The following is a 142,484-nucleotide window of genomic DNA, read 5'->3' as shown; positions in this document are numbered from 1 at the left end:
TCCACAGTGATGTAACAGATTTTCTTTTTCCTGCAGTTTGACTCCACTTGTCGGGACTGTCCATGTCAGCAAGCACTTCACCTTCATATAACTGTTGTTTTTTCCCTCCCAGATGCTGTGGATTATTTGGTTCAAGAGAACAGTGTAACTTCATACTTTGGGAGCCTGTCAGACAGTTTTGGAACTCAGGTATAGCTATATTTATTTAAACTAGGTAAGAGCACCTGTGGACATAGACAGTAAGGGCTGTCCCCATTAAGCTTGAGCTTCATGAAAATGATTTCTGTTTGACCTTGTCAGGGTAATTGTGGGATCACTGAAACTGCCCAGACTGACCTCCCTGAACACCTTCAGTCTGTTTTACAAGATTGCAAATAGGATTCTTTTGCATACTGCCTGTGCTTCTAAACTAATTCTGCCTGAGACTTTACTTCATGTGCAATGTTATTATGACCAAGTTGATTGTATTTTATTTATCACAGATGTTCTCATGTTGATGTTAAACTGTCCATTGTGATGTGTGCTGCTGCCTTTCTTGGCCAGGTCTTCCTTGCAAAAGAGGTTTCAATATCAATGGAATTCTACCTGGTTAAATAAAGGTTATTATTATTATCAAATTCCTTGACATTTCTCAAAATGAATTTTTAATGGGCTGTGGGGTCAACCTTCTTGGACATACCAAGTTTGGTAGAAATTGCCAAAAGTATGTGGAAAGAGTCGACCAACAAATATACAGACATAACCTTGACCCCAGTGACTGACCTTGCCAAGTTTGACCTTGCTATGAAATCCATGTGTGCCAGGGTTAGTGAAAATCAGAAGGAAAAACTTACATTTTGACCTTTGGCCCCAATGACCATGACCTTTGGCAAATTTGAACTCACCTGGGACATTGCAGAACCCACTTCCACATTAGGTCTGGTGGACAATAGCATTAAAGCAAACAAAAAAAAAAAAACTTTTTTAACCTTTGACCTCAGTAATCTTGAATGTTGTCAAAACAAAACCCTCAAATCTGGGCTAGACTTTTATTCACATACCATGTTTGGTGGAAATGAGTACCTGAGAGCTGCAGGGGAACAAACACACAAAACTTTATCAAATTATTGCATGATTCCAAATCATTTAAAGATCGTTCTGGGTTATTTGTTTCTCTGACTTTCTGAGAGTGACGTAGGATCAGTAGCAGCTCCGTATCTGTAACGGATGGAACCCTGAAGTCCCTTCAGTTTCTCCCTTGTTTCACTTAGGGTTGACAGAGCAGATCTGCATGTTGATTTGGCATAAGTTTTACGCCGGATGCCCTTCCTGACGCAGTTCGACATTACATGGAGAAATGTGGCACGGGTGGGGTTTTTTGAAGGACTTTGAAGGAGTCCATCTGTCGTGCATTTATATGTTATTCACAACAACATGTAACACAGGTTATTGTCATATAAGCTCCTATTTATTTTGTGACTGCTTCTCTTATGTAAATATGACATTTTCTTCACGGGATCATTTGTGTGGCGTTTGGGAAAAAAGACTTGGATTTCGATTTGGTGGCAGTGGGGGCGGGGCTCTCCAAGTACTGCTGTCGTCTTTGGAAAGCTGAGCAAAGCATTATGGGATGAGAAGTCCTGATGGGTACACGGAGGATGTCCTGCAGGATGGGTCCTGGGTGTTCGACATGCACAGTCAGACATCTGTGGAACTGAATCTGTGGAGACGTTCACATGAAACCTGAACTTCAGTGACTGTCAAAGGCTGATGGAGAACAGTCTTTCCTCCAGACAGCAGGGCAGGTAAAAGGATTATTGGAGTCAGTCAGACAGAAGTCAGACTACCAATATAAAGACCTGAGTTCGAGTCTCGGTCCTGGTCTCCACCCAGCTGCCAGTGGTTACTGGCTTTGGGTGGGGAAGTAACCTGTGATGGACAGGCATCCTGTCCAGGGGCAGTTGAAGACTCTCTTCTGCTTCACACTGTGGAATCCAGATATAGACACAGAGGGCCCTCAGGGTCCATATAGAATGGATTCAGTGGCTTCTGCCATCTGCTGCAAACTCAGTTCTGAAATTCTGGTTTCTGATAAGTGGAGGTGAAGACCATTGATCCTCCTATTTTGGGCCACGTTATGACAACAGGCCTGTCAAGTTGCTTGTGAAGCTTTACAGCTAGTGGCACCACCGGCACCACCAGCACCCAGCTCCCCAGACTAGAGGACACTGACAGGACCCGCTGCATCAGGCGGGTCACAACTAAGAACAGCACATAATCCTGGACACGGTTTCTCAACCCCCCCCCCCCCCCCGCGCCTTCAGGGAGGTGCTGCAGGACTCTGTGCACTCAAACCTCCAGACTAAAAAAACTTCTACCAGAGCTGAACAGTGACCGGATCAAACCGTCCACCACTTTAACACATCACATACAGTTGTAAACAGACTGTTTATTTGTTATTCATACTGCCTTTACTCACTGTAAATATCCTATCTGCTTACTGTTAATATCATATTTTTGATTGTTTTTATTTTGGCTCCAAGAAAATGTCATTGTATTGTGCAAAGACAATAAAGATACTTCTTATCTCTTATCTTATGCACCATTGCTATGTATATACGACCCATTTAACACCTTCAAGTAGCAAGTAATGATGAACTGACGTAAAGACACATTACAGTGCTGACATTTGATATTAATTATAACTGATCCCCCCCGAGTTTACAGTACGTCTGTTGTTTTGTTAAAATACATAAAGATGAGTGGCGCCCGCACTGAGCGCCCACTTCCTTCTTTCATATGTTTTTTCATTCTGCAGATATCTACATAAACCATCAGTGTGTGACTGTGTGTTTTCTGTCATCAGGCCTTCACGTGGGACCGTCTGTGGTGGTGGGGCTGGAGATCTGAAGACGCTGGAGCCATAAGAAGAAGAAAAAAGCCAATTGGGACAAAAAGTGTCTTGAAACCTAAAACTAAAGAGTGACGTTTGACCCGCTGCTGAAGGCAGTCAGAGACGATGTCAGCAACGTGTGTCTGAATAAAAAGCAAAAAAGGTTTCTTTGCATTTAATGATGTGTTCTATCCATGTTTATCTGTGGAGGAAAAGAGTTGATTTTTCAGTCATTTAGAAGTCATCAAGCACCTGAACACCTTTTTTTTAAACAAATCAATCATCAAATAATCAGCAACATGACAGTTTTTACAACAAGTTTTAATTACAACAAAATTAAAGTATAACCACAGAACATAGATCAAGAGGAGAGCTTTGATTAAAGAATGAGTTTTCTTTTTGAAAATAGCAACTTTGATAATAAAACACACAGGTTATATATATATATATATATATATATATATATATATATATATATATATATATATATATATATATATATATATATATATATATATACACACACGAGGTCTGTTAGAAAAGTATCGGACCTTTTTATTTTTTTCAAAAACCATATGGATTTGAATCACGTGTGATTGCATCAGCCAAGCTTGAACCTTCGTGCGCATGCGTGAGTTTTTTCACACCTGTCTGTTGCGTCATTCGCCTGTGAGCAGGCTTTGAGTGAGCAGTGGTCCACCCCTCTCGTCGTTAAGGAAATGGCAGAATGATTTGGAGCTTTGCTGCATCAATTTTTTCTTGAAACTGTGAGAGACCTCCAGGTGGACACCATTCGGAAAATTCAGATGGCTTTCAGGGACGATTTTATGGGGATTACACAGATTAAGGAGTGCTCCAGCTGGTTTAAAGACCGCCCACAGCGTCTGAGAGCGCGGAGCGTTCCGAGCGCCGATCGACAGGCTCAAACCCCGCTGAAACAACCAGATCATTTCCAACGTGAAGGCTGTGTTGATCCGGGACGTCGTCTGACTTGCACAAAAAGGCAGAAGGCGTGGACATCAGCACTTTTCGGCACATTCCACTGTTACAGGAGTTTTTTTCATGGAAAGAAAAGCAGAGGGATGCGCCACGGAGCCGTTGATTACGCGGCACAAAACCACCTCCGTGTTGGTCTCTGAGGACGACTTTCAGGTGGATTTCAGACGGCTGTCGGTTGCTTTTCAGTCGTGTGATTATCTGAGAAATTGAGCATGAGCTGGACATGCCCCAACATGTCCTGTGAGGCTTCATCACGGCGTTGCTTTGCGCCATGCGGCTCCGCGCGGAATTCCTCCGCACGTCTGTCTCAATGTGCCGAAAAAGTGCTGATGTCCACGTCTTCCGCAATTCCTGTGCTAGTCAGACTACATACCGGATCAAGACAGCGTCCAGTTTAGAAATGAACGGCACATTCCACTGTTACAGGAGTTTTTGTCATGGAAAGAGGAGCGGGAGCTGCATGGCGCAAAGCAACGCTGTGATGAAGCCTCACAGGACATGTTGGGGCATGTCCAGCTCATGCTCAATTTCTCGGATATTCACACGACTGAAAAGCAACCGGAAGCCGTCTGAAAGCCACCTGAAAGCCGTCCAGAGAGACCAACACGGAGGTGGTTTTGTCCCGCGCCATGAGCGGCACGGTGGCGCATTTATCCGCTTCTTTTTCCATGAAAAAACTCCTGTAACAGTGGAATGTGCCGAAAAAGTGCTGATGTCCACGCCTTCTGCCTTTTTGTGAAAGTCAGACGATGTCCCGGATCAACAAAGCCTTCACGTTGGAAATGATCTGGTTGTTTCAGCGGGGTTTGAGCCTGTCGATCGGCGCTCAGAGCGCACCGTGCTCTCAGACGCTGTGGGCGGTCTTTAAACCGGCTGGAGCACTCCTTAATCTGTGTAATCCCCAGAAAATGGTCCCTGAAAGTCATATTAATTTCCCGAATGGTGTCCACCTGGAGGTCTCTCACAGTTTCAGAAAAAATTGATGCAGCAAAGCTCCAAATCATTCCGCCATTTCCTTAACGAAGAGAGGGGTGGACCAGTGCTCACTCAAAGCCTGCTCACAGGCAAATGACGCAACCGACAGGCGTGAAAAAACTCACGCATGCGCACGAAGGTTCAAGCTTGGCTGATGCAATCACACATGATTCAAATCCATATGGTTTTTGAAAAAAATAAAAAGGTCCGATACTTTTCTAACAGACCTCGTATATATATATATATATATATATATATATATATGTATATATATATATATGTATGTATATATATATATATATATATATATATATATACACACAGTGAGGAAAATAAGTATTTGAACACCCTGCGGTTTTGCAAGTTCTCCCACTTAGAAATCATGGAGAGGTCTGTAATTTTTATCGTAGGTACACTTCAACTGTGAGAGACAGAATCTAAATAAAATCCAGAAAATCACATTGTATGATTTTTAAATAATTAATTTGCATTTTATTGCATAAAATAAGTATTTTACCCCCTACCAACCAGCAAGAATTCTGGCTCTCACAGACGTGTTAATTTTTCTTTAAGAAGCCCTCTTATTCTGCACTCTTTACCTGTATTAATTGCACTTGTTTGAACTTGTTACCTGTTCACACACTCAATCACACTCCAACCTGTCCACCATAGCCAAGACCAAAGACCTGTCTAAGGACACCAGGGAAAAAACTGTAGACCTGCACAAGGCTGGGATGGACTACAGGACAACAGGCAAGCAGCTTGGTAGAAGACAACTGTTATGATTATTTATTAGAAAGTGGAAGAAACACAAGATGACTGTCAATCTCACTCTGTCTGGGATTCTATGCAAGATCTCACTTTGTGGGGTAAGGATGATTCTGAGAAAGCTCAGAACTACACAGGAGGACCTGGTCAATGACCTGAAGAGAGCTGGGACCACAGTCACAAAGATTACATTAGTAACACATGATGCTGTCATGGTTTAAAATCCTGCAGGACAGCAAGGTCCCCTTGCTCAAGCCAGCATATGTCCAGGCCCGTTTGAAGTTCACCAGTGACCATCTGGATGATCCAGAGGAGGCATGGGAGAAGGTCATGTGGTCAGATGAGACCAGAATAGAGCTTTTTGGAATCAACTCCACTTACCATGTTTAGAGAATGAAAACAACTCCAAGAAAACCATCCCAACCGTGAAGCATGGGGGTGGAAACATCATACTCTCGGGGTGCTCTTCTGCAAAGGGGACAGGACGACTGCACCGTATTGAAGGGAGGATGGATGGGGTCATGTACTGCGAGATTTTGGCAAACAACCTCCTTTCCTCAGTAAGAGTATTGAAGATGGGTCATGGCTGGGTCTTCCAGCATGACAATGACCCCAAACACACAGCCAGGGCAACTAAGAAGGGGCTCCGTAAGAAGCATTTCAAGGTCCTGGAGTGGCCTGGCCAGTCTCCAGACCTGGACTCAATAGAAAATATTTGGAGGGAGCTGAAACTCCAAACCTGAAAGATCTAGTGAAGATCTGTATGGAGGAGTGGACCAAAATCCCTGCTGCGGTGTGTGCAAACCTGGTGAAAAATTACAGGAAACGTTTGACCTCTGTAATTGCAAACAAAGGCTACTGTGCCAAATATTAACATTGATTTTCACAGGTGTTCAAATACTTATTTGCAGCAGTAACATACAAATAAATTATTAAAAAATCATACATTGTGATTTCTGGATTTTTTTTTTTAGATTATGTCTCTCATAGTGGACATGCACCTAAGATGGAAATTTCAGACCACTCCATGATTTCAAAGTGGGAGAACTTGCAAAACCGCAGGGTGTTCAAATACTTATTTTCCTCACTGTATATGAAAGAAGAGACTAAAAACTACCATAACTAATGAGGTAACAAGACACGTTCCAATAAATGATGATTTGTGAATGTGACAAATACTGTTGTTGTGCAAACAAACACGTGTAACTCTGCCTACATCTGCACATCTATAAACAGCTCGTAGTGCACATGTTCCATGCACTTTGTGTGAACCTGACCAAGATGAAAATTCCATAATCTGTCACCATTTCTCGAAGTATTTCCAGAGTTGGAGCGAGGCTCAGAACAGGCCTCGGCCACCTCGCAAGTTTGCAAAGTATTTAACTTTAAATGGGTGGGGCTTAACCTTCAAGCAACCGAGCCATTTTAGCGACTAATGAGTGGGGGTATTTATGACCCCATTGATTTTGTATTTGAATATATAAATGATTGTTTTAGGGTTCTTCATATTTATTTCACGTGTTTCCGATTTCAAAGTCAGAATCTGCTGCTCAGCAAGACTGTAATTTGGTTTTCTGTTAAATGGTTTTGGATTAGACTTTAATTATTCTGGAAGAAAAATCTAATTTGGAAATGTGAAAAATGCTTGCGTACAGTACAAAACCACGGCGTCACACACTTTTGGACGTCTTTTGCAACAGCAAAATTATGACATTGTCTAATCCAATTCCAGAATATTTCCCATTTGCATACTGTATGGAACATGTTAAGACTTTGCGCGTCACATTCCTCCCCTGCACACACCACGTCACGAGTCATGTGACAATGCTGTTAACGGCATTCACACTCCTTTGCAACCACATTGGGTTTAATGGACAAAAAAATCCCTTCTGCTTTCAGGTCGAAGACCTCCAGAGGGTCGTAGGCTGAGGGCACACAGCAGGGCGCGCGCTCCTGCGCGTTCCCGTTGCTGATGTAAGAGTCTAGCAGGATGGCGTGGTTGTTGGCTCGGACCAGAGGGAAAGCACAGCTGCCGTGGCAGTTGTTGATGGTGGCGGTGTCTGGATCGACGATCAGCTGACGGAGGGACACGGTAAGGCTCTTCAAGCTGCAAACGTGTTCCCTCTGCGGGTTGCTGTGGTCCGCTCTGGTGGCCCGCAGTCCTCTTTGCACCTCGTACACACGGCTCACGGTCTTCAGGGCCTTCAGCAGGATAAAGGCACAAAACTGCCTCTCTCCTACAGAACACACAGAAGAACCATTCAGTAAAAAATAAAATAACCCTTTCAGTAAACGTGTGTTGTGCTTTTTGGAGACTGGTGCTCTGGTTCACCTGTTGGTTGTTCCTTCTTTGGAAACGTGCTGAACTCTGTGAGCCTTCTTATGCTCTTCAGCGCGATGTGGTCTACATCTTCATCCGTTATGAGTTTAGTAACCTGCATCACCCTCTGCTCCAACCTCAGCCTAATCTCCTCCTGAAGGCCAGGAGACAGCACCAGCTCTCCCTGGAGCTCCTTAAGCACGGAGCCTCGGCTGTTGAAGGACAGGATCATGGGTGCAGAGGAGTTGAGCAGTCCAGCCAGCAGGGTTTCACTGGAGGACACACCCAGTTGCACAGAGGGAAGGGACTGCAAGGAGTCCAGCTGGATCGGAGAGGAACCCAGGTGATCCTGAGGCAGGAGGTTACGCAGGAAGCGCTTCAGCTCACACAGGAAGGAGAAGGAGGCTGAAGATCCTTGCTGTGGACCTGGATATCTGAGGAAGACAGCCCATATTACTGTCTGAAAGAACTTCCACTACATCGTGACCTGAGAGCATAGCCGACCTTGGGTTAGCTCCTGTTTCACTGAAGACCAGCAGAAATGTTGTCAAGTCAAAGTTGCGTCCTGATTTACCACCAATGAGAATATGTTTTAGGCTTCGTCCTGCAAAGAATGAAATTATGAGGAGGGTGCACACAAACCCAACTGTCAAATGGAAAAGACTCTGTATGCACAACAAAAGTAAATTCAACACAATCATTATATGAAATGAAAGTCAACACTTTGGAAAATTTCATCTTAATGCTTCACCTCAGGGAGCTTTGGTTACAGGTGACAGCCTGGGTACCTGCTAATTATAAATTCATATTAAAATTGGACTCAATAGAAATATTGCACCAATGACTTCTTTGATGGCATCTAAACCCAAATCAAAAAAGGTTGAATGAAAAGAGGGGTTGGGGAAAGCAGCCTGCAGTGATTCTTACATTAAATGAAGGAATGGACGTATATTAAAAAAATGAAAAGACACCGATCACACAAACCATGAAACATCTTGGGTTCAAACTGCCTGCAGTGACAAAGACGTTAAAGTAAATGTCAGTATCACTGCACTTTTTTCTGCTTTGGGGTTGTATAATTAATCATGCAGCAAAATGTATATTATCTCAGATATTTGTGATGAAATGCTGAAATGAAAAATTGACACGCTTTACAGCTGCCAGGTACCCACAATGCATCTGGTGTGAAACAGGCCAGACTGCCGATGTGGACAATCAGCTGATTAAAATCAACACGTCTGCACCCGCAGACGGAGCCACAGATCATCAGGATAGGACCCGGGTTTTACCCTTATCAGGAGATTTTGTCGTGGCAGATAAGTTCCATGTCTGGGGAAGTTCGTCTGCTGATGACTTTACTGTCAGTATGACGTACTGCGTCCCCTCTGAAATACACACACTCTGCAAAAGGAAACGACAGCAAATCATGTCATGTTACAAAAAGGTTTTTATTCTAAAAAACAGACGGACAATAAACGACCGTTTTTCACCTGTGAGCTCGGACGCAGGGACAGACTTGTAAAAGTGACGTCCAGGTCCTCGGCTCTGAGGACACCTTCAAATGCTAAGAACAGCACCGGCTTCCGTTTGAGCAAAGCAGACTGTGGGACATCCACAGTAAGCGTGACCGCTCCACTGTCCCTGTCCTCAGACAGACGCACTGACGGACAAAATCAGACATCAGAAAATTAAACACTCAGCCCTGAACGTGCTGCTGCTGTACCTCTGCTGGGATTCACAGCCTCCAGGACACTTCTGTATTTTCCCTTAATTGCCTGAGAAAGGTCTGATAAGACTGATGACGCGTTGGACCCACTGCAGATTCCAAACCGAGCCAAGCTGCTGCTCGTCACGTCTGCATCTTCTTCTGCAGCTTCATGCAGCGCTGCAAAAACATCATGCAGAAAACACGGCGTGTCTGCAGGGTCGGACACGTCCGTCCCACTGACTGTGGCGTTCCCCACCAAGTCGGACCTCGCAGAATCTCCTTCATCTTAAAGAGAACAAATTCATTGAAATCACACACACACACACACACACACACACACACACACACACACACACACACACACACACACACACACACACACACACACACACACACACACACACACACAGGGAAACCAAATTTTGCAACAGAAAATTTCAAACAAGCTACGTTTCAGAAAACAGAAGCATGTGTGAGCTGTGGTCCAACCTGCTGTTGTGGGATCAAAGGGCGGGGCTGGCTGCTGTCTGTCTCTGTAGGAGGCCTGTGTGAACACACACCGCCAGGTCCAGCAGAGCAAAAATGTCCCGACAACATGCACAAACAGCATCCTTCACGGTGCAGACACGAGGCTGCGGTCAGTCGTTTGTTGGGGGCTTGTTTTGGGAGGGTCACGCTCAGCAGCATGGTTTATATCATTCCCCCCCCCCCCCCCCCCCCCCAGAGCAGCAGACGACTGAAGCATCCCAACAACATGGAGCGTCCTTGGACTGTGGATTCTGTGTGAGGACGATCCAAAAGCACTGAAAAGGTGCTTTTGATCCGACAGGAAAAAATAGCAGCTTTTTCTGAGCAAACACAAGAGAATGGAAACCTTTCTCCTTATCTGCAGAGGCGCCGGAAAACACTGAGGGAGGCGCAGCACAGCTTTACGACCAATACTTTACTTTCTTCAATGAAAACAGCAGTGGAGGAATTTACATTTTGTTATCATATATATATATATATCTATATATAAAATTCAAACTGTATAATGCACGGCTTCGAGTTGTTTAATCCTTATATATATATATATATATATATATATATATATATATATATATATATATATATATATATATACGAGGTCTCTTAGATAATAAACCGACCCTTTTATTTTTTTTTTAACTATATGGATTTGAATGACATGCGATTACACCAATCATGCTTGAACCCTCGTGCGCATGCGTGAGTTTTTTCACGCGTGTCGGTTACGTCATTTCCCTGTGGGCAGGCCTTGAGTGAGATGTGGTCCCGCCCTCTCGGCTGAATTCCTTTGTTTCACACGCTGCTCGAGACGGCGCGCGTTGCTTTATCAAAATTTTTTCTGGACCTGTGAGGAATATCCGAGTGGACACTATTCGAGAAATTAAGCTGGTTTTCTGTGAAAAGTTTAACGGCTGATGAGAGATTATGGGGTGTTTCTGTCGGTGTAAGGACTTCCCACGGAGCGGGACGTCCTGCAGCGCTTCCAGGCGCTGTCGTCAGCCTGTTTCGAGCTGAAACCATCCTAATTTAAGGCTTAATTCACCCAGGACATCGTGAGAGAACAGAGAAGATTCAGAAGAGGCCGGCATGAGGAATTTATGCGGACATTCCACTGTTTAAGGACATTTTTTTAATGAAAGACGTACGCGCAAATTTGCCGAGTCGTTTCCGTGACGACTCGGCAAATCTGTGTGCGCCGCGACAGGAAAAACACCTCCGTGTTGAAAACCATTTGTAGAATTCAGGCGGCTTTTAATGGCTTTCAACAAGTGAGTAACTGAGAAATTGTTTAACAGCTTGGGCATGTTCCAACTTGCCCGTTAAGATTTCCAACGGAGGTGTTTTTCCTGCCGCGACCCCCCGCGGTCGGGTCCAGCCCGACATGCGACTCTGCCCGCACGTTCTTTCATTACAAAATGACCATTAACAATGGAATGTCCGAATAAACTCCTCATGCCGACTTCTTCTGAAAGTTCTCTGTTCTCTGACGACTTACTGCGTCAACAGAGCCTGAAATGTGGAAGTTTTCAACTTGAAACGGCGAGACGCTGCCGCCTCGAAGCGCAGATCGCCGTCAGGCGCCGTGGACCGTCCTTAAAGCGACACTACCAGACCAAAATCTCTCATCAGCCGTTAAAATTTTTACCGAAAACCAGCTGAATTTATTGACTGGTGTCCACTCAGTTGTGCCTTACAGTTTTGAAAAAAATTTTATCAAACAAAGCAACAGTCTCTGAGCCATTCCTAAACAATGAAAAAAATCGACGAGCGGGTGGACGACTCCTCACTCAAAGACTGCCCACAGGCGAATGACGTAACCGACAGGCGTGAAAAAACTCTCGCATGCCCACGAGGGTTCAAGCATGTCTGATGTAATCACACGTGATTCAAATCCATATGGTTTTTGAAAAAATAATAAGGTCGGATACTTTTCTAATAGACCTCGTATATATATATATATATATATAAAAACTGAAAAGTTATCTTTGATAAAGATAAAACGATAAACCACCCAAAAATGTATCGGAAGGAAGCATTAAAAGTGATAACAGTCCCAAACAACGAGTCAGCACTTATGTCTTTCTTTACCCGCTAAAAGCTCCAGTTTACTACATAGCTTCCACCACAGACACAACTAAGAAGAACCAGAAAGCTCAACTCTAACCAATCACAGTGCTGCCATCAGGCCGAGGTCTTGGAAAATAATGCCCTCCTGAGTTATGGTTTGGTGTATAAATAAAATGAATACTGATAGAATAACTCAATTAATGTCAATTCTGTCATTTGTGCAAAGTTAAGATATAACATATATCTTTTAATGTTGAATAATGCACTAATTCTGAAGTTTTGTAACAAACACAGACAGATGGCATTCTGGGTAAAATGTGCCTCCTCTACACTGATTAACGTTAATGTGAGGTGTGTTGTGTGTTGGTGTTTACAGATAAATGTGCTTTTGTAAAATATGCCATTTTTTATTTGTAAAAAAAAAAAAAAAAGTCATTTTCAAAAAAAAAAAAAAAAAGCCAAGTTGTAACCGTCTGATATAACCAGTGTCAAAATAAATAGGACACTGCCAACTACTGGTGCCAGTGTGAGTTTTGAGCCCTTTTCCAGCTGATTTTTCATTCGTGTGAGAATTTTTTGGATTGCACCGAGTTTCAGGTTAATCGCGCGTCCTGCATTGTTTAGTATACATGGAGTAACAAGCTGCGTTTAACATCTCACGACCACCTCCTGATCACCGATCGTATGGTCAGAAGAAAATCAAACCTATTTGATATTCTTGTACCTGAGCAAACACAGCAGAGCTGTCTTGTAATGTTTTTGTTTTATTTTGTTTTTTTAAACTTTGATGTCTCCCATCGAGAGTTTTTGTAAATTAAGCTTTAAAAAAAAAAGCTTCTGTTTACGTTTACGTCGAGTCCGACGTGTAGTTTTTGAACGTACAATGTGTGTGAGAACATAAATCGGGCGCTCTGAACTTTTACACCGTGTGGTTCTGTGGTACAGTGTCTGCTCAGCGTCTGAGCACTGCCATGAACAATACTGGCCAGTAGATGGCAGAAGAGACCTCGAAAACTTGCCAAAACAAAATTCCAGATAATCTGTGTTGCTACTTGCTATGTTTAAGATGCATGGAATTTAATAAAAGCAAACACAAAAATGTCTATAAACCCAGAGAATATATTCACGAGAATTTTAGGCACTAGAGTTTAATGCTGTTATCCTGATTAGAGTGTCTCAAGTGCATATCTCCTGTCGTGAACGTACTGAGATTACCCTATCCTACCCATAATGCACCGCTGGGCACAGCATGCCCACACTAAAACCTTAAAAATTAGCGCATTACTTAAAGACTAAAACATATATCTGATATTTTCACTTTATAAAACTTCAGAAGTGACATTAATTTAAATAACTCATCCGAAATAAGTTTGGTTAAAATTTGAACCATAAGTTAAAAATGTATGCCTCTGGATGACTTGGGTGATATTGGCCGTGTATCAGTATGGTATTAAAATAAATGTTTTTTTATTTTTTGGTGACCAGTTCTTTACCTGCAGAGGATAGAGTGGTTTCTTATAAAAACAGCTCTCCACTGTTTGCAAAGGGTAGAACTGCACATCTGTTCACCTTTGTTTACCATGTTAATGGATTCATCGGAAGATAATTAGTCCGATAATGGTTTTCAAAGTTATCTGAAAAGATAATCCGATAATGACAACTTTATCTTCAATAATTATCGGTTATATTATCGGTATATATATATATATATATATATACACACACACACTCAACAAAAATATAAACGCCACACTTTTGGTTTTGCTTCCATTTTGTACGAGATGAACTCAAAGATCTAAAACTTTTTCCACATACACAATATCACCATTTCCCTCAAATATTGTTCACAAACCAGTCTAAATCTGTGATAGTGAGCACTTCCCCTTTGCTGAGATAATCCATCCCACCTCACAGGTGTGCCATATCAAGATGCTGATTAGACACCATGATTAGTGCACAGGTGTGCCTTAGACTGTCCACAATAAAAGGCCACTCTGAAAGGTGCAGTTTTATCACACAGCACAATGCCACGGATGTCGCAAGATTTGAGGGAGTGTGTAATTGGCATGCTGACAGCAGGAATGTCAACCAGAGCTGTTGCTCATGTATTGAATGTTCATTTCTCTACCATAAGCCGTCGCCAAAGGCGTTTCAGAGAATTTGGCAGTACATCCAACCAGCCTCACAACCACAGACCACGTGTAACCACACAAGCCCAGGACCTCCACATCCAGCATGTTCACCTCCAAGATCATCTGAGACCAGCCACTCGGACAGCTGCTGAAATAATCGGTTTGCATAACCAAAGAATTTCTGCACAAACTGTCAGAAACCGTCTCAGGGAAGCTCATCTGCATGCTCGCTGTCCTCATCAGGGTCTCGACCTGACTCCAGTTCGTCGTCGTAACCAACTTGAGTGGGCAAATGCTCACATTCGCTGGCGTTTGGCACGTTGGAGAGGTGTTCTCTTCATGGATGAATTCACACTGTTCAGGGCAGATGGCAGACAGCGTGTGTGGCGTCGTGTGGGTGAGCGGTTTTCTGATGTCAATGTTGTGGATCGAGTGGCCCATGGTGGCGGTGGGGTTATGGTATGGGCAGGCGTCTGTTATGGACGAAGAACACAGCTGCATTTTATTGATGGCATTTTGAATGCACAGAGATACCGTGACGAGATCCCGAGGCCCATTGTTGTGCCATACATCCAAGAACATCACCTCATGTTGCAGCAGGATAATGCACGGCCCCATGTTGCAAGGATCTGTACACAATTCTTGGAAGCTGAAAATGTCCCAGTTCTTGCATGGCCGGCATACTCACCGGACATGTCACCCATTGAGCATGTTTGGGATGCTCTGGACCGGCGTATACAACAGCGTGTACCAGTTCCTGCCAATATCCAGCAACTTCGCACAGCCATTGAAGAGGAGTGGACCAACATTCCACAGGCCACAATTGACAACCTGATCAACTCTATGCGAAGGAGATGTGTTGCACTGCATGAGGCAAATGGTGGTCACACCAGATACTGACTGGTATCCCCCCCGCCAATAAAACAAAACTGCACCTTTCAGAGTGTCCTTTTATTGTGGACAGTCTAAGGCACACCTGTGCACTAATCATGGTGTCTAATCAGCATCTTGGTATGGCACACCTGTGAGGTGGGATGGATTATCTCAGCAAAGGAGAAGTGCTCATTATAACAGATTTAGACTGGTTTGTGAACAATATTTGAGGGAAATGGTGATATTGTGTATGTGGAAAAAGTTTTAGATCTTTGCGTTCATCTCATACAAAATGGGAGCAAAACCAAAAGTGTTGCGTTTATATTTTTGTTGAGTGTATATATATATATATATATATATATATATATATATATATATATATATATATATATATATATATATATAGGGGCTAAAGTATATAATCTAAACCAGATAGCTGAAGTTAGACCATTTATAGAAACCAGTGGGATGTTGCCTTATGGTCCAGTCACACGGCACACGACGATTCCTGAACAAAAGGGAAAAAGTAAAAAAAAGTCACAATTCGTTGAGAAAAGGTGGACGAAAGAGAAATTACACAACTTTTTTGTTGTTTCGAATTCAGCAGTTGCTTGTGGCAAAATACTTAATTGTATCCACACAAAAGATTAATTCTTCCTTATATAAGGTGCCTGAGCCCACTGAAGCTGACCCCCCACCCAGATAAAAAAGTCCAAGCAAACAGGCTGAGTTCGCCCTGTAATTTCCAACAGTACATGAACACAGCGGCGGCAGCAGCGCTCACAAAGCACCTTCTGCACTGTGTGAAAACATTCAGCTGCTCGAACGAAGTCAAACTAAACAATAATGTTAGAAAAACTAAACATACGATTAAAAAATGTCGAGAACGACAGCAAAACGAAACACGGATGAATTGAGGTTTTCGTTGCCCTTCGTTCAAATTTTTCAACAGTTTAAAAATCCTGACAAAGCGTCATCTGCAGGAACGAAGCTTCACGAAGGTTAAACGATGCCAACGAAAGTCAACAGAAGTCCAGATTTCTTGTTTCGTCAGGGCTTCGTTGCCCTTTGTTAAGTGCCATGTGACTGGGCCATTACATGATGATTATGAAGACCAAAGTCAGAAGGCCGAACACTGGAGAAATGCCTACTCCATACAGATTTACCGTACAGTACTATACTGTTTGGATTTGATATATATATATATATATATATATATGATAATATATGGATTTGATTCATATGTTTTTACGTCAGCCAAGCTTGAACCTTCGTGCGCATGTGTGAGTTTTTTCACGCCTGTCGGTTGCGTCATTCGCCTGTGGGCACGCTTTGAGTGAGCACTGGTCCTCCCCTCTCGTCGTTTTTTCATTGCGAGGAAATGGCGGAATGATTTGGGTTTTGTTCCATCAGAATTTTTTCAGAAACTGTTAGAGACAGGCAGCTGGAAACCATTCGGAAAATTCACATGGCTTTCAGTGAAAATTTTATGGGCTTCGCAGAGATTAAGGAGTGTTACTACCGCTTTAAGGACGGCCCACAATGGCGCACGGCGCGCCGCGCTCCGAGCCGCGATCGACAGGCAGAAACGACCATTTCATTTCTAAACGGATCGCTGTATGGATCCAGGACCATCATGTGCAATTTCTCTGGTTATCACAAGAGCTGGACATCAGCCATTTTCCGGCAGATTTCACTTTTAACAAGTGATTTTGCCATGGAAAGCTGCGCGGAGGCTTCGCGCATCACGACGGATTCGCTGATGGAGCAAGACAAAGAACACCTCCGTTTTGGAGTGTCAGAGGACAAGTTGGGACATGCCTATCTCGGCTTTCAGTGGCTTACCAGTCGAGTGAGTATAAGAGAAATTGTGGAGAGCTGGGCATGACCCAACTGGCTGCCCTGGCTGTGTGTTTGGGGTCATTGTCATGCTGGAAGACCCAGCCATGACCCATCTTCAATGCTCTTACTGAAGGAAGGAGGTTGTTTGCCAAAATCTCGCAATACATGACCCCATCCATCCTCCCTTCAATACGGTGCAGTCGTCCTGTCCCCTTTGCAGAAGAGCACCCCCAGTGTATGATGTTTCCACCTCCATGCTTCAAAGTTGGGATGGTTTTCTTGGGGTTGTTCTCATCCTCTAAACATGGTAAGTGGAGTTGATTCCAAAAAGCTCTATTCTGGTCTCATCTGACCACATGACCTTCTCCCATACCTCCTCTGGATCATCCAGATGGTCACTGGTGAACATCAAATGGGCCTGGACATGTGCTGGCTTGAGCAGGGGGACCTTGCTGCCCTGCAGGATTTTAAACCATGACAGCATCATGTGTTACTAATGTAATCTTTGTAACTGTGGTCCCAGCTCTTTTCAGGTCATTGACCAGGTCTACCTGTGTCATTCTGAGCTTTCTCAGAATCATCCTTACCCCACAAAGTGAGATCTTGCATAGAATCCCAGACAGAGGGAGATTGACAGTCATCTTGTGTTTCTTCCACTTTCTAATAAATAATCATAACAGTTGTTGTCTTCTACCAAGCTGCTTGCCTGTTGTCCTGTAGTCCATCCCAGCCTTGTGCAGGTCTACAGTTTTGTCTCTGGTGTCCTTAGACAGCTCTTTGGTTTTGGTTATGGTGGACAGGTTGGAGTGTGATTGATTGAGTGTGTGAACAGGTGTCTTTTATACAGGTAACAAGTTCAAACAGGTGCAATTAATACAGGCAGAGTGCAGAATAAGAGGGCTTCTTAAAGAAAAATTAACAGGTCTGTGTGAGCCAGAATTCTTGCTGGTTGGTAGGTGTTCAAATACTTATTTGCAGCAGTAACATACAAATTATTACAAAATCATACATTGCGATTTCCGTTTTTTTTTTTTTTTTTATATTATGTTTCTCACAGTGGACATGCACCTAAGATGAAAATTTCAGAGCCCTCCATGATTTCTAAGTGGGAGAACTTACAAAATCGCATGGTGTTCAAATACTTATTTTCCTCACTGTATGTATGTATATGTGTATATACATATGCATGTATGTGTGTGTATATATATATATATATATACATACATACATACATATTCTATCTCTACCTTATATCTTATGTCGTGTACTGTTACAAGTATTATTGCTTTTCTAGCACACGCAGTTGATGAACATTTTCCTCTACTTGCACCCACCTTGTGTGTTTTTTTAAGAGGTGACGTAACGTGAATTTGTCCTCTGTGAGATCAATAAAGTTTATCTTTATAATAAAGTCAACAGGCTTCTTTTAATTTATTTTTCTAAACAACTCATTTTCTCCCTGTCATGAATACAGATATATAACATTTCATCCACTTTGCCCTTTGCCACATCCTTCACCAGCCCTGACTCCTTCTTGTTACAACCTGCAGAACAATTTGCAAAGCTGCAACTACAAGGGAGGGAAGTGGAACAAATTATTAGAAGAAACAACCAGGGACAGAACTGGTAATTTATAATATGGGACTGAATTGACAAAACACTGTTGGGGCCCGACCACCCCCAGGGACAGAAACAAAACACCCTGTGTGCGAAACGAGTGCATTATCATTGTATGCAGTGGTGACATCAGTATGAGCGATTACATATGACACCCGTTACTTCATTAATATGATAAGTGCATGTGGTGAAGAAATAGAAGAAATGTGGTGAAGAAATCTTTCCACATATTTACTTGCTCTTAATTTAATTACTCTCAACCTAAACCCCATTCCCACCCCCACACTTGGGATACAAATACAACCACCCCACTGAAGACATACTGTACATTTCCTCTATGTGTAGTTTGTTTTTTGTTTTTTTTTTGGCAAACGTATATAAACGTGTTTGATTTCTGGTGACACAATTCACTAAAAAAGATGATGTTTAACAGCAGATTATAAATTGTTCAGTGTGTTAACAGACCTTATTTTTGCGGGTAAATTATTGTGTGCTTATTGTATGTAAAACTGGATAGTTACATGAATCAGTCGAGAAAACAAAGTAAAACACCAAAAAAGACCAAAAAGACTTTGACAAGACTTGTCAGTGACTTTTCTTTTTTTTAAATGTGTTGCAGGCCTTCAATGCAGCAATGGATGTATTTTCATAAAAGAAATGATACAAAAATCATACAGAATATGAATCTTTGGTTCATACAGTTTGCAAAGAAATAAAGGTCAATGGTATGATCACTGCGTCATTTGCATTTTTCAAATCATTCCAACATTTTCTGACATGGGGTTGTAGATTTCACATGCAGCTTTTGTGATCTTCAGTGGTGAGACGGTGCAAACCAGAATGATGAGTGCCAGCACTGCATATATCCGGCCACAGAATCCAGGAACAAAGCACGGCATCCAGCTGGGAACACAGCGGGTGGGATCATCACAATGAAGTGCGTGCAAGTGTGCAGATCAAAGTCGTGCAAGTGTCAGGGCACCTTAATAAGAGTGTCTTAAGCAGAAAAGATAGTGGAAAAGACAACAGGGAGAGATATTCCCTGTACCGGCTTGATGGTGCAGGAATAAATGTTTGTGTCAACCTCATCAAGAATGAGCTGACTTTTCCCACCCAGCGTAGTAACGTAATAACGCACGAGATGAAGCTCATCACAACACTGTGATATTTGGATGAAAAATGTCAATTGCATATAAATTCTATAACATTCATACAATTAATAATATCAAAGTTACTGATGTCAGCAGCCTAAAGGCCCCCTGACACGACCATGCCTTTGACTCATGCAGTAGCACAACCTGTATGCTGGAGAGTAAACTCATCTTGAACTGGTGCAGACAGGACGCCAGAGAGGAGCCGGTGCGTGCTTCTGCGCACAGGGAATTTTGAAATGTTCAAAAAAATCTTTCAAGCACAAATGTAATGCTATGTGGTGCAATCTAATCACCAACACGATGTGCAGCTCGTCAAGTGGAGTAAAGAAGTGAACAGAGTGAATGGTGACGTCAGTGGATCGCATCAGAGCGCAGCTTGTCTGAATGATATAACAAGATGTTAAATCTCTCATAAACATACTTTAACAGCTGCACACAAGAAGGAAAGAACACACAACTGTTTTACTAAGCCATGACAATGTAAACAATACAAATAACTACCTTTTTAGATGGCTCAAAATGCTTCCTGCAGGTAGTTAGGTGCGCGCGTGCGAACGAATCCGGCTGCAGCCTCCTCTGTGATTCAGGAAGTGATTAGAGCCCTTTTCAATGGCCAATTTGCAGAAAAAATGATTAATCCACCACGAAATAATTATTTTATATACGCAGCATCCAGCACAGAGTGCGTGGCAGCTGGTAGAACAAAGAACGGTGTCCAGCTGTGAACACAGGCATGGGATGGTCACGACTACGTTTGTGCAATTGTGTGAGTCACAGGCATGCATGCCTACAACACTCAAGCCTGGTTCCCACGACAGGATCTTAAAATTATCTTTAGGTTTCCAAAACCTGAGAGACAACACACATGAAGATAAAAAAAATCATGGATCTAACAGGTTTGGTCGTACAGTGTGTGGTGTTCAGCCACACGAACATTCACAGCTCAGACAAGAAATCTCGCAAAATCTCTCGAGATTAAACGTGACTTCAGAGTAAACAAACGGAGGTACTTTGTGGACTATTTAAAACAGAGGGAAAAAACTATACAAAAAGAAAAGGTGTTCTTTAAAGGAGTGGAGACAGCGCGACTACCGTAAGTCAGAACATTTGTTTTATTTTCTGCTCCGTGCGTCCATCACCTCACTTTCTGATTGGCTGCACATCACATTCTGCAGGCTGCGTGCTTGTTTTGGTCGGACGACACAACACGCTGTGATATCGGGCCAAAAAAATCCAACATGTTGAATATCCCCGATTTGCGATCGGAGCGCTCCTGACAGCCTTCCGAGCAGATCAGAGCGCTCTGAACACATTGTCTGGAAGCCAACCCCCAAAATTTTGGACTTTGTGCGCCAAAGTATATTTTAGGACAAATGTGGTACCGTTAGAAAGGTAATCTCCTGACGGGTTCAAATTCGACATTCATAAAAATCTGACCCTGGGCCGTTGCCATGGAAACAGCCTCAAAGGTCAGTGACCTGAAACAGCCCGTGACCTGGGATTCACAGTCCAATAATGGAGTGCTTCTCTTTGATTGCTACTGAAATCTAAAAGGAATGACAGATTGACACCAAAGTTGGTATGTTGAGAGAGGAGGAATGGAACATCATGACTACCTATCACTTATTACCATTGGCTGCAGTATGTGACCTTGGGATGACCTTGAACATACATGTAAAAGTGACACTTTCAGTGTTCAGGAGCGCTATCACATTGCATATGTAAAACTTTCCTTTTAAATAATATGCTCCATACCAGCAAGGACTATATGGTATTGTTGGAGAGAGCAGTCAATGCACTTCACATTGGAAGCAATTTGGGATCACACCATGATTGCCCATTGCTATGGTTACACATCATACCTGTATTGTCAAACCTGGGGGAAAGCCGCTTCTGACCATAATTGAGGTGTTGAAATGTCGAGCGTTATTATGATTGCACTGTTTCATCTTACCATGGTTGGAATAGTTTATTTTGGTTATAAATGTGATACTATCTCATCAAATTCCAGTGTGACCTTTAAATGACCTTTCAAGGTCATCTTTTGAAACTAAATCAAATTTGGATTCCTGAAGAATAAATGTTTGACTGGCCATTTTTATGTGAAGAACTAGCCGCCGAACATGTTTTTTAAGGTCGGGAACATTTAAAAAGAACTATGAGACTGATGAAAAGTACATCTTTAATTAATAAAGATAACAAAGCAACGCTTTTGTCAAGACCATTCAATGGCCACATTTATTTTTTCAAAATAGGGAGAATGAGAAGAACAATAACAATAGCAATGGTAAATGAACCCTGTAACAAACGTGTACAATATTCTGTTGACTCAAGAACTATTTCTGATAAAACTAGGCTTTATACGTATATTAATACCAGTAATATCATATTAAAAAAATTTTGACGTGTAAAATTAGTCAACACTGTGTACAATAGTTAACTATTTAGGAGATATGGATATTGTTTTGTCTATTCTATAATCGATGGGGTGATAACGTTAGTAAAGATATAGTTAAATGTGGTCTATTAAACATTAGGTCTCTCTCTTCTAAGTCCCTGTTAGTAAATGATATAATAATTGATCAACATATTGATTTATTCTGCCTTACAGAAACCTGGTTACAGCAGGATGATTATGTTAGTTTAAATGAGTCAACACCCCCGAGTCACACTAACTGTCAGAATGCTCGAAGCACGGGTCGAGGAGGAGGAGTAGCAGCAATCTTCCACTCCAGCTTATTAATTAATCAAAAACCCAGACAGAGCTTTAATTCATTTGAAAGCTTGACTTAGTCTTGTCCATCCAAATTGGAAGTCTCAAAAACCAGTTTTATTTGTTATTATCTATCGTCCACCTGGTCGTTACTGTGAGTTTCTCTGTGAATTTTCAGACCATTTGTCTGACTTAGTGCTCAGCTCAGATAAGATAATTATAGTGGGTGATTTTAACATCCACATAGACGCTGAGAATGACAGCCTCAACCTGGCATTTAATCTATTATTAGATTCAGTTGGCTTCACTCAAAATGTAAATGAGCCCACCCACCATTTTAACCACACATGGCATAGAATTTGAAGACTTAACAGTATTCCCTGAAAACCCCCTGTTGTCTGATCATTTCTTAATAACATTTACATTTACTTTAATGGACTACCCAGCAGTGGGGAATAAGTTTCATTACAGTAGAAGTCTTTCGGAAAGCGCTGTAACTAGGTTTAAGGATATGATTCCTTCTTTATGTTCTCCAATGCCATATAACAACACAGTGCAGAGTAGCTACCTAAACTCTGTGAGTGAGATAGATTATCTCGTCAATAGCTTTACATCCTCATTGAGCACAACTTTGGATGCTGCAGCTCCTCTGAAAAAGAGAGCCTTAAATCAGAAATGCTTGACTCTGTGGTATAACCCACAAACTCGCAGCTTAAAGCAGATACCTGTAAGCTGGAGAGGAAATGGCGTCTCACTAATTTAGAAAATCTTCATTTAGCCTGGAAAAAGAGTCTGTTGCTCCATAAAAAAAGCCCTCCGTAAAGCTAGGACATCTTACTATTCATCAATAATTGAAGAAAATAAGAACAACCCCAGGTTTCTTTTCAGCACTGTAGCCAGGCTGACAGAGTCAGAGCTCTGTTGAGCCGAGTATTCCTTTAACTTTAACTAGTAATGACTTCATGACTTTCTTTGCAAATAAAATTTTAACTATTAGAGAAAAAATTATTCATAACCATCCCAAAGACATATCTTTATGTTCGGCTGCCTTCAGTAATGCTGGTATTTGGTTAGACTCTTTCTCTCCGATTGTTCTGTCTGAGTTATTTTCATTAGTTACGTCCTCCAAACCATCAACATGTCTATTAGACCCCATTCCTACCAGGCTGCTCAAGGAAGCCCTACCATTAGTTAATGCTTCAAACTTAAATATGATCAATCTATCTTTATGAGTTGGCTATGTACCACAGGCTTTTAAGGCGGCGGTAATTAATCCATTACTTAAAAAGCCATCACTTGACCCAGCTATCTTAGCTAATTATAGGCCAATCTCCAACCTTCTTTTTCTCTCAAAAATTCTTGAAAGGGTAGTTGTAAAACAGCTAACTGATCATCTGCAGAGGAATGGTCTATTTGAAGAGTTTCAGTCAGGTTTCAGAATTTATCATAGTACAGAAACAGCATTAGTGAAGGTTACAAATGATCTTCTTATGGCCTCAGACAGTGGACTCATCTCTGTGCTCGTCCTGTTAGACCTCAGTGCAGCTTTTGATACTACTGACCATTAACTTTTATTACAGAGATTAGAGCATGCCATAGGTATTAAAGGCACTGCACTGCAGTGGTTTGAATCATATTTATCTAATAGATTACAATTTGTTCATGTAAATGGGGAGTCTTCTTCACAGACTAAGGTTAATTATGGAGTTCCACAAGGTTCTGTGCTAGGACCAATTTTATTCACTTTATACATGCTTCCCTTAGGCAGTGTTATTAGAAAGCATTGCGTAAATTTTCATTGTTATACAGATGATACCAAGCTTTATCTATCCATGAAGCCAGAGGACACACACCAATTAGTTAAACTGCAGGAATGTCTTTCAGACATAAAGACATGGATGACCTCAAATTTCCTGCTTTTAAATTCAGATAAAACTGAAGTTATTGTACTTGGCCCCACAAATCTTAGAAACATGGTGTCTAACCAGATCCTTACTCTGGATGGCATTACCCTGACCTCCAGTAATACTGTGAGAAATCTTGGAGTCATTTTTGATCAGGATATGTCCTTCAATGCGCATATTAAGCAAATATGTAGGACTGCTTTTTTGCATTTGCGCAATCTCTCTAAAATTAGAAAGGTCTTGTCTCAGAGTGATGCTGAAAAGCTAATTCATGCATTTATTTCTTCTAGGCTGGACTACTGTAATTCATTATTATCAGGTTGTCCTAAAAGTTCCCTGAAAAGCCTTCAGTTAATTCAAAATGCTGCAGCTAGAGTACTGAGAGGGACTAGAAGGAGAGAGCATATTTCATCCATATTGGCCTCTCTTCATTGGCTCCCAGCTAATTCCAGAATAGAATTTAAATTCTTATTCTTACTTATAAGGTTTTGAATAATCAGGTCCCATCTTATCTTAGGGACCTCTTAGCACCATATCACCTCAATAGAGAGCTTCGCTCTCAGACTGCAGGCTTACTTGTAGTTCCTAGGGTTTGTAAGAGTAGAATGGGAGGCAGAGCCTTCAGCTTTCAGGCTCCTCTCCTGTGGAACCAGCTCCCAATTCGGATTAGGGAGACAGACACCCTCTCTACTTTTAAGATTACGCTTAAAACTTTCCTTTTTGAAAAAGCTTATAGTTAGGGCTGGATCGGGTGACCCTGAACCATCCCTTAGTTATGCTGCTATAGACTTAGACTGCTGGGGGGTTTCCCATGATGCACTCAGTGTTTCTTTTTATTCACCTCTTTTTGCTCTGTATGCACCACTCTGCTTTTAATCATTGGTGATTGATCTCTGCTCTCTTCCACAGCATGTCTTTTTCCTGGTTCTCTCCCATCAGCCCCAACCAGTCCCAGCAGAAGACTGCCCCTCCCTGAGCCTGGTTCTGCTGGAGGTTTCTTCCTGTTAAAAGCGAGTTTTTCCTTCCCACTGTCGCCAAGTGCTTGCTCATAGGGGGTCGTTTTGACCGTTGGGGTTTTTCTGTAATTATTGTATGGCTTTTTCTTGCAATATAAAGCGCCTTTGGGCAACTGTTTGTTGTGATTTGGCGCTATATAAATAAAATTGATTTGATTTGATTTATTTACCTTAATACTATTGGTCATGTAAATCTTTTTACCTGCCCATTTCTTGTTTTCTTATGCTAATCTTAACTAAACATCAAACACATACATGTGCAAGCACAACAGGCAAGCAGAACAGAAAGAACACCGGAACCTTATTTAAACTCAAACCTTCTATACAAAACTTAATCAGGATTTTAACAATACAATAGGTAACCCAATTTGTTTGAAGTCCACCCATTCTGATGCAAAACTTAACAATTATTCTGTAACCCAATTTTCCCACCTTTCCAATACAAAACTGAAATAATTAATGCATTCTGTAACCCAATTTATTTCAAACCCACCACTTTCCAATGCAGATTTATTCAGGATTGTATAATGCATGTATAATGCCGCTGTAGAGGCATTTTTTGAACTATCAAGTGTCCCCATCTGAACTGTGTATCCTCTGGTTGAACTAACAGGTGTCCTCCTAATGAGTGCCCCATTAGTCACTCAGACTGTTAGGCACTTTCCAACCTGGTAGCAGAGCTGGCTGACGCCCAAGCAGTAATGAGCCCTCAGGCCAGGTGCAGCTGGCAGAGAGTGATGTTTTTTTTTTGTTTGTTTGTTTTTTTTAAATCGGTTGTTAATCTGTCGAACATAATGGAAGAATCTGTCATATAGAAATAATTAGCTTACACCTGCTTAGGGTGAACCAGAGGTCGCTTCCATTAGAAAACCATGTTTGGGAAATTAAATAAATAAAAATATTGAAGGAGGAGTGATGCCCGCGGATTTCCTATAAAAGATGAGCGCAGTTGGAACATATTCAGTCTTTCTAGAGGGCTCAGTTTGTACAAGCTTTCTGTTTTGAATGCTTGAATAAACTTAAAAACTCTGTGCATTTTATCCTGTCCAAGGCTGAGTTTTTCTGTGTTTGGTCCTTTCTCTTGCAAACCACCTGCAGTCAGTTTTGTGTTATCCAAGAAGGCATTCTGAGACGAACAGAGAGAAGGACCACGACACCGCCTTAACTAAATAAAGTGTTGACTCACGGATCTCAATCGCCCATTTGCAATGCTGGAACTACAGTGTATTTGCCTTCAGCTTTAATCACATATTAATCCAATACTAACACCTAACCCCCTACCCTACCAACATCAATCCTTTCCTTTATTGGAATTTGCGCGCACGTCTTTCATTAAAAAATGTCCTTAAACAGTGGAATGTCCACATAAAGTCCTCATGCCGGCCTCTTCTGATTCTTCTCTGTTCTCTCACGACGCCCTGGGTGAATTAAGCCTTAAATTAGGATGTTTTCAGGTTGAAACAGGCCGACGACGGCGCCTGGAAGCGCTGCACGACGTCCTGCTCTGTGGGAAGTCCTTACAGCGACAGAAACACCCCATAATCTCTCATCAGCTGTTAAACTTTTCACCGAAAACCAGCTTAATTTCTCGAATAGTGTCCACTCGGATATTCCTCACAGGTCCAGAAAAAATGTTGATAAAGCAACGCGCGCCGTCTCGAGCAGCGTGTGAAACAAAGGAATTCAGCCGAGAGGGCGGGACCACATCTCACTCAAGGCCTGCCCACAGGGAAATGACGTCACCGACGCGTGAAAAAACTCACGCATGTGCACGAGGGTTCAAGCATGATTGGTGTAATCGCACGTCATTCAAATCCATATAGTTAAAAAAAAAAGGGTCGGTTTATTATCTAATAGACCTCGTATATAAAGCCTAGTTTTATCAGAAATAGTTCTTGAGTCAACACAATATTGTACACGTTTGTTACAGGGTTCATTTACCATTGCTATTGTTATTGTTCTTCTCATTCTCCCTATTTTGAAAAAAATTAATGTGGCCATTGAATGGTCTTGACAAAAGTGTGGCTTTGTTATCTTTATTAATTAAAGATGTACTTTTCATCAGTCTCATAGCTCTTTTTACATGTTCCCGACCTTAAAAAACATGTTCGGCGGCTAGTTCAGTACATAAAAATGTCCAGTCAAACGTTTATTCTTCAGGAATCCAAATTTGGTTTGGTTTCACAAGATGACCTTCAAATGACCTTGAAAGGTCATTTGAAGGTCACACTGGAATTTGATGAGATAGTATCACATTTATAACCAAAATAAACTATTCCAACCATGGTAAGATGAAACAGTGCGATCATAATAACGCTCGACATTTCAACACCTCAATTATGGTCAGAAGCGGCTTTCCCCCAGGTTTGACAATACAGGTATGATATGTAACCATAGCAATGGGCAATCATGGTGTGATCCCAAATTGCTTCCAATGTGAAGTGCATTGACTGCTCTCTCCAACAATACCATATAGTCCTTACTGGTATGGAGCATATTATTTAAAAGGAAAGTTTTACATATTGCAATGTGATAGCACTCCTGAACACTTAAAGTGTCACTTTTACATGTATGTTCAAGGTCGTCCCAAGGTCACATACTGCAGCCAATGGTAATAAGTGATAGGTAGTCATGATGTTCCATTCCTCCTCTCTCAACATACCAACTTTGGTGTCAATCGGTCATTCCTTTTAGATTTCAGAAGCAATCAACGAGAAGCATTCCATTATTGGACTGTAAATCCCAGGTCAAGGGCTGTTTCAGGTCATTGAACTTTGAGGCCGTTTCCATGGCAATGGCCCAGGGTCAGATTTTTATGAATGTCGAATTTGAACCCCTCAGGGGATTACCTTTCCAACGGTACCACATTTGTCCTAAAATATACTTTGGCACACAAACTCCAAAAATAAGGCTCTTTTGGGGGGTTGGCTTCTAGACCAACACCACACATGGCAGGAATATCTGATAAGATGATCTTTAGTGTCATCACGATTGTCGGGGCGTCCTTAAGATTGTCAGATGAGGAAGATCAGGTCTGATATCGGCCTAATTATCCTGCCGTGTGAACCTGGCCTCACCTGTTTGAGGAGAACTTTGCTTGTGTGCTGCAATCTGTGCCCTCGCTTTGGATTACAGCACGTACCTGCGCTTCTCACAGCGAGGAGAATAACTATAACAATAAGATCATCAATATAATAATTGGCATGTGAATGAGGTACGTTCAAACTTTTTCAAGCTGTGTAACAATTCGTTTAGTTTTGCTGAGTTTCATCATGACATTAAATTATTTTCAAGATTACACATTTCTTAATCCAGTTCAGGTTATATGATCGGTTGCTTTCACTGTCCATTCGTAACTCTGAGCACAGAGCGCATGTTTTTTCTTTCCTTTTTCTGTGATAACCAATCACAGCTCTTAGAAGATTGCTTCAAACCTCACAACAGGGTCAACCGTGCCGGCGTGCCCCCACACAAAAACAAAAGTTTCTGTCCCCTCCTTGCTCGGAGCTGCTCTCAGACACTTGCTGGATCACTCGAGCCTGAAGAGTCATTGCTAGGATGCTTGCTGTTGGGAGGTCTCTGAGGACTCCGGGATGCTTTATGGATACGCGCCCAGATGTTTTTGAGGAGCCAGACCTCCTGTTGGTGTCCTCACAGCTGCACTCTTGTTTTGCAGATAGTCAAGGCCTCCGAGCCTTTTCCTGGCCACAAATTCCAAGAGATAAATTCAAGGCTCATTCCTGGACATTATAAATCTTCAGTGGGGAATGGAAAGAATTATTCATTAATACTGTTTTATCAGCAGTTACTGTGGAAAAACCCCCAGAGGCAGATTCAATGTGGTTTTCATATCTGTAAACCTACAGAGTACCCCGTGTCTTACTGTCAGGACACTTTGTGTTAGAAGCAGGTGAACATGTACATAGTCACTATTACAGTGTAGGAATCTGTGCCATTTTTTTTGTAAAACCAACATGTTTGTTTTATAAAACAAAACATGCATGTAATACCTGTAAAACCTGATGCAAAATTTAACTTTTTAAAAAATCTAATTCAAAGTGTAGAAGGCATATGTCTAGAACACACCAATTAGTTAAACTGCAGGAATGTCTTTCAGACATAAAGACATGGATGACCTCTAATTTCCCGCTTTTGCATCAAAAATGATATGTAAAACTGGAGAAACTTCTAAGCGCCACCTTCAATTATTAAAGTATTCAACATTCATTGGCCACAATCAAATCTGATAATCCCAGTTTGTCAAACCCCATCTGCTAATCCGTTTATGGTACAAGACCAAGGTACATGGATTTCAAAGGGTGATAATTATTATGATGCATGTCTACATGTGGTGGACCCATCTAAACTATGTAGCACACACTGGTTGATGCAACTGGTTTGAGCTCATATGACTTTATACTTTTAATATACTGATGTAGATAAAGGGGGAAAAAAAATCAGTCATCGTCATAGTCATCATCATCATCATCGTCTTCATCATCATCATCATCGATAGAAGAATGTGAACATGTTTCTGGGCCACAAGCAGCAGTGCAAGGAATACCACTCTTGCTGCTGAGTGCATTCCACTTTACATCTGCAGGTGTGAAGTTCTAACAGTTTCTTTGGTGCGGCTGTTCCATCAGTCAACAATGGCTGAAGGTTCTTGTCCCAACCATGTTCCGAATAAGTTTGCATCGGAAAGGGGTGGGTTTTAAATAAACTGGGTTACAGAATGCATTAATTATTTCAGTTTTGTATCGGAAAGGTGGGAAAATTGGGTTACAGAATAAGTGTTAAGTTTTGCATCGGAATGGGTGGACTTCAAACAAATTGGGTTACCTAATGTATTGTTAAAATCCTGATTAAGTTTTGTATAGAAGGCTTGGGTTTAAATAAGGTTCTGGTGTTCTTTCTGTTCTGCTTGCCTGTTGTGCTTGCACATGTATGTGTTTGATGTTTAGTTAAGATTAGCATAAGAAAACAAGAAATGGGCAGGTAAAAAGATTTACACGACTAATAGTATTAAGGTAAATAACCATCAAAGATTATCACCCCATCAATTATAGAATAGACAAAACAATATCCCTATCTCCTAAATAGTTAACTATACCATGTACACAGTGTCGATTAATTTTACAGGTCAAATTTTTTTTAATATGGTCTTTTAATATGATATTACCGGTATTAATACGAGGTCTATTAGAAAAGTATCCGACCTTATTATTTTTTTCAAAAACCATATGGATTTGAATCACGTGTGATTACATCAGACATGCTTGAACCCTCGTGGGCATGCGAGAGTTTTTTCACGCCTGTCAGTTACGTCATTCGCCTGTGGGCAGTCTTTGAGTGAGGAGTCGTCCACCCTCTCGTCAATTTTTTCATTGTTTAGGAATGGCTCAGAGACTGCTGCTTTGTTTGATCAAACTTTTTTCAAAACTGTAAGGCACAACTGAGTGGACACCATTCGATAAATTCAGCTGGTTTTCGGTAAAAATTTTAACGGCTGATGAGAGATTTTGGTCTGGTAGTGTCGCTTTAAGGACGGCCCACGGTGCCTGACGGCGATCTGCGCTTCGAGGCGGCAGCGTCTCACCGTTTCAAGCTGAAAACTTCCACATTTCAGGCTCTGTTGACCCAGTAAGTCGTCAGAGAACAGAGAACTTTCAGAAGAAGTCGGCATGAGGAGTTTAGTCGGACATTCCATTGTTAACGGACATTTTGTGATGAAAGAACATGCGGGCAGAGTCGCATGTCGGGCCGGACCCAACCGCGGGGGGTCGCCACAGGAAAAACACCTCCGTTGGAAACCTTAACGGACAAGTTGGAACATGCCCAAGCTGTTAAACAATTTCTCAGTTACTCACTTGTTGAAAGCCAGCAAAAGACGCCTGAATTTTACAAATTGTTTTCAACATGGAGGTGTTTTTCCTGTCGCGGTGCAGAGGGATTCGCCGAGTCGTCACGGAAACGACTCGGCGAATTTGCGCGCACGTCTTTCATTAAAAAATGTCCTTAAACAGTGGAATGTCCGCATAAAGTCCTCATGCCGGCCTCTTCTGATTCTTCTCTGTTCTCTCACGACGTCCTGGGTGAATTAAGCCTTAAATTAGGATGTTTTCAGGTCGAAACAGGCCGACGATGGCGCCTGGAAGCGCTGCACGACATCCTGCTCTGTGGGAAGTCCTTACAGCGACAGAAACACCCCATAATCTCTCATCAGCCGTTAAACTTTTCACCGAAAACCAGCTTAATTTCTCGAATAGTGTCCACTCGGATATTCCTCACAGGTCCAGAAAAAATGTTGATAAAGCAAGCGCGCCGTCTCGAGCAGCGTGTGAAACAAAGGAATTCAGCCGAGAGGGCGGGACCACATCTCACTCAAGGCCTGCCCACAGGGAAATGATGTCACCGACACGCGTGAAAAAACTCACGCATGTGCACGAGGGTTCAAGCATGATTGGTGCAATCGCACGTCATTCAAATCCATATAGTTAAAAAAAAAGGGTCGGTTTATTATCTAATAGACCTCGTATATAAAGCCTAGTTTTATCAGAAATAGTTCTTGAGTCAACACAATATTGTACACGTTTGTTACAGGGTTCATTTACCATTGCTATTGTTATTGTTCTTCTCATTCTCCCTATTTTGAAAAAAATAAATGTGGCCATTGAATGGTCTTGACAAAAGTGTCGCTTTGTTATCTTTATTAATTAAAGATATACTTTTCATCAGTCTCATAGCTCTTTTTACATGTTCCCGACCTTAAAAAACATGTTCGGCGGCTAGTTCAGTACATAAAAATGTCCAGTCAAACGTTTATTCTTCAGGAATCCAAATTTGGTTTGGTTTCACAAGATGACCTTCAAATGACCTTGAAAGGTCATTTGAAGGTCACACTGGAATTTGATGAGATAGTATCACATTTATAACCAAAATAAACTATTCCAACCATGGTAAGATGAAACAGTGCGATCATAATAACGCTCGACATTTCAACACCTCAATTATGGTCAGAAGCGGCTTTCCCCCAGGTTTGACAATACAGGTATGATGTGTAACCATAGCAATGGGCAATCATGGTGTGATCCCAAATTGCTTCCAATGTGAAGTGCATTGACTGCTCTCTCCAACAATACCATATAGTCCTTACTGGTATGGAGCATATTATTTAAAAGGAAAGTTTTACATATTGCAATGTGATAGCGCTCCTGAACACTTAAAGTGTCACTTTTACATGTATGTTCAAGGTCATCCCAAGGTCACATACTGCAGCCAATGGTAATAAGTGATAGGTAGTCATGATGTTCCATTCCTCCTCTCTCAACATACCAACTTTGGTGTCAATCGGTCATTCCTTTTAGATTTCAGAAGCAATCAATGAGAAGCACTCCATTATTGGACTGTAAATCCCAGGTCAAGGGCTGTTTCAGGTCATTGAACTTTGAGGCCGTTTCCATGGCAATGGCCCAGGGTCAGATTTTTATGAATGTTGAATTTGAACCCCTACCTTTCCAACGGTACCACATTTGTCCTAAAATATACTTTGGCACACAAACTCCAAAAATAAGGCTCTTTTGGGGGGTTGGCTTCTAGACCAACACCACACATGGCAGGAATATCTGATAAGATGATCTTTAGTGTCATCACGATTGTCGGGGCGTCCTTAAGATTGTCAGATGGGGAAGATCAGGTCTGATATCGGCCTAATTATCCTGCCGTGTGAACCTGGCCTCACCTGTTTGAGGAGAACTTTGCTTGTGTGCTGCAATCTGTGCCCTCGCTTTGGATTACAGCACGTACCTGCGCTTCTCACAGCGAGGAGAATAACTATAACAATAAGATCATCAATATAATAATTGGCATGTGAATGAGGTACGTTCAAACTTTTTCAAGCTGTGTAACAATTCGTTTAGTTTTGCTGAGTTTCATCATGACATTAAATTATTTTCAAGATTACACATTTCTTAATCCAGTTCAGGTTATATGATCGGTTGCTTTCAATGTCCATTCGTAACTCTGAGCACAGAGCGCATGTTTTTTCTTTCCTTTTTCTGTGATAACCAATCACAGCTCTTAGAAGATTGCTTCAAACCTCACAACAGGGTCAACCGTGCCGGTGTGCCCCCACACAAAAACAAAAGTTTCTGTCCCCTCCTTGCTCGGAGCTGCTCTCAGACACTTGCTGGATCACTCGAGCCTGAAGAGTCATTGCTAGGATGCTTGCTGTTGGGAGGTCTCTGAGGACTCCGGGATGCTTTATGGATACGCGCCCAGATGTTTTTGAGGAGCCAGACCTCCTGTTGGTGTCCTCACAGCTGCACTCTTGTTTTGCAGATAGTCAAGGCCTCCGAGCCTTTTCCTGGCCACAAATTCCAAGAGATAAATTCAAGGCTCATTCCTGGACATTATAAATCTTCAGTGGGGAATGGAAAGAATTATTCATTAATACTGTTTTATCAGTAGTTACTGTGGAAAAACCCCCAGAGGCAGATTCAATGTGGTTTTCATATCTGTAAACCTACAGAGTACCCCGTGTCTTACTGTCAGGACACTTTGTGTTAGAAGCAGGTGAACATGTACATAGTCACTATTACAGTGTAGGAATCTGTGCCATTTTTTTTTGTAAAATCAATGTGTTTGTTTTATAAAACAAAACATGCATGTAATACCTGTAAAACCTGATGCAAAATTGAACTTTTTAAAAAATCTAATTCAAAGTGTAGAAGGCATATGTCTAGAGCAGGGGTGCCCAACCTTTTTTGAACCGAGATCTACTTTTAAAGTTGACAGTGTAGCGAGATCTACCAAGCCATATGGAACGCCACAGCGTAGCCGCAATATATTGTGCACCAATATAATAACACAATTTTCTGGCAGGTTTTAACAATAATAATAATGCATCATTGAAGTAAATGTGCATGGTGGAAAAGAATAAGCACAAGTAGGCCTCGGACTGGCCTCAAGTTGGAAAAGTTGTTCCGTACCTTAGTGGGACTTCTGGCCCAGAGAGGAGGAAGCTCGTCTCTGATAGTCCGGACAGGAGCTGAGTGCAGCTGTAAGCGGGCACTCAGGCACTCTCTGTCTGCATTAGATTCCAGATTTGGACATTCATGTCAGGTGTTGCTCTGGATTTGAACTCAATGTCATTTTTCAGTGTGAGGATCCAGGTTGAAGAGTGACTCCACTTTGGACGATATACAGTCCACATCTATATTTTCCCCAAATGGAAAACAGAGAAAACTGACAACAGGCTCTTTGAATGCAAAGTCAGTGAAGCGCCTGTCAAATTCTGACAAGATACTCTACACATGATCATCATAATGTGCACTCTCAGGTTCCACAGTCTTTGTCCTGGTGCTTAAGTTCTGTGTCCATGAGTGGAAAGTTCTGCAGGTCACACTGTTGCAACCTGCTTGATAGCACGTGTAATTTGCTTTTAAACTTGCTTTCAAATCCAAAAGCTGTGCATATTCAGCATGATTTGAACGTTTCAGAAATTCTTTAATTTCAGGCAGAAGTCTGTCCCAGAAAGGGTTGGACTGAAAGGTGCAGGACACGCAGGAGCCAAAAAGATCACAGGACTGTGCAGAAGACCTGAAAAAAACCCACCTGTGTGCCGTGGCGGCTGCTGCATCAATTGTATTACGTTACTATGCCAGATATATAGATTTATAATACAAAACTGTCAAAATTGGTAATAGAGATAAGTGTAAAGATGATTGAATATATCATTAGAGCAGTAAATTGATCAGTCCATGGGAACGTCATGCTGCGTTCAGGTACCGTCGGAAATTACAGGACTCGGCAGTTGCGTGACAAGAGTGTAGTTTTTGTTTTATTTTTGGTAAAAAAAAAAAAAATCACTGTATCCACACAAAAGATTAATTCTGGCCTATATAACGTGCCTGAGCCCAGTGAAGCAGACCCCCCCCCCCACCTACATAAAAAATAATCCATGCAAACAAGCTACAGTTTATGACAGTACGTGAATGCAGCAGCGATTTGCGCGGTGTTCACGCGACTGATCAATTTACTGCTCTGATGAGACATTCAAGCGTCTTTACACATATTTATTACCCCTTTTGACAGTTTTGTGTTATAAATCAATATACATGGCTTAGTAACGTAATACAGTGATACAGCAGCCACCAGACCTCTGCTGAGCCACCTAACGTCTGTGTGCAGCAGACGTGTGTCTCCTCCAGCTGCAAACCGAATAAATGTGTCCTCAGACTCCTGGCCCGAACAGAACACCGCAATCTTCTTCACCATATTCATCACTCTTCATATTTATGGATCATGAATCATTGTGCTGCTCACCGACTTTTCAATTCCCGCACTTTTCGAGCGAGCAGAGGGGATTTAGCCGGGTTATCATTAGAAGTTAGCATCGTATTTGTGAATCGAAATGTCGCTCCAAATTCCCTTTCTTCAGTAAAGCCACATTTACACTGCAGATAAAACAGATTTGCCATTCGAATAAATGAAAAAATAATCCAAGATGAAAATGACAATTTTTCGTTTCTTATCGACCATAGAAGAAGAGCTCTTCTTCTTCTCTGGCGTTTAACGGCAGCCGGTGTCCTTGTTGGTGCATTGCTCCCACCTGCTGCATCAGTCTGTTATCGCAGCACTAAATCCTTTCGAGTCCAGGTACAGATGTTTGTTTTTTTATTTTTAGAAGCTCTGGATACAACCGTGCAAACCCTGACCCAGGTGGACAGCATGGGACCAACAGACCCCATCATGACTCTGCTGACACGTTCCTTTTGGACATAAGCTGTAGTCCTTTGATGTCTTGAATAATCTCCTTTGATCTTGACCTGTGATCATGAATGGATTGTCTAGGGAATACGGTTCAAGTACCTCGGGGTCTTTTTCATGATTGAGGGGACAATGGAGCATGAAATTGGCCGGAGAATCAACGCAGCAGGGGCGATGTTGCATTCGCTTGACCTTACTGTTGTGACGAAAAGGGAGCCGAGCCAAAAGGCAAAGCTTTTTATCTACTGGTTAATCTTCGTTCCACCTCTCACCTATGGTCATGAGGGTTGGGTCATGACCGAAAGAACTAGATCACGGGTACATGCAGCTGAAATGGGCTTCCTCAGAAAGGTGGCTGATGTCTCCCTTACAGATAAGGTGAGAAGTTCAGTCATCCATGGGAGCTCAGAGTAGAGCAGCTGCTGCTTCAAGTTGAAAGGAGCCAGCTGAGGTGGTTCGGGCATCTTGTAAGGATGCCCCATGAGCGCCTCCCTAGGGAGATGTTCCAGGCACGTCCATCTGGGAGGAGACACCGGGGAAGACCCAGAACTAGGGGGAGAGATTATATCTCCACACTGGCCTGGGAACGCCTTGGGATCCCCCATTCAGAGGTGGTCAATGTGGCACGGGAAAGGGAAGTCTGGGGTCACCTGCTGGAGCTGTTGCCCCCGTGACCTGATCCCGGATCAGTGGTTGAAGATGAATGATGACATATAATGTAAAATGTACACCAAATGGGCTTGTCAATATTTAATTCAAATGTCCACAAAATCCACAATCTGGATCAGATCCAGATCAAACTGTCAGTTGATAAAGGATACCATCCTACATAATGTTCTCAAATATGAAAGAAATTTTATTTATTTATTTTTTTTTAACAGTTCTGAATTTTTGAAAAATTGAATTAGTTCTTGGCTATCAGGATATGAATGTTCAAGGGGTGGGGGGATCATAATGTATGAAAAAATGTGGGTTACAGGCTGTTCACAAAGAAACAAGGGTGAAAACAACCTCTGCCAAACTTTGTTGGTGGAGGTAAAAACTGGGCCAGAGGAATTTATTCTAAATAGAAGAATTAAAAAAAAAAAAAAAATCACTTTTACAGCCAGTTTTCTTGAGAAAAGCCATGAGATGATACATGAACATTTCCAAGTCACTGAGTAATTCTTGGACTTCATTTGTTAAGATATACAAACAGTGTGGTACTAAATGGTAAATTCCTGCCAAGTGGGTAGTTTTCAAAGACTGAGTGACCGTGCTGAAGGTGACTAGTGAAGGAAGCCACCTAAGCATCACAAGAGCTCTGAAAGAATCACAGATGGTTTTGTGGATGTACAGTAAGTGGAGAAACTGGAAATGATGCAACATTTGCATCCTCACTCATGGCTTCATGTTGGAGTTGAGAAGGATCGTAAAACAGGAAAGTAGATCAAATCAAGGCTCCAGTTTCCAGCTGAAATTTCACATCTTTTCAAGAAAATCATCCTCTGTACCGCTTCATCATGAAGGTGCATAACTGGTGATGCAACAGACAAAAGTTGCACTCGCCTCCTTCCAGCACGGTTAATCAGTTTTGAACACTGCCTCCTTGATACAGATTTACTGTACTACCGTAGTCTGTATTTCTTACTGACGGCTGAGCACCAGCACAAACCCGGCTGATACGGGCCCAGATATTTTCGAGGAGCCAGACCCCCTGTTGGTGTTCTCACAGCTGCACTCTTGTTTTGCAGATAGTCAAGGTCTCCGAGCCTTTTCCTGGCCACAAATTCCAAGAGATAAATTCAAGGCTCATTTCTGCACATTATAAATCTTCAGTGGGGAATGGCAAGAATTATTCATTAATGCCGTTTTATCAGCAGTCACTGTGGAAAAAAAAAAACCCTCACAGAGGCAGAATCAATGTGGTTTTCATATCTGTAAACCTACAGAGTACCTCGTGTCTTACTGTCAGGACACTTTGTGTTGGAAGCACGTGAACATGCACATAGTCACTATTACAGTGTAGTAATCAGTGCCGTTTTTCATTTTTTAAAACCAAAATGTGTTAGTTTTAGAAAATGGAAAAACATGCACGTAAAACCTGTAAAGACTTAAATAAAATTCAACTTTCTTAAAATAATGGAGTCTTCCATGCCCTTATATCTGTCTGTGGTGAAAATTTCGTCAGAATGCGTGCAGTAATCCTGCGGTAATCCTGCTAACAGACAGACAAATAAATTAACACCAATGATTTCATTATGTCCTTGGCAGACAGATAAAGATATTGCTTCACATCCCATTTTAGTTATGCATTAAAATTAAACTTATTTTTATATGGCTCATCGATTAAAGTTAGTTGAGAACTACTATGTAGAAGCACTCAGAGAGTGCAAACCTCCGCCAAGGCCATGGGGTCACTGATGCCATAACATCTACACGCCATGGAATCATTGAACCGAAAAAATTTAACAACGATGTTTGCTCAGTAGTAAAAAAAAGTTTCATCTGCTGTGACTGGATAGCATGTATCCTTAGCGCTTGGCATCAGTTTATTGCAACTTGCACCTTTCCCAGAAGCTACTGTCATCTGAGCACTGATATTGATATTGCATGTGCTTATAGACAAAAACAAATGAGACAAAATTCAATTATTATTCAACTAAACTGCAAATATATGAATTTTTTAACGTTTATGAAACACTTCTCTAAACAAGGCCATAGGGTCACTGACCCTAAAGAGATTCCCTCCTTGGCACAGTGATCTATTTCTTTTTGTCTCTTTCTCTAAAATTGTATATAATAATCATTAGATTATTAATATATAAACAAAAATAAATTTAAGAAATATTACAATTTGAAAACAAATGCACGCGAACGTGATGACAGCTGCAACTGCTTAATGCTAACTTTTAACATTGAAAATGCCACAGACATGCTAACGCATTAGCATCTGGATCCGGATCGTGATCCAGATCACCACTAAAATTTAATCACTTGTTCCTCTTGTCATTTCCAACCACTCCACACAATTTAATCAAAATCCATTCAAAACTTTGGGTTATCCTGCTGACAAACAGACAAACAAACGCGACCGAAAACATAACCTCCTTGGCAGAGGTAATAATAAAACTTAGACCCAGAGTAATATAAACATTTTAGTTGTTAAAATTATTTGTAAATAGTGGTATTTGGATGCACCTCTGGTTTGCCATCTGAGCAGGAACAATCAAGAATTTGTGTATTTAGGTGGAAAGTGGGACCTGGTTGAAAGGTAAAAAGGTTTTATGAGCGTATTTTACGTCATGCATCCTGAGGAATAGATTTTAGGAGCATTTTTGGGAGAATGGTGTATGTTTTGCACTAACAAGTTCTGCAGTTGCATTTTTAGTTCAACCAGTGAGGACACAGAGACACTCGGAGCACACTCTGAAAGAAAAGTTGAAAAACATGTTGGTAAAACTCTGCTCGCCATGTCACTGCACTGAGATGCTCATTGTAGTGATGGAGAGCTTTATTCCCTGTATTTATTGCTGAACTTAGTTCCTGATTGCACTGACCCTGTAGTCAGCATCAATTAGAAATAAAGCATCTTGCTGACCAGCATGAATAAAATGCCGCAGTTTCACCTGATCATTGTTCTTAGAGGTTTTCTCCCCAGCAGACACCCAATTTAGAAGATCAATAATTTATCAAAAACTGCACTGCTCACACCAAAACTGACTGGAATCAAAAAACACACATGACAGAATCAACCCAAATATTATATGAAACATTTTATTCATATTCATGAAATGCAGAAAAAACATTTAACTCCATTTGTACTTATAACATTTCAGAATAAAAGCACCAACACCAAACAGTAACAAGTTTTCTGTGAAAACTCAGGGCCTTTTGGAAAGTAGGTTTGCCATTATTGCACCTCAAACCTGCCCTGGCTTAACCAATCAGACATCACTATACAACATGCCCCATTTGTCCCTCAGTGGTGGTTCCCCCGCCAAAAGAGAGGGAGTGTAACAAAGGGCAAAGGACCTCCTTCAGACACATGCAGCTCAACGGAGGGATTTATGAGAAGAGGAAGATGCTGAAATTCGGCGCTGTTTCACAGATTCTCAACATCGAGCGACTGATAAAAGTTTCCTGAAGAGGCTGGAATGTATGTGACAGTGAGAAACAGTCTGAGATCTGACACGTCGAGGTGTGAGCCAAAAAGCACCAGCTCATCTTTTTTTATTATCTTGAAATACACAAACTGAAGGTTGTCCTGAGTTGAGTTTGAAAAGAATTTCACCACGCCACCCTGTGGTAGAAATGTGACATGCAGTAGTTACAAAGGTAAATAATTTCAAGCAAACTGGGAAGTTCCTGAGTTCAGACCTTTGGCAGGATTTAGAGTAAACAGCCTTGAGTGCAAAACTCTTTTGGGTTGTTTAGCAGTAAGTGTCGGAGGGAGAAGAAGCCTGTCAGAGAACTGCATAGAAACTTTAAAATCAAATCAAGCTTGTGCATCAAAAACACTTGGAAAAACAGCACCTGACCCTCTTGACCAATTCAAAACTATGTGCAGTCAGAGTAGTGTTCTCACTTGCACATACACTGCCCCTCCAGACGACGGAGCGCGTTCACGAAGCGCGTCCACGAGACCATCTGAAAGCAACCAGGCAAACGTGTTGAAGAAGCGCGCAGCATGAAAGCACCTCGCACGCACGTGCAGCCGAGTTTCCTCATTTTAAGTGAAGGAGAGCACCGTGCCGTCTGTGGGACGCAGTCATTCAAAACGCAGCGGAATCTGAAGACACAATTACAACAATTACATTTAACTGCAATTGTATAAAACAGCAAATAGCAAAATAAAACGGCAGCAACAGCAATTAAAAAATAAAAATAAAGCCCTCAGTGCTGGTAAGAAATGGACTGCATTCACAAAGGAGCAAGTCACTTCCTTCACATGAGCCCTCGTGTCTGACCATAGCAGAGTGAACACATGACAAATTTTACCCAGTAGCTTCAATTAGTCTTGTCCCGTAGACGTACAAACGGCGAGTGGGAGCAAAACAAACAAAAAAAACCCCAAAGAAACAAACACACAAACTGAGCCTAAGTCTAATTCCACCATGGGGAAAAATGGAAGCAGTAAGTAGTAGTACACACACACACACACACACGAACCTGCTCACGTTACAAAGTGGGACCATTTATTACCAAGACATCCAAAGACAGCGCTATGACATTTTATATGCACCAATTAAGATTTCTAACTGCTGTTATTTAGAACAAAAGCACCATTTCTTTCCTGCAGTCTGACATCTGATGAGCACGATAACAGTTCGAGTGCTGGAATCTGCACCACGGCACGTCGTCGTGTTTGTCCCGTAAACGTACAGCGAGCGTTTATACATGCATGGCGTGTAAACCGGCAGACACGTGCTGCCGTGTTGTCTGTTAAGGTCCTGTGGTGGCGATGTTTCGCTCTTTGTGGCTCTGCGCCTCCTGTCCAACAGGCTGAATGAATTCTACGTTCACAAAATCAGCACCAAATGTCCCTTATTCACTTAGACATATATATTTTTATATTTATATTCAAATAGACTATAGCAATACATACTTTATAAACCTTTGTGTTTATGGACAGACTTACAATAAAAACAGTAACACTATGTACAAAAACAGTGCGTTGAGTTGATGGACTGCTCGGAGCGCGCAGACCGTCAACCCGCTGAGGAACACGAACACAGCGTCTGAGCCGGCTGCTCTCTCAAACAAACATGGTTTCTACAGTTGTACACGAGGCATCAAAACGGCAGCATTTTAAATATGTTAAGGTCAACGCCGGCCGCACGACCTCACCAAAGCTCCGGTGTACAGCACCAAGTATTCAACCTGTCTGTGGTGTTTTCAATCCAGAATAAATAAGATCAGGCACAGTCCAAAGATAGCACCAATGTTTTCAGACAGAGTCAAACACACACACGCAACGGCATTTTGAAACGTCAGCGTCAAAAAGGGAAACCCAAATACAGAGGCAAAAGGCCCGACTGACGGCATAAATATAATAATCATCTAAATTATACACAATTATACAGAAGAAATGAGTCACGTTCACAGTACAAACATTGTTTACAAAAACAAAATGACACAATAAGAAGCAAAACTGTGTGTGAGGAGTCCAGTAGTTTGGGTGGTGATGGTTGTGTGTATTCCCAGTGTGTACGGGTTTCCACGTGTGTGTGTGTCATTCCACATGTGCTGACAGCTGCAGAGATAAATAGGAGTTCAGCTTAAGTCGGGTTTAAACTCTCACTGTGCTGCTGAGGTCCCAAGTAGTAGTGTGACTGTCCAAACTCTCCAACCAAATAACTACCAAATACAAACGACTCTGGTTCTCGTGTGGTTTACTGCAGCTCTTTTGGAGTGGAGTCGGCTTCATCAACCAGCAGTGTGTGACGTTCTGCCACTTTAAAGCTAGCGTGTAGGATTTAGTGTCATCTAGTGGTGAGGTTGCAGATTGCATTGTGGTATGATTCTGTTACGCTTCTAGTTTTTGCATCTCTGGTGACGCAAATTCACACCCTCTTGCTTCTCTTCTGATAGGCACCATGCGTGAACCTCCACTTCACAAAAATGAACATTCTCAAACTCGTCGGCCTGCACGAGCAACCACCAGTCAGCGAACAACAAAGATACTGCTGATTTATCTTCTTTTTTTTTCTCCTCAGTTTTCCAACAGTTGTGGAAAATGTGAAACAAGGAGTAAGTATGTCCCTTTTGGGCTACTGTACCCACATGGAGGGGTTCATTTAATCTTATGAAAACATAAGTAGTAGTTGCAAGTAATTTTACACTAATAAACAGCCCTAAATCCTACACACTGGAGCTTTAAGTAGGAGGAGTTCTAGAACACACACAGCATCAGCTCAGTGAGCATCTTCTACTCTTATTTTAAACAAATGTGATTCGTACTGACGCCCCTTAAAATATGACTCATAGTAGGCTGAAGTCTGTCAGACGTTTGTGTGTTTGGAACTTAAAACATTCACTGAACAGCTGTCAAACTTTTCTAAAGTGAACAGAAAAACTCGGCCAGGCAGGAAAAGATAAACTTAAAAAACAGACGTGACACTCGCGGTGGATGTGTGAGGTAAATGTAGTGAGCACCAAGTCAATAATTACAAAGCTGGATTCATTAGTTTGACTCCAGTTGGCTACAAAAGAGAAAGATAAGTTGTGTAATGGAGCCAGAGAAGAGAAGCAGTTTGTTCAGGATCTGAAAAGCTGAATGACATTCAAGCAGACTTTCTTCTGCTTCCATTTAAAGCAACATTTTAATCCAACATACAGTAGTGTTCAGAATAAATGTAGTGCTATGTGACTAAAAAGATTAATCCAGGTTTTGAGTATATTTCTTATTGTTACATGGGAAACAAGGTACCAGTAGATTCAGTAGATTCTCATAAATCCAACAAGACCAAGCATTCATGATATGCACACGCTTAAGGCTATGAAATTGGGCTATTAGTAAAAAAAAAAAAAAGTAGAAAAGGGGGTGTTCACAATAATAGTAGTGTGGCATTCAGTCAGTGAGTTCATCAATTCTGTGGAACAAACAGGTGTGAATCAGGTGTCCTCTATTTAAGGATGAAGCCAGCACCTGTTGAACATGCTTTTTGAAAGCCTGAGGAAAATGGGACGTTCAAGACACTGCTCAGAAGAACAAAAAATTATAGGCTGTTCATCTACAATGATCTCCAATGCTTTAAAATGGACAAAAAAAACAGAGACGCGTGGAAGAAAACGGAAAACAACCATCAAAATGGATAGAAGAATAACCAGAATGGCAAAGGCTCACCCACTGATCAGCTCCAGGATGATCAAAGACAGTCTGTGCTGTGACAGTTAGAAGATGCCTGTGTGAAGCTAATTTATTTGCAAGAATCCCCCGCAAAGTCCCTCTGTTAAATAAAAGACGTGCAGAAGAGGTTACAATTTGCCAACGAACACATCAACTGGCCTAAAGAGAAATGGAGGAATATTTTGTGGACTGATGAGAGTAAAATTGTTCTTTTTGGATCCAAGGGCCGTAGACATTTTGTGAGACGACCCCCAAACTCTGAATTCAAGCCATAGTTCACAGTGAAGACAGTAAAGAATGGTGGTGCAAGCAATACGATATGGGCATGTTTCTTCTACTATGGTGTTGGGCCTATATATCGCGTACCAGGTATCATGGATCAGTTTGGATATGTCAAAATACTTGAAGAGGTCATGTTGCCTTATGCTGAATAGGACATGCCCTTGAAATTGGTGTTTCAACAAGACAATGACCCCAAGCACACTAGTAAACGAGCAAAATCTTGGTTCCAAACCAACAAAATTAATGCCTTGCAGATGTGAAGAAATCATGAATCATGAAAAACTGTGGTTATACAAGTACAACTAAAAACTAGTTTAGTGATTCACAGGATTGCTAAAAAAGCAGTTTGAACATAATAGTTTTGAGTTTGTAGCGTCAACAGCAGATGCTGCTATTATTGTGAACACCCCCTTTTCTACTTTTTTTTTTTTTTTTTTACTAATAGCCCAATTTCATAGCCTTAAGCGTGTGCATATCATGAATGCTTGGTCTTGTTGGATTTGTGAGAATCTACTGAATCTACTGGTACCTTGTTTCCCATGTAACAATAAGAAATATACTCAAAACCTGGATTAATCTTTTTAGTCACATAGCACTACTATTATTCTGATCACTACTGTATGTACAGTTGTGTTAAAAATAATAGTGAGTTTAAAAAAGTGAGTAAACCTTAAAATCCTGTTATTTCCATACAGGCAAGCGCACCGGGAACACGGCACATTCTGTTCCAAATCAAAACATGAAGAAAAAATATGATCAAATTTGTTAGTTAACAGAAGAAGAAAAAAGAAAAAGACCTGAGGTAGAAAGATAAAAGATTATGGTGTTCAAAAAAAATATCAGTGTGTGTTTTTCTTTCTGTGACTGTTCTTCCTCCCTCACAGGTGGAACTTATTTAAGGATGAAGACAGTAAATGTTCCTGCTGGTTGTGTTTTTCTCTGAGTAAAATGGGTCGTTCCAGACATTTGATTAGAAAGTTGATTGGAGAGGAGAAAACGGCAACAAAACCAGAAAGACGTGAAAGAAAACCACTATTCAGATGGATCAAAGAACAGACAGAATGACAAAGACCCAGACAACGATCAGCTCCAGGAGGATCAAAGAAGGTCTGAAGTTACCTGCGAGTCCTGGAACAACTAGAATACGTCTGAAAGAAGACAAATGATGGACAAGCGATCCCACACAGTCCCACTGTGGAAAAACCACGAGTTGAAGAGGCTCGACAAAGAACCCTGGACTGAAGAGAAACGGAGCAAACATTTTGTAGACTGATGAAGAAAAAATTGTGCTTTTTGGGTCTCGGGGCCACAGACAGTTTGTCAGACGACCCTCAAAAACTGAACATACACTGTGAAGACAGTGAAGTCTGGTGGAGCAAACATGATGTTTCTCCCGCTGTGGTATCGAGTCTATTGATCACATACCAGGATCATGGATCAGTTTGAACACATCAGAATACTTGAAGAGGTCATGAAGAGGAAATGCCATTGTGTCAATGGGAGTTTCAACAAGACAACGAGACCAAAAACACCAGCAACGCAGCAACATATTGGTTTCAGACCCACCAGATTAACATTATGGAGCATCCAGTCCAATCCCAGGACCTTAATCCAACAGAAAACCTGTGGGGCGACATCAAAAATACTGTTTCTGAGGAAAAAACAAGAAATGCAAAGGAGCTGTGGATTGTAGTCCAAAGGTCCTGGACTGGAAAACAGAAGCTGGTCGACTCCATGAAACACAGATGTGAAACAGGTCTCAGAAACAGTGTTCATACGTACAACTAAATACGAGTTCAGTCATTCACAGAAAAGATAAATTTTCAAGCATTTTCACTTTATATAGTAACTGTTTGAAAAAATACAGACACTGATATTTTTGAACAGCCTAACATTCTTCTTTCTTCACTTTCTATAAAGTAATAATTTTGATCATTTTTTCTTCATGTATTGATTTGGAACAGAATGTGTGTTCACAATCCATTTGCATGTATGGAAATAAAAGCTGTTTCAAGGATTTTGAGCTTTACTCACATTTTGAAAGCACACTGCTATTATTTTGAACACAAATGTAAATGAAGGCTTCAGGTATTGATGATTTTTATTATATTCTATCAAATATTTAGTAACTGAGTTTTTCAGATAAAACTAGTAGAACAACTATTAACATACATGCATTAGTAGCTAGTGTAGTTAGCTGTTGAACCAGTAACATAAGACACATATGTTACAAATGTTTTATCAGAAAACATTGTAACAAACTATGCATACAGGTGAACAGATCAGAGGATTACGGCAGACGAGTGGTTTGAAAAGATTCGATAAATGTTTGGATCACTCTTTAATGCCGCGCTGGTGCTTTTGGTTTTGTTCCTGAAACAAAACCTCAAGGCAGATAATCTGACCTTTTATTTTTTATTATGAAAAATGAGTCGAGCTTCACCAGGAATCACTGCAAAAGTGTGTTAAGTAAGGACCCACGGTATGCCCTGTGTTTCGAGTAACTTCATTTACTATCCAGTGTGAAACAAGGCTTAAGTTTTGTTTTAATACGGGAAGAACAGAGAACAAGAATGAGAGAGAGAGTGAGAGAGAGAGAAGCCATGCATGCAGAGAAACAGAGTCAGATCTGAGATCAGTGAACTGGCTGGTGATTGAATGTTATCAATGCGTGGGGCCTCAGCATATCTGAACGCTACTTCAGTGAAACACTGTGTCCAAGAGAAAACACAAGGGAAAAGCTGAAATTTTACTTTTTACCAGCTATCCAGTGCCTGCTTGTGACAAAAGGTATTTTTGTGGTGTTACATGTTTTTTTTTAAGTTTCTTTCTTTTTTTTTTCTTTTTTTTTTAAATAAAAGGTTCCCTTGAAGCTTTCACTGGGAACACAACAAAGTGTCTTCTCGTCTGCTGTTAAATCATGAAAAATAAATAACTTTTACTGAATATTAGATTTTAAAATGTTGCCAAACACCAAAAAATTTAAATAAAAAAATCCAACACTCATTGAGATGTGATCAGTACCTAAGGACTTTGCTGAAGGTCACAGTAGTGGCAGTGTAGTTTAGTGTGCGTGTGTGTGTGCGCGAGTGTGTGTATGTATGAGAAATCCCATGACAGAAGCCGGTCTTGGAGGCGGTTGAGTAGTGCAGACGTGTTGAAGCACCAGTGAGCAAGGACAGTGCCGCAGTCCACACCGGGACAGTTGCATAGGTTACTTAATGTTGAGGTAGTTTTCATAAATTACCTGAAACATCAGAGAAGAAAGAAAGAAATGGCTGAGTGCTTCTATAAGTTCAACAGAAAAGGAAAAATACACTCGCACAAAAAACACCCAGGGTCATAAATATCTGGACACTGACTAAGTTATTGGCAGTTTAGTTGTTTGACAAATAATTCAAATTCAAAGCAATTAATAATGACTATAAACTGTAAATTAATTTTAAATGTAAATCAGGGCAACAGGGTAAGAATGATATATTTTGGTGTATGATTTACCCTTGTAACAGAATGAACTAAAATCTTTTTTCTTCGGAGTGCCCATTCCTGCCCAGCTCACACACAAACAAAAAATAAAGAAATGAAAAAAAGAAATGATTCAATCCTTAAAAAAAAAAAAAAAAAAAAAAAAAAAAAAAAAAAAAAAAAAAAAAAAACTAGGACCCCTTTCTCTTTGGTTCATTTAAAGAAAATTGATCTTTTTAAGTATTTTTGTCTGTCAAATAAATGTTATTATGACGATGCATCTTGATTATCTCAGAAGAGACAAATTCTTGGCCACCTCCCATGATCTTTGGCACCATCTTCAAAGAGCTGTTCCGCAGGGTGCCGTTCTACTGCAATTACCCACAACGGCTTACAGACTGTTTGGTGTTCGGAGTGCATTCGGATGCTCTTCCTTTGTAATAATGTACCAAACAGTTGATGTGGCCATTTTTGCCATCGTGCTCACGCATTTGGCATATGCTACATGTCAAACATGTTTAGCTGTAAAATAAACAGTGACGGAACAACAAACACCTGACCTGAAAGAGCTCAGCAGTCAACTGTCCAATATCTGATGGATGTGATGCTTCAAAAATGTGCCCCAATTTGCTATCCGGGATTCAACAGGAAGGAATGTGCTCTGTGGAATAGCTCCATGAAATAGTCAGTGTTCAAATATTTATTAACCTTGATATAAATTGATGAAATATTGAAATAGTGTTAATCCCAGTATGGCTGGGCGATATAGAAGCATTCACGTCACCACTGGTATGGATTATGTCTAATGCTGCAGTACACTACAGTGTTGCAGTGCTTTGCAGGGGTCAAATGTTACCACTTTTTCAGGGCTGATACCAATTATTAGCAAAGTAGGAGACCAAAAAGTGATATTTGCATGCAGTAAAAAAGTCTCAAAAAGATATCAAAATTTAGAACACCACACTCTTAAATATAAAACTTTCTTTAAATGCCTTCAGACTTATGTTTAATTCACAAAAACTTTCAATGTGACCTTCACACAAAAAGTGCAGGAAGGTAAAAGTAGCATTATTCTGAAGTTGAAGAACTAACTAACTAACTAAATAAATACAGCCGCCAGAGCTCCAGTCGGCACCCCGCATTAGACTGAACCGCCACTGTACCTTACGGCTTCCAGTGGATTGTTTGCTGTTGTGACGCTCTTCTGAACTTTACATGGTTGTATATGTTTCTTTTATTTATGTTTAGCACTCTTCTGGCTGTTAAGTGTATCTACTCTGAATCTTATTTAACTACAGTCCCGTTGTGAATCGCTAGCGATTAGCAATCACTAGCAGTTAGCATTCGCTAGCAGTTAGTTTTCGCTAGCTATGTCCCCCCCCCCGTTACTTTTATAGCTGTTTCTTTTTTACCCGTTTAATGCTTCTGTTAGTTTTTCAGTGCAACTGCTGTGGATTTTAGGTAATTATTTTACTCCTGTGTAAATCTTAGGAGTGGCTAGCATTTTTCGTTAGCGGTTATTGAGTTCGAACTCCCCTCCCCCCATTTCTTTAATACTTTTGTTAGTTTTTCAGTGTAACTGTTGTGAATTTTAGCTTAGTACTTTACTCGTGTTAATCTTAGGAGTGGTTTACTTATAAGAGTTTTTTTTTTTTTAACTGTCCCTACAACTCTAATACTTCTGCTACTTTTTCAGTGTAACTTCTGTGAATTTTAATTAATTTATTTACACCTGTGTGAATCCTGTGTGAGCCTTAGGAGTGGTTAGCTTATTCATTATTGGTTAGCTCATGCTTGCGTGGCTCTTGAATTTCCTAGTGCACAAAGTACACTACTTTACACCCTCCGTAAATTCTGCGTGATGATGGAAGATAGGGTCCGTGTCCCTAAGTTAGAACAGCTTCTTAGCTCAGTGGAGTTACATGTTACGGGCACTCCAGATGAGGTTAGTGTTGGGCCAGCTAGCGTGCCCATTAGCATCAGCCTAGAAACGCCGGCTGTGGAGGACGGCTTTCGGACTGTGGCTAGGTCGAGGAAGCCCAGTAGGGCTTGGTGCCTGGTTGTGGTACCCCGATCACACACCACTGCGAACTGTGAATGGGTTCTCCCCTTGGATTTGCCTGATGTGAACACTCTGAGCCCATGAGTGACTTCCACTCCTGTCTCCAGGCCAAAATGCTGGGACTAAAAGATTACCAGCCTGTTCAAGCCTTATATGAAGAGGCAGTGGTAAGAAGAGGGAAAATCATTTCAAAGGACCCAGAGCATCCTCTTCACAGTGAATATGTCCTGCTGCCTTCAGGACGGAGACTGAGGGTGCCACAGTGTAGGGCTAACAGATTTAAGTTGTCCTTTGTCCCATCTTCTATTAAACTGCTGAACACTAGATCTTCACGTACATCAGATTCTCTGCACAGTACTTAACCTGCACTTTACCAACTCTGTGGCTGAATGTGTGTTGTTTGTATCTGTTTTATTGTTTTTTGTACTGTTTTAAGCAATATGTAGCACTGTGCCCAGGACAAATTTCCTTTTGGGGACAAAGTTTTTTCTATTCTATTCGACTTCAGTGATAGGGGATTCTATCACCCGCAAAGTCAGATTGCAGATGCCAGCTGACATTAAATGTATTCCTGGGGCCAGAGCTCCCGACATTGCATCCCATCTTAGGGTGCTGACCCTCAGAAGGGAACACAGACTAAGGAACATGACATGAGATACAGTCACATAGTTATTCACATCGACACCAATGATGTCAGGATGAAACACTCAGAGGACACAAAAAACGGACATAGAGAGGACTTGTGGCCTTGCCAGAAAGATGTGTTGGCATCGATTAATAGCCTCTGGTCCCCTCCCCTCCCGGGGTACTGATGAGGTGTTTAGCAGGCTAACATCCTTACATAGGTGGCTGGCACAATTTTGTAGACAGCAAGGCTTTAGCTTTATTGATAATTGGCCTTCATTCTGGTGCCACTGTGGCTTGCTAATGCCGGATGGCCTCCACCCTACTGGGGAAGGTGCCACCATCTTGTATGTGAACATAGATAGAGCTCTACAGGGAGGGTAACATTAGGAATTTGCAGCATGCTATGGAGCTTGTGATTAGAGACCCTGCAAGGCTTATGACAAATGTGGGCGTGGAAACCATTAGCTTAGCTTAGAAATTAGTGCAGAAAATCCACTATGGTGATAGTGCAGTTTATCTGCCAGAGAGGGAAATTCAACAAGTTGAGACTGTGGCCTGCTTCCGTAGACGTGTCTATAAAAAAATCATAGAGGGATATGCTTTGCAAACGTAATACCCATTACTACACTGTATGATGTTGAAATTGAGGATGGCCCAATGGTTGTTCCAGCAATATCAAAGATTTCGTGTCTGCTACCAACAACGTGCTTGGAATGCCTTAAACCTAAACCTACTTCTAGGCATCTTATATATGCTACTCTGGAATACCCCGAAACCCAAACAGTTCAACTGTCAACCCCACTGAGGTCCTTAGTCTGGGTCTCATTAACATAAGATCACTATCGTCAAAATCATTGTTGATTAATGATCCAATTCTTGATCATCACTTAGGTATGATTGGGTTATGTGAAACCTGGCTTAAACGTACAGCTGTCCTCCCCTTAAATGAGGCCTGCCCACCAGCATATACATTTAGAATAGAATGCTTTTTATTGTCATTATACACAAGGTACAACAAAATTAAAAGACAACTCCCGTAGTGCAAAGGTGTAAAAATAAATATAGTCATGTCCCTTGTGATGTGAAGCAAGGTGGGGGTGTTGCTCTTATTTATAAATGTAGGTTTAGCTTATTAGCTGTTGGGGGTCACAAAGATAACTCGTTTGAGCATCTGATTCTCCGCTCAGGATATTAAGCATTGCCAAGGTCAGAAGAATAAAAATCAGCCATATTACTTTGTCACTGTATATAGGCCTCCTGGCCCATATTCTGAATTCTTAGATGAACTTGGTGCGTTCATCTCTAACTTGTCAATTACAACCCCTGGCAAAAATTATGGAATCACCGGCCTCGGAGGATGTTCATTCAGTTGTTTAATTTTGTAGAAAAAAAAGCAGATCACAGACATGACACAAAACTAAAGTCATTTCAAATGGCAACTTTCTGGCTTTAAGAAACACTATAAGAAATCAGGAAAAAAAATTGTGGCAGTCAGTAACGGTCACTTTTTTAGACCAAGCAGAGGGAAAAAAAAATATGGAATCACTCAATTCTGAGGAAAAAATTATGGAATCATGAAAAACAAAAACGCTCCAACACATCACTAGTATTTTGTTGCACCACCTCTGGCTTTTATAACAGCTTGCAGTCTCTGAGGCATGGACTTAATGAGTGACAAACAGTACTCTTCATCAGTCTGGCTCCAGCCTTGTCATGGACCATTTTCTTCAACTTCCACCGAAGATTTTCAATTGGATTAAGATCCGGACTATTTGCAGGCCATGACATTGACCCTATGTGTCTTTTTGCAAGGAATGTTTTCACAGTTTTTGCTCTATGGCAAGATACATTATCATCTTGAAAAATGATTTCATCATCCCCAAACATCCTTTCAATTGATGGGATAAGAAAAGTATCCAAAATATCAACGTAAACGTGTGCATTTATTGATGATGTAATGACAGCCATCTCCCCAGTGCCTTTACCTGACATGCAGCCCCATATCATCAATGACTGTGGAAATTTACATGTTCTCTTCAGGCAGTCATCTTTATAAATCTCATTGGAACGGCACCAAACAAAAGTTCCAGCATCATCACCTTGCCCAATGCAGATTCGAGATTCATCACTGAATATGACTTTCATCCAGTCATCCACAGTCCACGATAGCTTTTCCTTAGCCCATTGTAACCTTGTTTTTTTTCTGTTTAGGTGTTAATGATGGCTTTCATTTAGCTTTTCTGTATGTAAATCCCATTTCCTTTAGGCGGTTTCTTACAGTTCGGTCACAGACGTTGACTCCAGTTTCCTCCCATTCGTTCCTCATTTGTTTTGTTGTGCATTTTCGATTTTTGAGACATATTGCTTTAAGTTTTCTGTCTTGATGCTTTGATGTCTTCCTTTGTCTACCAGTATGTTTGCCGTTAACAACCTTCCCATGTTGTTTGTATTTGGTCCAGAGTTTAGACAGCTGACTGTGAACAACCAACATCTTTTGCAACACTGCATGATGATTTACCCTCTTTTAAGAGTTTGATAATCCTCTCCTTTGTTTCAATTGACATCTCTCGTGTTGGAGCCATGATTCATGTCAGTCCACTTGGTGCAACAGCTCTCCAAGGTGTGATCACTCCTTTTCAGATGCAGACTAACGAGCAGATCTGATTTGATGCAGGTGTTAGTTTTGGGGATGAAAATTTACAGGGTGATTCCATAATTTATTCCTCAGAATTGAGTGAGTCCATATTTTTTTCCCTCTGCTTGGTCTACAAAAGTAACCATTACTGACTGCCACAATTATTTTTCCTGATTTTTTATAGTGTTTCTTAAAGCCAGAAAATTGCCATTTGAAATGACGTTAGTTTTGTGTCATGTCTGTGATCTGCTTTTTTTCTACAAAATTAAACAACTGAATAAACATCCTTCGAGGCCGGTGATTCCATAATTATTGCCAGGGATTGTAGTACAGATAACATTCTGATCACTGGTGACTTTAACGATCATATAAATAAGCCTTCTGATCCCCTCTACAAATCATTTATGAAGATTGCGGATGCATTAGGATTTCAGCAATGCATTCAGGACTCGATGCACATTAGTGGAAACACCCTGGATTTGGTTCTCGCACATGGTATTGCTGTCACGAATACTGACATCATGCCTCTTACATCAGTGGTCTCTGATCACTCACTTATTAAGTTTACAGTTTCGTTGCCATGTTTAGTGGAACAACAACCTTATATATCACTACGGCGATGCATCAACTCCTCGACTATGACTGAACTCGAAGCTAGACTAGACTGCGTAATGTCTTAGCTTCACATTTGGCAAATACCCAATCAGTAGACAGACAGTCTTCTGGATAGTTTAAACTAAGTGCTCAAAACTACACTCAACATGACTGCGCCACCTGTGTTAAAACCGCGCTCCCCCAAATCAGTCACCTTGGTTCAGTGATTACCTGCGTGACCTCAAGCATAAGGCTAGAGGTCTAGAATGGAAATGGCGTAGTTCAAAATTAGAAGTATTCCACCTTGCATGGTGTGATGCTATCTTAGACTATAAGCATGCATTACCGACTACAAAGCGGACCTATTACTCTGATTTGATCAACAAAAACAAGCATAAATCAAAGTTCTTGCTCGACACGGTGGCAACACTGATTCATGGACAACCACCTGTAGTTCGCTCTCCTTTAACAGCACAAGATTTCCTGGGTTACTTTGAGAAGAAAATAGAAGACATTAGGTTAAACATATCACAGCATGCCTTAACCACCTCTTCAAGATTGGACTACTACAATGTTCTATTTTCTGGTTTATCACAGTCCAGCATTAGGGCTCTCCAATTGCTTCAAAATGCTGCAGCCAGACTTTTGACACGAAGCAGAAAGTTCGACCACATTACAACCATTTTCGCATCACTTCACTGACTTCCTGCCCCAGTGAGATCAGATTTTAAGGTTCTGCTACTGGTCTATAAAATTGTTCATGGACTGGCACCTCCCTACCTAGCTGACCTAATTAAACCTTAGGTACCGGCCCAGGCTTTGCGTTCTCAGGGTGCAGGACTACTTTGTGTCCCCTAGGGTGAATAAGTCTGCGGGTCATAGAGCTTTCTCTTATCATGCCCCTGTTCTGTGGAATGATCTCCCTGCGTCAATAAAACAGTCAGATTCTGTAGAGACTTTCAAGTCCAGACTAAAAGTGCACTTATTTTCCCTTTTGTATGGCTAGCATACTGGCATAGTATAGTTCTACGCTTTTTACTCTTAATGCATTTTATTAGGAAACGGAGCAGGCCGCAGCCTCAACTCTACCTAAATTCTGGGTCTTTTAGTGAAGTTTAGGGCTAGTGGCCGGCGATCACCTTGGTATTTCCTGTTTTTCTTGTTGTTTAATGCTGGCAAATTATATTGTATTTCTTGTCTTTCTGATGCCTGATTATGTTTTTTCTCTGTTTAAGGTGCAGTTCCATCCAGAGATGGGTGTGGTATTTGTGCTGGAGACCCTCCTGTCCTGTGCACCAACAGCATTTTCTGTACAGTGGTCCCTCGCTATAACGCGGTTCACCTTTCGCGGCCTCGCAGTTTCACAGATTTTTTTTGTGTGCAATTTTGCATGCTCTTTTTTTTTTTTTTTTTAACAGCGCATTGTGTTCTGCGTCCTTATTAGACGGGCCGGTCTCACTGCCCGTCCACCCACCGCCCACGGACATTGCTCTCACTGCCTCCGATGCGCTTACTGAGTCTGCGGGCTCGGTAAACGCAGAAGCGGGCCACTCACACCGCCCTCCTATCTGCTGTGCGGAGCTGCGCCAAATCTGGCAACAGGTCCAGAGACTACGCTCGCTGATTTGATGCGGATGTTGACCGCAGCCGCAAAGCTCCGTGACCACCGAGAGAGGACTTGGATTCTTTGCAGGTCCTGCATCCATACCTCCGGAGGCAGTGAGCGAAGGGAGAGTTCTGCGTGTGTCTGTTTATAATCTTCTCGCCCAGAAGAAAAAAGAGTGTTTACACAGGAGAGAAAAGTGAGAAATGTTAATGCCTGTTTGAGAAAAGTGTATAAAGTGTGTAGTGAGGGGTTTTACAGCCTTAAAACATCTATAATAACTGCAAAAAATAGCGCTGACTACTTCGCGAATTTCGCTTATCGCGGGTTATTTTTAGAATGTAACTCCCGTGATAAATGAGGGACCACTGTATATTCGTTTTGTGAATTGTTCTGTAATTTATGTCTGTAGCATGGCCCAAGCAGAGGGTCACCCCTTTGAGTCTGGTCTGCTTGAGGTTTCTTCCTCAGAGGGAGTTTTTCCTTACCACTGCTGTTCTGAGGGTTAGTAAAGTTAGACCTTACTTGTGTGAAGCGCCTTCAATCAATCAATCAATCAATTTTATTTATATAGCGCCAAATCACAACAAACAGTTGCCCCAAGGCGCTTTATATTGTAAGGCAAGGCCATACAATAATTACGTAAAAACCTCAACGGTCAAAACGACCCCCCTGTGAGCAAGCACTTGGCGACAGTGGGAAGGAAAAACTCCCTTTTAACAGGAAGAAACCTCCAGCAGAACCAGGCTCAGGGAGGGGCAGTCTTCTGCTGGGACTGGTTGGGGCTGAGGGAGAGAACCAGGAAAAAGACATGCTGTGGAGGGGAGCAGAGATCAATCACTAATGATTAAATGCAGAGTGGTGCATACAGAGCAAAAAGAGAAAGAAACACTCAGTGCATCATGGGAACCCCCCAGCAGTCTAAGTCTATAGCAGCATAACTAAGGGATGGTTCAGGGTCACCTGATCCAGCCCTAACTATAAGCTTTAGCAAATCTTAAAAGTAGAGAGGGTGTCTGTCTCCCTGATCCGAATTGGGAGCTGGTTCCACAGGAGAGGAGCCTGAAAGCTGAAGGCTCTGCCTCCCATTCTACTCTTACAAACCCTAGGAACTACAAGTAAGCCTGCAGTCTGAGAGCGAAGCGCTCTATTGGGGTGATATGGTACTATGAGGTCCCTAAGATAAGATGGGACCTGATTATTCAAAACCTTATAAGTAAGAAGAAGAGTTTTAAATTCTATTCTAGAATTAACAGGAAGCCAATGAAGAGAGGCCAATATGGGTAAGATATGCTCTCTCCTTCTAGTCCCCGTTAGTACTCTAGCTGCAGAATTTTGAATTAACTGAAGGCTTTTCAGGGAACTTTTAGGACAACCTGATAATAATGAATTACAATAGTCCAGCCTACAGGAAATAAATGCATGAATTAGTTTTTCAGCATCACTCTGAGACAAGACCTTTCTAATTTTAGAGATATTGCGTAAATGCAAAAAAGCAGTCCTACATATTTGTTTAATATGCGCGTTGAATGACATATCCTGATCAAAAATGACTCCAAGATTTCTCACAGTATTACTAGAGGTCAGGGTAATGCCATCCAGAGTAAGGATCTGGTTAGACACCATGTTTCTAAGATTTGTGGGGCCAAGTACAATAACTTCAGTTTTATCTGAGTTTAAAAGCAGGAAATTAGAGGTCATCCATGTCTTTATGTCTGTAAGACAATCCTGCAGTTTAGCTAATTGGTGTGTGTCCTCTGGCTTCATGGATAGATAAAGCTGGGTATCATCTGCGTAACAATGAAAATTTAAGCAATGCCGTCTAATAATACTGCCTAAGGGAAGCATGTATAAAGTGAATAAAATTGGTCCTAGCACAGAACCTTGTGGAACTCAATAATTAACCTTAGTCTGTGAAGAAGACTCCCCATTTACATGAACAAATTGTAATCTATTAGATAAATATGATTCAAACCACCACAGCGCAGTGCCTTTAATACCTATGGCATGTTCTAATCTCTGTAATAAAATTTTATGGTCAACAGTATCAAAAGCAGCACTGAGGTCTAACAGAACAAGCACAGAGATGAGTCCACTGTCTGAGGCCATAAGAACATCATTTGTAACCTTCACTAATGCTGTTTCTGTACTATGATGAATTCTAAAACCTGACTGAAACTCTTCAAATAGACCATTCCTCTGCAGATGATCAGTTAGCTGTTTTACAACTACCCTTTCAAGAATTTTTGAGAGAAAAGGAAGGTTGGAGATTGGCCTATAATTAGCTAAGATAGCTGGGTCAAGTGATGGCTTTTTAAGTAATGGTTTAATTACTGCCACCTTAAAAGCCTGTGGTACATAGCCAACTAATAAAGATAGATTGATCATATTTAAGATCAAAGCATTAAATAATGGTAGGGCTTCCTTGAGCAGCCTGGTAGGAATGGGGTTTAATAGACATGTTGATGGTTTGGATGAAGTAACTAATGAAAATAACTCAGACAGAACAATCTGAGAGAAAGAGTCTAACCAAATACTGGCATCACTGAAAGCAGCCAAAGATAACGATACGTCTTTGGGATGGTTATGAGTAATTTTTTCTCTAATAGTTAAAATTTTATTAGCAAAGAAAGTCATGAAGTCATTACTAGTTAAAGTTAAAGGAATACTCGGCTCAATAGAGCTCTGACTCTGTCAGCCTGGCTACAGTGCTGAAAAGAAACCTGGGGTTGTTCTTATTTTCTTCAATTAGTGATGAGTAGTAAGATGTCCTAGCTTTACGGAGGGCTTTTTTATAGAGCAACAGACTCTTTTTCCAGGCTAAGTGAAGATCTTCTAAATTAGTGAGACGCCATTTCCTCTCCAACTTACGGGTTATCTGCTTTAAGCTGCGAGTTTGTGAGTTATACCACAGAGTCAGGCACTTCTGATTTAAAGCTCTCTTTTTCAGAGGAGCTACAGCATCCAAAGTTGTCTTCAATGAGGATGTAAACTATTGACGAGATACTCTATCTCACTTACAGAGTTTAGGTAGCTACTCTGCACTGTGTTGGTATATGGCATTAGAGAACATAAAGAAGGAATCATATCCTTAAACCTAGTTACAGCGCTTTCTGAAAGACTTCTAGTGTAATGAAACTTATTCCCCACTGCTGGGTAGTCCACCAGAGTAAATGTTATTAAGAAATGATCAGACAGAAGGGAGTTTTCAGGGAATACTGTTAAGTCTTCAATTTCCATACCATAAGTCAGAACAAGATCTAAGATATGATTAAAGTGGTGGGTGGACTCATTTACATTTTGAGCAAAGCCAATTGAGTCTAATAATAGATTAAATGCAGTGTTGAGGCTGTCATTCTCAGCATCTGTGTGGATGTTAAAATCGCCCACTATAATTATCTTATCTGAGCTAAGCACTAAGTCAGACAAAAGGTCTGAAAATTCACAGAGAAACTCACAGTAACGACCAGGTGGACGATAGATAATAACAAATAAAACTGTTTTTTGGGACTTCCAATTTGGATGGACAAGACTAAGAGTCAAGCTTTCAAATGAATTAAAGCTCTGTCTGGGTTTTTGATTAATTAATAAGCTGGAATGGAAGATTGCTGCTAATCCTCCGCCTCGGCCCGTGCTACGAGCATTCTGGCAGTTAGTGTGACTCGGGGGTGTTGACTCATTTAAGCTAACATATTCATCCTGCTGTAACCAGGTTTCTGTAAGGCAGAATAAATCAATATGTTGATCAATTATTATATCATTTACTAACAGGGACTTAGAAGAGAGAGACCTAATGTTTAATAGACCACATTTAACTGTTTTAGTCTGTGGTGCAGTTGAAGGTGCTATATTATTTTTTCTTTTTGAATTTTTATGCTTAAATAGATTTTTGCTGGTTATTGGTGGTCTGGGAGCAGGCACCATCTCTACGGGGATGGGGTAATGAGGGGATGGCAGGGGGAGAGAAGCTACAGAGAGGTGTGTAAGACTACAACTCTGCTTCCTGGTCCCAACCCTGGATAGTCACGGTTTGGAGGATTTAAGAAAATTGCGCCTCGAGGCAACTCTGTTGTGATTTGGCGCTATATAAATTAAAATAAACTCATATTTCAAAAAAGGGTGTTACGGGCTAATGGCCCCTCAGTGCTGGCAACAAGGGGTCATATTCAGATGTGATGGGCCCTTCATAGACATTAATGGGTCTATGTGAAGCAGAATAAAATCAAATAAATAATTCAAGACTTATGTTTTTAATCACTGTTATATTTAATGTCACCTGTTATGTACAGGTCATAAATAATGTTTAAAAGGTTAGAAACACATTAATATTGGATGGACACAGCATTTTGTCCTGGCTTCAAAATGTACATCCAGTAGCGTTCATGTAGTGAGACAGAGAGCTGCTGTTTTCTACCATTTGAGAGAATGTAAATGTACCTTTTTCATTAAACATTTTTAATGGGATTACGTCTCGTCACGCGCCTCTGAATACATTACTGTGCGTTCAGCTCATGAAGGATGTTTTTAACATCCTTTGAACATCATACCAAATTGCACAAATTACAGCAACTCATAAAACCTCAATCTATACAGATTTAAAATCATTGTAGGCAGCGTCACTATTCTGCCAACATCCCATCAGTCAGTTCTTAGTAGTTCATATAAAACTTCAATTTTTGTGATAAACCTGGTCACACAGTCTCTGACTGAATATGGGAACACTGGTTCACAAATGTGGATCCGTGCGCTTCTTTTAAAAATAAGTGGGCCAGTGATGTTGGCTTTGTTGAAATAATCACTGGAAAGTAGTGACTATAGCTGGATAAGACCGACTACAACTTATACATTTTTGGCTACTTAAATTAATAGTTGATATATAACAGCTTTATGGAAAGGCCAACTTTTATTACATTTTACATTCTATACTCAAACATAAAAGATATTCATTCACACTTGAGTATTTTTATCCTTTTATTTAGAACCTTTGAGCAAAGGTTTAATTAAGCATGTAAAAAAATACTCCAACTTTCACAGCATTCTGCAGTTACTGCATTTTAACAGTGGATTTTCTAACTCTAAATTTCAGTTTTCAATATAAGCAAACAGAAAACCAAAGAGTAAATAAAAAGAAACTACTATTTAAAACTGAAGCCTCCCCACCCTCCCTGAAGGCTTCAAACCCACACCTCCAACACAATGAAACCAGACAGAGCAAACACGGAGGAGGTGGAAGCCGCGTTTCGTCTGTGAAATAAACAGCAGTTGCGAACACAGCCACCTCTGGAGGACTTATGGTTTTAATCACAGCTTCACCAGACTTTTGACGGTGGCCTGGAGCTCCGCTCGGGGCTTCACTCACAGAGAGACCAGGGGCTGTTCAGGTGGAGAAAATGTGTGCTGGACCGAGCAGAACAGCACACCGAGTGACCCAAAGAGGTTATATATGAGTACTAAAGGCTGCACTCGCACTGACCAGTGTCCTGGCAAGGAGGTACGGTCGCCATTTTAATTCCAGGCAAATCAGGAGGCAGCACGCACAGAAGTTCAATTAGTCTCGTCAAGAAGCACGTGGAATATGCCGGAAAGCTGCGCATGTTGGCAAAGCCACAAACGGAGGAAGGAGGGAGACAATATTTCCTTCCATAAGTAATGCCGGGTTCACACGACAATTAGGCTGATATTGGCCCAAATCTTCCCCTTCAGACAATCTTATGGACGCCCCGACAATCGTGATGATGCTAAAGATAATCTTATCAGATATTCCTGCCATGTGTGGTGTGTTAAGAGCGCTCTGATCTGCTCGGAAGGACATCAGGGGCGCTCCGATCGCAAATCTGGGATATTTAACAGGTTGGATTGTCTTGGCCCGATATCGCAGCGTGTGTTGTGTCCTTTGACCACAAATGAGCCTGCTGAATGTGACATGCAGCCAATCAGAAAGCGAGGTGACGGAGTGGAAAATAAAATCAAAACAGCTGTTCTGACTTACCAGTGGTCAAGCTGTCTTCACTCTTTTAAAGAATGCCTTTTCCTTTTGTATTGTTTTTTCCTCTGTTGTAAATAGTCCACAAAGTATCTCCGTTTGTTTACTCTGAAGTCACATTTAATCTCGAGAGATTTTGCGAGATTTCCTGTCTGACCTGGGAACGTTTGTGTGTGAAATCTGTTGGTGTGTGGTGTGTTGACTTGACCGTGTGGTTGAACACCACACACTGTACCACCAAACCTGTCGGATCTACGATTTTTTTTTTTATCTCCACATGTGTGATCTCAGGTTTTGGAAACCTACAGATAATTTTAAAATCCTGCTGTGTGAACCAGGCTTTACACACACCACTCACACACAGAGATGTGCACACACACCACTGACTTCATGAAAGAAACTCAGTCAATAAAGGATTCTTGGGTGAAAATATATGTAAATGTTTGGTAATGGTTTTAGGAGCCGCGCTGTGCTGAAAACAGCAGCAGCTCAGTTCAGCAGCGCAGCTTAACAGCGCAGATCCGTGCAACTTTCAACACTAATATTTGGGAATGTTGTGGGTGTCAGAGTAAGTTTAATACTTTCCTGACATGATTTAATGTTGATTTACTGGCTTGATATCCAGGTCAGAATGGCATTTTAACACGTATTTTGTTTGTATTCTGAGTGTGTTCAGTTGTGAATCCTCACTGAAAATTCATTAACATCTGGGCACTGCACCAATATTTTGCCCGGTTGGGAGGCGTCATGCCACTGTCCATGAAGGGATGTTGGCATTTAGTGGGCAGCACTGGGAGTGTGGACTCTTATATTACTACTTTGGAGTGGCCACACACAAGCAAAAAGTGGTGCGCTCTGGCCACATGCAAACTTCAAGTTGTTTGAAAATGCACACATCAGCCTTCAAATGAAGGCAGAACTGGTGACTGAGTCTCAACACTGAGCGCTGCAAAATTAAATACGCTTTCTGCCAAATCTGATTTAGAAATGGCAGATACCTGTAACTGTAATAATGTTGAATATCAGTGCAGATAAGCGGCCACGCCGATAACCGGTTGATCCCGAGTGCCTTGATGTTTGGCCCTGGACTTAAAGTGACTGAAGGCTCATACTTTCCAAGCCAAGTAGCTCAGTAGGACAAGGAGTTAAATTACTAACATGTAGAGCTTAATGCTACCTGTCTATGTTCTTGGACAGGACACTTAACCTGCATTGTCCCAGTCTACCCAGGTACAGCCTTGGCTGCAAAAGTAACCTGACTGGCATGCTGTCCAGGAGCAGTTTCAAGCTCTCATTAGCTTCATGCTAAAGAACCATGTGTCCCCTTGTCTACACTGTGAGATCCAACGCTGCTGGTTCAGCTTTAATGATTGTTAATAAAACTGGAGCTCACAGGCTTGAAACAGTATTAAAGCCGTTATGTTTGAGTCTAAAACTATTTGATTTCTGTTCTCAGAATGTGGACTGTCCCATTGTCCACCCTGTGACAACTAACAACACAGTTTATGGACGAGTGAACACAACTGCTGTGGCTTTGTTTAGTATCCAGTATGATGTTATACTGCTGGTTTCCAGGTTTGACTACATCATGTACATAACCTCTATACAAAGGTACTGAGAGTGCTGTACAGAATGAAGTTTCTGAAGCATTCTGACCCGTACTCTGTTCAATGCCTGCATGAACTAGGTGTTGGGTAAAGTAGTGGAGTCCATTAACTTGTGTGCCTTTGTAGGCAAGGAAAGGTCCACAGTCCCTGACTTTGTAGACACAGTGATCTTTGTGGAAGCAGTGGATGTACTGAATAAAACACTTGAGAAGCTCAGTGAGAAATCAGAGTGACATACAGAGCATCCAGAAAGTATTCAGAGCACTTTAGTTTTTCCACAATTTGTTATGTTACAGCCTTATTTTAAAATGGATGAAATTCATTTTTTCCCCTCAAAACTCTGTGACTGTCCCTCAGTGGTCCAGCCAGAGCCCAGACCTGAATCCAACTGAACATCTCTGGAGAGATCTGAAAATGGCTGTGCACCGACGTTCCCCATCCAATCTGATGGAGCTTGAGAGGTGCTGCAAAGAAGAATGGACCAAACTGCCCAAAGATAGGTGCACCAAGGTTGTGGCATCATATTCAAGAAGACCCAAGGCTGTAATTGCTGCCAAAGGTGCATCAACAAAGTATTAAGAAAAGCCTGTGAATATTTATGAACATGTCATTTCTTAGTTTTTATTTTTAATAGATTTGCAAAAAATAATAATAAAAACAACAACCTTTTTCATGTTGTCATTATGGGGTGTTGTGGGCAGAATTTTAAAGGAAAAATTAATTTACTCCATGTTGGAAAAAGTCTGTAACATAACAAATGTGGAAAAGGTGAAGTGCTGTGAATGCATTCCGGATGCTCTGTACAAGCATTATACTCAAATAATAAATACTGCAATATAATACCAATATCATGCAAACAATTTAAACTCTGCTAAGAATTTTAGTCTATATCGCCCAGCTCTAAATCCTGTTCACACTCCTCTTGGACAATAATTACAACTGCCTATGCCCAAGTACCTACTTACCTTACTCAAACACATACACTTGTGGGAGTACAGGCAAACCAGGTATCGCGTGTCTCTCCCCCCACCCCTACCCCCCCTCAACCAGACTCGCATTCTCTCCACCCTCTGATATTCACCCATTCCCCCTCCTTCCTCATCCCTCCACCTTCCCGTAGCCCTATCTAGATTGGGAGCTAGGGAGGTGTGAAGTTGTGCAGGTGCTGTGCATGCCTGGGGCCTTCCACATGCCCCCGCCACCACCTGAGCCGTTAGCCGGTGGTGGAGGGGGCAGCCGTGAAGAGTAGTACACAGCAAATGGACGAGAAGAGGGGGAGGAGAAGGAGGAAGACGACGTTGACAGCAAGGAGGATGAAGAGGAGGCAGAAATGGATGACTGTGCTCTGTGATGGTGCACAGAGGAATGAGACAGGCGAATGGCGTGGATGGATTCTGACTGAGAGCATGGCGAGGCTTCAGAGTGTGTGGGTGCTGATGAGGAAGAAGCACTCTGTAGGGGAGGCGGAGGGGGCAAGGACAGTGTGGGAGAAGAGCTGTGCAAGACTGACTGAGTGCGGCTGTTGGACTGAGGAAGGGGGAGAGATGAGGACATGGAGACGAGGCGTGCGGAGGCAGGTTGGGGAGTGGTGTGCTGAGGAGTTGTGGCGGAGGAAGTGGAGGAGAGACTGAGCAGTAAGCTGAGACCTCCAGAGGTGGGCAGTGAGGCCCCAAACTGATGAGAGGACACTGAGGGCACCACGTGGTGAAATATCCCTGCAAATCAAACAGCAGAAATGTAGCGGGGGGGGGGGGGGGGGGGGGGGCAGTGAAGAGAGCAGACAGAAGTGGCAAAGACAGCAAGAAGGAAGGGGACAAAGAGAGAAGCAAGGACTGAGCCAAGCAGGACAAGCACACTGAAAGCAAACAGAGTCACTCCACTGCAACCAGAACCAGACCAGAACCATGTCACCGCAGGCAATCCGTTAAAAGACTCAATAGTGTTTTGTTTTGATGAGTTTTTGCTAGTGAGTGAAATGACTCTGACATAAACCTCCAACAGAGAACACCCACAGAAACTTACAAACAATTCACCGCTATTTTGGTCATCAAAAGTTAATTTACAATTAGATCAAATAATTTCATGTTTGTGGATTTTTGCATTTGCTGTATTTTTGTTAAGCATCATTACGTTCAGTACGTCGGTGAAAATATGTAACATTTTCCAAGGGTGTTTTCAATTGTAGCACTAAAGCAGCCAGTCCCAAGTCAAAGCAAGCAACAAACTGTCAGCGACATCGGCAGACAGGCAACAGCACTATACCTCCGCTTACTTGATCCAAGAGGAGATCCATTTCCACTCCGATCAGCATTAGTTGACCTCATGCTAACTGTTCAAAAATCCTAAGCTACAACTTCAAATGAAGAAGAAATGTTGAGTTTGTTGATCCTGAGCCTTACCTCCAGCTGCCCCCCCTGCCAATCCGGCATTAGAGAAGCTTCCCAGTGCAGAGTGTCCATTGACGAGTCGTGAGGACCCACTCACTGTGGTTCCACCTGTCTGGGCACCAAACAAGGACTGTAAGACCGAGGTCCCTCCAAGCGGGAACTGAGACCCCAGGTACTGTCCTACTGTGGACCCGACTGCTGACGACACTGCTGCAGGACTGCTTCCACTTTGTTACTCAGAATGCCTCCTCCGCTGCTGGCAGCAGCAGAAATGAAGAGGTTCTGGCTGGCTAAGCTGCTACCAGTCTTCAGCTTTTGGAAGGCCTGGCGTTGGTCTAAACCACTACCTCCCTGGGCCATCCCACCACTGCTGCCTCCAACTCGAGGCCCTGCGTCCTGACTGAGGAAAGGGTTGGGGGAGATGTAGCTGGAGGATTCTCCATCATTCCCTTTCCTCACTTGCTGATGCTGTTTGTGGTCAGAATCCGAGTCTGTTCCCCGGCTGGAGCCTCCCATGCCAAAGGGAGAGCCCACTTGTCTCATGTCAGAGTGTGGTTGCTTTGGGTCAGAAATGGGTGAAAAGGTGGATTTCCATTTGCCAGTAGATGACATGGAGGAAGATGACGAGGCCTCACTGCCTGTACTGTTACCACTGGTGCTGCCAGATTTTCTGCCTAGTGAAAGAAGAGAAGAACAATAATTTGTATTACAATCTAGAAATGCATGATACAATTTTCAAATTCATTCACCAAAAGTTCTCTTACCTCTTTCACTTTCCCCTATTCTGTTGGGTCCATCTCTGCTCTCCAAGGAAATTGTAGCAATTTTTCTTTCAATTCTAAAGCAAACCAACAAACATTTAAACAAAGTGAGACTAACAAGGTGCTTTAGCCACATAAAATATGCAAAACATAAATGTTCTTATTCTATTACTTGCTCAGAACATATAATTGTGATAAAAGTCAGAGTTAAGATCAACTGAACAAGCATGCTGAACTGTCCCACCATGATTTAGCAAAAAGAGGAAGAGGAAGCGCCTTTATTTTTACTGTACATACATACAACCCCTGGCAATAATTATGGAATCACCGGCCTCGGAGGATGTTCATTCAGTTGTTTAATTTTATAGAAAAAAAGCAGATCACAGACATGACACAAAACTAAAGTCACTTCAAATGGCAACTTTCTGGCTTTAAGAAACACTAAGAAATCAAGAAAAAAATTGTGGCAGTCAGTAACGGTTACTTTTTTTTAGATCAAGCAGAGGGAAAAAAATATGGACTCACTCAATTCTGAGGAATAAATTATGGAATCACCCTGTAAATTTTCATCCCCAAAACTAACACCTGCATCAAATCAGATCTGCTCATTAGTCTGCATCTAAAAAGGAGTGATCACACCTTGGAGAGCTGTTGCACCAAGTGGACTGACATGAATCATGGCTCCAACACGAGAGATGTCAATTGAAACAAAGGAGAGGATTATCAAACTCTTAAAAGAGGGTAAATCATCACGCAATGTTGCAAAAGATGTTGGTTGTTCACAGTCAGCTGTGTCTAAACTCTGGACCAAATACAAACAACATGGGAAGGTTGTTAAAGGCAAACATACTGGTAGACCAAGGAAGACATCAAAGCGTCAAGACAGAAAACTTAAAGCAATATGTCTCAAAAATCGAAAACGCACAACAAAACAAATGAGGAACGAATGGGAGGAAACTGGAGTCAACGTCTGTGACCGAACTGTAAGAAACTGCCTAAAGGAAATGGGATTTACATACAGAAAAGCTAAACGAAAGCCATCATTAACACCTAAACAGAAAAAACAAGGTTACAATGGGCTAAGGAAAAGCAATCGCGGACTGTGGATGACTGGATGAAAGTCATATTCAGTGATGAATCTCGAAACTGCATGGGCAAGATGATGATGCTGGAACTTTTGTTTGGTGGTGTTCCAATGAGATTTATAAAGATGACTGCCTGAAGAGAACATGTAAATTTCCACAGTCATTGATGATATGGGGCTGCATGTCAGGTAAAGGCACTGGGGAGATGGCTGTCATTACATCATCAATAAATGCACAAGTTTACGTTGATATTTTGGACACTTTTCTTATCCCATCAATTGAAAGGATGTTTGAGGATGATGAAATCATTTTTCAAGATGATAATGCATCTTGCCATAGAGCAAAAACTGTGAAAACATTCCTTGCAAAAAGACACATAGGGTCAATGTCATGGCCTGCAAATAGTCCGGATCTTAATCCAATTGAAAATCTTTGGTGGAAGTTGAAGAAATGGTCCATGACAAGGCTCCAACCTGCAAAGATGATCTGGCAACAGCAATCAGAGAAAGTTGGAGCCAGATTGATGAAGAGTACTGTTTGTCACTCATTAAGTCCATGCCTCAGAGACTGCAAGCTGTTATAAAAGCCAGAGGTGGTGCAACAAAATACTAGTGATGTGTTGGAGCGTTCTTTTGTTTTTCATGATTCCATCATTTTTTCCTCAGAATTGAGTGATTCCAAATTTTTTTCCCTCTGCTTGGTCTAAAACAGTAACCATTACTGACTACCACAATTTTTTTTTTTCCTGATTTCTTATAGTGTTACTTAAAGCCAGAAAGTTGCAATTTGAAATGACTTTAGTTTTGTGTCATGCCTGTGATCTACTTTTTTTCTACAAAATTAAACAACTGAATGAACATCCTCCGAGGCCGGTGATTCCATAATTTTTGCCAGGGGTTGTATATGAAATTTGTCCTCTGCATTTAAACCGCCCCAATTACAGTTACACACAATCCAACCACTAGGAGCAGTGGGCAGCCACAGGCCGGCGCCCGGGGACCAACTGGCTAAGCAATGCATCACTACCACACAATGTTTCCATTTCATTTCTCTTTACTCATGCCTGATTATGTCTGTAGGTTGTATTCCTGTTTGTGTTATTATCACTGTTGTTCATTTATGAGCTCCCACCCGCTGCAGAGTGGGAGCTCCATCTGTGGGTGGGTCACGTAACTACACAAGACCAAATCAATACAGACCAGAGACATGTGATACAAATCCATCTCACAACTACAGTTTGGTAGCCTCTGAAACATGCTCCTAATACAGCAGTTCTACCATCTATATATAGTGGATTGTTTCAGAATGAAGATTTCTGTGACACTTTAGTTCTCAGACAGTAATGACAGCACTCGAAATGGAAACTGAACCAACGGAACAAATAATGGAACCAAATGTGAACAACACACCTTATAGAGTGATTTTTCTAAACCGGGTAACGGGCACTGTGGCCTCTTACTTTCAGCGTGTGCCAGCTTTTCCATAAATGCTAAAGCAGCTAAGTAAAATAACACCTCAATAAACTGTGGTTCTAAATGCTCTTCACAAAGTATTTAACTGAAAAGCAGAGCTAGCGGAACTCCGCTCCTCTTTCCATGACAAAAACTCCTGTAACAGTGGAATGTGCCGTTCATTTCTAAACTAGACGCTGTCTTGATCCGGTATGTTGTCTGACTAGCACAGGAATTGTGAAAAAACGTGGACATCAGCACTTTTTCGGCACTTTGAGACAGACGTGCGGAGGAGTTCCACGCGTCGCGGTGGAGCCGCATGGCGCAAAGCAACGCCATGATGAAGCCTCACAGGACATGTTGGGGCATGTCCAGCAAATGCTCAATTTCTCAGATAATCACACGACTGAAAAGCAACCGACAGCCGTCTGAAATCCACCTGAAAGCCGTCCTGTGAGACCAACACGGAGGTGGTTTTCAGTCGTGTGATTATCCGAGAAATTGAGCATGAGCTGGACATGCCCCAACATGTCCTATGAGGCTTCATCATGGCGTTGCTTTGCGCCATGATAATCACATGACTGAAAAGCAACCAACAGCCGTCTGAAATCCACCTGAAAGCCGTCCTGTGAGACCAACACGGAGGTGGTTTTGTGCCGCGTAATGAACGGCTCCGTGGCGCGTCCCTCCGCTTTTCTTTCCATGAAAAAAACTCCTGTAACAGTGGAATGTGCCGAAAAAGTGCTGATGTCCATGCCTTCTGCCTTTTTGTGAAAGTCAGACGACGTCCCGGATCAACAAAGCCTTCACGTTGGAAATGATCTGGTTGTTCCAGCGGGGTTGGAGCCTGTCGATCGGCGCTCGGAGCGCGGCGCGCTCTCAGCAGTTGTGGGCAGTCTTTAAACCGTCTGAATCACTCCTTAATCTGTGTAATCCCCATAAAATCGTCCCTGAAAGCCATATTAATTTTCCGAACAGTGTCCACCTGGAGGTCTCTCACAGTTTCAAGAAAAAATTGATGCAGCAAAGGATGCAGCAAAGCTCCAAATCGTTCAGACATTTATTCGCAATAAAAAAACGATGAGAGGGTGGACCACTGCTCACACAAAGCCTGCTCAAAAGGCGAATGACGCAACCGACAGGCGTGAAAAAACTCACGCATGCGCACGAAGGTTCAAGCTTGGCTGATGCAATCACATGCGATTCAAATCCATATGGTTTTTGAAAAAAATAAAAAGGTCCGATACTTTTTGGACAGACCTCGTACTTTCTACCACCAATAAAAGACATATTCATGTCTTTCATGATACTAATGAAGTACAGTGGTCCCTCGTTTATCGCAGGAGTTATGTTCTAAGAATAACCCGCAATAGGCGAAATCCGTGAAGTAGTCAGCGTTATTTTTTTAGAATTATTATAGATGTTTTAAGGCTATAAACCCCCTCACTACACACTTTATACACTTTCTCAAACAGGCATTAACATTTTTGCACTTTTCTCTCCTGTGTAAACTCTCTCTTTTTTCTTCTGGGCAAGAAAATTAGAAACAGACACACGCAGAACACAATGCGCGTGCTCTCCCTTCGCTCACTGCCTCCAGGGGTACGGATGCGGGACCCAGAAAGAATCCAAGTCACGGCCACGGAGCTCTGCGGCAGTGGTTACCGAAACTCTGCGGCGCTGTGGATTTCTTCGCAAGAAATCTATCCCTGCGGGCTGCCGGAGCGCCTCAGCATCAAAACAGCGAGCGTAGTCTCTGGACCTGTTGCCAGAGTTGGCGCAGCTCCGCACAGCAGCGAGGGGGGCGGTGTGAGTGGCCCGCTGCGGCGTTTATCGAGCCCGCAGACTCAGTAAGTGCATCGGAGGCAGAGCAATCGCGGTGATGCCGACTGGTGCCGCGACCGGCCCACCTGATAAGGACGCAGAACACAATGCGTTGTTTACATCTGCTTCTGTGGTGTCCGGTGGGTTGCGCGCACCGCATACAAGTAGCTGCTGTACTCAAAAGACCAAGATTCCTTGCGGATAGGACATGCACAGAACACAAAATAATGTTCCTTTCTATGGGGATATTCCAATGCACGTTTATATGACCTGATATGCGGGTTAGAAAAGGAGTAACCCAGAGGTCTTATTCGGGTTTTAAAAACCAGAATATGAGCATATTCGGGTTTTTGCGGGTGTTTACATGGCCGTGCGCAACCGGGTTATTGCTAATATTCTGGTTATGAAAGGGTTATTGGCTGCATGTAAATGTAGTCAATGATTCTGACTGACCTACTCTTTTGATTGGTGGATGCAACAAATGTCAGCCATTTTTCTTTTGGTATGGGGATGCAATTTGGGTGCACCTTCTAGTTTTATACTGTGCATCTGGAAAGTATTCACAGCGCTTCACTTTTCCCATATTTTATTTTACAGCCTTGTTCCAAAATGGATAAAATTCATGTTTTCCCAGGAAATTCTACACACAACACCCCATAATGACAATGTGGGAAAAGGGTTGTTTTTTTAAATATAGATTGATGAAAATTTACTAAAAAATAAAAACTAATAAATCTCACGTGCATAAGTATTCACAGTCTTTGCCATGAAGCTCAAAATTGAGCTCAGTTGCCTCCTGTTTCCACTGATCATCCTTGAGATGTTTCTACAACTTAAATGGAGTCCACCAGGGGTAAATTCAGTTGATTGGACATGATTTGGAAAGACACACACCTGTCTACATATAAGGTCCCACAGTTGACAGTCAGAGCACAAACCAAGCATGAAGTCAAAGGAATTGTCTGTAGACCTCCGAGACATGATCATCTTGAGGCACAAAACTGGGGAAGGGAACAGAAACATTTCTGCTGCTTTGAAGGTCCCAATGAGCACAGTGACCTCTATCATCTGTAAATGGAAGAAGTTCAGATCCACCAGGACTGTTCCCAGAGCTGGCCGCCCATCTAAAATGAGCGATCGGAGAGATGGACCTCAGTCAGGGAGGTGACCAAGAACCCGATGGTCACTCTGTCAGAGCTCCAGCATTCCTCTGTGGAGAGAAGAGAACCTTCCAGAAGGACAACCATCTCTGCAGCAATCCACCAATCAGGCCTGTATGGTAGAGTGGCCAGACGGAAGCCACTCCTTAGAAAAAGCACATGGCAGCCCACCTGGAGTTTGACAAAAGGCACCTGAAGGACTCTCAGACCAGGAGAAACAAAATTCTCTGGCCTGATGAGACAAAGATTGAACTCTTTGGCATCATGTTTGGAGAAAACCAGGCACCATCCCGACAGTGAAGCATGGTGGTGGCAGCATCATGCTGTGGGGATGTTTTTCAGCAGCAGGAACTGGGAGACTAGTCAGGATTGAGGGAAAGATGAATGCAGCAATGTACACAGAGATCCTGGATGAAAACCTGCTCCAGAGCACTCTTGACCTCAGACTGGGGCAATGGTTCATCTTTCAGCAGGACAATGACCCTAAGCACACAGCCAAGATATCAAAGGAGTGGCTTCAGGACAACTCTGTGAATGTCCTTGGGAGGCCCAGCCAGAGCCCAGACCTGAATCCAACTGAACATCTCTGGAGAGATCTGAAAATGGCTGTGCATCGACGCTCCCCATCCAACCTGATGGAGCTTGAGAGGTGCTGTAAAGGAGGAATTGCCAAACTGCCCAAAGATAGGTGCACCAAGCTTGTGGCATCATATTCAAGAAGACCTGAGGCTGTAATTGCTGCCAAAGGTGCATGAATTAAGTACTGAGCAAAGGCTGTGAATACTTATGTACGCATGATTTCTTAGTTTTTTATTTTAAATAAATTAGCAAAACAGAGTAGAATTTTGGGGGGGGGGGGATTAATTTACTCCATTTTTGAATAAGACTGTTAAGTAACAAAATGTGGAAAAAGTGAACCGCTGTGAATACTTTCCGGATGCTCTGTATGTAGTGAGTGCAGCAATGATTTTAATTGGAGGACTGTGACAGTATGTACAAAGGGGCGTGACCTCAAACGTTAAGCTCTGGTGAACTTTATCCAGGCAGTGCGCCAACCTTTGTGTGCAGAAGAATGCAGCATGCAGAGCACAAGAAGATATTCCACAATAATGAGACGACAACTTTAGTCCTTATATTGTCATTTTCATGATCATACTACCTTGAGCTAGAGCTGTCTGCAGGGTAACCCGAGTCCTCGTCATCAGAACTAGGAGCTGACGAGAAACGGCCTGTGCCATTGAGCTCAAGGGGGCGCTCTCTCTTTAATATGGGAGGCTGGTCCAAGTCAAGACCATTGGGGCTGCGACTTGACTGCTCAGGAGAGGATATGGCAGAGATCTCCAAAGGCTGGTTGATGTTGTTCACCTACCAGGACAGAAATCAGCAAGCTGACATCACATGCAACAACAATGAAACTGATGTTTTGTAACTGGAAAGGAACCGGTGTTCATCCTTAGAGAAATACAGCTATAAATTCTACACAGTGTGCAATTATTTGGCAAGTTTCATTCATTCATTTTCTATACCTGCTTATTCCATACAGGTTTTTACACAGCACCCCCCCCCCCCCCCCCCCCCAAATTCTTAGAAGCCATAGGAAGTTAGATAAATAGAAGATTGTTAACACAAATCATCACATTTCCAAGTGGCTGAATACATCTTGGAGTTCATTCACATGACTAATTAACAAATATGAACACAGTGGCTTAGTGGGTAGCATTATTGCCCATCAGTCAGAAGGTCTTGGGATTGCTCTGAATGGTCCCTTCTGTTTGGTGTCTGCATGGGTTCCCTCCGGGGGCTCCAGCTTCCCTCCACTTACAGACATGCAGGTTAGGGGAATTGGAAACTTTAAACAGACTGTAGGTAGAATGTGAACAGTTTGTCTGTGTGGCCCTGCAATAGACTAGCAGTTTGTCCAGGGTGAACCCCGACTCAAGCCCTAGGACTGCTGGGATAGGCTCCAACTGGGGAGAGCGTATCATCATCATAATCGCCCGTGAACTCGCTTGATCAATGCGATCCACATCCTCGCTTTACCATTGTTTACATGCGCTGTGAGACGACGGAACTCTGGTGGCACCGCGGTGCATTCTGGGAAGCGCAGGGGACCACAAGGGGGATTGTGGGAAATGCTGAAGTACTGAATGGTCAAAAATAAATGCAAACAAAGCAATTTTGTTCATTCAAAATATGTTTTTCAAAATGTCCAAAGTTATTTGGCAACAAAAACAAAACAAAATGCTTTCATAAAGGTATGAAAAAGGGGTGGGGGAACATACTGGACACCATTATTGGCACCCTTTCATGAATTTACAGTAAATCATCACTTTTTACAGCCAGGTTTTTTTTTTTGGCAAATCAGAGGACAGATACATGAACATTTCTAATTCACTGAGTATGCCTTGGACGTCATTTCCATTAATTTTCAAGAAATACCAACAGTGTGGTACTGTATGGTAAATCTGTCAGGAGGAGGCAGCTCTCAAAAACTGAGTAATTGTGCAAGAAGGAGAAAAGTGAGGAAAGCCACCAAGACACCCATGACAACTCTGCAGAAATAATTAGCATCTGTGGCTGTGATTGAAGAAACAGCGCACAGTGCAACTTTTAACTGTTGCATACAGATTCATTGTGGAGTGGCACAGAGAAGGATTTTCTTAAGCCTTGTATTAGCTGTTATGCTGTGAGAGTTTCAAGCTCCGTGCCTTGTATTAGCTTTTACGCTGTGAGAGTTTCACGCTCCGTGCCTCGTGTTGAGTCTGTGGCTGTGAGCCGTAAACGCCCACATGCAGGGACCCCTTCTGCTAAGAAGTTTACTCATGACCATGCTTTGGCTGAAAAGGTTGAAACGTTGACTTCTGAGTTTGCTCAGATTAAGTCCTTGCTTCTGAATCTACAGTCAAGGTTGGCGACAGGTTGCCATGTAATCCCTATGGAAGGACGCGTTGTGGCGCCAAGCCACGCAGGGCGATGGACGCGAATGAAGCGACGCGAGTGAAGCGATTCTGAGCGATTGGCGCGTTTGTGGCGTGATATTGCGTCGTGCCACGTCGCGTTGCCCTCCTCCCCAAGTTGAAAGATCGGAACTTTTTTGTCTTGTCGCACCCCAATGACCAATCAGGGACTGAATATGTAGTGACGTGGGGATGTCTGGAGTTTGACTGAGTTGGATGTGAACATGTCCTGTCTCTGGTAACCAGCCTATGAGCAGGAATTATGTCCCTTTTGTCCTTTATTTCACAATTATGACAGAGTTTGGGGGAAGAGCGAGCTGCAGCCCCGAAGCAGGGGGAGCGGAGTTTTTTCTTTTTCATGTGCGTGCGCGAGGAATCGTCTGAAGATTATTTTATTTATTAACTACACAGATGTATAATAAAGCAAATGGTGACTGGTTTCTAAACACAATTATGACAGAGTTTTTTAGGGAAGAGCGAGGAACAGCCCACAGCAAGCAGCTGAGTTTTTTTTAATTGTTTACATGTGCGCGTGTGAACAGGACAGGAGGTCCTCAAACTGGGTCCTGCAGAGGCGGAAGGACCACTGAAAGCGGCCATCATCCAGACGCAGCTCCTGTAGCAAATAATGATACTCCCTGAATTGGGAACGTCTCATGACGTTTTTCAGCTTTCCACAACAACTCGCTCCGTGTGATCAAGGTCCGTCATGTTAACTTGACGGACAACCGGAGTCGGCGAGCGGAATGGAAGCTCCTCCTATATGATGAAGCACTGTGGCAAATTTTTGCAGCGAAAGCAGAGTGACACACTGGGCGATGGTGTCTGGTCGCGCCCGGGGTAAACGCAGCATAACGGTTTATGTTGCTGCAATCTCTGCCCGGCACGTCTACGCTGACGGCCGGTCAGTGGGTTCGCATTCCTTAGTGCGTTGTTTTTTGAAAAGTGCTCTACGTTTTCAGCCTCCAAGGCTTGCACGCGTACCTTCATGGGACCTTCCACTAGTCCTGGAGGGTTTAAGCTCATCTCCTTTCGAACCAGTTGAAAGTGCTGATCTTAAATGGGTGTCAGTGAAAACTGCCTTTCTACTTGCAGTATCTTTGGAGAGCTCCATGCCCTATCAGTCGCTGAGAACTGTTTGTGATGGAATTCTGACGGCTCTGGGGTTACACTGTGGCCTAATCCATCCTTTTTACCTAAGAGAATTTCAGCCTTTCATGTTAACCAGCCAATTTCCTTGGCTGTGTATGCCCCGCATTCTGATCCAGGATTATCTGTCTCAGGTTCCCTCTGTGTCCTGTTCAAATGTTGAAGCAGTACATTAGTGCGACTGCTGGGATGCGGAAAACAGATGCCCTGTTTGTTGGTTACGGTGATCACAAAAAAGGTTGTGCTGTATCAAAGCAGCGACTTTCACATTGGGCCATTTTACAAGTATACAAGTCCAGGGGTCTTCAGCCTCCTAAAGTTACGTGCCATTCCACCAGAGGGATGTCCACCTCCTGGGCTGCACTGAAAGGTGTTCCTTTGAGTGATATTTGTGCTGCTGCTACGTGGGCTTCTTCCTGTACCTTCGCCCGCTAATACAGACTGGTTGTGGGCACTCCTCCTGCGGTGACTTCGGTGGTTTTGTTTGCCTCCACTCCCCACTGCTGATGCGAGGTGAGGGTGACTCTTCGTGACCTTGTTGGTATTAAGTCATCCAGGTGCTAAAGCACCGCCCTCTGGCGGTCAGGAGGAATGAAATAGAATGAGAGTTACGAATGTAACTACGGTTCTATGAATTCCGGATGACTGCCAGAGTTGTTTGTCACTCAGAGTCTTGCGAGTTCATTCCGAAAAGAAACGATCGCTGGGTTCGTCTGGTATATAAAGGCAACCAGTGACGTCACCCAGGTCACAACCAATGGCGTGACTTTGTTGGTATATATTCTCAACCTCTCTGTTCTGCGCACATGTAGTTATCGAGATGCTAAAGCACCACCCTCTGGCGGCCATCCCGAATTCATAGAACCATAGTAACATTTTTAACTCTCATTTTACTCTGTTAACGGCTGGATTGTTGATGGATCATTGTAGACTGCCTTAATGGAGAGAGTGGCGTCAACTCAAAACATGGTGCCATATTGGTTCCAACTGCGCTGAACTACTAAATTCTACATAAAATACTAAATGAACCTTTTATGTTTTCAACATTTTTAAAAATCATTTAACCACATACAGCAACACATCCAGGTACAGGTGCTATCAAAATAAATACAAAAATAGTTAAGCTATCAATTTACAATTTAGGATAATTTATTTAATTAATTTAAAGCCTGATTTATGCTTCTGCTGTTCTGTAACTCCATGTCATGCAATGACGTGCGTGACAGTTTTAAAGTTCTCTGTCTCTGGATTATGCTTTATTCTGGACTAATTTGACCCTCAACAAGTTTTTCTTTCTACAATAATCATCTCCAAATCAAGTTTTTCTTTCTACAATAATCACCTCCAAATCAAAGGTAAGCTGTACAATTTCCTCTTTTTCAAACTTCGTGTTGTAAATGTGTGGATTTTTCTGATCCATTTTTAATCAGCGTGCACACTGCAAAAACTATTATAATAAGATGGCAGACAAAGGATTGAAAGCAGCAAAGTATTAAATCACAGCCTTATGCTGTGTCTGATTTAACAGGTGCATGTCACGCTGCAGCTCCAAGTCTGAGCACGGTGTGAAAAAATAAATGGTCAGGCTTTTAATCACGGAAATGACTCTGGTCCCACATGCGAGAGGTTTAATGGAATTACACTGCAATTGGACGGGACATTTTTTCAGATGTGAGTGAAAAATCCGTTATACAAAATCTGTTATATACGGTGTTTATTACATGGAAAACAATACAAAAACATTGGGACTTTTTTTGTCCGATGACTGCGAGTATCTGGGTTATATGATGATGGTTTAGGTGAGTTTTACTGTATATGGGACTGAACAATAAATTTACCTCTCAAAGCTTCGACAATGAAGTCGCTTCCATCCCACACGGCTGACTTTATTTTCCCAAATGTTTCTTCTGTTTGGATCTGAAGGGAATCCAAATGTGTACATCCAAATGCACAACAACTCAACATTTTCAGCGAATAAATAAATAAAATAGCTAATTTACATGCAGACAGATTAACAGTGAATGCTATTTTGAACCCAAGATGGCACCATGACCCCCCTCCCCGACTTGTCATGTCACCAAACTCTCATTTAAGGCACTCTAGGTCACTGGATACTTCTGGCTAAAATTAGAACTTATATTATATATTATATATATATATTGATATATAATGCAAAATAGCATACAAATACTGCAAATTCTCTTTATTTTTAGTTAACACAATACATAAAAAAAAACAAAAGCAATATCCGATACTATATTAAAATAATTACATATGTGAAAACAGATGTTTTTGTTTTTCCCTTTGCCAGCAGATCTGGAACAGAGCTATAATGGGATGTGGCTAGGGTTGGGTATCGAGAACAGGTTCTTTTTGGGTATCGTTAAGAAATGATTGAATCCACCAATATCAATAGTCTTTTTGCTTAACGATTCCCTTATCAGTCCTTCAGAGCAGCCACTGTTTTTGAGAGTACTCAAAAAACTCACGTTTTTGTCTTCAAATGATGAAAAAATGAAAAAGAGAACTGCTCAGTGTGAAAGCCTCAAGAAGACCAAAAACACTGTTTTTGAGGGTGTTTGTCGGGAAAATGATCATTCCGCTACGTTGATTACAGACCCTGCAGCGGCTCTGTAATCAACTCCTTCTGCAGCGCAACTCCACTTTGAAGCATGAATCAATGAAGCAGTGCTTTGATCAGCTGGCTCATTGGTTCTTTGACTCGCTGCTCCTCAGAAGTGGCAAGCCCACGTCTTAAGCCCTCTTAAAGCCATTAAAATATGTCAATCATCAGTCACTTTTGTGTGGATTAAACTCACTAACTGGGACTTGCGTCTTGCTGCAGTCAAGAAACGAGAATCGTCCTTGGTTCCGTTGGCACAGCTCCAAACGCTGCGTGGCTCTCTGCCGAGGCAGAGTCCGGTCGGAATTTAGAACTTCAAAACGAATCGCTGCTTTAAATAAAATGACACCTCTTTCCAAACACTGTAATAAAGGCAATAAAGTACAATCGACAAACCTTTTTCCTCCCAAAATGAGACGTCCTGCATTCTTTATGAATTTCATCCTGACGTGTACCACAGCCAGCTGCAAGAGCTCAGCTCAGATGTATGGAAAGACATTCATGCCAATAATGTCAAAGGAAATGCTTTTGACAAAAACTACAGATTTTGTTTATTTCTATTTATGTTTAGAGATCAAGGACCCACCATGTAGAGTTTATTATGTCCAGAGTTTAAGGATCCAGTGACCAATTTCATATTTATTTACTTTAAGACTTAATAAAATGTTGACATAGAAAACCTGCAAAGCCTACTTTTAGTATACAGAAAATTCACAAGAGGTATCAATAAGGAATCGGATCGATAAGCTGAATCGATAATGGCATCGATACTGATAAAATCTTATCAATACCCATCCCTAGATGTGGCACAGGTTGAATGTCAGAAGCCCTTCTTGGCGCAGCTCTAGTTACTGCTCAAGTCTGTCCACATTTGTCTTTCTTAAAGCCTTTTATTCCAGGCACGTTTTTTTTCTAATGGTTCGTATGGCTGATTAAACTGTCACCTGACAGTACACCCTGTGTTGCTTTATAATATATAAACTTAGAAATATAAATTATATAAACACACCAGCTTTGGTTATAATCCATATCCTGTGAGTCAGACTTCTGTAGCTGCAGCATTCAGACACCAGACAGCAGTTGTATGACTGTTCACGTGTGTGACTTTCATTACTAATGTGAATTAAACAGCAGATGCGGATTGCAATATGGACACAAAGACTGGACCTAGTCACCTGCTATGTTCAATGTGGACAAAATTACATCAGATTTGAAACAGATATGCAATAAGTACGATTTGAACTGGAAGTCTGTCCAAACCCTAATAGGATTTGGTGACTCACCATAGAGTTGATATTGAGTGGTGATCCTGTGGAGCGACCGCTGGATCCCAGCCCAGGAAATGACCTCCTCTTTGGGGAGTTGCTGGCCGTAACAGTCCCAGTAGAGCTGCGTTTTCTTCGCCCCCTCTTACGTCCCTCTTGAGCACCAACGCTGTGAGAGGAGTGCTGTGATGATATATGTGTAGGTGCGTGGGTGTGCTGTGTGCTGGGGGACTGGTGGTGGTGGTGGTTTCCATGGTTATTGTGGTATCCCTGTTTTGCAAAGTTGCCAGTGTGATGATGTAGGCGTGACGCACTGGCCGTGCTGCATCCACTGCCTGAAGAGGAAGCAGAGGAAGAAGAAGAGAAAAAGATTCTCCTACGCAATTCACTGTCCTGGGGCTCCTGGTCAGAATCTCCATCCTGTTGATCCTGTTCTTCTTCTGGAAGAATCCTTGGGGGTCCATCTGCATACTGAAGCACCCCCCCAGTGCTGAGTGGGGGGCTCTGGATGGAACCTCCTCTACCTGTTGGTCCTGAAATAGAAGTGTTTGTATATGGAGGAGGAGAAGAAGCAGCACCATTATGGTCCTCAGAATGGGGACCTCCATTCATCAGTCCTGAGGTGGAAGAATATCCTAAGAAGCCAAACAGGTCAGAGATAAAGACAGACAATCACAACAGGCTATTCACCAAATATAGGAAGAACACCCATAAATTAGTTATTAATGCCAATTAATACTGCTGTGGAAGAAACACTATGTTATTTAAATGATCCACAAAGTGGTTGTGGGGCATTGCTTACCATTGGTCTGTCCTGTTTGAGATACGGGACTTGGAGTACTTCTCTGAAATTTTGAAGACAGGACACAATGACATATCCTGTATGCCTTGAAATGTAAATGCATAAAATACTTTATATGTACACAACAACCTCTTTCTATCTCTGCTGCAATAAGCATCATTGTATCCTAAGACTAAGGCAAGGGGAGAAAATTATGTCACAGACTCAAATTTGACTGACAGCAAGTGTCACATGAACTAACAAAATGTCTATTTCCACTGAGGCTCCAGCCTAATCACGTAGCGCATACACTCACCAGTCTCTCAGCACGACTGGGCAGCACCACACTGGCTAATGGGATGCTGACTGGTAGTTTACTTGGATGAACAGTGCTCAGAGGGATGCTGATAGGAAGGCTTGTAATGCTGTTGTCACTCTGGACTGATGGACTCTTCTTGCCACACTACATAACACAGATACAGAAAAAACAATCAGCAAAGAGCAGCATAGTGTGCTGAAGACAGAGCAGGAGCACTTGTGCACACGCCCTGACAGAAAACACATTTACCCTCTCGGAACTCTTCAAGGTTGTTGTCTGGGCATCGGATGTGTTTGGTGAAGAACAACTCTGTTTTGCAGTAGGCGGAGAGTTTACACCAGCAAATTCTCCCCTAAAAAGGCAAATCAAAGTTGTATAGAATTCCCCTAACAATGAAAAATTTAATGAGTGGAAACCAGCAGTTTTCTGTCAACCAACCTGTGTGTGGTCAGCCCCGGCCATCTCAACTGAGCACAGGCAGTGGAGTCCTGGTTCAGGTGCCTCCGCAACGCAATCTTGGCAGGGGAGAATCGAGTGTAGTCAGGAAGCGGGTGGGAACAGCTTTGCTGCCTCTGCCTTGCATCAGCAGTTGCAGGCAAAATCTCATGGTCTGGGGAAATGGGCAAATAGCGGGACAAAAACTCGCCCTTGGTGTGAGGACGGTCAAAGCAGGGTGAGCCGGTGCCATTGATAGACAGCTCTGGGCTGACACCATTTAGAGTTGGAGCTGATGACAATCCAAGCTTAGAGGAGTCCATGTCTGCAGAAGAGCTTTTCCTGTATGGTGAGTCTTCACATGGGCTGTAAGATTTGAGCTGAAGTAGTTCTTGCTGCCTTTGACTTTTTTCCAGTTCCACAATGCTGATCTAAAAAGAGACACCAGGGGGAGATATTACACAGCCAAACAAATAATGAATAAGCATGCTGACAAAAGAACCCAGAGACATCAGAGCAATTGCCCCTGATACATCAGCTGTTTGCAGATATTACACATCAGTGGTAGTCAATTTTTTTGTGATGAAACACCTTAATTTACAAAGTGGTTGTCCTCTGTACTAACAAATCCATCAAGTCCATTTATCCAGGTAAACGACAAATGTGGTGTGTTACAAAATAAAAATTTAAAACTTGAATTGCCTTGGCCAGACAGAACCATACAGACTGTGTTTCTGACTTGAAGGCTACGTCATATTCAGCATGTTGGAAATGCTCATCCATCAATCTCCTGGCTTGTCAACAGAAAACTGGTTGTAAAAGTGATGATTTACATTAATTATTTAAGACTTACAAAGGCAGGCAGCACAGTAGCTTAGTGGTTAGCACTGTTGCCTCACAGCAAGAAGGTCATGGGATTGATTCCCACCTGTGTCCTTTCTGTGTGGAGTTTGCATGTTCTCCCCATGTTTGTGTGGGTTTCCTCCAAGTGCCCCAGCTTCCTCCCACATCCAAAGACATGCAGGTTAGGTGGACTGGAAACTTTAAATTGTCCGTAGGCGTGAATGCGTTTGTTTATACATGTGACCCTGCGACAGACTGGCATCCTGTCCAGGGTGAACCCACCCTCACACCCTGTGACTGCTGGGATAGGCCCCAGCCCCCATGACTCTCAATTGGAGGAAGTATGCATAGAAAATGGATGGATGGATACTTATAAAGCCTACATTACAAGAACATCGACTGTTTCATTTCATTTGCATTGAGGTGGCGTACAGAGAAAAACTTACAAAATTTCTGTCACTACGCAATTACTTATGGACCTGAGTGAATTTGTGCAAAGCAAAGGAGGACAAACAGACAGGCTGGGCCAAAGAAGAGGGCAAAGGAGCATAATGGAGAGGCATTCAAGCACAGAAAGGGATCAGACAAAGCGAGGAGGCAGGTTCTGTACCTGTAGCTCCAAGCAGTGTTTCTGTTTCTCAGAAATCTGTTTGCGTAGCGCCTGCTTCTCCTTCAAAAGACTCTCCAGACACAAAGAGCCCCAATCTAGCTTCAACTCCTCACATCGCGACTTCAGCTGAAACAAAACAGGCACATTTATTGTTCTAGTGCATCCACAGAGTATTCACAGGGCTTCACTTTTTCTGTATTTTGTTACGGCCTTATTCCAAAATGTATGAAATTCTTTTCTTTCCTCAAAATTCTACTCACAATACCCCATAATGACAATGTGAAAAGGGTTTTTTTTTGGGGGGGGGGGGGGGGGGGGGATTTTTGCAAATTTATTAAAAATAAAAGACTAATAAATCACATGTACATAAATATTCACACCCTTTTCCACAAAACTCAAAATCGAGCTCAGGTGCCTCCTGTTTCCACTGATGATTCTTGAGGTGTTTCTACAGCTTAATTGAAAGATGTTCAGATCCACCAGGACTCTTACTAGAGCTGGCCACCCGTCTAAATTGAGCAATCGGGGGAGAAGGGCCTTAGTCAGGGAGGTGACCAAGAACCCTATGGTCACTCTGTCAGAGCTCCAGCATTCCTCTGAAGAGAGGAGAACCTTCCAGAAGGACAACCATCTCTGCAGCAATCCACCAATCAGGCTTGAATGGTAGAGTAGCTAAACAGAAGCCACTCCTTAGTAAAAGGCACATGGCAGCCCACCTGGAGTTTGACAAAAGGCACCTGAGACAATGATTGAACTCTTTGGCGTCACGTTTGGAGGAAACCTGGCACCATCCCTACAGTGAAGCATGGTGGTGGCAACATCATGCTGTGGGGATGTTTTTCAGCAGCAGGAACTGGGAAACTAGTCAGGATGGGGGGAAGATGAATGTAGCAATGTACAGAGACATCCAGGATGAAAACCCGCTCCCGAGCACTCTTGACCTCAGACTGGGGCGACGGTTCATCTTTCAGCAGGACAATGACCCTAAGCACACAGCCAAGATATCAAAGGAGTGGCTTCAGGACAACTCTGTGAATGTCCCTGAGTGGCACAGCCAGAGCCAAGACCTGAATCTGATTGAACATCTCTGGAGAGATCTGAAAATGGCTGTGCACTGACGCTCTCCATCGAACCTGATGAAGCTTGAGAGGTGCTGCAAAGAGGAATGGACCAAACTGCCCAAAGATGGGTGCACCAAGCTTGTGGCATCATATTCAAGAAGACTTGAGGCTGTAATTGCTACCAAAGGTGCATCAGTAAAGTATTAAACAAAGGCTGTGAATATTTATGTACATGTGATTTATTAGGTTTTTTATTTTTAATAAATTTGCAAAAATATATTAAAAAAAATGTTTTTCATGTTGTCATAATGAGGTGTTGTGGGTAGAATTTTGAGGGAAAAAATGTATTTATTCCATTTTGAAATAAGGTTGTAACAAAAAATGTGGAAAAAGTGAAGCCCTGTGAATACTTTCTGGATGCTCTGCATATTACTGTTACTTGATAAATAAAATAACAATGAACTAATTATTTAGGTACCGTATTTTCCGGACTATAAGTCGCACCAGCCACTTTATCCATTATAAAGAAAAATAAACCATAAATAAGTCGCACTGGACTATAAGTCGCATGGACATACAGGTATGTTAACTTAACATGAAAAGTTCAGATGATAATATAGTGACGGCTACCGTTTTCAGATGCATATTTCACTAATCGTAACTTGTAATCTGCAGAGTATGATTTTCTTATTGGTGGCATTTTTTTGGGCCTTCTCCGCTGTCTTGTAAAGTTATCAGTAATGTTGAAATTTTTATTTTTCTATGGTAGTCAGAAGTTGCAGGAACAGTCACACAAGCCTTGAGTGCCCTCTCATGAGCTGCATTTTACCTACCTACCAAACCATAACCCGCACCATCGCTGAACGGTTCTTCTCTAACATATTACACGCTGTGGACCATAGTACACACCAGGTGTCAGCTGCCGATGTTCATGCAGCGCCTACCTGCGCAGCTCATGACCTCCCTGTGGTGTCGACGCCAGCTCCTTCCAAGTGCAGATGCTCATCCTCCGCCGTCGCTCACCCAGTGCTCCCACACAGCTCTCAGCATCAACTTAAACACTCTGCTCACACTGATATCCAAGAGTTGAAGCTGTTTTGTTAGCCCTCCCGGAATAACAGCGAGCACTGTGTTTGTCTGCTTCACACGCTGTTTCACAATCATTGTCTGGGTGAGGTGAGGAATACGCGTCCAATGTTCTGATCTCTGATTGGTTATCACGACCAGCGTGACATATAGGGCGGACGCCATACTACAGTGCCCATGATGCACTGCATTTCCATTTCCGGTGGCCATTTTAAAACATAGAGCGACTCTGTCACATAAAATTGTTTTATTACGGTAAATTAATTGAGAATCTACCGGTATATTTTTCATTTATAAGTCCCTCTGGAGTATAGGTCGCACCCCCGGCCAAAACATGTAATAAAAGTGTGACTTATAGTCCGAAAAATACAGTATTTGAGTGTGGTTTATTTTCAGTTTGACTGCATTACTATTTGGTTAACAGTTTCAGAATGACTTAAAGCAAAGGTTGGAGGTAGGTACACTATCGCAGCAGCCTATGAGGTCTCACCAGAAGTAGGCTGTGATCTCTCAGCAAGGCCATGTCTCTTTCAAGCTGCTTCGTCTGCTCTTTCAGTTGAAGATTATGGGCCGATATCTCTTTTTGAGCCTGCAGCAGGTCCTCCACAGTCAAAGCTTTGACTCCCAGCTGATCAACCCCACACAGAAATATATGCAACAAACATTTAATGAAAGCACAAATATTTTTAAAGGGTATAAAAACAAGCAACCTTGTTTTAGAGACCTCCAGGTTAAAATTCTCATCTTGTTGGTGTTGTGGAAATGTATTTAGAATGTACCAAATATAATCCAACATGTCAAGGTAGCTAGAACTTCAACACACGTCAGAGTAAAAAAAAAACCTGAACTTCAATCCATCTACACAGTATATGTACAGAATATAGGTAAACCTCTTTAACTCATGTTAGTAAGTCGCGCTTCGGCTCTACTCTCAGTTGATTTGTGGACCCTGAAAATTTAGACTATTGTATAAAAGTCTATTTTGATTTGACCGTTTTTGGGAGGGATCATGCAGATGATTCTGGACAATGATTTTTCCTTCCTGCTCTAGCTGCTGCAGGTCACAGATGAGGGACTTTGGAGGATTCAAAGTTTTTGGATGCGACCTTCCTTGGTGGACATGTGTGTGGCGGGCGTGTGAATCAATTCCATCCCAATATGAACAGGTAGTAAGGATCTAAAGAGTCACATCCAAAAACTTTGAATCGTCCAGAATCGTCTGCACTCACGAAGCCCTCATTCCAAACCCAGTCCAGATGAAGAAATCATCACCATGCAGGAAGGAATCATGCTTCAAATAGTTGAAACTATTGTAGTAAACTATTGTATTGTAGATAAAGTAAGCTGACTGTAAGATATTTTATCATATTTTTAAGGTTAAGATGATTGTAAGTGCTCCAATTTTGTGGATCCTAACTTGTGCATGTTAATGAGGTTTACCTGTATCAACAAATTAAAGGAATAATCAGTCTATACTGCCACCCATAACGTGCTGGATTAACAAAAGCTATAAGAAAATATTCCAATATTTATTCACACAAAAATGATTTCATAATGTTCTGAGTAAAAATGCCGACAGATCAGAAACTCTGTTGGTGGGCATCATAATCTGGATGTAGTTACTAATTTACAATCTGAAAGGACCATAATGAAGCAGATCTCACCTGGTCCAGTTTGGTCTGAATGAGGCCTTTGATCTTGTCCTTGTGAGACTGACAGACAGAATGAAGTTGCTCTGCTTGTCCTGACAGGTCCCTGTGTTTTTGCTGAGAACACAGAAGAACATTATAGTTCCAAGTCTGGACACTCGCTTCAACTTGAGAAGCCACAACTACAAATCACGCAGGCACACAAAAAAATCCACATACTTGTAACTGTTCCACTCACTCACTCATTTTCAATCGCGTTTCCGGGTTGGAGTCGCGGGGGCAACAGCTCCAGCAGGGGACTCCAGACGTCCCTTTCATTATATCAAGTATTTTCTGAAGCATAAATCATGGTTTCTGTTCTAGTTTGGGAGCCCTGACTTATAATCAGGTGCAACAAATAGTTAAAAATCAGGTTAATTAATAATAATACATTATTATTATTGTTGGACTCCTGGGAAAGTTCTATAATAATAATAATAATAATAATAATAAGTGTGTTTGGTTTCAGTGGAGAAGATTCCTGGTTCAAACCCCACCCCTGCTCATTTCTCCATGTAATGTGGAGTAGCATCAGGAAGGGCATCCGGCGTAAAACTTTTTCCAAATTAACATGCAGATCCACCTCAGATCTGCTGTGGCAACCCAGAATGAAAACACAGGGGCACCCGAAGGGACTAGGAGTCCAATTATAGTAATAAGGAAAGTAATAATTATAATAATAAAAATTATTATTATTATTATTATTACTACAAGAAAATAAAAACTGATACGGTAATGGTTGAATGAGAAGCTCAAAGCAAATCACGCCTCACATACACCCGCACACAGCTGCCATGCAAGACACTCCATTGCACATCGGGAGCAACTGGGGGATTAAGGACCTTGCCCAAGGGCCCTTAATAATTTTTTGGTTTGAACAGAAGATCTCCGCTTGCGAGCCGAGCACCTAGCACTAGACCATTACCTCCCAGAAAATAGAATCAAAGCTATAATAAAATAAATAATCTATCGCGTATGGATTTTCGTGTCACCATGACACAAAATCATACTTATATACACTTTGGAAAGAATCCACGATTAACATGGTTGCCGAACTGTGGGGGGCAGTCCATACGGATCAGCTATGATTCATTACCACTAATCAAGATTACACAGACCATGATAGTCAAGGGGGAGGGGGGTAACTTTGTAAAGATATGATACACTGTGATTCAAAGCCTTTTAGCTAGAAATTTAATGTAATCAGGGAGGTCTGTGATTTGAGGATCACAAGTTCAAGCCCAACCACACAGAGCATCCAGCACTTCACTTTTTCCACATTTTGTTATGTTACAGCCTTATTCCAAAATGGAGTAAGTAAATTCATGCCCCCCCCCCAAAATTCTACCCACAACACCCCATAATGACAACATGAAAAACATTAAAGACTTTAACATTATTATTAAAGATAAAAAATTAATAAATAAATCACGCGTCCATAAGTATTCACAGCCTTTGCTCAATACTTTGTTGATGCACCATTGGTAGTAATTACAGCCTCAAGTCTTCTTGAATATGATGCCACAAGCTTGGTGCACCCATCTTTGGGCAGTTTGGTCCATTCCTCTTTGCAGCACCTCTCAAGCTTCATCAGGTTCGATGGAGAGCGTCAGTGCACAGCCATTTTCAGATCTCTCCAGAGATGTTCAATCAGATTCAGGTCTTGGCTCTGGCTGGGCCACTCAAGGACATTCACACAGTTGTCCTGAAGCCACTCCTTTGATATCTTGGCTGTGTGCTTAGGGTCATTGTCCTCCTGAAAGATGAACTGTCGCCTCAATCTGAGGTCAAGAGCGCTCTAGAGCAGGTTTTCATCCAAGATGTCTCTGTACATTGCTGCATTCATCTTTCCCTCAATCCTGACTAGTCTCCCAGTTACTGTTGCTGAAAATGATGCTGCCACCACCATGCTTCACTGTAGGGATGGTGCCTGGTTTCCTACAAACATGACACCAAGAGTTCAATCTTTGTCTCATCAGACCAGAAAATTTTGTTTCTCCTGGTCTGCGAGTCCTTCAAGTGCCTTTTGTCAAACTCCAGGTGGGCTGCCATGTGCTTTTTCTAAGGAGTGGCTTCCGTCTGGCCACTCTAACATACAGGCCTGATTGGTGGATTGCTGCAGGTTGTCCTTCTGGAAGGTTCTCTTCTCTCCACAGAGGAATGCTGGAGCTCTGACAGAGTGACCATCGGGTTCTTGGTCACCTCCCTAACTAAGACTCAGATCGCTCAGTTTAGACAGGTGGCCAGCTCTAAGAAGAGTCCTGGTGGATCTGAACTTCTTCTATTTACAGATGATGGAGGCCACTGTGCTCATTGGGACCTTCAAAGCAGCAGAAATGTTTCTGTTCCCTTCCCCAGATTTGTGCCTCCAGACAATCCTGTCTTAGAGGTCAACAGACAATTCCTTTGACTTCATGCTTGGTTTGTGCTCTGACTGTCAACTGTGGGACCTCATATGTAGACAGGTGTGTGTCTGTCCAAATCATGTCCAATCAACTGAATTTACCCCAGGTGGACTCTAAGCTGTAAATACATCTCAAGGATGATCAGTGGAAAGAGGAGGCACCTGAGCTCAATTTTGAGCTTCATGGAAAAGACTGTGAATACTTATGTACATGTGAATTCTTAATTTTTTTATTTTTTAATAAATTTGCAAACAAAAAAAAAACAAACAAAAAAAAAACATCCATTTTGGAATAAGACCGTAACATAAAATATGACATGACAACTGTGTGTTTGCGAACGCATGCATATAGATGTGACTGTCCTGTCCAAACGAAGCCTCAGAATTGAACCAAACCTGGCATACCTATACTTTGACATACATGGAGTGACAGGCTATTGAGTACTTTTGCGCATATTGAGATGGTGAGGGTGGGGATCACATGGACATAAGGGGAGACACCCTTTTATGCTACATCATCAGCAAGTGTGCTAAAAGTGTCATACTTTTCTATTCTCTTCTTTATCCTTTGAACTTTTTCCCCCTCTTCATTTTTGCAAGTAACGGTAGCATAGTTTTCTGTCAAGCGATGCTTTGCCACGACGATCAACAAGGCTCAGCGACAGACTCTCAAAGACATTGGTGTGGATCTCTCTGAGCCTTCTTTTTCACATGGCACGTTCTACGTGGCAACCTCATGAACTGGAACCCCAGAGAACGTTTTCGCACCAAATGGACAGACAAGAAACGTGGCACCCCATTAAATGTTGTAAATGAGCCGTGCCTTCTTGATGCAGCTTTTGTCCAGCCTTAACAGTTTTCTGGAATCTGGGATTGGTTTGCTGGTTAAGAAGTTTTTATTTCAGTCTCTGTATCAAACCTGCCCTGGGGTGGATAATTGGATAGTAATAAATAAAGTAGTAACTCAGTTTAAGAATTGCGCAATTTTCACTTCCAAACTGACAAAAAAAAATTCCCTCGTGCCACAACATTAACAGTCAAAGTCTTCAGTGTCCCTGCAGTGATTCTTGAGAAATTTATTGTATAATATGGCTTGAATATGTATGAATTTATGCATTTGTTTTTCAGACTATCTTGCCCCCTCACCTTTACAGCTGTAATAACAATTCACTGCTTTATGACTTTACAGCAGAGGTCTCAAACTTGTTCCAGAAAGGGCAGAGAGGGTGCAGGTTTTCTGTGCAACCACCCACTCCAGCAGGTGATTTCACTGATTAACATCGCTTTGAGCAGGTGAAATCAGTTAATCAGTGAAATCACCTACTGGAGTGGGTGGCTGCACAGAAAACCTGCACCCTCTCGGCCCTTTCTGGAACTGGTTTGAGACCTCTGCCTTACAGGGAACAACAACAACAACAAAGTTTTTCTGTTTTGTTTGACTTTCACTGTGTACAAAATTTATCAGCATTACAATCACACTAAACACGCTGTTCTTATCCTGTTATGATTTAGCAATTCAATGAAATCATGTATAATAACGACATGGTTTTCTAAATGCTTCTTTTAAGATGCCTAAAAAAAAAAAAGAATATGGGGGTGGAGACAACTAAAATAAGAACATGACAAGTACATCATGAAAGAAACTGAAGAAAATTGATATTGAAAGTAAAATCACAACTTATAACATCTTGGGTGAAGTTTCACGCTCCCAGTTACCTTCTGCTGCTCTAAAAGCTGCTGCAGGTTGGTCCGGTACTGAGATGTCTTCATGTAGGCCATAAACTGGAGGTACTGAACTTTAATGTTATCTGTGAAATAAGAATAAATATCAAGGTGGGAAAGAGAAATGCACAAAAAGTGAGGAGAGAAAAACAAACTGTCATTTGTCAGGTCAATGGATCAAATAAACACACACACACACACACACACACACACACACACACACACACACACACACACACACACGGGTGAAGAATGATTAATTTTACAGTCATTACAGATGGATTAACATCTTTTGTGCCCTGGTTTTGTGGTGCTGCTCCTGATGCCTTCCTGACAGGAGGGTGTTTTACGTTGCACACTGTGCAAAGCCTGCTCAGATACGACTGATTTTTCTCTACAGAATTAAACCTGACTTAAACAGTCGTATACAAGTCAAGTTTAATTCTATACAGAAGTAGTACTCCTACTATACTATTAATGAAAGATTATTGCATATCTTAGTTGTGATTTCCAGCTCTACTATGAAGGATCAGTACTGATTGTTTCAGGCATTTTATAGAGAACTACTGCCTGCTTTAAAAAGTGCTACTGGTTTCAGCAGTCATAGACTGTTAATCCTCGAAGTTTACTGTTCCAACACAATGCTGCAGTGATGCTCCAGTTAACAGAAGGCAGGTCAGAACACTAACTGCATTGATAATGTCCTACTGCAGCTAAAAAACATTTAAGCTTCAATGTGTTGTTGAAAATAAAGCTGCATAAAGGTCATCTGATGGCTCTTTACGATCTCACTCCCTCTGTGTGTGTGTGTGTGTGTGTGTGTGCATAAGAAAAAACACTCAGGCTTCTCCCCAAACAATGGAACAACGGCGCTGCGCCATTATACTGTCATGACAGCACCGTTATACTGCGCCGTGCTCTGATACATTTTTAATCCAGTCAGACTGTTTGTGCTGAACGGAGTATTGCCTGTTCGCCCCTCCCCCGTTGGCAGCCAGCCGAGCCGAGCCACAGCGCTGCAGCTCAGAGAGTGAGAAAACAAAAACTCCGTCAAAGTCTTCCAATAAAAACAGCTCCTTCTGCCTGCGTAGCTTGTGACACATTAAGGCTTTATTTTACAGATGAAAGTCTTCATGTTTCCAAAAAGCAGCGAAGCAATTTTATGGCCCAGTCACACGGCACACGATGATTCCTAAACGAAGGGAAAAAGTAAAAAAAGTCACAATAGCCTGTGAAGCAAGGCCGCAAAAGGGACGAAAGAGGAACTTAACAAAACCGTAGCTAACGATCTTGATGCTTTAAACGAAATGCGCCTGGAGCCACAGTTGGAGCAGTGTGTGTCTGCATTTCTGAGTTCCAGGACTTGGCGCTGGGACAGAGCTCATAGCGCCTGAGTCCTGGAGAAACTGCAAACAGAAGCTGTGGAGATCTGTGTGCACATCGGTGGACCCACCTGCTCTGGTTCCTTGTTCAGAACAACAACATGCTGCGCGCTCCGTCTTGATCCCAAAAAAAAAAAAAAAAAAAAAAAAAAACCTCTGGTGTGCCTTGGTCACTGCTTTATCACTGTATTACGTTACTAAGATATATATATATATATATATATATATATATATATATATATATATATATATATATATATGTGTGTGTGTGTGTATGTAACAAAACTGTCAAAGGGGGGAATAAATATAAGTGTAAAGATGATTGAATATATCAGAGCAGTAAATTGATTGATCAGTCTGTGTGAATACGCATCGACTCCACATGTGCGGTTATTTCCACCAGCTGCAGCTGATTCACAATGTGAATTCTGCCTTCCAGAACAGCTCTTTATATAATCTTTTCAATTATCTACCTGTTGCCACATGTACATAAGGGCTGGACTGTCATTCTACACTCATATTGTTATATTTAATAAAAAATAATAAACACATGCAGGGGCTGCAGCTGTCGCTGCCAGATTTCTTGGTTCGTTAGGGCTTTGTTGTCCTTCATTAAGTGCCGTGTGACTGGGCCATTAATAAACGATCATCTTCACCACACAGCCTCAGTAAAAAAAAGTGTGAAAAACTGATTCAGAAAGTTTTTCCATCTTGGGTTTCATCTTTAAAAGAGCAGATTTTCTTCTTTACTTCTGCTGAATTACTTTTTCATTTTCTTTTATTATTGTTGTTTATGCACCAATGACACTAGATCAAATTACTTGTATGTGAGAACTTACTTTGCAATAAATTTGATTCTGATTTGACAATCAAATCAGTCCAGGTTTACCTCTTGTTCAAACAAGACAATTACGGGTTATATTGTTAAAAAAAAAGTATACAATCCCACTCAAATGATAAAAAGAAAGAAACTAAACTGTCAACATGACAGAAAAACTCTGCCTGTCTTACTGGATTAAAGGTACAGTGTGTCATTTTTGAAGAGGAGGGCAAATGTTATGTCCAAACAGTAATGTGTTTTTTTAACTTTTCAATGTTATGTATTTTATTAACCTGTACAGAAACATGCAAAAAAGAACTTTGATATTATAACATATCAATTTCAATGCATCTAAAACCAGTCAAAATAACTCAACGCGAGCCGCCTCGGGTGATAATTGCCAACAGCACCGCTATACAACCCCTGACAATAATTATGGACTCACCGGCCTCGGAGGATGTTCATTCAGTTGTTGATCAAAAATGCACAACAAAACAAATGAGGAACAAATGGGAGGAAACTGGAGTCAACGTCTGTGACCGAACTGTAGGAAACCGCCTAAAGGAAATGGGATTTACATACAGAAAAGCTAAACGAAAGCCATCATTAACACCTAAACAGAAACAAACAAGGTTACAATGGGCTAAGGAAAAGCAATCGTGGACTGTGGATGACTGGATGAAAGTCATATTCAGTGATGAATCTCGAATCTGCATTGGGCAAGGTGTTGATGCTGGAAGTTTTGTTTGGTGCCGTTCCAATGAGATTTATAAAGATGACTGCCTGAAGAGAACATGTAAATTTCCACAGTCATTGATGATATGGGGCTGCATGTCAGGTAAAGGCACTGGGGAGATGGCTGTCATTACATCATCAATAAATGCACAAGTTTACGTTGATATTTTGGACACTTTTCTTATCCCATCAGTTGAAAGGATGTTTGGGGAAGATGAAATGATTTTTCAAGATGATAATGCATCTTGCCATAGAGCAAAAACTGTGAAAACATTCCTTGCAAAAAAGACACACGGGGTCAATGTTATGGCCTGCAAATAGTCCGGATCTTAATCCAATTGAAAATCTTTGGTGGAAGTTGAAGAAAATGGTCCATGACAAGGCTCCAACCTGCAAAGCTGATCTGGCAACAGCAATCAGAGAAAGTTGGAGCCAGACTGATGAAGAGTACTGTTTGTCACTCATTAAGTCCATGCCTCAGAGACTGCAAGCTGTTATAAAAGCCAGAGGTGGTGCAACAAAATACTAGTGATGTGTTGGAGCGTTCTTTTGTTTTTCACGATTCCATAATTTTTTCCTCAGAATTGAGTGATTCCATATTTTTTTTTCCCTCTGCTTGGTCTAAAAAACGTAACCGTTACTGACTGTCACAATTTTTTTTTCCTGATTTCTTATAGTGTTTCTTAAAGCCAGAAAGTTGCCATTTGAAATGACTTTAGTTTTGTGTCATGTCTGTGATCTGCTTTTTTTCTACAAAATTAAACAACTGAATGAACATCCTCCGAGGCCGGTGATTCCATAATTTTTGCCAGGGGTTCTACTAAAAATTTCTGTGGAGAACCCTGACACCATATAATATTTAGATGACCGGTGAGGGTATGACCCCCCTCAAATAAAGGCCAAGAAATAAATAATAAAAATATTAAATAAAAAAGACCACCAGCCTACCTAACAGTTGTTGCAGACCAGGAGGGGTTTGGCTCAGCAGCAGTTGAGAGGGATAGTGCTGATCCTTGGGAGGTAGCTGATAGAAGGAACTCTGAGGTGGTCTGTATGCATCTGGACATTTAAGAATGACAAGAATATTCTTTAATATGAAATGTGATGAAGAATTTAGATCCATGCACACCCAGTGGCCACTTCATTAAGTACAACTTGCTTATATCAGGCTGGAAACCCTTTTGCCTTCAGAACCACCCTAATTTTTCATGGCATTGATTCAACAAGGTGCAGGAAGCATTCTTAAGAGGTTTTGGCCTATACTGACATCACAGCGTCACACAGTTGTCACATCATTACACCATCACTACTAGCTTGAGTTGTTGATACAAGGCTGGAGGGATCCATGTTGTTATTTCCACCAAAAATCTGACCATCTGATTGTCAGAGCAGTAATCGAGACTCAACCTAGGCAGTGCTTTCTAATCTCCCATTGTTCAAATTTGCGAACCCGAGCACACTGCAGGCTCAGTTTCCTGTTCTTAGCTGACAGGAGTGGCACAGTGTGGTCTTCTGCTGCGGCAGTCCATCAGCTTTAATGTTCCACAGGCTGTGCATTCACTCAGAACTACCACTCACTGGATGTCGTCTTTTTTCTACCATACTACTGTCAATGCTGGAGATGGTTATGCAGGAAAACCACAGTTTCTGAAATATTGAAACCAGCCTGTCTAGCACCAACAACCACATTATATTCAGTCACCTTTCATTCATTTATTCTGATGCTTGGTTAGACCTCTTGACCATGCCCACTGCAGTAGGCTTCTGTTTCACTACTGTTTGATTAGGTACTTGTTTTAATGACCAGTTTAACAGGTGTACCTAATGAAATGGCCAGAGAACTTGAACTAGGGTTTGTTTTTTTGAAGAAACATATTTAATGACTGGTTTCATACAAACGTTTCTTTTTAGTTACATTTTAATTTATGTTCTACAGAGAAAGCTAGTGTTTTCATTGCTGTCTGTGTGTGTCGTCTGACCCTGAGGTGGTGCTGCAGAAAGGGTCTTAGCATGCAGAAGATCCAGGGCACTCTGATTTTTCTTGTTTTTCTTCTCCGCAGCGGCCACAGCAGCTTTCTTGGGTCGACCACGCTTCTTGTTGTTCAACTTACGACCTTTGGAGAGAAGTCTGGTTCTTCTGGGTCTGGCAGATGTTTTGACCACTGTCACTAAGCTAGGACGCTCCTCCTCACCACAGGAGTCCTGCTGTTAGATGAAAGGGGACAGATATACATACACCTACATCCATAACAACAACAACAACAACACAGGAAACTTGTCTTTTTGAGATAGTATTTTCCAAGATTTCCTGGTCTTAAAGTTGATTAATAAGAGCTAGAGAAGGGCTGCCCAATTCTGTTCCTGGAGGACACCTGCCCTGCATGTTTTCATGTCGACCTGCTCTACTCATTCTGATTAGTCATTATATATATATATATATATATATATATATATATATGTGTGTGTGTGTGTGTGTGTGTGTGTGTGTCCTCAACTTCCCTGAGGGATTCTTCCCAAGGGTTCAATAAAGTTCTATCTAATCTATTTATTTTAGGTGTTTGTTGTCCCAGGTAATAAGTCATGGGTAGAGCTGAAGAGTGAAAAAACATGCTGGGCAGGCACAGATTTGGGCAGCCTTGTCCTTTGCTCCCTCCCCAAGTCTGAAACATGTATCCTACCTTGCTTTGTTCTCTAGTTTTTGTGGGTGTTGTACTATTGCTTTTACTGTCCTTAGTATCCTTCTGCTGACGTCGCCGAGCTGCCTCTTGCTCCTCCTGACAAAAGATGAACTATGTTTCATTCTACAATATAGAACTAGTTTGCAGATACAAACACATTTTAAAAAAACTGCAGACAATAAATGTGACTTACCCTGAGTTTAGGATTTTTGAGACTAGCAAAATAGTTTTCAAGCTGAAAAACAAGACAAGAGAAATTAATTATATTAGATGTGACCACTGATGGGAATAATGGCATTAAAATAAACGGCATGATTAACTGAGGTATTTTTTTCCACTAATGGGCAAATTAATTATTGTTTATCATTACTACGCTGTTAACGGTACTGACAATAAAATGTAGTGCATTACTATAATTACGTCGACTGAAGCTGTTTTCATCCACAGGCTCTTTGAGCCACAGGAGTTGTGAAGTCAGTTTTGTTTTTCTTCTTTTCTTTTCTTAGGCGGGGGGGGGTCAACTGTATAAGTGATGGAGATTGTCTTAGGAAGAGTAAAGTTTCATGATAAGCCAACCAGAGACAGAATTCACACACATATACAGACAGTCAGTTGCTCGCATGCACGCACACACAACATCAGTGTTTTTCAACTGAAACTACAGACATTTTCCCCTTCATTGAGATGAAAGACAAGAATGCATATGTGAAGGAGTATAATTTAATTTGAGATTTATTTGATGGCCAGTTACGTCCTATTGAGGTGGAATAAATACTAGAAGTTCTAAAACATCTGTTGTGTTACACTGTTCTACTACGTAAACATCGTAATGATAATATCTACAACTAGACATGGGCTGATAACCAGTTTCACGGTATAACGCGGTATGAAAAAGCCACTGTATAAAAACCACAAAAAGTTTCCGTTACACCGTCCCTACGGTATGAGCGGGTTATGAGAATTCTTGACAGGCAGAGCGGAGGCGGCCGCTGCCGCCCTTCCCCCTGGTGCGCATCTCTGTTTACAAACGGGGAGCTAACGTTGGCTAGCTCTGCATTGTGGTTGAAGGAGGTGAAGCCTGCACTGAACTTTTCCCTCCGTCTAAAAGGACCAAGTTGGTTTTTTTGTTTTATTTTCTGTGGAATAGCCCTTCAAGCCAAAACTGGTGGCAACAAAGCACCGTAGCTATGGCCTGTGTCGGACTCAGAGCGATTCAAGATACCCGCAAATACATCTATTCCAAGCACTTTGTTGGTGAAGTTGAGCCAAGTATTGAGCATCCGGAGTTCCGGACCTTATTCCAGCCATGTTTCTCCCTAAGCAAGTAAGTCATGCTCCCCACGGGGCAGAAGCTACATGTCTAAAAGAGTGACTATTATTTTGGTATTTTCTCTAAAGTTATCAGTGGTATAGGGCTCGTAGCGGGAGACACTGCATCAATTAGTGCGCTTGAATCACGCGCGCTTCATATGCAAATAGCCATAATGTTGTTAAAGCACATTTTAAAGCTATACATAATACCGTGGTATTTTTGTCCACGGTTATCATACATTCCAAATCTTATACCGGCCTATGCCTACCTATAACAATGTATTATTATTATTGATGGGTGTCTTGTCTCATGTTGTCCCACAGCAACATCAAAATAGTGTAGATTAATGTACACTTTCTGTGAATAATTTATTCCATTAAGTGTCCATTGAATTAAACATTTATTATAAATGAGTAATTTATTACTTTTCAGAGAGCTTAGTGTTAATGCATTTAGTGACACTGGCTCCCTTGGTGTCTCACAGACCAGAGAAAAAACTAAAAATCCCTGAATTGTTGCAATGGTTGCAATGGTTTCTTGAGGACAAGTTGAAGCAGGCCAATGACAAAGTCTGCTTGACTGGTTAGTGCGGCTGGCTTGTGTGACTTGTTCCCCTCATGTTTATATGGCTTCCCTCCGGGTGCTCCGGCTACCTCAGACTTCCAAAGACATGCAGATTAGATGAACAGGAAACTTTAAATTGACTACAGGTGTGAGTGTTTGTCTGTCCATATGATTTAACCCTGTGATAAACTCGGGGCCGTCCAGGGGGCACCTTGCCTCTTGCCCAGTGACTGCTGGGATGCACTTCAACCCCCAATGACCCCTCACTGGAATAAGCAGGTTCCCCATTACAAATTGTCTCTGCACTTGGGTTCTCCTCATTTCACCATTTATTACAGCAGCAGCGTTAACTGTTGACACCTTATTTCCAGATACCTTGGTGTATGTGGGCTTGAAGAGTAGTTGTAGAGAAGCTTGAATCTTCGACTGGACTGGGTTGGCTGGGTAGTCGAAGATTCAAGCTTCTCTACTATGGAAACCACCTGGACAACTGAGAGCCTACACAGAAACATTGAAGAGCAGTTACCAATTCCTTTCTATGGAAGCTTTGTGATATCTAATGTGTGTGTTAAGTGCCTCCTTGTGTTTTTTTTTTTTTGCCTGAAATTTGACTCCATTATTCCACAACAACTGACCTTTTGCTGTGGATTTCTGAGAGACCATATGCACTGTGTGCCAGGAAGCTAGATTTGGAAAGCTAACAACCAAGATCCTTAAAAATTCCACTGCTTGACTGGTGATGTTCATTTCTTTCTTTGTTTATTGTTTATTTGATGAGGACAATGCAAATTAATGAACACGTCGTGCCTTAGTATAAATATGCCAGATTTAGCGAAAAGCTACTTTCCATCTGTAGTCCTCAGACACACAACAACAAACAATAATTACAATAAATAAATTAAAACAAAACATGAGATTATGTACAATGCATCTCACCTGTGTTGACAGTTTTGATTGTTTTTGAGCCATTTTTTAAGCTCATTTTTAAAAGCACTCAGGGTGGGACTGTCTCGTATAATTGTTGGAAGGCTGTTCCAGTTTGTACAACTCTTCACAGAGATGGTGTTTTGTCCTGTGGCAGTTCCTCTGAGGGGCACCTCACAGTCCCCTCTAGAAGCAGACCGAGTCCTGAGGTTAGGATCTCTATGTCTAATAAATTCCTCCAGAGGAGGAGGGGCTAGGCCATAGAGAGTTTTGTAAATGAGACAAGCACATTTAAGCATAAAGTTGTTAAAACTTAAAAGATGGTATTCCTCCAGAATTTCACAGTAATGAGTGGAATATGGCTTTTTAGCAAACACTTTGATGGCTTTACGTGTAGTTTTTAGTACTGTCATACCAGCAAATGACCATAATGTGCAGCAATATTCAATATGAGACAGGATCATACAATGAAGGTACGATCTAGCAGCATCAGTCGAAATACAAAGCCTGATTTGTTTAAAGTAGACCTGCACTGAAATAAATGCAGTCAGATCTTTGGACCAAAAAATGACATATTTACACATAAGATCCTTCTGAATGTAGTAAAGTAAATCTGCAAGCCCAGATCTGTCATTCAACAGAGAAATCTTCATTTGAAAATGACAAATTTACAGCTAACATTTAGCCCTCTGCAAATTGTCCCTCTCATCATGGACGCTGCCGAGACGTCAGGGACAAGACCCTCTCCCAGCATGCATTGCGCGCACCAACTGTAATTTGTGGATTTACGTCAGTTTGCATCTGCACCTTTTTCTTGTCTTATACGGAAGGATCTACTTTTTATAACTTCATATTGTCTTGCGGTACGCTTGGTGACTACACATTTCTTTTATTTGTGCTTGAAAATTATTTTTGTGGACTTTTTCATACGCCCGTTTAATTGAGTGGTGTCGCATTGAAAATCTACCGTCTTTCACCTCCGGTGTACCGTCGCGGGCTACAGAGGCGAGACTCGCAAAGAATTCAAGTCATTAAAAATATATAAACCTCTCTCAGCGGCCACGGAGCTCTGCGGCTCCGATTACCGAGACGTGCGGCGCTGTGGATTTTGCAGCAAGAAGTCTGTCCTTGCGAGCAACAGGTGATACCGCGCGCACTGCATTAAAACGGCGCGCGCAGTCTCTGGACTTGTGCCAAGTTGGCTGCAACTCCATTCAGTAGACAGAGAGGTGGTGCTGGCTGCACAACAGACACGGGGGTGTGAGTGCCGCGGCGGAATTTAACGAGCGCATGCACTCGGTAAGCGTATCGGGGGAAGTGAGAGCGAGGTGTCAGGGAATAATGTCGCCCTCTGTCGATGTCGCCGCTGATCTGATCCCCGATCTGAGCAAGCAGAGCTGTATCTCACATTCACTGCAGCTTACTTTTGGATGTTGAAACCAGGATGTGTATAACAGTAACATTACTAAGAGATAAAATCAATTTCAATGCGGGATCAGACTGAAGGCGGGAACGCGTCGTCTTGTCACCGACGTCATGGAATGATCCGGATGTACAAACTGTTTTCACAGAGGGCTAAATGTTAGCTGCAAATTTGTCATTTTTAAATGAATATTTCTCCGCTGAATTACAAATCTGGGCTTACAGATTTACTTTACTGCATTCACAAGGGTCTTATAAATTCATATCAGCTATTTCTTTTCTGAAATCTGACCACATTTATTTCAATGCAGGTCTCCTTTAAGGTTTTGAAGGTTAAATTTTACAGTGTTGACAACTTTTTTCACGTTTTTTGAAGGAAAGATTAGAGTCCAAGATGATTCCAAGGTACTTGAAATGGGATACCGTTTCAAGTTCCTCTCCACCTATCGGCACTTTGAGACTGTTCTCTACTGGCATTTTTGAAAATGTCATACAAACTGTTTTAGTTGTGTTAAGCATCAGGCAATTGTCATCAAGCCAGTCTTGTACCTTGTTTAAAATATTGGTAAGTTTGTAAGATATTATATCAGTAACTTCAACTACGAAGCTTTTCAAGTCTAGACTTAAGACACACTTATTTTCCCTTTCATATGGCTAGCATACTGGTACAGTTTTATTTTACGCTTTTTACTCTTTAAATTCATTTATTAGTAATTGGAGCGGGCTGTGGCCTCAACTTTACCTAAATTCAGGGTCTTTTAGTGAAGTTTAGGGCTAGTGGCCGGCGATCACCTTAGTATTTCTTCTGTTTTTCTTGTTGTTTAATGCTGGCAAATTATACAGTATTCTTTGTCTTTCTGATGCCTGATTCTGTTTTTTCTCTCTGTTAAAGGTGCAGCTCCATCCAGAGATGGGAGATGTATTCGTGTTGGCGATCCTCCTGTCCTGTGCGCCAATATAATTATTTCTTGTATATTCGTCCGTGAATTGTTCTGTGAATTGTTCTGTAATTTATGTTTGTAGCATGGCCCAAGCAGAGGGTCACCCCTTTGAATCTGGTCTGCTTGAGGTTTCTTCCTCAGAGGGAGTTTTTCCTTACCACTGTTGCTCTGGGGGTTCGTAAGGTTAGACCTTACCTGTGTGAAGGGCTTTGAGGCAACTCTGTTGTGATTTGGCGCTATATAAATGAAAATAAAATAAATAAATAAAAACTACATATAATGTAGTTGAAGTGAAAAGACAGTAGTTTGGTGAAGTTCACACATTGTGGATATGAATTATGTCTGGCAGCTATAAAAGGCCAATTTGTCTCCTCGTTTGTCTCTATAGTGTTCCGAGCAGATATTCCCTACAACTGAATGGCGACAAAAACAGAAATTAGCTTCATGGTCACTGGTGTCTTTGTAAAGAAAAGCATGTTTGTGCATTGAATAGATGATGTATCACGTATATACAGACAGTATACATATAGAACGTGGAAACCAGACGTCAGGCTACAGTACTTACTATGGTGCGGTCAATGGTGTGCAGGTAGTAGGACACTGGCTTTCCTGTCCAGGATACTGAACCCCTCAGCGGTGAAAGTTCCACCACACGCATTATTGTGCCAATATCTGTATGAAAAGCAACACCCCAAAAAGTTTAAATCATGGCGCTGCCTAGCAAAAGCAATACAGACAGTTACAACAAATACTGGTGTGCCAGGTTTTAAAAAATTACATAAATTAAATAATTAAAATAGATAAATATTTGATACTTACCACTCAAGTTTCTGCTGTTTATTCTAAAATTTAAAGGTGCAAAAGGTTTTGAGGATACGATTTTCCCACCTGGAGAAAATAAATAAATCAATCAATCTTGAACATACTGAATGCTGTACAATTAATGTAGTTCATTGGACCCATGCACACAATGCCCCTTAAAAATAGAGCTGGGGAGTCAGAAGGCAAAAATGCATAATTATATAATTGAGCAATCTCCTATCACAGTTGCAATCCGATTAATCGTGCAGCAATAGTCTGAATCCAAAAGATTTGACGTAAAACTGGGAAAAAAACAATTATTTGCAGATTTAAATTGAATCAGAGTATTTGGATCAATGTTTTGGAAAATACTTTGAGTGTCTTTTACGACATCTGTATTGGGATATGTGTCAAGGGCAATAACCCATAAAATACGTTCACAGACATGCGCTACTCTGGAGCTTAAAATGTACCAACCTTCCTTCATGTTAGCAAAGCGCTCCTTCAGCTGGTGATCTACTTCTGGACCAAAGGCAAAGTTATTCACAAAAATAATACTGGAACACAAAGAAGGAACAGTAAGACAGGCCGTTTTTGTTTTACACACAATAAACAGATTATTGAATGAATGAATTCATTTATTTATTTATTCGGCACACAGAACAACACAGACAATAACACACTCATAAAAAGAACAACGTACAATGAACCCATGTGGCCGAAAGGGTTAAGGCAGAAGCAAAGCTTATAGATACCCCCCCTTTATACCATAAAAAATGAAGAAAGTAAAGAATGTATACATATATAACTATATATACTTATAACAACAATACAAAAGAAATGTGCACAAACAAAACTCAGACAGTGCACCAAAATTTTAAAACACAACCAAATGAGCAACAGTGCATAAACCCAAGAACAACAACAAAATGGTAAACCTAATTTTCCAAGCTATAATGGGTAAGAATATTATTTTTGTAAAGCCTTTTAAAGCCGACTAAAGTACCAAGTAACTTAATATTATCATGACAATTATTCCAAATATTAACACCCTTTACGGAAACACAATAACTTTTTGCAGTAGTTCTGATCCTTAGTTTCTCAAATAATAACGTCCCTCTCAAATTGTAGCTGGAATCCCTCATTTTAAATAGATCCTGCACATTTTGAGGCAAGAACTTATTTTTGACTTTATACATAATTTGTACTGTGATATAATCAACCAAGTCCCAGAATTTTAAAATTTGCAAACCAGCAAATAACGGATTTGTTGGCTCACGATATGGCTTATTGCTGATAATTCTTATAGCTTTCTGTTGCAATAGAAATACTGGATTAGTATTAGTTCGATATGTGTTTCCCCAAACACAATATGTCATATATGGAACAAGTAATGTATGACACAAAATGGCCAAAGAATGTTGGGAGAAGTCTTGTGCTTTATGCAGAATTGCAATGACTTTTGACATCAATATAAACACCAAGACATTTTGTATTTGTTATAATTTCAATTTCATGTAATAATAAATTTCTGCTCAAGTTCACAGACTTATTACCAAATATGATACACTTAGTTTTACCAAAATGGAACAATATTTTATTTGAATCAAACCACTGTTTAAATTTATGTAATTCATTCTCCATTGTGTCCAGGAGCTGTCCCAAATGATCCTCACTACAAAACACAGTTGTATAATCAGCAAACAAAATACAACTTGCAGACTTGGAAACCAAATATATATCATTAATGTACAAAAGAAACAGCAATGGCCCAAGGACTGAACCCTGGGGTACCCCACACCTAATCCTCAAAAACTCAGAATTTGTCCCATCAATGTGGACACACTGATGCCTATTGTGCAAGTAGCTTGTTATCCAGTCATGTGCCAATCTCCTGATACCATACATCTTTAATTTGTTCAACAGCAAAGTATGATCAATAGTATCAAATGCTTTCTGTAAATCAAAAAAGACCCCTACAGTATATTGCCTATTCTCAATCACGTTGGAAATTTGTTCAACAAAATCCATTACTGCCAATGAAGTAATGTGATTTTTTTCTAAAACCGTATTGCTGCTCGCTAAGGATATGATGTTTAGCTAAGAAATCATTTAACCTCACTTCAAATACCTTTTCCAGAATTTTAGAAAATTGTGGTAAGAGGGAGACTGGCCTATAATTTGAAAAAACATGCTTGTCACCAGATTTGAACACTGGTATCACTTTAGCTATTTTCATTTTGAAGGGAAATTTCTTATCTTTCAACCAACAAACTATTAAGGACAAATGTTTCACAAAAGGATAATTAAATTTCCTATACCCATTCATACAGCAGAGCAGACCCAGACATGAAGTACCACATGAAAGTGCAATCTTCCTGATCTTACATCATAAACTCTCAAAAGTTTCTCAAATGTAATCTACTCCTTTAATCCAAACTCAACAAGAAAACACTTTAGGTTTCAAGTTTGATCACATATTATGAAGCAGATTCATATTGAATGAGAGGATCTACTGTAATTTTCTGGTCAATCAGCATAGAAATAGCATCCTTGAATTGGTGTTAAATTGTGGATTCAACACAATGTCATGAAACCGTTCTGTTTTCAATATTATGCATGTATTTGGAACATGGTGGGAGAGTGCACAAACACAAAATGTGTTTGTCAACCTGGTCACTGACTTGACTTTTGGTACTCCACCTTGTGTTGGCGATCCTTTCTTTCCATTCTTCAGACAGAAAATCACCTCTCTCCAACTGAAAAGTTTAGAAGTAAAATAAGCTTGACAAACATCCCCATTTCATGCCAAGCAAGGTCTTAAACAAAATAAATGCTTAATACTAGTGGATTTATAAACCACGTGCGGCACTAATGATTCCTGAACCTCCGCTCAGATATGTGTTATGGAAACTATTTCTCTAGAATTAGTCATTAATTGTTAACTCACTGTGTACTCCCCATGTTTCTTCCCATACCATTTCATCCACTTTTTAAATTCTTTGTCCATGGTCTGAAAGAAAAGAACACAAATGTGCATCTGTAAATGAGAGTGATTCCAAAACAAATTTATCGCAATATGGTGTGTTTCAGGAGTATTTGTAGAAAGGATGATTAGAGAGTTAATGGAATCTGTCAATGTCAGGTGTGTACTAAGACCCAGAACTGACAGAAGAGCGACTTACAGAGATGGTTTACGGCCATGCACATATATTTGTGAAATTCTGAGTATTATAAAGATATCAAGAAAGCCCAGATTAAAGACCTGAAAATACTGAACAAAGGTCCATCTTGTGAACATATGTTGCCTCTGTAGGAGGCATGATTTGACAGATGTGGCTTATACTCTGGTGTGAGCTACATGTGTAAATAGTTGTATATAACTTTGTTGTTTACTACATTTGTACATGTTTTTGAAATTTACAATTTATATTTGCATTCTAAGCTATAAAAATGGTTTGTCGTTTTTAGAATAAAAAAGAACTTTTTTTCTATTTGGATTTTATGTTTTTGTGTGAATTTAGGTTCATTGTGTTAATGCAGTATGTCAGAATGAAAGAAAAACTGTCACACAGGTGAGGTTGTGCTGGAGGAAAGACACCAAACAAGGCAAAGTAAAAGTTTTTTAAGGTAAATTAACCAAAAACAATCAAAAACAGCCAATTATACCCAGGACTCCAGAGGGTTAAAGCCGTGCAACTTTATTTTATTTTTCTTGCTGCTGCTCTTTTTTGGGGTTTTAACAATAGAAACATCTCCACATCACACACTGTCACTGCACTATTATTTATTTTTGGCTGTGACTGTGTAAGTGTGCATACCTGTGCCCCCGTATCTGTCTCTGCTTGCAATAAGATGTAACAACATGCAATACTTGTTATGATGTAATACAGGAAATACGCAAAGCAGACGTTTTGCAGATGTTTGAACTGCTGCATTGCTGTCTCATCGCACCAAGACACACTTTTATAACAGATGCTATACACATTGTACAAAGCTGTGTGTTTCTATACGATCCTGGCAAAAATGCACATTTGTATGGTGTCACTGTGTAGTTGTATGTATGGCTTTAAATGAAGCAGAGATGCTTTCTATGTGTTTAACTTAAATTATTCAACTAACAAATATATTAGCTCACTGTAGAGGAAACAAATATTGTGACAGTGACGTATGGCTGAAATTATCTGACTGAATTAATAATTAATCAGAAGTTTCAGTCTGGGAATTGTTTCGGCAGCTGAGTGCCTGGTGTAATGAAAGCATTAGGAAAACACCAAATTTAATCTAAAAATGTGCCATCATTAAATGTAATATAGATTTCCATGCAGCACTCTGGATCTTCTCATCATGTCTAGTTGCACCATGGTACTGCTCAAAAAGTTGAAACAGGACTAAAAAACAAAATGCAATGCTAAAGTACCCTCGGCCGTATGAGTATGTAATCAGTGAAAGAGTGTGTAGGAACAATGTGACCTTTTGACCCCTTAGAATAGGCAACGTTGACCATCTCTGAACTTGTCCAAGGTCTGTGTCCCAAGAATTTTCCCTGCGAATTTGAAGACCCTGGCAGATGTCTTCACAATACCTGATGACCATATTTTGGCCTTGGGTAGTAAAACAAAACACTATCTGCTGCTAACTGCCAAAACATTGTGTGACTTGCAGCACCCCACTGATCCAAATTAAAACAGTTTCCACTCTTGTGCAGTGCTGTTGATGGAATGGACATGGCGCACATCTAATATTTGTGAAATATTCTTGTAGTTACCTCTGCATAGGTGGCTGGAATGTCTGCTTTTTCTACCCCGTAGTAGTGTTTACAGTTGGTTGCTGCAGCAACCTGCAGCACAACCTGCCCCACTCCTGCAAATAATGCACAAAACAAACATGTCCAGATCACACCTTCCATGTGTTTTTAGACAAATCATAGTGAGCTTGTTTCCTCATGATGCATCAAAAACATTATTTTTGTGGATGCATTATAAATAAAAAAAAAAACATCAAGACATAGCAGAGATACACAGTATGTGTCTGGTGTACACATGGGTATTAAATACACTACATGGTTTCAATATGGCTTAAATTTAAAGTAGACCTGCATTGAAATAAATGCAGTCAGATCTTTGGACCAAAAAATGACATTTACACATAAGATCCTTCTGAATGTAGTAAAGTAAATCTTCAAGCCCAGATCTGTCATTCAACGGAGAAATCTTCATTTAAAAATAACAAATTTACAGCTAACATTTAGCCCTCCGCAAAACTGTCCCTCTCATCATGGACGCTGCCGAGACGTCACGGAGAAGACCCTCTCCCAGCATGCATTGCGCGCGCCAACTGTAATTTGTAGATTTACGTCAGGTTTCATCTGCACCTTTTTCTTGTCTTATGTCTTTTTCTTGGAAGGATCTACTTTTTTTAAACTTCATATTGTCTTGGGGTACGCTTGGTGAGTACACATTTCTTTTATTTGCGCTTGAAAATTATTTTGGGGGACTTTTTCATATGCCCGTTTGATTGAGTGGTGTTGCATTGAAAGTCTTCTGTCTTTCGCCTCCGGTGTACCGTCGCGGGCTACGAAGGCGAGACCCACAAAGAATTCAAGTCATTAAAAATATATAAACCTCTCTCAGCGGCCACAGAGCTCTGCGGCCCCGATTACCGAGACGTGCAGCGCTGCGGATTTTGCCGCAAGTCTGTCCTTGCGAGCAACAGGTGTCACCGGCTGCTTCGCATTAAAACGGAGAGCGTAGTCTCTGCACTTGTGCCAAGGCTGCACCATTCAGTAGAAAGAGCCGTGTCTGCGGCTGCACAGCAGACACGGGGGTGTGAGTGGCCCGCGGCGGAATTTAACGAGCGCATGCACTCGTTAAGCGCAGCGGAGGTAGAGAGAGGCGTGGGGGAAGAACATCGCCCGCTGTCGATGTCGCCGCTGATCTGAGCATGTATCATGTATCAGAGCTGTATCTCACATTCATTGCAGCTTACTTTTGGATGTTGAAACCAGGATGTGTATAACAGTAACATTACTAAGAGATAAAATCAATTTCAATGCGGGATCAGACTGAAGGCGGGAACGCATCGTCTTGTCCCTGACGTCATGGAAATGATCCGGATGTACAAACTGTTTTCACAGAGGGCTAAATATTAGCTGCAAATTTGTCATTTTTAAACAAAGATTTCTCCGCTGAATTACAAATTTGGGCTTACAGATTTACTTTACTGCATTCATAAGGGTCTTATAAATACATATCAGCTATTTCTTTCTGAAATCTGACCACATTTATTTCAAAGCAGGTCTCCTTTAAAGAAGCAAAGCACAAACTAACCACTGCCAAGGTCAACAAAGGTATCATCCTCCATCATTTCCATTTCATCAATAATCTGAGCCACCAGGTCAAAAGATGTCTCTCCATACACTTCAGGGGAAAAGGGCTCATAGTTGTTCAACTTCTCTGGATCGGTCACTGAGTGGTTGTACACCTGCTGTAGGATGTGTCTCAGCAGCCCATTGGAAGGACGTTTGTTCAGCTTCATGGGCTGGGTGGTCCCCTTCCACTATGAGAGACCACATATACAGCTTTAAAGATCCACATAAAAATGTTCAATTAAGCAGCAACAGCCTGTTGCTGTTATAGGACACAGTTTACCTGATTTATGCTTCTACAACTCCGTAACTCTGTGGCCATGCAATGATGTAGACGTGAGCGTGACTCTTTCAAAGTTCTCTGTAGTGTCGGTGGGCGTCGCAATGCAATTTACCGTCAGAATAGCAGGGTGCGCAACATGAAGACCACGGCAGGGAATTTCTTTCTGCCTGCTCCGCCACTGTTCTTGGCCATTTTTTCTTCTTTTCTCTTTTTTCTGGACCAATTTGTCCCTCAACGAGTTCTACTTCTTCATACAATCTTCATCCTCTAAACCAACATTACGTGCAATTTCCCTCCATGAACTGCAGGTAATTTGAGCAACTTTGTAGTTCTGACTCCATGCCTTAAAGTTGCTCATATTTGCAGACTTTTCTGCCAAACACTCCTCTATTTAATCCATGATCGAAAAGTAATCAGCGTGCGCACTTGCACAATCTTTGAAATATGATGGGAGAGGAAGGAGTGAAACCGGAAAAATGACTACCTACAGCCCTTGTCTCCGTCATTTCGACGTGTAGTTTTAGTTTTTAGGAAATGCCCGTCAGGTTACACAGAGGGGCTGGGAGAGGGTACGCAGTGATGCAGAGGGCTCCACATTGCTACGGAGATGAAGAAGCATAAATCAGGCTTTAGACTAAATGGCATTACTTGATCCAGAAGGCAAGTGGTGTTTGCTTTTATTGTCCCCTTTCCATTTCTGCCATCAACAGTGTTTCCCCCTCTGGTTTTAGCTTCTGTTGGTGTCAGATATATCTTATTTCAACAGCGGTTTCTGTATTTCTTTTTTCTTCATTTTCTTAAAATTTGTGTTTTGTTTGCTTAGTTGCTTCTGCTTGTATGCTGTGTAAGCAGATACATGATGATATATACATAAAAACTGTGCCACAGGCACTGTAGCTCACCTGAATGATACAAGGCATCACAGTTTCAGCTACAAAACTGGGCATGGCTAAACTCCATAGAATGAATCACGGTCCAAAATCATAATAATAATAATAATAATAATCTTAAAACCCCACTAAATATGATTTGGAGCTACCTTTTTACCAAATTTGAGCTCAAAATCTTTAAAAACCACTGGCAATGGCTCCAGGTGGAATTTTCAATATGGTCACCATGGCAGCCACATTTGAAATCAGATCACAATGCCCAGAACAAACTTTGGTGTCCTTATAGGTAGGAACATGCACACCACGTTTCAGCTACATTGGTTCAGTGGTTTCTGAGTAGAAGATGCTTAAATTGACAACTGGAAAAGTAGACGTGATCACAGACCAGAAGTCATATCAAGGTCAAAATTTTGCAAAACCCACTGGATATGTTTTTGGACATGCTGATTGATACTCCTGTAGCAAATTTCAGCTCAGCTGCTGCATAAATGGCTGACAAATAGTTATATATTAGATTTGGTGATCCAATTTCAAATATGGCCACGGCGACCATATTTGAAATCAGATCGGAATGCCTCAAACTACTTTGGTGATCTCATGGGTAGGAACATGCACACTAAGTTTCAGCTTCATTGGTGCAATGGTTCCTGAGGAAATGTTTATACATTATGACGGCGGACATTTTGAACATTCCAAAATTTTCTTTGCGCACTGGCACGCAGCCGTGCACAGTTTACAATGGGTTTACTCATTGGCATGCAAGACTGCATGACAGTGTGGTGATCAAATTTGTGTGTCAAGGTGGCTTAGGTCATGCTGCTTTTAACTTGGACTGGCAGTTGCTGTGTTGTTTTACTCAGCATTTACATAAAATAGACTTCTTTGTTGTTTTGGCCCCACCTAGCTGGCAGCATAGCAGCTACATGTCTCTTGTCACTGTAAAAAGGCTCAATCTCACTGAAACTGAAAGGCAAACCAACCAGATGCCTGTCTCTTGTTGCTAATATAACCAAGGGGTGATGGGCGTCCCCAGTCATGTTTGACAGCATTGTAAACAACCCTCTGCTGGATCAACTGTGCACTATGTAATGACACATTTACATCCGCCAAAGTGTTTTTCTGCATCGTTTATTTGGTAAAACGTTTTCTTCTTGGCAAAAATAATGCAGACACTGATATGCTTGTGAAATGCTCATAACAAGTAATAATACCGACCATTTGCCATGTCTGTTGGACTCTAGTTGCAAAAGTCAAAGTGTGCACGCAGAACTACAGGTGCAGGGAGTGACTGGAGAGGTTGGAGTCATCAAGGACTGGCTGTACTGGAAAATAGTCTCAACAAAACAAATATGACTAAATGATTACAAGTTCATAGCTAACATTATATTTATGTAAATGTCAAACTACACATCTGTGACCATTTTTCTCTCAGGTGTGTAAATATTTTCTACCACTGAATATGACTACGTAATGTTCGATTTTTTCCTTCAAACTCTCGTACTGTTCCTCCTGTGACTTCAAATTCAGTTTATGTTTGACACTATTTATAACAAGTGAAAGGAAAAAAAAATTCACATAAAACTTATGATTTTTGTTCTACAAGTTTGCACATCATATTCTACAAGTTATCATCAAGTGTACTGGCTCTCACATATTTACCTTCATACAGATCCCCCTCTCTTTACTCATGAGGTTTGCGTGCACTGAGTCTTTGTAAATTAATTGCACAATGAACACACATTAGCCACGCAGAAAGACTGACCTAAAGAGGGACGCACTCTATCACAGCAAAAACCCTTCACACATTTGGACTCACCAACTGGTGAATACTGTCGATGGCTCTGTTGTACTTATCACAAAGTCTCTGCATACTCTCGAAGCTGTGAGAGTCACAACACAAATCACCAACAAATTAAAAACAACTTCCCATTCAAACAAGCATTTGACTGGTTACCTAAACAAAGCCACACACATACACAAAATGTGATCAAGTCCTTTTTGTAAGCTCCACCGCTTATACGCAGACATTTTCAAGTAAGCCTCACCTCTTGGTGTCATAATCAATGAGTACGTAATTTTCCATTGCCAGCTTGAGGTCTGGGATCTCTTCACACACCCACCTAGAAAGCACATGAAATTGGCACAAAATAAAACATTTTTGATAATCACTCAGGTGAACCACTTTAAAACACAAATGGATAATGTTGCTTCCTGTCTAAAACAAATATTCAGAATCCAAATGTGCTAGCCTGGCTTCAAATCAACATTCAGTGGTAACATTTGAACCCTGCTGCTCCTAGATACTACAGGGTGACTTGAAGAATCCATTTTTGGTGGTTGTGACACACAGCTGACCCTGGTATTGCCAATTTGTATCAATAATATTGCTCAGAGTTTGAGCTGCTGTTTTTAAGTCATCAAAGATATAAAGGATGCAATAAAGTTAAATTTCACTTTAAAAAAAGTGTGCATATATATATATATATATATATATATATACATACACTCAACAAAAATATAAACGCAACACTTTTGACTTTGCTCCCATTTTGTATGAGATGAACTCAAAGATCTAAAACTTTTTCCACATACACAATATCACCATTTCCCTCAAATATTGTTCACAAACCAGTCTAAATCTGTGATAGTGAGCACTTCTCCTTTGCTGAGATAATCCATCCCACCTCACACGTGTGCCATATCAAGATGCTGATTACACACCATGATTAGTGCACAGGTGTGCCTTAGACTGTCCACAATAAAAGGCCACTCTGAAAGGTGCAGTTTTGTTTTAGGATACCAGTCAGTATCTGGTGTGACCACCATTTGCCTCATGCAGTGCAACACATCTTCGCATAGAGTTGATCAGGTTTTCAATTGTGGCCTGTGGAATGTTGGTTCACTCCTCTTCAATGGCTGTGTGAAGTTGATGGATATTGGCAGGAACTGGTACACGCTGTCGTATACGCCGGTCCAGAGCATCCCAAACATGCTCAATGGGTGACATGTCCAGTGAGTATGCCGGCCATGCAAGAACTGGGACATTTTCAGCTTCGAAGAATTGTGTACAGATCCTTGCAACAATCGCGCCGTGCATTATCCTGCTGCAACATGAGGTGATGTTCTTAGATGTGGCACAACAATGGGCCTCAGGATCTCGTCATGGTATCTCTGTGCATTCAAAATGCCATCAATAAAATGCATCTGTGTTCTTCGTCCATAACAGATGCCTGCCCATACCATAACCCCACCGCCACCATGGGCCACTCGATCCACAACATTGACATCAGAAAACCGCTCACCCACACGACGCCACACACGCTGTCTGCCATCTGCCCTGGACAGTGTGAACCGGGATTCATCCGTGAAGAGAACACCTCTCCAACGTGCCAAACGCCAGTGAATGTGAGCATTTGCCCACTCAAGTCAACGACGAACTGGAGTCAGGTCGAGACCCCGATGAGGATGACGAGCATGCAGATGAGCTTCCCTGAGACGGTTTCTGACAGTTTGTGCAGAAATTCTTTGGTTATGCAAACCGATTGTTTCAGCAGCTGTCCGAGTGGCTGGTCTCAGACGATCTTGGAGGTGAACATGCTGGATGTGGAGGTCCTGGGCTGGTGTGGTTACACGTGGTCTGCGGTTGTGAGGCTGGTTGGATGTACTGCCAAATTCTCTGAAACGCCTTTGGACACGGCTTATGGTAGAGAAATGAACATTCAATACACGAGCAACAGCTCTGGTTGACATTCCTGCTGTCAGCATGCCAATTGCAGGCTCCCTTAAATCTTGCAACATCTGTGGCATTGTGCTGTGTGATAAAACTGCACCTTTCAGAGTGGCCTTTTATTGTGGGCAGTCTAAGGCACACCTGTGCACTAATCATGGTGTCTAATCAGCATCTTGATATGGCACACCTGTGAGGTGGGATGGATTATCTCAGCAAAGAAGTGCTCACTATCACAGATTTAGACTGGTTTGTGAACAATATTTGAGGGAAATGGTGATATTGTGTATGTGGAAAAAGTTTGAGATCTTTGAGATCATCTCATACAAAATGGGAGCAAAACCAAAGTGTTGCATTTATATTTTTGTTGAGTATATATATGTGCACAACAATTGCACTTGATGACACAGGCATGTATACATCGCCCATTTACCCATTGCCAAATACAACTGTGTTAGAGGTGCATGCACATAAAAACTGGAGTTCCATAACAAATTTGGCTGAGGTGGAGAAAGATGATATGCCGTTGAGACTCCAAATGGAAACAGACAAAAAAAAAAAAAAAAAGGGGGGGGGGGTGTACTCTAGAAGTACTACTATCCGCACGTATGATGGTGTCCTCTACACCCTTAATTGGTTGGCATCAACGGTGGACAAAACCACAGAAATGTATACATGGTTCTTCTGTGATTCAGTGCCATGTTACCTTGATATGTTTTAATATCTATGGATTGTAACGTTATCAAGTATTGTTTCACCAGAGAAATGCAAATCCAAGTCAGTAATCCATTTTATTGTGTGCAAAGACAATTAATAAAAACAGAAATGGTTCACCATTTTCAACAAATCATGAAATATATAAGTCGAAGCAAAAAGAGTATTCTTACCGGATGGTCTCGATGATTTCATGAGCAGCATCATGATGTTTATCCTATAGTGAAACAGAAAATGAACTAGAATTATACAAGACCATTTTAATTTGAACATTTGAACAATATTGTGGGATATAAAACCCACAATATTAAATACAGTGCAAACCTCCACCAATTCCACAAAATTTCACTTGTGTCTGTCTGTGTATAGACTGTGATTTTACTGCAAATAGATAAAAAAAAATGCAGTTAGCACTTTAGAAACAAGTTACCATGACACAAAACCACACTTATGTAAACTCTGCGATCATCCTAAAAAATCCAGAGTCCAGGAAATATCCAGAAAATTCTCAAGGTTTCTAACTGCTTCTTGTCCTGTGGTGTGCTGCAAAGAGTCCAAAAACAACAGGTTTTTTTTTCTGTTTTCTTCCCCTCCCCTGCAGCTGTTCTGCGTGCTGTCTCCTAAAGTATTTACGAAGACAGAAGCTGTTACAAAACCATATTGTAAATGTACAAACATAAAAAGTACATAACATGTTAAAAAATGACAGGTAAAAGTTAAAACACAGGCTTACATGGAAAGTTATTTCATGTAAGTTATTATTATTCAGGGTTCTTCCCAGAATTTTTTTGTATAGCGGTGCTGCTGGCAATTATCACTCGAGGCGGCGAGCATTGCAAGTCATTTTGAGTGGTTTTAGATGCACTGAAATAGACAAAAAAATTACACTTATGTTGTAATATTAAATTTATTGTTTGCATGTTTCTGTCTAAGTTAATAAAATAAATAACATTTAAAAACACATTAATATTTGATGGACATAACATTTGCTCTCTTCTTTAAAAATGACACGCTGTACCTTTAATCCAGTAAAACAGGCAGAGATTTCCTGTCATGTTGACAGTTTAGTTTTTTTTCTTCAACATTTTTGAGTGGGATTGCATACTTTTTTTTAACAATATAACACCTAATTGTCTTGTTTGAACAAGCACTGAACCTGGGCTGATTTGATTGTCAAATCAATCAAACTGCCAAGTAGAGCTGAAACAACTAATCGAGTTAATCGATTAAAATCGATTATTAAAATAGTTGTCAACTAATTTAGTCATCGATTAGTCACTAAATAACTTTGTTTTACCGCAAATGTTTCATTTCTTCCATATAATCAACCGAGCTTTGCTTTGAATCTTGAACCAATGGAGTGCTTCGAGCTGCTGCTTTGTTGGTTTCATTTGTTTTATTTCACTTGATCTTAATTTGTCTCCACTAAAACCCTAAAGAGCATATGTCTGTGAGGAATATTTACCTTTTTATGTTAAACTGACCTGTTGTGGTCTTCTGAAACAGTTGATAGATGCATTTTATGCTAACGCCGATGCTAACACGTTAGCATGTCTATGGCGTTTTCAATGTTAAAGTTAGCATTAAGCTGCTGGCATTTCAGCATGTTTGTGCATTTGTTTTCTGTATAATAATTAATGGCTTAGCGTTTGTTGTCATAAAAGAGTCAAATGTATTACAAATTATAATATTTTTTAATTTATATATTAATAATAATAGCAACAATAACTAATACTACTACAATTTAATTTTAGAGAAAGAGACATGAGTCACATGTATCACTGTGAAATGACCATATACTTTAGTTTACTAGTTATACAGAGAATGTTGCACATATAATGAGTCACGCTACAGTTTTTGATTTAGGTTTTATGGTTAACTGATTATGCTAACTGCTCATTTGCAGCAACAAAAATACCTCTTTTTTCACCATATATTTTATAACATATGTTTCAATGTTGTTTTATGGCAACTCAGCACTGTTTTATGGCAACTCAGCACTTTGATAAAGCAATGTCATTTGAAAATTATTTTTGTTCTTCATTATAAACTGTTTTATTCTTTATTATTTTATATTTCAACAGCCAAGGGACATTTGACAATTTGCTGATTTTCAAGTATTTTAAGTTTTCAAATAATGTTCTGTTAGAAAATTTGTTTCCCTGGCATATTTTTAAACAATTTCCCGCTAATCCAATTAATCATGTTGAAACCCCATCACATTCATCGATCATCCAAATAATCGTTTGTTGCAGCCCTATTGCCAAGTAAGTTCTCACATACAAGTAATTTTATTTGGTGTCATTGGTGCATAAACAACAATAATAAAAAGAAAATGAAAAAAAAAACTTCTGGAAGAAGTAAATACATCAATCTGCTCTTTTAAAGATGAAACCCTGGATGAAAAACTTTCTGAATCAGTTTTTCACACTTTACTGTTTCACTGAGACTGTGTGGTGAAGGTGATCGTTTATTAAAATTGCCTGCTTTTTTACAGCGTGGAGTCCGCTGTTCACACTTATCTCTCGTTCCCTCACAGAAAGAAACGGAGGAGGGCTCTGCCTCCTCCTTCTCTCTCTCTCTGCTCTCTGTGAGGGAACGAGAGAATCGTCACCCTCACACCGTCTTTGCAGCTTATTTGAGTGAACTTTGGAAACATGGAGGCTTTCAACTGTAAAATAAAGCCTTAATTTCTGAATATATCAGCAGCTACGCAGGCAGAAGGAGCTTTTTTTTTTGTAATTGGAAGACTTTGGCAGCGTTTTTGTTCTTTCACTGAGTGACGCTGTGCTCTCTCACTCTGAGGTGCTGGCGGGAGAGTGGCAAGCACGCAGCAAGTCTGTTCAGCACAAACACAGCCTGGCTGGATTAGAAAACTCTCCATCGCTACCTGACAGCAGGGCACAGTATAATGGCGCAACGCCGTTGTTCCATCGTCTGGGGAGAACCCTGTTATTACAAGAAATGTGGTAATTAACCGTGGCCAAGAGCCATGTTCCACCTGCCATTAACGTTTAGAAAAATCGATTGATAAAAATTTGTGAACTGATTCAGAATTGCCCATACCTGCAATGTGATGCATCTAAGAATGTATTTTTTCCCCCTACTCTACAATTCATGGTGCATTTCATTATTGACTTGTCTTGAAAATGATTACATCTTGCATAACTCGTTCACACTGCACAATGTAAGCATTCATGAAGCTGGCCTCTTACAATGCACAGCATGCTGCGGCAACCAATACTAAAGTCTACACAACAAGCACACCTTGATTATTTCATTTCAGGCTTATTATGTTGGCATAAAGAGGTAACTTTACAAAAATTGTCACTGTCCAAATACCTATCAACCAACCGTAGCTCTGATTCAAAATGCTACTTTATTTAGAAAATAAAGAATGGTCATGGTCAGACGAAATAATACCCAGACAATTTATGATTAGTAACATTATCTGAAGCGTGCCACGGTGTTATTATTGTATAGTAGAGGTAACAGAACTCCAGTTATGCCCGTAGTGCAGCCGGCTGCTGCCAGCTGCTGCCTGCTGCCGTAGCTGACCCACTGACCCACTTCCTGTCGCCTGCTCCAGCACATTGCCAAACAGAACCTCTGGTGGAATAGTGCAGCGGATAAGAGAATACTTAGGAATCCTGCAAATGGTGATAAAAGCATCAAATTCAGCAGAAATACTCCTCAGACAATCCTCTTTAAAAAAAAAAAGATTGGCCACTTGAATTTTCAATCGGTGGTCAGGTTGGGGTCAATTGAAGAATTACACAGAGGTCAAAATTAAAAGATGCTCCAATCATATTGAACAATATTCCACATTATTTGCCTGATCATAAAGATTCCAAAAAGGTATAGTTTGGACTATCTGTGACTGAATTCTATGGAGATACGGGATAAAAACAGCAAGAATGGAGACAAAGGTCAGTTTCATTTTGTATAGGGGTTTGTTAAAGTTGCTCCAATTTTGGTAAAAAGTGATGCAAATTACTAGTTGCGTTAACACGGTTTTAAAAAGGAATAGTTTGATGGAGTTAAAATTGTCTCAATATTTGTAAATGCACACAGGGTGATCTACAAATAATCATTGAGTTGCAAATGTGTTCAGATATCCACAAATGCAAATTTCATATTTGTAACTTGTAAATTGGTCTTTGCAAATAATGTATTTGCAAATATAAAACTTAATTTGTAAAAAAAAAAACAATTACATTTATAAAACTGGAAATTGTATTTGTGAATTGCGTTTCAGCATTTGTGGATCACCAATTACATGCATTCATCGCTTTCCTCTGCGACATCATTTTGAGACATTCTTTTCGCAAACACAGATCCACAAACAAATGCCGACTGAGTTACAAATACATACTCATGCACACTGGATATCCACTAGATGGCAGTGTGGTTCCCTTCATTGATGTGGCAAGGTGAAACTATATGCTCCCGGATGACTCTTTAATCGTGATCGCTACTGAGTTTTTAAAATGCTTATCGCAAAACGTTCTTTTTTTATGACATCATGCAAGTTTTATAAGTCCGCAGACGCTGATCTGTGTAGATACAAATCAGTTTCCTCGGATCTGCGGAGTTTCGAGAATAAATGCCAATCAAAGCCTGGCTGTTGCAACAGCTGTCGTAAAGCGGGACTGGTTGGTTGCTGCGGTGACACTGTGTGGTTCCTGTGTGATGTTCCTGTGTGTAATGCTGAGCTAAATGTAGCATGTGTACATCCCAAACTTTTAGAACTTTCAAGTTTTTAAAAGAAGAATTTTGCAGCATGTCTGTGTCACGGAGCACGCACAGGCACAATGGTGTTTAATACGCTTATTTGAACCACTGTGTTAAAGACTACAACGCTAACACCCCCGCCCCCCTCCCCATGATGAAATCCGTGGACACATCATAATTTTAAAAAATAATTGACTTTGCAGACAATATCACCACATAGATACCCATCCATCAGACGCCTCCATTACGGTAATGTGAAATGATTTATTCTGAAATGTCGGTCTTCTCTCATCTGTGAGCATATAGTTTCAGCTTGCCACATCAATGAATGGAACCACACTTCAATCTAGTGGATATCCAGTGTGCATGATTGTGTATTTGTAAATCAGTCGGCATTTGTTTGTGGATCTGTGTTCGCGAAAAGAATGTCTCAAAATGACGTCGCAGAGGAAAGCGATGAATGCATGTAATTGGTGATCCACAAATGCTGAAACTCAATTCACAAATACAATTTCCAGTTTTACAAATGTAATTTTTTTTTTTTACAAATTAAGTTTTATATTTGTAAACATTATTTGCAAAGACCAATTTACAAGTTACAAATATGAAATTTGCATTTGTGGATATCTGAACACATTCGCAAATCAATGATTATTTGTAGATCACCCTGTGTGCATTTACAAATATTAATGAGACAATTTTAACTCCATATAGTTTGGACCATGAATCATCCTTACCTATCACATTACGGGGTAACATATGTCACATGTCATAGAATCCAATAGACATAGACCTTGTTTGACCTTTATTTTGGAGACCAAGCATTAAACACTGTCAGCACTATTCCATTTATTAATCCTATTAGCTCAACCAATAATTGGTGGCAAAATATTTGACCGATTCACATTTGATGTATTACTGCATGCCCTGACCGCGCTTCTACGCAGATATCACTATAAGCGCACTGTCAGCTGAGAGCGAGACAAACTAGTGCAGCAACGACGATGCAGAAATGGGTGAATTTAATCTATCATACAAAAGTATGTGGATTCTGATACAGAATTACTCAATGCAATTGAGATGGAGAAATCTGTGCGTCTGCTCACAGAATTTACACTTTGGCATGAAGGTGCCGTTGCTACAGTAAATTCAATACAGTAGATTCTCTACTATGGAAACCACCTGGACAACTGAGAGCCTACACATAAACATTGCTACGGTAAACTTCGCCAACCAAACTACTTAGAGAAAAATAAACCGTGCAAATGATGGAACTGGATTAGAATGGGAATAACCACCTTGTGTCTGATGATTTGTGGACGTGAATGCTGGATTACAGTTGCAAATATCCATTTTACTGTGACGCATTAGTGGAGCTGGTAAAATGGATATTTGCAACCGTAATCTAGCATTCACATCCACAAATCATCAGACACAGGGTTATTCCCTAAGTGAGACGGGCTGGATGCTGATGGAGACCGAGGGGGCCAGAGACAGAGAGGAAACCTGGTAAGGTCCAGCTGTTTGAGGCCTGGCACGGGTGCTACAGCTAACAGTTCACAGCCCGGAGCTCACAGCTTCCCGCTCAATATTGCCTGCCACTACTATGCAGATATTGCCAAACCTTTCACACAACCACACACAGTCAAAATGTGTAACATCACAGTGAAACTACTATCTGCACAATTTTCCTGTTGCAGCCTCAAACAGGCTGAAGTATGTTATGAAATCTGTTGCTCATTCTCATATACATGTGGAAATGCGTCACAAAGGGCAACCCTGAACAAAATAGGAGAAATCAAAGTAAAATTGTTCAGAATTTATGAATAAAATTGCTGGCAAGCAATACTGAAAAAGGAATGATATTTTCATGACTTAATGCGGATTACTGTGGGCAATAAGCACGAGTTCTGACTAGACTGTACGCACACAGAGCAGCTGTCTGTACGTGTGGTATACCACTAAATGTGTAGGCACAGAATGTGACTGTGACTGCTGAAAGGGGAGGGAACGTGCTCACACAAAGACGGCGCACAGCAACAGCAGAAAAAGGCTGTAGCTAAAAATAAATGTGATCTAATCAGAGAGAGCCAGAGAGAGACTGAAAATGTACGTGAACCATTGCTCCTCCACTGTGGGTAGCAGTGACACATATACTACTCCTCCTTCCATTCACTTTTCAATCTCTCCCCATCTCAGTGTGACGCATCGTAGTGTCGGGGATTTCGACAACACACTTGTACAGCACTACTCACAGAAGCAGACTAATAACAAATGACAAAGACAAGTTTATCAAGTGTACCCATGTGCTGAAAATGCTCACGAGCATCTTTTCAACATGCCACCAGTCTGTACACCTACAAGGAAAGAGAGCATCAGTGTTCTTCATAAAACAAAAGTTCTGACAGGTTATCTGTTCAGGCAAATAGATTTAGTTCTTTCTTGTACAATAAAGGATAAACGATGATGCGTCAACATGTTGCTGGGAAGATCATTGCTCCAATAACTGCATACCATACATGTACAGTGACGAAAATAAGTATCTGAACACCCTGCGATTTTGCAAGTTCTCCCACTTAGAAATCATGGAGGGGTCTGAAATTTTCATCTTAGGTGCATGTCCACTGTGAGAGACATAAGATAAAAAAAAAAAAAAAATCCGGAAATCACAATGCATGCTTTTTTTAAATAATTTATTTGTATGTTACTGCTAAGGGATGTGAATCGTACAACAACTCAAGATTCAATTCGATTCCGATTCTTGGGGTGACGATTCAACTCAATCGATTTTCGATTCAAAGAGCTCTGAGAAATTGTTATATTACTTAAAAAATGTTTATGTTTAAGAAAATACAGCTTTACAAGGTTAATCAAGTGATTCTAAAGATGTAAATGTACTTATTTGCTTTGCTCGTTCAGAGTTGGCTGGCAGTTTAGCGAAGCGCTGGTCAGTAGTCGGCAGATACCGCTGCTCCACTTCTTTTAGCTCCAGGTGATGGCGTAGCATGTGGGCTTGCAGATCTGAAGTGTTTCCGAAGTACTTGACGTTCATTTTGCAGATTTTACACACTGCATAAGTCATGTCAAGCTCCTTCTTACGTAGCAAATAATAAAATCCAAAATGCGCCCAAACATTTGCCTTCAGCAAAGACGGTGCTGGCTGAATTAGCTTTTCGTCCGCCTTGCTAAGCTGCAGCTCATGAATGTTTGATGCACGCCGGACCCTCCCCTCGCGGGGACGCTGCAGTACGGAAGCCGTTGCCTGACAAACAGTACACGAAGCAAGTAAGCAAGAAAATGTTTTAAAAAATGCTTTTTAAAAATCGATTCTTGGACATTTTGGATCGATTCAGAATCGTAATAAATAAGAATCGTGATTCGGACGTGAATCGATTTTTTACGACACCCCTATTACTGCTGCAAATAAGTATTTGAACACCTGTGAAAATCAATGTTAATATTTGGTGCAGTAGCCTTTGTTTGCAATTACAGAGGTCCTGTAGTTGTTCACCAGGTTTGCACACACTGCAGCAGGGATTTTGGTCCACTCCTCAAAGATTTTCTATTGAGTTCAGGTCTGGAGACTGGCCAGGCCACTCCAGGGCCTGGTTGTGTGTTTGGGGTCATTGTCATGCTGGAAGATCCAGCCATGACCCATCTTCAATGCTCTTACTGAGGGAAGGAGGTTGTTTGCCAAAATCTCGCAATACATGACCCCATCCATCCTCCCTTCAATACGGTGCAGTCGTCCTGTCCCCTTTGCAGAAGAGCACCCCCAGAGTATGATGTTTCCACCCCCATGCTTCACGGTTGGGATGGTTTTCTTGGGGTTGTTCTCATCCTCTAAACACGGTAAGTGGAGTTGATTCCAAAAAGCTCTATTCTGGTCTCATCTGACCACATGACCTTCTCCCATGCCTCCTCTGGATCATCCAGATGGTCACTGGTGAACTTCAAACGGGCCTGGACATGTGCTAGCTTGAGCAGGGGGACCTTGCTGCCCTGCAGGATTTTAAACCATGACAGCATCACGTGTTACTATTGTAATCTTTGTGACTGTGGTCCCAGCTCTCTTCAGGTCATTGACCAGGTCCTCCTGTGTAGTTCTGAGCTTTCTCAGAATCATCCTTACCCCACAAAGTGAGATCTTGCATGGAATCCCAGACCGAGGAAGATTGACAGTCATCTTGTGTTTCTTCCACTTTCTAATAAATAATCATAACAGTTGTTGTCTTCTACCAAGCTGCTTGCCTGTTGTCCTGTAGTCCATCCCAGCCTTGTGCAGGTCTACAGTTTGGCCCTGTGTCCTTAGACAGCTCTTTGGTCTTGGCTATGGTGGACAGGTTGGATTGTGATTGATTGAGTGTGTGAACAGGTGTCTTTTATACAGGTAACAAGTTCAAACAGGTGCAATTAATACAGGTAAAGAGTGCAGAATAAGAGGGCTTCTTAAAGAAAAATTAACAGGCCTGTGTGAGCCATAATTCTTGCTGGGTGGCGGGTGTTCAAATACTTATTTGAAGCAGTAACATACAAATAAATTATATATATATATATATATATATATATATATATATATATATATATATATATATATATATATATATATATATATATATATATATATATATATATATATCATACAATGTGATTTCCAGATTTTTTTTATTTTTTTTTAGATTATGTCTCTCAGTGGACATGTACCTCAGATGAAAATTTTAGACCCCTCCATGACTTCTAAGTGGGAGAACTTGCAAAATCGCAGGGTGTTCAAATACTTATTTTCCTCACTGTATGTGAAGAATTTTAAAATTTACAATCACACTGTCAATACAGACCAGCCAAATCATTACTTGGTCAATTAATGGAGATGTCTACTACTGAACAAGAGCTCAGCAATCAGAGCTCAACAAAGGATTAGATGGTGGAAGCTGAAGGAGGAAAACTGCTGTGTGAAATTCAGTGAGCAGATGAGATGGGTACTGGATGGAGGGGAAGAAATTTTAGACAACTGGAAAAGTACTGCAGATGTGATGAGGGAGACAACAAGGCAGGTACTGCGTGTGACATCTGGACAGTGGAAGGAAGAAAAGGACACTTGGTGGTGGAACAAAGATGTTCAGGAAAGTATAAGGAGAAAGAGGCTGGAGAAAAACATTTCAGATAGTCGGAGAGACGAAGAAAGTATACAGGGGTACAAGGAACTGCATCATAAGGGAAAAAGCAAAGTGGCAAAAGCTAAGGAATAGGCACATGGCGAGCTGTAGAGGAAGTTGAATAGTAAGAAAGGAGAAAAGGACTGCACCAGCAGGTAAAGGATGCAGATAGTAATGTGCTGACAAGCGAGGAAAATGTGTTGAGAAGGTCGAGGGAATATTTTGAGGAGCTGATGCATGAAGAACATGAGAGAGAGAAAAGGCTGGATGATGTGGAGAGAGTGAATCAGGAAGCACAAGAGATTAGTAGGGATGAAGTGAGGGCAGGTATGAAGAGGCTTAAGAGTGGAAAGCCACTCAGTCCAGGTGACATTCCATTGGAGACATGGAAATACTGTCAAGTAAGATTACACATACAATGAAAATGATCTGGTGTTATTGGTGCATAAACAATGAGAAAAGAAAACAAAAAACTTCCGTAAGAAGTAAAAGAGTCAACTGTTGGCAGTGGAGTTTCTAACCAGATTGTTTAATAAAATCTTAGAAAGTGAGAGGATGCCTGAGAAGTGGAGATGAAGTGTGCTGGTTCCTATTTTTTTTTTTTTTTAAAGAGGTGATGTGCAGAACTGCAGTAACTACAGAGGAATAAAGCTGATCAGCCACAGCATTAAGTTATGGGAAAGAGAAGAAGCTAGACTTCGAAAACAGGCGAAGACCTGTGAGCAGCAATATGGTTTCATGCCAAGAAAGAACACTACAGATGCAATGTTTGCTCTGAGAGTACTGATGTAGAAGGATAGAGAAGGCCAGAAAGAGTTACATTGTGTGTTTGTGGATTGAGAGGATGCTTATGACAGGGTGCCAAGAGGAGAGTTGTTGTATTGTATGAGGAAGTCTGGAGTGGCAGAGAAGTATGTGAGGGTGGTGCAGGACATGTACAACCCCTGGCAAAAATTATGGAATCACCGGCCTCGGAGGATGTTCATTCAGTTGTTTAATTTTGTAGAAAAAAAAGCAGATCACAGACATGACACAAAACTAAAGTCATTTCAAATGGCAACTGTCTGGCTTTAAGAAACACTATAAGAAATCAGGAAAAAAAAATTGTGGCAGTCAGTAATGGTTACTTTTTTAGACCAAGCAGAGGGAAAAAAATATGGAATCACTCAATTCTGAGGAAAAAAAGATGGAATCATGAAAAACAAAAGAACGCTCCAACACATCACTAGTATTTTGTTGCACCACCTCTGGCTTTTATAACAGCTTGCAGTCTCTGAGGCATGGACTTAATGAGTGACAAACAGTACTCTTCATCAATCTGGCGCCAACTTTCTCTGATTGCTGTTGCCAGATAAGCTTTGCAGGTTGGAGCCTTGTCATGGACCATTTTCTTCAACTTCTACCAAAGATTTTCAATTGGATTAAGATCCGGACTATTTGTAGGCCATGACATTGACCCTATGTGTCTTTTTGCAAGGAATGTTTTCACAGTTTTGCTCTATGGCAAGATGCATTATCATCTTGAAAAATGATTTCATCATCCCCAAACATCCTTTCAATTGATGGGATAAGAAAAGTGTCTAAAATATCAACGTAAACTTGTGCATTTATTGATGATGTAATGACAGCCATCTCCCCAGTGCCTTTAAAGGATTCAAAAAAAGGATTCAAAAGAAGTTTGTCATATGCACATAGGAACATGTTACCTGCACAATGAAATGTGTTTACTGCATTTTACCCATCCTAATTGCCAGTTAGGAGCAGAGGTCGTCTTTTTGGCGCCCGGGGACCAGCTCCAGATGTATATCCCTGCCCTAGGTCACAAGCAGGGCTGAGCAAACCCTGACCGGCCTCATGACACACTTAAACAACAACACACATAAGCCGGTCCGGTACATGAACACATATAAAAGCACACACAAGGAAAGAATTGGGAAGAAAAACCTCCATTGCTGCTGCGTTGAACCCGCAGCACCACTGGAGAGCAAAAAAAAAAACCCATAGCACAGAAAACAGTCATAACAAAACAAAAAAAACACAATAGATGACAGACAACAGCTGAGACTTGGATGTGTCCAGTGTCCAGACAGACAGCCCGGAAAAGCCGCCCTTGAGGCGCCATCAGGCCTTATCTGTCCATCTAGGGGGGGGGGGGGGGGGAATCCCAGTCCCGAATCAGTCCACCAGAGTCTCAAGGTCCCACAGTCAACATCTCCGGACTGGGAAGGGAGGGAGGCAGTGGAAGACAAGGAGGCGGGGGAGACGAGGAGCGAGGCTATCAGGAGTGTTCTTCGGGGGGAGGATTTTATCCCAGCAGCCTTGAAGGACAGCTGATATTTGGGAACCAAATAGATATCCAGATTAACAGACGCCTGGCAGAATCCACAGTCTGACATGCAGCCCCATATCATCAATGACTGTGGAAATTTACATGTTCTCTTCAGGCAGTCATCTTTATAAATCTCATTGGAACGGCACCAAACAAAAGTTCCAGCATCATCACCTTGCCCAATGCAGATTCGAGATTCATCACTGAATATGACTTTCATTCAGTCATCCACAGTCCACGATTGCTTTTCCTTAGCCCATTGTAACCTTGTTTTTTTCTGTTTAGGTGTTAATGACGGCTTTCGTTTAGCTTTTCTGTATGTAAATCCCATTTCCTTTAGGCGGTTCTTACAGTTCGGTCACAGACGTTGACTCCAGTTTCCTCCCATTCGTTCCTCATTTGTTTTGTTGTGCATTTTCGATTTTTGAGACATATTGCTTTAAGTTTTCTGTCTTGACGCTTTGATGTCTTCCTTGGTCTACCAGTATGTTTGCCTTTAACAACCTTCCCATGTTGTTTGTATTTGGTCCAGAGTTTAGACACAGCTGACTGTGAACAGCCAACATCTTTTGCAACATTGCGGGATGATTTACCCTCTTTTAAGAGTTTGATAATCCTCTCCTTTGTTTCAATTGATATCTCTCGTGTTGGAACCATGATTCATGTCAGTCCACTTGGTGCAACAGCTCTCCAAGGTGTGGTCACTCCTTTTTAGATGCAGACTAACGAGCAGATCTGATTTGATGCAGGTGTTAGTTTTGGGGATGAAAATTTACAGGGTGATTCCATAATTTATTCCTCAGAATTGAGTGAGTCCATATTTTTTTTTTCTCTCTGCTTGGTTTAAAAAAGTAACCGTTACTGACTGCCACAATTTTTTTTTCTTGATTTCTTATAGTGTTTCTTAAAGCCAGAAAGTTGCCATTTAAAATGACTTTAGTTTTGTGTCATGTCTGTGATCTGCTTTTTTTCTACAAAATTAAACAACTGAATGAACATCCTCCGAGGCCATATTATTGCCAGGGGTTGTACAAAGGACAGTGTGACAGCGGTGAGATGCGCAGTAGGAATGACTCATTCAAGGTGGAGGTGGGATTACACCAAGGATCTGAATCCTTTCTTGTTCGCACTGGTCATGGACAGTTTGACAGAGCAGATCAGACAGGAGTCTCCATGTGGAGATACGCTCTAGTGAGCAGGGGAATGAAAATCAGTAGGAGTCAGACTGAGTGTATGTGTGTGAATGAGAGGAAACCCAGTGGAATAGTGCAGTTACAAGGAGTAGAAGTGGTGAAAGTAGATGAGTTTAAATACTTGGGGTCAGCTGTCCAAAGTAATGGAGAGTGTGGTAGAAAGGAGAAGTAGAGAGGGCAGGCAGGGTGGAGTGGGTGGAGAAAGGTGGCAGGAGTGATTTGTGACTGAAGAATAACTGCAAGAGTGAAGGGGAAAGTCTACAAGACAGTAGTGAGACCAGCTATGTTGGACGGCTTAGACAGGACGCGAAGCTGAAGATGTTGAGATTCTCTTTGAGAGTGATGAGGATGGACAGGATTAGGAATGAACATAGAGGGACAGCTCAGGTGGGATGGTTTGGAGACAAAGTCAGAGACGTGAGACTGAGGTGGTTTGGACATGTGCAGAGGAGGGACCCAGGGTTTATATTTTATTTCCTTAAAGTTTGATTGGTTTGACACAGCACTATTCTCACTGTCATTGGCTGTTCATCTTTAAGTCAAAACACAGATGGAATTAGTCCTACTGATGTTCTATTGACCATCGCCTCTGTTTTATCACACCATTCTATTGTCATTCTATTGTGTAGAAGCTGTTAAAAACAAACCCTCAAATTTGAGAAGCTGGGACAAGTGTCATTTTGGCATTTTTCTTGACAAATGACCAAAACATACAGCTGTCCAAATCTGATCAGAATGTGGTGTCAGTGACCGAACGAAGATCCTTGGCTGCTGTTTTAAAAGCACCTTAACACTCTGCAATAAATAAATGCTATGAATAGACAACAAGTCTATTTCATTCACACATTCTATTGCATGAACAGTGCGCATCAGTGGTGCCCTGTTTCATAAGCACAAAGAGGTAACAGACAGCAAGCGCTCTGTCAGTCAATGCCGTCCTATGGTGCTGCCACTGTGACAGTTAAAATAGAAATGGGTATTTTGCTCTCCCTTGGCCTTGCCTTACAATATAAAGCGCCTTGGGGCAACTGTTTGTTGTGATTTGGCGCTATATAAATAAAATTGATTTGATCCAAACCTGTTTCTGATAGACACCACAAGTTATGTAAGTTTCTTACTTGTACCAGCCAATCAGGCATTGATTTCCACAACAAAAAAGTTATTCTCCTTGTTGTAGCAGTTTACCTCTTGTTTACAAAGACAGTACAGGGGCGCAGCCAGAGAGGAGTGGAAAGGCTCTCTGCCTTGTTTGAGTTAAGATCCATTCTTGAAGACTTTTTATAAACATACAATAAAAATAAGAACAACAAATTAATTTTAGAAAACTACAACCTTGTCAATCTTTGTTACTATGAGTGTCCACGTTTTACGACAACAATTCTGCACTAACTGGAACTGATTAGAGCCCGACCGATATATCAGCCAGCCAATATTATCGGCCGATATAAGCCCTTATCAAAGTACTCCCTATCGGCCGAAATTTTGCCGATAGAACGCCGATACTTTCTCATAAACAGAACAGTTACTGAAATAACGTTTGTGTCGGCAATGTAAAATGTCCTTGCACCGTTTGTCCAGTAGATGGAGCTCTGACTCCATTCAACTGAGAGCTGCTTACACCCCTGCTTAAATGTGTTCATCACTGGCCCCCCCTAGTTCGCCATCACACTGCACTGATTGGCTGACAAAGCATACAAGTAAATTTATAAGGATGTTGTTTGTAATAACGTTGCGATTACATTCACCCCACATTTCTCCCGTTTGAGTTCAACTCATTTTGATTAACTTAGTTTATGTAGTAATATGTCAAATGTGCTTCATTGCGTCGGTCACACTTTTATTAAGCCCACGTTGTGTAGACCTTATTTCTAGCATGAAAAACTTTCATTTACTGCTAAGAGGTTGAAACATTCAGATTCACTGGTCCTCACATGTTATATCAGGGTCCATGTTTTCTTGTTAAAATGTTCTACCAGCACTAAAACCAACTTCTGCTTGCACTAAGGTTGTTTGAAACTTTTTTGTTCTTGAAAGCTGCAGAATAGAAAAATAAAGGAGTGTTGTGTAAATAATGTTTCCTTAGTGTTTGTGTTTCTTTCATCCCACAATTACTTGTCTGCAACTGAAAAAGTTTTTCTACCTGTAATATAACCTAAATCTAAGTTGCAGCAACAAGAGGTACAAGATCAGATGTATTTCACAACTCTTTTTAAGGATATGTATTTGCTAATTTCACAAAGGTTTAATTCTTGATTGCATTTTTTGAACTGGAAAATTCTTCTCTGTTATAAAGTTAATCAATATGATGACAAAGCTTCAGCTTTTAGCTCATACCTTTTTTGTTAAGGGTCCAAAAACTAACATTTTATTCATTTAAAAAAAAAATATCAGCTGATTTATCGGCTATCGGCAAATCAGCCGTCTTATCGATTTTGTTCATTCAAATATCGTTATCGGCCTCAAAAAATCCATATCGGTCGGGCTCTAGAATTGATGAGTCAGAAAATGTTTACTTAATTAAAAAAAAAAAAAAAAAGAAATATGAATGACTGAATATGTTTTTATTAATGCGTAGCAGAGCTGTTAAAGTGATAATTGAGTTTAAGGTTCTTGCTTTTTGCTCTGCGCATGTGCAATAACTAGGAAAATAAAAGTATCAGCTCGGCAGATACTCAATATTAAAGGACTATTATCTGATCTGGAAAATTTAATCCACAACCAATTAACATGCTAAAATGCTAGTGAGAAAATCAAGCTCATTCTTTGTGTCCTCCTCCTTGCAGAGTTGACCATATGGACACAGAAGGAGAGAACAAACAAAAAGAAATCTTGCCAGTCTGAAAAACTAAGGAGGCCACCACAAGGACAGACTCCATATTAGAAAAGTGCACAGAACAAAATCAGCTGTTTCTAATTTAATGCAAGACATCAAAGTCCCGTATACATAGCTAAAACATGAGTCACCAGCATTTGAAAACTTCTGGCATTTTTATTGTTATGCTTAACCCTGAGTATAACAGAGAGGTGGGGAAAGCAGGGAGGAACTGAGTGTTATCAGAATCTCCCCTCTGTAAAGTCAGCCAAAGTACAGAGGAGTGGCTGATTACACACACTTACACAAATGACTCAATTATTCAGTTTCATTTTGCGATGACGGAGTAAAACAGAACTGTCAACCTATACTCCGTGTGGGTGGAGGGGAAACAAAAAGAAAGACCTAGCCTGATATTCTCAGAAAATTCAGGCTTTCCCAGTCAAGACAGAATGGAATTTACTGCAATTACTATAAATGACAAAGGCAGTTAAAACTAACTGCACTCCACTGAAAAGACCACAGAACTTGAAACCTTCTCCTTTTCCGTTACATTCCAGACTCCAGTAAGTCAAGTGCAAAATACTAATATGTTCATCTCAATGTCAAAGAACAAAAAACAGTTATGAAATTCAGCTAAAACCAAGAGATAAACTGTCAAATGCAAGGCAACCAAGCTGGACATGGATACACTTCACAGAACCAGGTAGTTAAAAATCAGATACATAAAGATGGTGATGGGATAAAAAAAAAAAAAAAAAAAAAAAAAAGAAGAAGTCAAGACAGCACTCAAGTAACACCATTCAGGCATGTATGCACTAATTCAGAAAGTCCGACATCACAAAAGATAAACAAGCCTGGAAAAATTGATAACCTGCAAGGTACAACGTCAAAACACAGCCTGATGGACTGTGACCACAAAAAGTTACATTGAAGATACCAAATATTCAATTTAGGTTCTCAGCCCTCCCGTCCATCCACCATGATGCAAGCCCCCACAAATGCACCTTTAATTACAGTTGCACAAACATCCTAAAATCCTACAGTTTCTCACACACAGACACACACACACATCAATGCTTCATGCATCCTCCAGAGGAGCCTCTTCAGCCACAGACTGCTCCTTCCCAAGTGCAGGACCAACAGACTGAAAAACTCCTTTGTCCCTCAGGCCATCAGACTGTACAACTCCTCACTCAGGGGAGGAGTAACAGGAAGACAGGACAGGAAGGAGAGCAACAGTAGTAGCCAGTAAACCAGCAGCGATCAGTATGTCTGATATTTGTATATTTAGATTTCCAAACAGTTTTTTTTTTATTTACACTTTTGATACTCTGTGTGCTTCTTACCCTGTGTGCTGCTATACAATGCTGCTGGAACCTCAATTTCCCTGAGGGAGTCTTTCCAAGGGATCAGTAAAGGTCTATCTAATCTAATCTGCCCTTTAGTTCAAAATGCTACTAAAAGAGCAAAGAGCACAACAATATCACTTTTAGCAAACAGTTCTAAAGAAAGAAAGTTGTGTAAAACTGACTTTTCTGAATTGGTTTATACAAAGGGAAACATTTGGACCACCACATTTAGAGACCACTAAAATATTAGCACCTATCCCTGACATATTAATGTACAACTTGTGTCTGTATACTAATATTTCATAAAGAGAGAAAAAAGTATTATAGCCAAGAAGATACAAGATGCTTATGGCACTGGATGCAAAAACTACTGACAAACATAACATGATGCTGGAAGAGAAGCTTTACACCGAGATCCTGTCAATCATCTTATTACTGCACAATATCAGAATCTGTGTCTATTACAGCTAATGAAACCCCAAAAAGCTTAATTCAACTGTCATGTGGTGTGCGCGTGATGACCTCTAGAGAAAAACCATGTGGGAGAACTGGGTGAACTCATGCAATGACTTTAATGTCAGCTCTGCCTTCATACAGTATGACTAAGTGTATGCTCACTTTTCATATTAACTTCCCGCTGTTGCGATAACTGGCTGTTCACATCTACAAAATCTGTCACCAGTGGTAGAAAAAATATATATATATATATATATATATTCAGATTGAATGTCAGAAGATGCATTTGTACTTACTAAAAAAGAAAATGAGCACCTCATTTAGAAGGTTCAAAGACATGAACACAAAGGAAGTGGTTATTCGCAAATTTGATTCATACATGGTGCTGCCCTGTTACAGTTAGGATGGGTGGTTGGATTAACATAGTTTAGGAATCTATGTATCAATAGCAAATACATGAACAAGTATGTAGCCTCATGCTACGTGACGTTTATTGACCAATGAGAGAGATGTTACGCACCAACAGAATTTCATTATATGGAATACTACGTATGGAAAACAACATTACAAAAAAGTAAATAAAATAAATCTTAAATATGGAGATTGTGCCTGCAAAGAACAAATGATGTGCAGAAAACAGAGGGAAGTGATTTTCCTACAATCTGTTGTAATCATTTTCATCCTGAGAAGTGCTCCCTCTGTGTCCTGCTGCACATCACTTATTTTTACATGCAAGAGTGCCAGTTGTGTGCACATTTGTCCATAAATTACTTTTAGAAATAAGGAAAACAACTGCACTGACAGCAAAAACACACTTCAAGATAGGAAATTGATCAGGAATCAATAAAGAATTAGACCTATAATCACAATCTGGATCAATTACCATTCCTATTTAGAGTTTTGTTTTGAATCTTGTCTTCTGAAAATTGACAGTTTTGGGAGCGAAAAATCTTCCATCTTTGCATACTATTTGGAACGGTAGCGAGTGAAGTCACCTCACTGTGAACTCGCTCCAGGTGAAGTCACCCCAGTCCAGCTATCCATGCTTATTTTCTTAAATATTTAAGAATGACTACTTTAAAGTTAGGGACCTTTAAAGGACAGGAATGTGGAAGGACCGATGGTAGTTGATTTTGCAAAAAAGATGGAAATGGCTGTGGTGAACACCTACTTTAGGAAAAAGGAGCACGGGGTGACATAAGAGTGGAGAAAGGTGCACAGAGGTGGACTACATTCTTTGTATGAGATGCAAACTAAAAGAAAGTAGAAGCTGTAAGGTGGTGGCAGGAGAGAGTGTAGCGAGACAGCATAGGCTGGTGGTTTGTAGGATGACTTTAGAGGTGAAGAAAAAGAAGAGAGTGAGAGCTCAACAAAGGATCAGATGGTGGAAGCTAAAGGAGGAAGACTGTTGTGTGAAATTCAGTAAGCAGCTGAGAGAGGCACTGGATGGAGGGGAAGCAGTTTTGGAGAAATGGAAAAGTACTGCAGATGTGCTGAGGGAGACAGACAGGAAGGTACTGGGTGGGACATCTGGACAGAGGAAGGAAGACGAGGAGACATGGTGGTGGAATGAAGAGGTCCAGGAAAGTATAAGGAGAAAGAGGTTGGTGAAAAGGTTTTGTGATAGTTGGAGAGATGAAGAAAGTAGACAATAGCAGATGCGGCGTAAGGCAAAAAGAGAAGTGGCAAAAGCTAAAGAAAAGGCATACAGCGAGCTGTACAAGAAGTTGAATAATAAGACAGGAGAAAAGGACTTGTAGGGATTGGTCAGACAAAGGGACAGAGCTGGAGATGATGTGCATCAGGTTAGGGTGGTAAAAGATGCACATGGTAATGTGCTAACGAGTGAGGAGAGTGTGTTGAGAAGGTGGAGGGAATATTTTGAGGAGCTAATGAATGAAGAAAATGAGAGAGAGAAAAGGCTGGATGATGTGGTGAGAGTAAGTGAGGAAGCACAAGAGAGTTGTAAAGAAGAAGTGAGGGCAGGTATGAAGAGGATGAAGAGTGGAAAGGCAATTGGTCCAGATGACATTCCAGTGGAGGCATGGAAATGTCTAGGAGCGATAGCAGTGGAGTTTCTAACCAGATTGTTTAATAAAATCTTGGAAAGTGAGAGGATGCCTGAGGAGTGGAGATGAAGTGTGCTGGTTCCTATTTTTAAGAACAATGGTGATATACAGAGCTGCAGTAACTACAGAGACATAAAGCTGATTAGCCACTGCATAAAGTTATGAGAAAGAATAGTAGAAGCTAGGCTTAGAAAACAGGTGAAGATCTGTGAGCAGCAATATGGTTTCATGCCAAGAAAGAGCACTACAGATCCATACAGAAGAAGAATATCAGCAAGAGTTAAGGGGAAAGTCTACAAGACAGTAGCGAGACCGGCTATACTGGACGGCTTACAGACGGTGGCATGAACAAAAAGACAGGAGGCAGAACTGAAGATGTTGAGATTCTCTATGGGGGTGACAAGAATGGACAGGATTAGGAATGAACATATCAGAGGGACAGCTCAGGTGGGACAGTTTGGAGACAAAGTCAGAGAGGTGAGACAGATGGTTTGGACATGTGCAGAGGAGGAACCCAGGGTATATAGGGAGAAGGATGCTAAGGATGGAGCCACCAGGCAGGATGGGAAGAGGGAGGACAAAGAGGTGGTTTATGGATGTGCTTAGGGAGGACATGCAGGTGGTTGGAGGGACAGAGGAAGACACAGAGGACAGGGTGAGATGGAAACGATTGATCTGCTGTGGCACCCCCTAACAGGAGCAGCCGAAAGAAAAAAGAAGTTTAAAGTTACGGACCTGCCAGTGTGATGAACTGGGCAGTGTGCCCTGTTTCTCCCATCAATGGTCTTTTTTACCTGACAACTACATTCCCCCATCTTAAAACATTATCATGTCATTTACAAAACTTGAGTAAGAACAGTTTATTATGCCAATGGTGTGTATAAATAATTACATTAACATATCAGAATTGAAATATTGTGTTACTAGAGTGGGGTGATTTCACCTGGGGTGACTTTGGAGTGGAGTGACTTCACTATGAACAGTTTGGAACATGCTCCTTTTTAAACAGAAATAAAACAGCCATCATTCATTGCAAATGAACTCCTGTGATTTTGAGGCAAACACAGCCAACTTAATTGCAAAATACTTCCCTTATAATTATGAAGCCACGTTCGACTTTACGTGTTAAACTTGTTTCTGTATCCAACATGTTGACAGACACCACAAACTAAAGTCTGAACTTTAAATGAGTTTTTCGTGTTGAACTGTACTTCATCATGTTTCTATTTAATCAGTGTACATTGGCTGGAATTGACCTTCTGACAGTATTTAAGGTTAGTTGTCTTTTTATCCGTTTAGCCGTCAGATGTTAGTAACATAACGACCCAGCGGGCTGCACTTCTACCATTTCATACTTGGCTCTTACATTTCAGTAAAACTTATTACTTGGCAATAACCGGTTAGACGCCCTGTTTCAGCCCTGATCCACAGCACCGACGGTAGATGTTTGACTGTCCCCGAAGTGTTTGACCTGATTACACCAGCAAGCGTGCCGCGGCTCAGCTAGCCGAGGTTAGCACAGCGCAAGCTAACAAAGACGGAGAGTAAATATGAAGGTTTGGACGGGTAACACTCACGTATACGGGTAAGGGCCACGGGTAACCTGCAGGTTCGGCTCCAACCGGAGATTTGAGCTTGAGCTCGAGCTTCTCTCCCATCCTAAAGCTGGCGGCGGCCCGGCGGAGTGGCTTCGCTGCTACGAGCTGCTCTCTGTTAGCCAGCAGCTAGTGACCGAGCTCCGACCTCAACATCTCCAAGAAAAACACCTTCAAATGCGCAAAATCCAAACAGACGTCGACGCTCGAAGCGCGGCGAGTACAAAGACTGTGTGGACAGGTGTAGAAACGTATCTGAATCGGCTTTACATTTGGAATTCAATTAATTTCATGTCCACCGACTGTAACACTTCATCTGTATCGCCGCCATCTTGCCCGGCGTGCAAAAAAAATATGGCCCGGGTGGGGAGGGGGAGGGGGGGGGCACGTAAACCTGAACGAGCCTGTCACCTTATGACGTCATAAAGCCAAACCTACTATTTCCCCCTCCTACCCTGAATTCCTAGTATTCCACCAAGATGAGAACATAAATGAAACTTAATGCGTATTCCTATTTACATCATTAAGGAAATCCTAACATTCTTGTCCCATGATGTCAAAGGGAAACCTAATATTTTACAGTTGTCACATCTTAAAGGAAAATATTTTTGATTGATAATAACATAGATGGTAAATGGACTGAATTTATATAGTGCTTTTCCATCTGCATCAGACGCTTAAAGCGCTGTACACATGAAATGCCTCACATTCACCCAGATGTCAGGCTGCTACCACGCAAGGCTCCCACTACACACCGGGAGCAACTCGGGGATTAAGGACCTTGCCCACAGGCTGGAATATGAACAGAGGATCCTCTGGTCTGAAGCCCAACGCTTAACCACTAGACCATCCCCTCCCAAACCATCATCTTCCATAAAGGAAAACCTGCATGTCTTTAAATGTGGGAGGAAACCAGAGCACCCGGAGGGAACCCACGCAACCACAGGAGAACATGCGAACTCCACACAGAAAGGCCACAGGTGGAATCGATCCCGTGACCTTCTTGCTGTGAGGCAATAGTGCTAACCACTAAGCCACCATGCTTCTCATATGTGCTCATAAGTGTTGTCATCGATAGAACTGTGAAAAATCTAAGAAATACATCTGTGTGATCAAGCAGCCTGAAAAACAGCTGAGAGGTCTGTATGCACATTCACAGGAGTTACAATGGGGTTAAAACAGCATGCTGCTCTGGTACAGAGAACAGACACTGCACACATCGAGATCCAAAATTCGACACTCTCTCAAAGTAAAATAAAATTAATAAAGCCTACCAGCTCCACTGACGAGAACAAAATAGAAAAAGAAAAAGAACTGAATAGGGCACTCACCTACTTGTAGAATGATTTCCAAGATTAAATATGTAAAGTCCACTCCATCAAAGAAGTCTTCAGGGACATTGTAATGTGCAGGTCCACACCATCAAAGATGTAATCAAGCACGGATGGTGCGTGATTGCCAGCCGGAGAATGATGTCCAGGTCCACACCATCAACGACGTCATCAAGCACGGATGGTGCTTGATTGCCAGCCGGAGAACCATGTCCAGGTCCATTCCATCAAAGAAGCCATCCTCCTGTGTTCGAGGGTTGACCATGGCCGCCAGCATGAGACGTTTTCCCATTGTGGTCCTAATTTAGAAGAAGATGAAAAAGGATAAGCTGGTGTAGACAGGTGTGTCCAGCCCACTGACCGAGAGCCACAGCTGCTGGAGTCTCTTGGTCACTTCCAAAAGTGGCTCTGTATCGATGATCTCAGTTATTTTGGCATGCTCCCACAGGAGCGCCACCGTCAGTTCCTCATAAAGTTCTTTCATGATTCTAGCATGTTCGATAGAAAGTCCATTATCTCCTGAAAATAGCATACAGTGGGGCCAAAAAGTATTTAGTCAGTCCCTGGTTGTGCAAGTTCTCCTACTTAGAAAGATGAGACAGGTCTGTAATTTTCAACATAGATACATTTCAATTATGAGAGATAAAATGAGAAACAAAAATCCAGGAAATCACATTGTAGTATTTTTAAAGAATTTATTTGTAAATTATGGTGGAAAATAAGTATTTGGTCAATAACAAAATTCAACTCAATACTCTAACATCATCTTTGTTGGCAATGACAAATGTTTCCTGTAAGTTTTCACCAGGTTTGCACACACTGTAGCTGGTATTTTGGCCCATTCCTCCATGCAGATCTCCTCTAGAGCAGTGATGTTTTTGGGGCTGTTGCAACACGTCCACTCCCTCAACAAATTTTATATGGGGTTGAGGTCTGGAGACTGGCTTGGCCACTCCAGGACCTTGAAATGCTTTTTACGGAGCCACTCCTTTGTTGCCCAAGCGGTGTGTTTGGGATCATTGTCATGCTGGAAAACCCAGCCATGTTGCATCTTCAGTGCTCTCACTGATGGAAGGAGGTTTTGGCTTAAAATCTCATGATACATGGCCCCATTCATTCTTCCCTTAACATGGATCAGTCATCTTTTCCCCTTTGCAGAAAAACAGCCCCAAAGCATGATGTTTCCACCCCCATGCTCCACAGTAGATATGGTGTTCTTGGAATTCAACTCAGCATTCTTCTTCCTCCAAACACGACGAGTTGAGTTTTTACCAAAATGTTCTATTTTGGTTTCATCTGACCACATGATATTCTCCCGTCCTCTTCTGGATCAACCATATGCTCTCTGGCAAACTTCAGACGGGCCTGGACATGTACTGGCTTAAGCAGGGGACACACCTGGCACGCAGGATTTGAGTCCCTCTCTGCGTAGTGTGTAGCCTTTGTTACTTTGGTCCCAGCTCTCTGCAGGTCATTCATCAGGTCCCTCCGTGTAGTTCTGTGATTTTTGTTCACCGTTCTCATGATCATTTTGACCCCACGGGATGACATCTTGCGTGGAGCCCCAGATTGAGGGAAATTATCAATGGTCTTATGTCTTCCATTTTCTTACAATTGCTCCCACAGTTGATTTATTCACACCGACCTACTTGTTGATTCACTCTTCCCAGCCTGGTGCACATCTACAATTTTCTTCCTGGTGTCCTTCGACCAGCTCTTTGGTCTTGGTCATGGTTGAGTTTGGAGTCTGACTCTTTGAGGCTGTGGACAGGTGTCTTTTATACAGATAACGAGTTCAAACAGATGTCATTAATACAGGTAACAGTTGGAAGACAGAAGAGCTTCTAAGAAGAAGTTACAGGTCTGTGAGAGCCAGAAATCTTGCTTGTTTGTGGGTGACCAAATACTTATTTTCACACATAATTTACAAATAAATTCTTTAAAAATCCTACAATGTGATTTTCTGGATTTTTTTTTTTTTCTCATTTTGTCTCTCATAACTGAAGTGTACCTATGTTGAAAATTACAGACCTCTCTCATCTAAGTAGGAGAACTTGCAGAATCAGGGACTGACTAAATACTTTTGGCCCCACTGTATTCCAACTTTTTCCAATGTAAGAAATACATCTGCATGTTCAAGCAGCCTGTAAATACAACGTTGTGGAGACATTGCACTTGCACGTTCACAGTGGCCAGTAAAATAGCGTACTGTGACACAGACAGCAGAATCACGTTAGGATCCAAAGTCCAACAGACTCTCAAAAAAGAGTTTCAGGGGTGAAGTGTGTCACCTTCTCTCTGTATATCCTCTGTAAATTCAAGCCATCACTTTCAAATGAAAGCAAAGAAGCTTCGTTATTGGACGGAGCACCATTTGTTTCACTCTGTCGGCCCATTGGATGTTTCTGATGTTCCACGCCGAGAAATGATGTTTTCTGGAAATCCACCTGCTGAGTGAGCGGGATAATTAGCAATAAAATACATCAGCAACCACTAATTATTACAGCATGTGCATGGATAGACCTTAGTCATTTAATCCTTTGATGTTGTGTTGCTATCCGGAACGTTAAATAATGTGCAACATGTCCTACAAGTTCATTAATGAAATCAAAAGAAAACCTAACATTTTGGCCTTATGACATCATAAAGCTAAATCTAATAGTCTATGTTATGAAAGCAAGATAACAATGGGTGGGGGGGTGATCAACATGAGTTGTCTGTTTCAAAGGTAAGTATCCATGTCTTAACAGTAAGGAATGTGCTCCAAGTGCCTTTATTTTGCTGACATGCAACTATATTATGTCATAACCTGTTTATAACTCACCAGTGTGTTTTCATTATCACTGCCAAGATGTTAGTTTTCAGTGGCATTTGCCTGTTAGTATGATACCTCAAAATATAATGAACAGATTTCAATGAAAGTCAATGAGCAGATCGATAAAATCACTGTAAATACATGATTCAGTTTTGGATTCAGGCTCAGCATTGTCCCATTCCACTCCATTTTATTGATTTAACAGTGAGTTTAGTTTGTCTCTTTGACTCTTTTGACCTCTTATGGAAGTGTTTTTTTCTTTCCTTTTCTTGTTTACGAATCAGTAACACCAGACCAAATTCCGTGTATGTGCGAACTATGATTATTATATGGTAAGGGATTTTGCCAACTTCTGATTGGCCCATATGCCACTTTCTGAGCTGTACCACATGCCGAGTTGATCGCTGGTGGAGTAGACCACACGTGCGAAACGAGTACACCTCACGTGCAGCGTAGCACTAGCTAATCGAGCGACGCCTTCTATCGATAACGACCAATCAGATAATGTGATACAATGCCTACTTTGGCTGTTCAGTTTGTGACAAGATGGCAGGCACAGATTAACAGGCATCTCCAGTCGATCGATGTCAGTTGGTGCAGTATGACAGTAATGATAAAGAGTTGAAACTTGAGATTGATTTTTCAGTTTTAGTATGTTTGACAAACTCCCAATTTTCTTGTTTACCATATAATAAAGCAGAGGCCAAGGCCTCAGTGAACCCCATTCCGACCAGGTCCGCATAATCACGGGTACACCGAAATCAAAAGTCTATAATTGTATAATATTTGATTCCGATTCAAAGAATGATTGGCAGAAAATTGGCGAGCAGATTAATAACGTGTTAGGAAATGAGGGATTTACTTTGAGTTTAATCTGGAACATACAGTATGTGCCCTTGGCAGGAGGTGTGCATCTATGAGTGCCTTCTTTGTCTTACAGGATGGATTTTCATGAATCCTGACAACGTGTTCAGGCCTACCCAGAACTTTTACCCTAGCTTCACATTTTGTGGCAAATCAAGGAAATTGATCAGCTGATGTGTGGTATCCAGTTTTATCACTTGAAATTGCTCTTATATGAACGATGCAGCTCACAAGTAAAACAAAGCCCCTCAGCATCCATCTCTGATTGTGTGAGTGTAAATTTTGGCTGTATACTGGGGAGCGATGGCAGCGGGCCACAGTCAACTCTGTGAACTCACCTCCCCGAGCTGAGGCCAAGTTTGGGATGAAGCCAGTTGTAGCTGTGAAGCAACGCTGCACCGGGCCAAGTGGACACAGTCAGCGTGAAGGTTTGAGAAGCCTGCAGCAGCGTCAGATTATACAGAGTCTGTTCCATGCTGGAGGATCTCGATTTATACCAAACACCCCAAGACTTTCTTACAGAGAGACAGACAGAGACAGGCTCAGTCATCAACATCGATTCACAACCTGGAAGGTGATCAAACACAAACAACAAATACATAAAGTGTCAAGTATCCAAAAGCTCATCGAAAGCTCTTCTCTTGATCCATTTACAAAGGATTCTTCTGGTTGTCAATGACTTTACAGCAGTTTGACTTCTGCCTTTCTACTGTGTGAGACTGCTGCCACCTGCTGGACACCTGCTCCACGACAGGGAGCATTAAACTCTGAAGTCTTCAGCACATAAATGGAAAATGTTAAAACAAGGCACCCAAATCTAAAATAAAATAAAATAAATCCACTTGACGAAATTTCCAGAGGAAAGATGATTTACAAGGATTTTCAACACCACAAGTGCAAAGTGGAGATGTAAGAAATTAAATTGATTTGCTGCCTTCCTGAAGAGGGAAAAAAAAAAGCTACATATCTCCATATTCTGTATTTGTGTGTGACTGCAGCTATTTCATCATTATCCGTGAGTTGATGGTGCAGGTGGAGTTTTGTTTTCACTCCAGTGTGTCCATCTGTGTGTGTGAAAAAAAGGAAAAAAAAAAAAAGACTTTGATGAAGTTGGACAAAATTTGGTGGAATGTTTAAGGGTCACTAAGGACAAAGATCTGATTTTTACAAAAACTGGTTGAACATCGAGGTCATAGGGTAGGGGCCCGATGCTGATACAGTATATAGGAGATATTTAGAACCAAAGGTGTACCGATGATTACTGCTGAACAGTAATATGAAGTCATAACACCTGTGAGTAGCTCACAAAGCGTCGACTACCTTGAAAGATTAACCTCAAAGTCATAACTGTGTAAAGTTTGGAGCGGCCACACAAAACCATATATTATGGCAACGCACTCAACTTAATGACATGAACGTGTGACAAGCAGACATGGGTGCTACACTCTGTGTATAGTTAATTCTGACTAGGGATGGAGTGATACATCTTATATCATGATAATCATATCTTGGGGCCTATATCGAATAGTTTTTATTTTAATAACTATCATGATACCATGAAAATCAGCTAGTTCATTGAAGAAATAATGACCTCTTGCAGAAGAATCATAAATGATTTAAAAATACACAAATAGAAACAGATACTATCAAGGATTACAAA

At 41.3% G+C, this 142,484-nt stretch overlaps 2 protein-coding genes across 2 annotated transcripts; both read right to left on the bottom strand.

The window, feature by feature from the left end:
• Positions 1 to 7,165: 7,165 nt before the first annotated feature.
• Positions 7,166 to 17,665, bottom strand: amh (anti-Mullerian hormone). The gene is made up of 8 exons (XM_034179184.1): positions 17,636 to 17,665; positions 10,132 to 10,186; positions 9,658 to 9,927; positions 9,425 to 9,594; positions 9,224 to 9,335; positions 8,422 to 8,538; positions 7,947 to 8,348; positions 7,166 to 7,851 (listed from the first exon to the last, which is right to left on the bottom strand). The coding sequence occupies exons 1-8, from the start codon at positions 17,663 to 17,665 to the stop codon at positions 7,445 to 7,447; spliced, it is 1,563 nt and encodes a 520-aa protein (XP_034035075.1). The 3' UTR covers positions 7,166 to 7,444.
• A 28,582-nt stretch (positions 17,666 to 46,247) lies between these two features.
• On the bottom strand, positions 46,248 to 136,149 carry dot1l (DOT1-like histone H3K79 methyltransferase). The gene is given in 29 exon segments (XM_034180222.1): positions 46,248 to 47,618; positions 65,347 to 65,557; positions 65,560 to 66,008; positions 66,099 to 66,172; positions 72,775 to 72,980; positions 79,628 to 80,244; positions 80,412 to 80,454; positions 80,707 to 80,853; positions 80,959 to 81,061; positions 81,148 to 81,575; positions 82,598 to 82,723; positions 85,235 to 85,372; positions 86,409 to 86,510; positions 90,553 to 90,644; positions 94,444 to 94,554; positions 95,475 to 95,700; positions 96,174 to 96,269; positions 96,367 to 96,408; positions 101,902 to 102,008; positions 102,156 to 102,224; positions 102,615 to 102,694; positions 104,841 to 104,896; positions 105,088 to 105,150; positions 106,906 to 107,000; positions 108,467 to 108,695; positions 111,494 to 111,557; positions 111,723 to 111,797; positions 114,292 to 114,335; positions 135,797 to 136,149. Coding segments are annotated over 29 exon segments (4,185 nt in total). The 5' UTR covers positions 135,878 to 136,149; the 3' UTR covers positions 46,248 to 47,607.
• Positions 136,150 to 142,484: the final 6,335 nt, after the last annotated feature.

Source organism: Thalassophryne amazonica, chromosome 10 (genome assembly GCF_902500255.1).
Source record: "Thalassophryne amazonica chromosome 10, fThaAma1.1, whole genome shotgun sequence".
Classification (NCBI taxonomy): Eukaryota; Metazoa; Chordata; class Actinopteri; order Batrachoidiformes; family Batrachoididae; genus Thalassophryne; species Thalassophryne amazonica.
This window is presented reverse-complemented; position numbering and strand designations above follow the sequence as displayed.

What these genes read in the sequence shown, in the direction of transcription:
- amh (XM_034179184.1), bottom strand. Translation starts at nt 17,665, where the DNA reads ATGATTCTGAGAAAGCTCAGAATGACACAG. An exon ending in GACAAAATCTCCTGATAAGG is followed by an intron (nt 8,539 to 9,223) that starts GTAAAACCCGGG and finishes CATTCTTTGCAG; the next exon opens with GACGAAGCCTAAAACATATT. An exon ending in AAAGAAGGAACAACCAACAG is followed by an intron (nt 7,852 to 7,946) that starts GTGAACCAGAGC and finishes TGTGTTCTGTAG; the next exon opens with GAGAGAGGCAGTTTTGTGCC.